General features: G+C 39.5%; 5 protein-coding genes across 5 annotated transcripts; 4 read left to right on the top strand and 1 right to left on the bottom strand.

Annotated features, from left to right (window-relative positions):
• Positions 1-24,979: 24,979 nt before the first annotated feature.
• Positions 24,980-56,830, top strand: LOC141645850 (putative sesquiterpene synthase). Its single transcript, XM_074454033.1, has 7 exons — positions 24,980-25,112; positions 34,939-35,212; positions 36,022-36,385; positions 40,717-40,935; positions 48,713-48,851; positions 54,495-54,740; positions 56,266-56,830. Exons 1-7 carry the CDS (start codon positions 24,993-24,995, stop codon positions 56,554-56,556), a joined length of 1,653 nt encoding a protein of 550 aa, XP_074310134.1. The 5' UTR covers positions 24,980-24,992; the 3' UTR covers positions 56,557-56,830.
• A 6,370-nt stretch (positions 56,831-63,200) lies between these two features.
• Positions 63,201-67,479, top strand: LOC141646551 (cytochrome P450 71A3-like). Its single transcript, XM_074454422.1, has 3 exons — positions 63,201-63,313; positions 65,788-66,559; positions 66,880-67,479. Exons 1-3 carry the CDS (start codon positions 63,201-63,203, stop codon positions 67,477-67,479), a joined length of 1,485 nt encoding a protein of 494 aa, XP_074310523.1.
• A 30,592-nt stretch (positions 67,480-98,071) lies between these two features.
• LOC141646552 (cytochrome P450 71A4-like) lies at positions 98,072-99,554 on the top strand. Its single transcript, XM_074454423.1, has 2 exons — positions 98,072-98,761; positions 99,507-99,554. Exons 1-2 carry the CDS (start codon positions 98,072-98,074, stop codon positions 99,552-99,554), a joined length of 738 nt encoding a protein of 245 aa, XP_074310524.1.
• A 2,810-nt stretch (positions 99,555-102,364) lies between these two features.
• On the bottom strand, positions 102,365-104,227 carry LOC141645851 (uncharacterized). Its single transcript, XM_074454034.1, has 2 exons — positions 102,934-104,227; positions 102,365-102,604 (listed from the first exon to the last, which is right to left on the bottom strand). Exons 1-2 carry the CDS (start codon positions 104,114-104,116, stop codon positions 102,591-102,593), a joined length of 1,197 nt encoding a protein of 398 aa, XP_074310135.1. The 5' UTR covers positions 104,117-104,227; the 3' UTR covers positions 102,365-102,590.
• Positions 104,228-104,573: 346 nt separating this feature from the next.
• Positions 104,574-105,419, top strand: LOC141646553 (cytochrome P450 71A25-like). The gene has a single exon (XM_074454424.1). The coding sequence runs from the start codon at positions 104,574-104,576 to the stop codon at positions 105,417-105,419; it is 846 nt and encodes a 281-aa protein (XP_074310525.1).
• Positions 105,420-144,179: the final 38,760 nt, after the last annotated feature.

A 144,179-nucleotide genomic window follows, 5' to 3' on the forward strand; every position in this document is an offset into this window, starting at 1 on the left:
AATTTTACCTCAGTTTCGTGCCTTTTGTATTCTTTCCCTCTTCAGATTACCCACGTGATGGTTTGCCTTATCTGCATTTACATACGTTTTATGGTGCTTTAAAGTTATATAAAAAATACATTGACCAAAAGAGAAAACATCAACCTAGCAAAACTTGACAAACAAATAAAAAAATTGTCACATGTAAGTCACTTAAATTAAACCAACTGGAAAACATGAATTCAAATATAAAGCAACAATTCATAAAACCAACAACATAACAAATTAAAATATACTTTATTGGACACAGCAGCAGCAGTAGCAGCAGCAGCAACAACAACAACAACAACAACAACAACAACAACAACAACAACAACAATACTCGACAATAATACTCAATATACTCAATATAATCAATATAATCAAATAAATAAATTAAACCATAAAATACAATCCACAACTTAGAAACTCAGGACAAATGGGCATATTTTAAATAAATAAAGTGAATAGAAACTATTATAGGTATTGTAGGTTTTATAGTCATTACACAACCATAAATTCCCATATTTTAATTTAATTTTTAATTTATTTTGTGGTATTATTAAATAAGATAATTGATTGCCGAGGACCTCAAGAGATGAATTAAATAGGACAAAATGTTAATGAAAATTATGGGTGTTGAGTAATATAAGGAGTTTTAATAAAATTATTAACATATTATATTACAAAAATTAATTAAATAGGAAAAACTTTTAATTAATTTGGTGTGTGTTAAGTATTATGAAGAATTTTAATCAATTTATTACCATGTTTAATTTAAAAAAAATTAAATAGGAAAATGTTAATAATGGTGGGTGTTCAAGTAATATGAAGAGGTTTAATTAATTTATTAACATGTTTTATTACAAAAAATTTAAAAACAATGAATTAAATAGGAAAATGTTAATAATGGTGAGTGTTTAGTAATATGAAGAGGTTTAATTAATTCCTTAACATGTTTTATTATAAAAATTTTAATTAAAATTTTAATTTTAATTGTTCCGGGTGTAATTTCGGAGCAGTGTTGTGACCACGTAAGCTTGTAGAATGATGTCGTTGCTTGTCTCTTCCTTTCACTCTTTCCTGTTTAAGATGAACAAACTGAGGGCTCGGCTTGGGGCCGAACGTACTCACTACGACGCTCAAGTCAGTAAACTTAAAGAGATAAGTTGTATGTTAACTTGGCAAAGTATATTGTAAATAGATAAGGGAGTTTATACCAATTTATTCAGTTGGTTTGGGATCGTTTTCTCAATGAGAGAAGTGGAGTATTTATAAACTTTCACCTTTTGTCACGTAGTGGCCAAGTGGCCAAGTGGCAGAGCAGGTGGAAAGACTATCTTACCCTCGGCCGAAGGGCCCATGGCAGGCCGGCAGGCCTGGTTGACTCCATGCCGATGAGACTGAATGTGAGTACGTGGATATGTTTCTCGGCTGGCTAGTTGCCGAGCCGAGACCCAAGTGACAGGCCGACAGGCTGCGTCGGTTAGACTGTTCTTCTGTTGACTTGTTGTCTTTTGGTTTTGACCAAGGTCAATATGTTGACTCGGTCAGCGGGTGCAGAATATGCCCCATCATTAATTATAAATTATTAAATTTATTAACATGTTTTATTACAAAAAATTCAATTAAAATGTCAATATTAATTATAAATTATTAAATTTGATGTAAATTTGTAAGGGTTATATAAATTTTGGAAGATAATATATTTAATATACAAAATTAATTTAAGAATAATGATAATATCCTTTAATATTATAGATATAAGTGAATTAAATTAATTTATAGATAAATGATTTTAATTAATGTCATGTAATAATAAATTGATAATCCATGTCACATTAATTCGCCATGTCAGATTAAAAATATGCAACATCACATTTAAATATGCCACGTCACATTAAATTTTAATCTAGGTGGCTTTTTGAATCTTACTTGGCTTTGTCTAGGTGGCGTTTATTTGTCATTTTAGGGTAGCCTTTTAATTATATTTTATAGATTGTTTCTACTCAACATTGATTAATGGGCGACAAAATGATACTCCGTAATATAATCTTTTAGACAGATATGTCATACTCATTTGATCTGCAAATAGGTTCGTATAAAATCTAAAGAGTTGCAATAAAAAAAATATGGGAAGTGAATTTTTCATGATGAAAAAAAAAATGAGTTGTTTTGTTGCTATAGTTTATAAAATTGAAAAAGTGGCAATTTTCAAATTTTCATGAAATTTAATTTCCTCAAACACGTAGGAAGTTGTTTCAAACTACAACCCCTTGATAAGTTGAATTTTTCACGGAAAAAAAAATCTCCACAATGTATATTGACGATAACAATCTTTCCCCGGCTTATAATGTACGGCACTTTCAAGTTTTAGGCCCAATGTGCTTTCGTCTATTGCCACTTGTTGTGCCAAAGTGTTGATACCTTATTTGTTGTCCTTTTCTACTGTGTTGTGCCCCTAGTATAAGTACATAATTGTCCGTTTTAGGCTAAATGCTCATAAATTTATGAGAAAATTATTGATTACAGCTTTATAAAAATCACTTTTTGAAAATTACAGTCATATATATTTTTTTTCGAAAATTACAATCATAATATTACTTCTGATCATAAACTACAATCAAAACATTAACTCCGGTGGGAAATTGATTCCAATTTGAATTTTTGTGACTTAAGTTCATATTTTAAGACCAAAATACCCTTACTTTCAACCTTATATATATATATATATATTTTTTTTTTTTTTTTGATAAGGTAAAGAAACTAGGTTGATTGAAAGTCAACCTATACCATCCTTTCGGATGAGAACGGTAAAAGAAAATCAAAGATTTTCCAAATGCCAGGTAGCAAGCATAAATGAAAGGGCAGTGAAAAGAACTCTCGTTAAACAAGAATGTCACACAAAAGCCCAAAAAAGAAAAAAATAACATAAATAACTTCGTCTTAAAAAAGATCAGACTAACCGGAGATAAAGAGATCTAGGGTAAGGAAGTTCAAAATCGATTCGGTTAACCAAACCGGTTCAAAAGGTTCGTTAACAAATCGCCAGAAAAATCAAAACGAAACGAAACCGAAACCGGATCCCAAATTATTACTCCTACTTGCTAATGTATGCTGCCTGCGTGCTGCCTCATCAATTTCCTAGGACAGAGCAAATCAAACATACACTTAGTTGCTCGAATCAATAAATTTACATTATAATATCAACAAGGATTCGATACAATCAAACGATTTGAGATAAATTCTTAAAAAATTGCTCTTTAATTCTTGATTTACACCTTCTCTAACTAAGACAAGTGACTAAAAAGAACTCTCCTAAGCTAAAATGGAGAGTAAATTAAAGTCTAGTCTTTGAGAAAGTGATAATCAAGAAAGAAATCTGAAAAAAATTTCAATCAAAGGACTAAAGAAAACCGAAAAATCTGCATAATCTTGGAGATAGGACATATGATTATGAAGAAAAGGGTTACAAAGGAGAGATGGGTACTAAAGATAGAGATGAAGGAAAAATAATTTTCCAACTCTCATCCACATTCTGGAGAAAAAAAAGAGAGTTCCTCTCTCCTCTTTCTTTCACTTTACTTTCAACCTTATAACCAACCTTGTTCATCCCCAAAATCAAATTGCACAACTCATCTTCTCTTTAATTCTCCATTTCTTCAACAATATCACTAATCTAATTTACCTCCTTTATTCAAATTCTACCCTAGTCAATTTAATTTAATTTAATTCTAATTCTATTATTTCATTTTTCTCTTAAAATTAATTAGTATTCTTCATTATCAATTTTCCCCAAATTGAAAATAATTAGGGTTCATCATCAATTTTCCCCAAACTAATTTTAGACAAAAACCATAAAATTCGATTCAATCATCAATTGAAAAACAACAAATTGGGTGTACGAATAGTTACTCTTCGAAATAGAACCGTCAGACGATGGCACAACTTTGCCACTTATGATCTGGAGTCGTTATTTGACAATGAGGATGAATTACACTAGAAATTAGAGAAAGATTTGAAGAAATTTTTAGAGAATATGGGTGATCGAGGAAGATGAGAGGATTTGGGGTGAAATGAAAGAGGTAAATGATAGGTAAAGTGAAAAAAATCTGGGCAAGTAAGCAAACAAATAAGTAAGGGTATATCAGTCATTTTTTGACAAAATTCACCGGAAACGTCATCGTGGTGCAATTTTCAAAGAAAAGTAATATTATGGCTGTAATTTTCAAATTTATAAGGCTGTAATCAACAATTTTCTCTGAATTTATTTTTGAATTCCTTTACAAAAGGCCTTGTATTATTATAGTTTCACACTTTTACTTGAGAGGCAAAGACGAAAATTATTCATAATACAAATTTAGGCAACTATAACATTCCACAAGTAAAACGCAAATGACGTAAATAATTTACGTTGTTAGGGTGCAAACTCTTGTCCCACATCGGTGTAAGGATGAAAGATCATCTTTATAAGTGCCACAAAAATATAACAGTATGAGGACTTTTAGGAAGGAGTCCAAGAGCAAATTCGTGAGGGCTTGACCCAAAGCGGACAATATCGTACTATACTTCCGCACGACACACGAATTTCTATGTCATTGGAGTTTTGAAAGCCAGCTTCAATTTGAGATTTCATAAAATGGTTCATGATGTACCCGTCATCACCTATCCCGTAAATATCATATAACATCATAGATTTAGGATCCGAGTTATTAACATCATTGGAACCGCTGTAGGTCGGAACATGTCTTCTATTATATCCTTCCATGCTGATGGGGCATATTCTGCACCCGCTGACCGAGTCAACATATTGAGCAAGGTCAAAGCTAAAAGACAGCAAGTCAATATATTAACAGCCTAACCGACGCAGCCTGTCGGCCTGTCACTTGGGTCTCGGCTCGGCAACTAGCCGGCCGAGAGGCATGTCCGCGTACTCACATCCAGTCCCCTCGGCATGGAGTCAACCAGGCCTGCCGGCCTGCCATGGGTCCCTCGGCCGAGGGTAAGATAGTCTTTTCACCTGCTCTGTCACTTGGCCACTTGGCCACTACGTGACAAAAGGTGAAAGTCTATAAATACTCCACTTCTCTCATTGAGAAAACGATCCAAAAAATCAGCTAATAATCCCAAAAACCAACGAATAATCTGGTATAAAACTCCCTTATCTCTCTACAATATACTTTGCCAAGTTAACATACAACTTATCTCTCTAAGTTTACTGACTTGAGCATCAGAGTGAGTACGCTCGGTACCAAGCCGAGCCCTCAGTTTGTTCATCTTTACAGGAGAGAGTGAAAGGAAGAGACAAGCAACGACATCATTCTGCAAGCTTACGTGGTCACAACACTGCTCCGAAATTACACCCGAAACAATTGACGCCGTCTCTGGGGAGACTTACTAAAAGCTAGTCACCTACCTTACAAAAAAAAAGAACCAAAACCATCCAAAGAGCTAAGAAGATGTCAAAACAACAAGAAACTATGAGTGAAGGAACTGCATACTTCCAGGATGACACGTTCCCTAATTCTGAGATCGGGCAGTCCCCCACCGGCCGAGTCACTGAACCGGCATACGGGATGCCAAAAGAGCAAGAAACACCGCTGCCTACCGACCAAGTCACTGTCATGGGACATGTGGTTGATGCAGCCCAATTGAAGCTATTCCTGGACCTAATGGGTAGTACGCCGATCACCCCTGTCACGACGACGGTGACGGCAGCGCATCCGAAGGTGACCAGGGCCCATAAAGTGAACCCGAACAACTTGTCCGGGGCGATGCAAGGAGTTGGGCGTACCAAAACTCCAGCGGAGCCCGTGGTGCCAGTGGCAGACCAAAGTCCTTCCCCCACTCGCGGGAGGACAGCGTCGCCGCGGCAACAACGAGGCCCGCCCCGAAGAAATGAAAGAAGCCCGACTCACCAAAGTCGGACAAGAAGCCCTTCCCGCCACATGGAGAGAAGCCGGACTAAGGTTGCGAGGAGCCGATCGCCGCGTGTCATTCGACACGTGGTCAGACAGCCCCTCAGTGCCTATGTCCTCAAAGTCCCTGTGCCGACTAAGCTGAAGCTGCCGCCCATATCATACAAAGGGGATAGCGACCCAACCGACCATGCCGAGGCTTTCGAGTCGTACATGTCGGTATGGGAGCAGCCTGATGAGGTGTGGTGCCGAGTCTTCCCAACGACCCTGCATGGCATGGCTCAGAGTTAGTACAAGGGGCTACCCAATAGCTCGGTATACTGCTATGCCGACCTGAGAGACAACTTCATAGCCCAGTACGCTTGCAACAAGAGAAGGGCCGTGGAAACCTCGGATCTCCTAACTATCCGACAGGGGGAGGACAAGTCCCTCCGAAGCTATGTGAAGAGGTTCGACGCTAAGGTTCAGCAGATCCGTGAGCTGAACACCGAACTGGCGGCCTTCGCGCTGATGAAAGGCCTACCGAAAGGCGAGTTCAAAAACGAGCTCATCAAATGTGAAGACCTCAACTTAGACTCCGCCAGAAAGATGGCCGACCGAGCCGTAAATGTGGAAGACTATCACAAGACCTGGGTAGGCCACAGTGAAGCTGGGCACCCAGAGAGGAAGAGCCGCCGGGACAACGTAGATGAAGGTCGTCGTGACGTTAATAGGTCACGGCCTGAGAGATTTAATAGGAAACAGCACTCGGCGGGCGCCGGGGGGTTCGGGACCATACACCCAGAAGCGTTACAACAGTCTCACCCCCCTGGTCAAATCACCGGCCGAGGTCTTTGCCCTAAGCAAGAATGAAGGGCAGAAATGGGCAAGGCCCCCCAAGGCGAGGGGGGACGGTGACCTTAGCCAGTTTTGCGAATACCACGGCCAAACCGGCCATAAGACCGACAACTGTCGGCATCTGAGGAACGCCATCGAGGAGCTAATCCGAAAGGGGGCCCTCAGCAAGTATGTAGCTGGAGGCCCAGAAACAAGCTCCGACGGGGCGAATAGAAAATCAGAATTTCAGCGGATGGGAGTGATCCAGGTTGTCATCGGAGGAAACGAGAACGGTGGGTCAGCTAATGGGCACAAACGGCACCTAAATGAGCTATACCAAGCCATCAACTTTGTGCCCAAAACAACGATCCCCGCTTCCATCGTCCCCGATATAACCATCGGAAAGAAGGACTACGAAGGAGTCGTCGCCCCGCACAGCGACCCGCTCGTAGTCCACCTAGATATAGCCAACCACTTGGTCAAAAGGTGCCTGATTGACACAGGCGCCTACACGAACATCATGTTCAGGGAGTGCTTTCTCAATCTCGGTCGAAGATTGAAGACCGAGCCCCCGCACCAACCCGCTATACGACTTCTCGGGGGGCGGCACGATACCCCGGGGTCAATCGGATCTGCCGGTGATGTTCGGCCAAGCGGATCTTTGCCAAAAATGTTTTATCTGAGTTCGTGGTTATTGATGGTTCGTCCGCCTACAACGTTCTCGTAGGCCGGGTCACTTTGAGCGAGACCGATGCTGTGATGTCCATCCGGGCCCTGACATTGATGTATGTCTCGGACCGGGGGGAAGCACAAAAGCTCGTCTCAAAGGACGAAAGAGACGAAGTAGTCAATATCCAAGTATCTGCCAGAGGGTGCAACATGCAATCCCTCAAAGTGGCGAAGAAGTCAGAGAAAGGGAAGAGCCCATCCCTGCAGCAGGAGGGCGATCCGATGAATACTAACGTCGGCATGGTCGAAGGAGCCCGGAGGCGAGGAAGTGGAAATTGACCCGAGCGCACCGTAACTATCGGTGCCGACACGGGAGCCAAAATTGAGCCGATCTCCTAGACTGCCGAGGAAGAACAAAGATGTCTTCGCATACTCAATAGCCGAGATGCCGGGCGTGAGCCGGAGGTGATCGTTCACAAGGTGAACGTACTCTCCACCGCTCGCCTGTCAAGCAGAAGATGAGGAACTCCTCGGCCGAGAAGGATGAGGCCATCAAAGCTGAAGTAGACAAATTATTAGCGGCGGGCTTTATCATGCCTTGTACTTACCCTGAGTGGCTAGCAAATGTTGTAATGGTAAGGAAGTCATCGGGGGCGTGGAGGATGTGTGTTGATTTTACCAATCTTAATAAAGCGTGCCCTAAAGATTGCTATCCCTTGCCTCGAATAGATAGCTTAATTGACGCCACAGCAGGCTACACTATGCTGAGCCTGCTAGACGCCTTCTCAGGGTATCATCAGGTATTCATGGCCGAGGAAGACATGCCTAAGTGCGCATTCATCACCATACACGGCACATACATGTATAAAATGATGTCGTTCGGTTTGAAGAACGCTGATGCAACTTACACTAGGCTGGTGGACAAAGTGTTCCAAAATCAAAAAGGGCGAAACATCGAGGCTTACGTCGACGATGCTATTGTAAAAAGCAAGTCTGACAGCGAGCACTTGGCCGATTTAAGCGAGATATTTTGTTCACTAAGGAAATATAGAATGAAGCTTAACCCAAAGAAATGTAACTTCGGTGTCCGGGCAGGCAAGTTCCTCGGCGTGCTTGTCAGCGCCAGGGGAATTGATGCCAATCCAGAGAAAGTCCAAGCGATACTAGACCTGCCGGAGCCGAGAAATCGAAAAGAGGTTATGACACTGACCGGGAGGATGGCGACTCTTGCCCGCTTTATCTCTCGGTCGGCCGACAAGAGCACTCCGTTCTTTACAGTGCTGAAGGGGAATAAAAACTTTAGCTGGGGGGAGCAACAGAGCACAGCTTTCAGGCAACTGAAAGCTCACCTTCTGACACTGCCGACCCTGTCCAGGCCGATGCTGGGGGAGACGCTATATCTATATCTAGCAGTTACCTCGGCCACGGTCAGTGCCGTAATCGTCAGGGAAGAAAATAAGCAGCAATACCCAATTTACTTTATCAGCCATACACTGCTGGCCGCCGAAAGAAATTACCCACTAATTGAAAAAGCGGCCTTTGCCGTCGTCGTTGCCGCAAGGAAGCTAAAACCCTACTTTGACGCACATCCCGTGACGGTCTTAACCGACCAGCCATTGGAGAAAGCATTAGAAAAGTTCGAAAAATCCGGCAGACTTATCAAATGGGCAGTGGAGCTCTCCGGCTTTGGCATTCAATACAAGCCGAGGCCTTCGATAAAGGGGCAAGCGCTTGCAGACTTCCTGGCCGAGTGCACATATCAAGAAGAATCACATCCCGGCGTGTGGGAAGTGTATACCGACGGATCCTCCACGGCAAATAGCTCAGGAGCCGGCATCCTTATCACCAGCCCTAACGGGGACGAGTTTGAGTACGCCTTGAAGTTTACCTTCTCGGCCTCAAATGACGAATCCGAATATGAGGCGGTGATAACCGGAGTCGAGTTAGCTAGAGCTGCCGGAGCAGAGCATATTGTGTTAAAGACAGACTCACTCTTAGTGACTAATCAAATCAGAGGAGAGTATGAGACTCGAGACGATGGGATGGTGAGGTACCTGGAAAGGGTAAAAGCTGACACCTCAAAATGGAAATCTTTCCAAATACAGTGCATCCCCAGGTCTGAAAACAACCGAGCCGACGCTCTCTCAAAACTTGCCAGTTCAAGCATCAAGAATGTCAGTCGAACCGTGCTGGTGGATATCAGGAATGCTAAAAGCATCACTGAGACCGTCGGCATGGTGGGCGACATCGAAGCCGAGACGACGTTGATGACTCCGATAATGAAATAAAAACTGACAAATGAGTTACCGGAGGACCGCAATCTCTCTCAGAAGATAAGAAGGATCGCCGCAAGGTACTCAGTGTTCGAAGGAGAATTGTACAGAAGGTCTGTAATAAGACCACTCTTGAAATGTGTCGGCCCAGCCGACGCGGAGCTTATACTGACAGAGATTCACGAAGGCATCTGCGGACATCACATGGGGGCGAGAACGCTAGCCCACAAAGCTCTCCGAGCCGGCTACTTCTGGCCTACCATGTTGAAAGATTCCAGAGCAAAAACCAAGAAGTACAAGAATTGTCAGATGCATGCTCCGGTAATACATGCACCTTCCCGAGACCTGCAACCAGTACTTAGTCCCCTACCATTTGCACAGTGGGGGATGGATTTACTGGGACCATTTCCGACGGCCTCCGGAGGAAGGAAGTACCTGATTGTCGCCGTTGACTACTTCACCAAATGGGTCGAGGCTGTGGCGGTACCTGCCAAAACCACGGCGGTCGTTAGAAAGGTGATTTGGGAGAACATCATAACACGTTTTGGGCTACCCCAAGTCATTGTATTTGACCACGGACGAGAGTTTTGGAGCGACATGGTGATGAATTGGTTGGAAGAGCTCGGTATCAAATTTGCATACTCCTCCGTCTGCCACCCTCAGAGCAACGGGCAGGCGGAAGCAGCCAATAAAACAATACTGAACGGGTTGAAAAAGAAGGTTGAAGATCTAAAGGGAAGATGGGTGATGAACTACCGGCGTCTGTGGTCCCTTCGAACCACGGAGAAAGAAGCAACAGTGGTACAGTCCATTCCACCTAGTCTATGGGTCGAGGCCGTCCCGCAATTGAAGCGGCGGTGCCGACATTCAAAACGCAAACCTTTGACCCAGTCGAAAATGAGGAAGGCCTGAGAGCCTCCCTAGACCTGGTCGCAGAAAGTCGAGATACGGCACGGCTCAACTTGGCAGTGTATCAAAACCGAATGAGAAGAGCATACAACCGTAGGGTCCACAAAAGGGACTTAAGAGTAGGAGATTTAGTCCTTAGAAAGTCGGCCGCAACCAACAAAGGAAACATCCATGGAAAGATGACGGCCAACTGGGAAGGACCCTACAAGGTGGTTGAAGAAATGAGGCCGGGGACATACCGGCTGACAGACATGGAGGGTGTGCCTCTAATGAGCCATTGGAACACAGACAACCTAAGGAAATACTTCGTATAGCGGCGGAGGTGTCCGAGACCGTTGTGGGCACCCCAACGCATGATTATACCTTATGAAGAATGATCCAAGTTTTCCATCGAAATGCTTGTCCCCTCCGTAGTCGTACCAAGGTAGACGCCACGGCCAAAGCCGGGCAGTCACCGCAATGGCAGTTGATAATCGCGAAAGCAACCAACATGCTTAGTAGACGCCACGGCAGTCACTACAAATTCGGTTGATACTCGCGAAAGCGACCAACACGCTTAAAAACGTATAAGTACAGTTGAGAACGCAAATCTGACTGCCCCGGCCAATCCGGGAGTGGCAGAGGAAGCGATCAATATGTCTATAGATACGAACGCTGTCGAGCCGTAACCTCGATTGCCTCGGCCAAAGCCGGGAGTGACGGGGAAAATCGACCGATACGCTAACATGTTCACAACAGCAGTTGGGAAGCGCAAATCTGACCGCCTCGGCTAAGACCGGGAGTGGAAGAGGAAGCGACCGACATGCCAACATGTTTAAAAACGTTTAAGTACAGTTGAGATACTGCCTCGGCCAAGCCGAAGGTAAAACGAAAAAGCGCTCAATATGTTTAAAAACGTAAGAAGACAACTGAATGGAGGATAAGATCAAAGCCTCGGCCAAGCCGAAGGCAAATAAACAAAACTTCATTAAAATGTTTACAGGTGAGGCAAAACAAAGTCGACGGCCGTCCCCATAGGGATAGCCTAAACACAACCTACCAAAGTTTAACAAAAACAAAAGGTACAACAAAATATTACAACATTCAGACTTGAAGCGCCAAAAGGATGGCAGGGAGGAAAGGCTCAATAGTTGGCCCCCGAACAGCTGAAACTATCCGAAGGGCCGGGTGAATCTGGTGACGACCGCCCTTCTCCCTATGCTTGTTGCTGCTCACCACCGGCAGCAGTAGCAGCGTTACCAACAGTGGGCGGCCCAGAAAACGACTTGGCAGCTTCACCTGCCTTTGCCCTCTCAGCCTCCTCCCTGGCCTCCTTCACCTTAGCATCCCGGGCCGCCTTGGCCTCAGCTTCCTGAGCAGCCTTCGCCACCTTCGCCACATCCGCAGCCTTGGCCTCCACAGCAGCCGCCTTCTCATCAAGAAGCCGGTCAAAATCTTGCCACGGGAAGGTACCTTCAGGAAGGAGCTCTTTGATCGCATCCCTGGTAGCATCTTCAGCTTGGTCCCGGTATCGGGCACACATGTCAGGGATGATGACGGTTTTCAGCGTCTCAATATCCTTCTCCCTCTGAGAAAGGATAACCTTTGTGTTCTTATGCTCCTTCGCCTCGGCGCCATGCAGGTCCTTCCATCTTCCCCTCTGCTCAACCATGGTCTTATAGCCGCCCTCAAGCTTGTCTTTCTCCTCCCGCAGCTTAGCGGCGTCAGCCAACGCAGACTGAACCTTGGCTCTCTCGGCCAGGATCACCTTCTCAGCATCCTCCTTAAGAATTCGCTCAGCGAGGAAGTCCTTCATGGTGGCCAGGAAGTCTTTCTTCGTCGACGCGGCCTTCCTCTTAGCAGCGGCAAGCCCAAGCCTAAGCCGTTCGAGCGCAGGGGCAGATTGAGCCATAAGCTTTTCTTGCTCGATAAGCTGAGTGCCGGCTAGTTCAGCCCACCTCACCAGCCTTTTGGCAAACTTTACGCCATCCTCCCTGAGCTGAACACAGGAAACCTTCTGGGATGAGGAGTCGGCGGTGACATTTTTATCGCCCGTCTGCACAGGCTGCTTCCCCAATTGCCGTTCAGTGAAAACGACAGCCGACGACGGCGGATCTATAAAAAACCCAGACAAAGCATCCATGTCAACATTCATTGACATATCAGAAAGCCTGTCATCAGGAATGCCTAAAGAACCTGCTAAATCCGAGCCATGGGTTAGATCCGTACCAGTCTTAGCCTTCTTGGACAGAGGGCCGGCTGGCCCCTTTTCTTTCTCGGCCTCGGTAACAGCAGCAGCAGCAGGCGTTGCCTCTTTTCTCTTATTTGAAGGAGGAGGACCCTCCACAACGGTGACCTCCTCTTCAACATCGACGACCACCTGCTCCTTTTGGACTACGGGGATTGAAGATTGAGTTGGAGTTGACGCCGTAGCCGCCATAGACGTTGTCTTTGGTCTCCGGCGCGGCACGTTACCGCCAATCTCCGCTTGAGTCGCCGCCACATCCATTGCCTTCATCGCCTGCTCCATAAGTTCGTGCGGGGCCGGTCTGCGATCACATGGCGCGGCCTTAAGATGCAGCTCAACAACTCTCCCGTCCTGATCAAGTCCCAACTTGTCGAGGATGGAGACAGACATATCCCGGCCAAATCGATCTGCAAAAGAACAAAGCCAACAGTTAAGCAAAAGAAGTAAAACAAGACTCAAATACAGAAGCATAAAAAGCAAAGGTGGGCCTCATACCGACCCCACTCACCCTGGCCGAGGGCCGGTATGAGGCCGACGTGGCAAAGCGGCTCGTCGTGAAGAACGATCTGCGTCGGGGGCATCCATCCCTTCGGCGTGCCATCTTTCTCAGCCTCAAACAACCTCATTGCCCGTGTTTCGTCCTCCTTAAGATAGACCTTCTTGGCGTCCATCTTAATCTTACTACGGGAGACATATCTGTCATGCTCCCCCTGACTCTCACACCGCAAATTGACGCGGCTCTGGAAGGACCGGGGCAGCGGATAGTCCTCCGGAACCTCGACGTATACCCACCGCCCCTTCCAGTCCTTGCAAGATGTCAGCTTGGAAACGGTAACATAACCCGCCTCGGTCTGTATGCTGTACCACCCCGTGCCGCCTAGGGTAGTCTGCCGAAGATGGTGGAGCCGACGGAAGAGGTTCACCGTTGGGGCCTCCCCTTTAAAAAGACATAACCATACAAAACCAATAATAGTCCTAATGGCCAACGGATGCAGTTGGGCCACGGCGACGTTCATGGCTTTGATTATGGCAGCGACGTGTTCATTAAGAGGAAACCGGAGCCCATTCTCCAGGTGTCTGATGTACACGCCGATACAACCTTCGGGAGGGCAACAGACTGCCTGATCACCCTCAGGGACAACAATTCTATACCCCCTGCCGAAGGAGTAATGGTCTTCAAAAAGTTCATGCCCGGAGACAGAGGCGAACTTGTTTGTCCAAACGCGATCAGGATTGATCGAGCAGGCGTCGCCGTGCCACAAGAGATGCGGCCTCTCCGAATCAGATTGGGTCGCCTCATCATCGTCATCATCAAAACCCTCCAAAAATTTCTCATCAATTTCAGGAGAAGGCGACTTGGGACCCCCAAACCCTATCGGGGTGACAACCAGTGGCTCCTGTTCATCAGGACGCGACGGTTCGCCCCCCGGCGCAGAGGTACTGGGTTGAGCATCAGCAGAAGACATGGTGACAACAAATACTTAACAAATAAAAGTTGGAAAAAATTTGTTTGTTTACCTTGGAAGAAAGTGTTACGCCGAGTAACGCTTCGAAAAATAAGAGAGAGAAAACGCTTCGAAAAAAAAAACTAGAGAGAGAAATGTTTTTGAAGAAATGAAGTTTGCAAGTCAAAAAGAGGGGCACACTGCTCTATTTATAGAGCAAAGCCCATGAAGCGGACCAATCAGAGCAAAGCCCATGAAACGTCCACCAATCAATGCCAAGCCACGTGTCAAGCATGCAGCCACGAAATGTCAATCGACATACAGTTACCAATCTTCTTTGACACGCTCCTTGGTATCTACTTGCCAACGGCCTGCTGATCAACCAAGCTTGGCGGCACCGGCCGGGGGCAATCAAAAGCACACGGCACTCTCAACCTTGGTCTCGGCCAGCGCCATTTTTCTTTTCCACATTCATTGTCCATTACACAACTATGTGGAGGGGGGGATATGGTACGGCCTGAACAGAACCAAGCCGAGGAAGAAGTTCAACTTGCGCAGAATACGCTCAACACGCATCGAAGGTCCATACCACGGCATAGACTACGCTGGGGGCAAATTGATGGCGCATATTCTGCACCCGTTGACCGAGTCAACATATTGAGCAAGGTCAAAGCTAAAAGACAGCAAGTCAACATATTAACGACCCTAGCCGACGCGCTGTCGGCTGTCACTGGGTCTCGGCTCGGCAACTAGCCGGCCGAGAGGCATATCCGCGTACTCACATCCAGTCCCCTCGGCATGGAGTCAACCAGGCCTGCCGGCCTGCCGGCCTGCCATGGGTCCCTCGGCCGAGGGTAAGATAGTCTTTCCACCTGCTCTGCCACTTGGCCACTTGGCCACTACGTGACAAAAGGTGAAAGTCTATAAATACTCCACTTCTCTCATTGAGAAAACGATCCAAAAAATCAGCTAATAATCCCAAAAACCAACGAATAATTTGGTATAAAACTCCCTTATCTCTCTACAATATACTTTGCCAAGTTAACATACAACTTATCTCTCTAAGTTTACTGATTTGAGCGTCGGAGTGAGTACGCTCGGTATCAAGCCGAGCCCTCAGTTTGTTCATCTTTACAGGAGAGAGTGAAAGGAAGAGACAAGCAACGACATCATTCTGCAAGCTTACGTGGTCACAACACTGCTCCGAAATTACACCCGGAACACATGCATTTTCTAATACACCCTCCTATTCACTATTTTTTTTTCCCTATTTCCTTAAACGGATTATTCATGTTTTCTTCCTCTTTCTTATTTTGGAAACTTTTACTCTTATTTTATTCATTTCTCTCTCCTATCACCAAACCCACTCAACTATTTTACTCATATTTTATTAACAATTCCTTATTTAACTCCTAATTATTCATCCCTCTCTCCTATCACCAAAACCCCACACAACCCTTTTACTCATATTTTATTTTTTTCCTTAATCCCTGTACCCTTGCCCCTTAGCAAAAGGGAACAATATGGAGAATATGAGGGAGTACTAAGTGTACTGTAGTTGTACGTAGGCTTCTTCTTGTGTGACATCAAATTGTTTCATCACTTTCACGTACGTAGCATTCCACTACCAAGCTAAGGCAACGTGACCTATATTCTTCTCAAACTGTTGAAAAGTAAGGTCATAATTAGCGTCGGAGAAGGATTTGTCGATAGGGGGAAAATTTTCAACAGGCGTGAATGGGTGAGGGCTCTAATCAATCAATCGAGCCCAATTTCTCTCCATTTCCTAAAATGAAATGGAGAGGCAAGTTTCTATTAATGGTCCGGATCGCATCTTGGCAATATCTAACGGTTCTCAATTTACGCATAAAAGTAAAGGAAAAATGGGAGTATAAGGGATAGTTATTATTAAAATAGATTGTGAGAGAAAATGGAGAGAAAGGAAATGGAGAGGATCCAAATCCCAATCAATTCATCAAAACGTAGTGTTGGAATTTGGATTACACTACTTTGTGTTTGCTTTGAAGAATTGACATGCCCTTGAAAAGTAAATTAAAGAGCCTCAACAATAATTCACTTATCAATTTTTTTTGTATAATTCATTTGTAAATCTTTTTTGGGACAATTGCACATTACAAATATTTCTGTAAAACTGTTTTACATGTAACTGGTCAAGACTCAATTAATACTGTGTAACATTTTAAATATTACCGAATTCAGTACTACTCGTACTATACAACGTTGTATAGTACGAATAATACTGACTTCGGTAACATGGGGAAACATGGACGTATTAATGGAAAATACATAAAAGTTGATATTATTATCATTATTCAATCCATAAAGTGGTATGAGAAATCCAAGGTACACCGGTTATACCTCATCGTACACCCTATCTAATAAGAATATTATAATTCTCTACATCATTTATAAATAATAAAGTAAAATATAAGTGAAATATAAATAAAGGTTTATCATTGGTTATGGTGTATCATAATCTTCTACCTGGATGTACCTTAGCATTTTTCATAGTGGTATGCTTGATGTTGGATTCTAATAATGTACTCCATCCATTTTCCTATTTTCACCCCATTTCTCAAAATTAGAAAAATGAAGGGAGTAATACATAACAATTAACAAGTCAGGTTAGACAAAATTCATAGATTTTTCTCAAAATTATGCCGGTCCAAATGTAATAGGTTTTTTTTAAGACGAATATATTTGTTTTGTCTTAAGGGTTGAGTTTAGTGGTTAAAATTTGGGTGAAATTCTTGTATATCCGAGGGTTTACCCAGTGCGCACAGAAGGTAACAACTAGATTTGACAAAATTGACCTGACCTGAATAACTCGACCCGAATTAGACCCGACACAGAATAGCCCGATCCGAATGTTTATTGTTGCAAAGTGCAAACCGATTATTATCCATAAATAACTTGATAATAGTTGACCCGAAAATGACCCGACCCAAAATTAACTCAACCCGATTAATCCGTTTACCAAATCTAGTAGAAGTCAATTAACCCAACCCGATTGACCCCATTCACGATACATGATTGAGACATGAACAATAATATATATATATATATATATATATATATATATATATATATATATATATATATATAGGCGGGATCTCGTGAGTTTGGTTCTTATGGTGAGTTGTGAGTTTGGAAATCTGGACCATTGAACAAGGAGAAATACACGGCTAAGATTAAATCTGAAAATAAACAAAGTTATCACACTTATATGAAAACGTCCATCCCTCAACTTTTGTCTGGCTTTCTCTCTCATAGAATTTTGTCCCCTTTTGTCTTCATATTCTCGTTCATCTTTTGCACTAATTTTCAAAATGGTTTTCTGATTGATTATCAAACAAATCTTCATGGAGGAAAACCTAACTAGTAGTTCCAATCTAAATCTATGTCTAAAACGATGCGCATCAATCACATGTGAAATACGAGCTTGTTCTCCTGTTCTTCTCGTGGACCGTCTCATTAAGGTCATCACCGATAGGCGCATCAAGCCATCGCACTTCCTCACAAGCTACGAGCCGCCGAACGCCTCACCTCTTTCGCGCGCCAGTAATAGATCGTCCTATCCGCCGAACCGTAAGTGTCGCGAATTTGCGATTGCAATTAATGATTCGATAATCATGTGGTGATGTGTATTTGGTTGTATATTACGTCATTAATGAGTAATCGTCGATTAAATTATTGATCTGAAGTTTCAGAACTCCGCTTTATCGCAAGTCCACTTGAAGGTTAATTGATTTTTTTGTTTGATTTCGTTAATGTTTGATTTCAAAGCAACTCCGCTTTATCAACAAGTCCGCCGTAATTAGTGATTAATGCTCAAGGAATTCAATATTTCAAATAAATGTGAATCAATTGAAGTTTATTTAATTTTCTGATGATTCATCATGTTTGTTATTGTTAATGTTAATTGTTGCATACAATAAGTGATGATTTAACAGTTATGATTAAGGACTTTGATTTTGTCATTTTCATTGAATAACTGTGAATGAATTAATACTGATCGATCGTATCTTGTTATTTATGTAGTTTTATTGATTTCTACATGTTCATCTTGTTTGATTTCGTTGATGTGAGTAGTTTTGGTGTAATCAATGTTTAGGAGTTTAATTTTTTCGTGCAGTGAATTAAAGTTTTGTTCATTATCATATTAATGATGTAGTCATGTTTGTTGATGAAGGAAGTTTTATAATTTTTTTAGTATACGTTGTCACTGTCAATATTCAAATTGTCAAATTTGATCTCCTTGCTGCTACAGGTTGAGGCGGTGATTTACTTAGCGGAGGTCTATGACAAAGAAAGATTTGATGAATCAAAGGAGTTGTATGCCCTACGGTCAAATGAAGCCTTGGTCAATGTTCCCTTTCTTATACTCGGGAACAAGATTGACATCCATCCACAATAATACAAGAATAACACCAATATAACAGCACAAAAACATGTGGTAAAAAAAGATAAAAAAATTAAAGTAGTAAAAAAAATCAAAGTGACACCGGAATAACATCACAATAACAGCAGAATAACAATAGAATAACAGCACAATAACACGTGGTAAAAACAAAAACAAAAAAAATCAAAGTGGCACCGGAATAACATCACAATAACACCAGAATAACAGCACAATAACATGCGGTAAAAAAAGAGTAAAGAAATCAAAGTAGCAAAAAAAATCAAAGTAGTAAAAAAATCAAAGTGACACCGGAATAACATCACAATAACAGTAGAATAACAGCACAATAACACGGGGTAAAAAAAAATCAAAGTCATAAAAAAAATCAAAGTAGCACCGGAATAACATCACAATAACACCAAAATAACAGTACAATAACATGCGGTAAAAAAAAGTAAAAAAACAAAGTAGTAAAAAATCAAAGTGGCATCGGAATAACATCACAATAACAACAGAATAACAGTAGAATAACAACACAATAACACGTGGTAAAAAAAAACTCAAAGTCGTAAAAAAAATCAAAGTAACAGCAGAATGACATCACAATAACAGCGGAATAACAATAACATGTGGTAAAAAAAGAGAAAAAAATCAAAGTCGTAGAAAAAATCAAAGTAAAAAAAAGTACAATAACAGCATAATAACACGAGGTAAAAAAATAAGAGTAAAAAAATTCAAGTAAAAAAAAAATCTGATACAAAAAGAAAAAGAAAAAAAGGTAACATAATGAGAAAATTAGAGAAAAACATAAGAGACAAAAAAATCAAAATGTAAAAAAAAAAGCATAATAACACGAGGTAAAAAAAGGAGATAAAAAAATTAAAGTAAAAAATAAAAGAGTAGCACTAGAAAAAAGAGAAAATAAGTAAATGATAATGATTTTATATGACAAGTAAGATTAGATCTTGACCACCCATCTCTAATATAATCTAGTGGCTGAGATTCCCCCAACTCACAACTCACCATAAGAACCAAAAACACCAAATCGAATCTCTCTCTCTCTCTCTCTCTCTCTCTATATATATATATATATATATATTCTAAACTAAGGCTACAAGCCTTGAACCTTTTTAGTTATGAAAATACCAATGTATATGCGTTATAATGTTATATCACAAAATCTCATTGAAGACGGGCAATATCCGTCACATAAGCTTGTGACGGACTCCCTCGGTTTTACTAGATATTTTACAATTGCTTTATACACGATTATTGAGTTAGGAAGAGAGGATAATTTATTCACTTTAGCCTTATTTCTTTCTACTTTGAGTATGCGTAGACTGCCATGCCGAAGTGGGTCGTGCACTCGTGCCTTTTTTGGGCTAGACATGATCTTTTTTCTCACTCTTCTGCCTAGGCGCGTCCCATGACATATGGCGTGCCATGTCGTGATGAGTTGTGTCTATTCCGTGTCGTGTTAAAATTGGTCATGTGCCGTATTAGGGCATGTCAAATTGTCAGTCCGCCCATTTCCATCTCCATCCATAAGCATATACTTCCTCCATTCAACTCCACTTTACCACTTTCTTTTTTCACGTTTGCCAACGTGTGTTTTACGCGCTAAATATCGTTAGTTACGTATTTGCAAAAATTATAAAAGTTAGATATTTTTAATGTACTCGTAAAGACGAATCAAACAAGATCCCACATGAATATATTGCCACTTACGTATCGAGAGAAAATCGAAATTGAATACACAATCGTGAATAGTGCACAAAAATGAAATAGGTAGAGTGGAGTTGAATGGAGGAAGTACCCTGTAATAGTTTCATTTTTTTTATTTCTTTTTGACAACGATAAACTGATATAAATAAAAGAAACTTTACATAACATTCAATTACATATTACCCATTTTTAAATGGGCGGGTACATAAACCTCTAGACGACTCGACATCTAATTAATCGAAACCTCTAAGTTAGACCAAAGTGAAACATCAAGACGACTTTTCTTGAATAGTGGGTACTGGGTAGTAATCATCGAACTGAATCAGGTAGTCGTCGCACATCTTAGTCTTCCTAACTCCAATATTAGTCTTGATATACCTGCAAAAAGAAAAACAGTGGTTTGTCTAAACTTGTCTTTAGATAGGGAATTCAAAACCTCACATTTTCTTAATCTTTACTATCAGATTGCCTTCTTGTTACATTGTTTTTGTATATTATTGTAGTTTAAATTAGTTAAAATAGTACAATAAGTCTTGCTTGTGACGGGTCGGATCTTGCGACGGGTATTTTGTGAGTGAAAATGGGTAGAGGGGACAAGGTGGGCACCCACCCCATGTGGTCCTTCTCTCACCCCCTATGGATTTTTTGTGAGACAATATGGTACCCGTCTCTTATTTGTGACGGATACCCTCCGTCACAAATAAGAATTTGTGAAAATAGTATATATTTGTACTGTCTCGATAAAAATGCATGTCACAAGTTATTTTTTTTTTTTTTTAAACTTTTACTGATTTAGTAGTATTTAATCTAGCTTTAGATATACTTCGTTCTTAATTCCGCCTCTGCTAAAGCCGTTACATAGGGGGTGTTTGGTAAACGGCGGATTGGAAAATTTTCAGCATATTCAAGGCTTTTAACATGTTTGACTTACCAATCTACTATTTTGAGTGTTTGGTAAATGACATATTGACAGAGTAGATTGGAGCTCAATCTACTGTTTTCCAATATGCTGCTCTACCTAGCATATTCACATTAGTAGATTGTGAAATATGAATCCGTCAACAATTTACACATAAATACAACAATCTATTAACCAAAATCTGCTAATTAATTACCAAACACTTCTACTAAATCTGCTAATTGAAATATACTAGTCAAACCTGTTAATCTAATCTGTCATTTATAATCTGCTTGACCAACCTGCTTCTGCTAATATCAATCTGCTGATTACCAAACAGGGCCTATAACCTCAAAAGTTATCAATGTACGGAGTAGGTCGTATAAATAAAATTATTTAGATGAGATGTGTAATACACATTCTATATTCTACCTTCTTTCGTACCAAAAAAAATAAAAATAAATATTCTACCTTCTTTGACGTTATCTTGTCACTGGACTAAGGCCTTATTCTTTCTGGCTTAATTTTAGCCCATTTCAGTTCAGTTCAGCTTAACTTTATTCAATTTAACTCAGTTTCATTCAGTTCAATTCAGCCCGGCTCACCTCTATTCGAATTACTCGTTAGGCCCGATTCTTCTCGGCATATTTTCAGCTCTCAGCTCAATTCAGTTCATCTCAGCTCAATTCAGTTCAACTCAGTTGATTTCTGCTCTATTCATCTCAACAAATTTAATTTCAGTTCAGCTCAAGTAAACTCAATTCAGTTCAGTTCAGCTTCATTCAGCCTAAAAAGATAGGGCCTAACTCTTAATTTAGCTCTATTTGGTTCAACACAACTCCATCAAATTCAGTTCAGTTCATCAGTTCAGCTCCATTAAGTTCAGTTAAGCTCAACTAAGCTCTTTTCAGCCGGAAAGAACCGAGTCTAAGGATCTCTTTTGCTATGCTAAACAAAAAGGTACATAGGTCTAAGGTACCAAATAAGACAATAGGTCTCACTTGTGAGTTGTGACGGATATATCCGTCACAAACTTGTGACGGGTTAAATATCACCCACATGGGTGGATAAGATAAAAAGTAGAATGCATAGAGAATACCAATTGACTTGTCATTATCCTCCCATGTGGGTTTATTTGAACCGTCACAAGCTTGTGACGGATATCGGCCGTCACAAATGAGAATTTGTGCAAATAAGATACCTGAAATTAGACTTGGTAAAATTGATCGAACCGAATGATCCAACGTGTACTCGACTCAACACCCGAACTCAAAACTCAAGCATGTTTTGACCCCAAATTAACGACCCAATATATATAACTAGAGCTGTTCATGGGTCATACTGTCCAATAACCCGATCCATCCGGCCTTTATTTTTAGCGGGCTTGGACACAAAATTTTCTAAAAAATGGGTCGTGGGCTGGACAAGCCCGTCCCGATTAAGTAAATGGGCCGGACATGGACACGAGCTTTTCCAAACGGGCTAACCCGCTCGGCTCACAAAAAATATAAGATATAAATTTTCAACTTATTTGTGTATATTAATTGTTTTATATTATAAATAATGATTTTTTCTAATAAAAGAAAATAAAAGCATATTTTTATTTAATAAAGTCGAATCTAAACCGTTGTCTTTCCAAATATCTCTATGCTAATTAAAGTTTAATTGTCTTTCCAATAGGAGCATATTCAAAACACCACTAATTACTGCGTATTACAAGTTACAGTAATGTATATATCCAATTTTTACCTTTACCCCTTATATGTATTCCTTAACTATCCATATATATATTATACATCTAACTTCAAATTTCAAATCAAGGTATGAGATATAAAATAAAAAGTAGTTTAAATTAAAGTCATTTTTTTACCGAATACGTAATTAATAGTTAAAGTTTAGTTTTACGGCCTATGGGTTGCCCGACTTTTGACTAAAGGGCGGGTAAGGGCAAGGATAAATGCCCCATAATTTTGACCTGGCCCACCCACTATAGTCTTAAAGGGCAACTTTTTTCTTCACGGCCCGACCCATATCTGGTCCAAACCCGCATTTGAACAGCTCTATATATAACGAACCGAATGTTTGTTTTTACATACTAATTACGGAGTATTATCTATAAACTATTTGATAATAGCTGACCCGAAAATGAAATGAACCCGAAATAACCAGGCCCTACCTGACCAGAACTCTTATAAACCCAAAATTAACCCAACTCGAACTGACCTAAACCCCAACCGATTAACCTGTTTACCAAATTTATCTTATTCTTTTGCAATATTAGTAAGTATATTATTTACTCCGTATCAAGTAAATTAGCTTATATAAAAAGTTATCTGTTTTTAATGAGAAAAAGGATTGTACATCAGATGTACTACATCACATTTATTGATTTTTTGATTTTTTATGTATTTTTTTTGAGTTCTATAAAGTTTATAAATTACATTTTAGTTTTATGATGTCAAAAATCAATTTTTTTTGAGCTTATATGTAATTTTTTTGAGTTATAATCTAACTTTTTGAGATTAATGTTTAAGTAGAAGAAATCAAAAACTTTATAATAAAACTCAAATTTTTAAATTAAAACTCAAAAACTTTATCTTAATGCTCAAAATCTATACCATCTGATATATTACATCGGATGTATAATCCACTTACTGGTTTTTAATGTATCTTCTTATTTCATACTCTTAATTTATAATATGAAATACTATTATGTCATTTCACCAAAAATGAGCAACCTTTCTAATTTGACACATTTTTTTATATAAGCTCTTAATTTTCAGCCAGTGTTTCCATTTTCAATTAGCTTTTCATCTAATTTTATCAAACAAAGGCTAACAAACAAGTATTGTTTTACCAACTTATATATTAACTGTCGATGACCAAATATATCCCATTTGTTATGTCTTCCTATGTCATTTTAACATATTTTTTTTTACCACAGGTCATTTTAATATATAATATCTACCTTTTCAGCTACTTGGCCAAAAAATCATAATTTTCGAATAGCTTTCAGGCTAGCTTATAAATTTTAGGTAACTTTTCAGTTTTTAAATAATTTTTCGGCTAGTTTTTTCAAATAAAGTCTAACTTAATTTTTTTTTTTTTGATGACGAGGAGGTTGGATCCTCCCCGGATACAGGACCCCACCCTGCTAGGCGCCTGTACCATGTGAGTTCTTTCCCGCGGGGATTATTCCCTCTCCGGGCGTCAGGTCCCCAGGAAAGTGTTCATCTAGGAAATCGAACCCAGGACCTCGCAATTCCTCCTTAAGAGGCTTTGAGGTTACCCTGGAATTCCACTAGACTCACACATCTTGGGTAGTCTAACTTAATTTTGATTAATCTTAATAACATATTTGCGTAACCAAGTGAATTTAGTGTAGTGGTTACTTACCTCATCCCATAACCAAGAGGTCAAAGGTTCGATTTGTACTATGATAATGTACGAAACTTCCTGACCAGCCATTTACTCCTTTGTGATATCACTCTCGACTAGAGAGCCACTCATTGTTATCGACAGTAAACATTCTGATTTACACCAATAGATAACTTATTTGCGTCACATAAGCACACCCGTTGCCTTAATCTAGTGCTATAAATGGCTGCCTTACCAAAACGAAATTACCAAAACTTTAAGCAATTCAACTCTTAAAACTTTGACATTTTGTTATGGAAAACCTTTCATCCATCACCAACCACAAAGACGAGGCAGAGTGTTCCCGACCTCTAGCAAATTTTCAACCCGATATATGGGAAGACCATATCCTAGACTACACTCCTCTTGATGAGGTTATTTTCTCGATTTTATACTCCTTTTGTCTTAATTGTTTATTTATTTTTAACATACCCGTCTATCATCACAATTCACAATGAATAAAAAAAAGAAAAAAATTCATTAGAATAAAAGGTGCAATTATAATCATTACGCATGGGGTTGGCGTTGGAATGAATTTAGATATACTAGTTTTAAACCCGTAAAATTTACGGTCTGTGTTAGAATTTGTTGATACTTCATTTTTTTTATCTTCTCATTTGCTTTTTGAAAATCAAAAGTTACTGAACTTTAATCGTAAATATGTTGAAAATAAAATATTTACTCATTATCAAAATATCTTTTGCTAAATAATTTTTCCGACAAAAAAAATAAACAAATAGAAGTCGGAAAATATGGTCAAAGTTCTGTCTTAGAGATCATAATAAAGCAAATAAGAACGTAAAAAAATGAAGGAAATATTAAATAATGTGAATACCAATTTTGCAATTAATGTTGTACTTTGTACAATAGATAAATAAATAAAAAATTTAAGTTTGATCTTCCCCATTAACAAAAGAAAAATCAAACATTATTGGTCTACATAGTATTATGTAGATCTGTCAAATTGACCAGAATTGCAAATCTGTAACCTACACCGTTTTTTTATGGTCATAAACCCTTAAATCTTGACCCTCTATCCAAGACTAAGTTACAACAAAATAACTTGCTAATTTAGTACCAACACCTAGAGCTGTTAAATTCTGACCCGGCCTGAAAACCTAACCCGCCTGATCTGTCTTTTCCAGAGTTAAGACCCATAAAATCTCAAACCGCGACCCGTTTAACCCAAACCGAAATGACTCGTCAATTTAGGGTCGAAACCCAACCTAAACGGATTAACCTGTTAGGTCACAGATGATTCAAGAATTTTATTAAAATATTAATGTTTTTATATTATCCTTGAAATGATAATAATAAAAATATTCCTTTTTACTTTTACGTACGAAAATAATTTAAAGGTCAATATTATAAATTTTAGTAACATTTAATAATAAAATAATAATTAAGCTAACGTAGTTTATATAATTGTTACAATATAATACTCCGTATAGCCATTTTATATGATTAAAATATTAACATTAAATATGTTTTAATTTTTATTTACAAATATTTTCTTGATTTACTAATAATGAAAAAAAAAACTGGCGTTGGACACTATTTTTTTTTTTTCCCGTATTCTGATCATAATCCAACCCGTAACCTATATGATCCGACCTGTATTCTGACCCGACTCGTATGACCTGACTTGCGACCCCACTCGTCCGACCAGTTTGACAGGTTTACCAACACCCGTATGGCATGCGATCTCTACCTTATATAAAAAGATGGGATATTCTACGGCGGTGTACCCCTGAGTTTTTCGGTTTTCTATGTTGTACCCCTCCTTTTTTTCAATTCTACATTGTACCCCTAAACTTCTTAGTTTTTCTCCATCATAACCTCGTTTAACTCTCCATTAACTTTATCACTATCAAACGACGATACTTTGACCTTTATTCTGACTTATTAATGCTGTATCACAATTCTATATGAGAAACATCATAAATCACTTTTAATAAGCATCAACTACTATTAAAAACATATGTTATGAGTCCTGACATAATAATGGAGATTTTTTGAACTTTCAGTTAGTTTCGTATACTATTTTGTGGGCTAATGAGTAATTCGACAAACTAATAATTAAATGAGTATGTTATCGAGTAATTGGAATGATAAATAGACGATTTAATAGGTCATTTAAGAAATTAAGTTAGCAAAAACAATAAATAAGGTCATGGTATAGACTAATGTATAGAGTTTAGGGGTACACCATAGAATATAAAAAAATGGGGGGTACAATGTAAAAAACCAAAACCACGAGGGTACACCGTAGAATATCCCTAAAAAGATTAATTAAAAATATTTATTTAACGCACATAAAATTAATTTAAAGTGATCATAATACCTGTGATTTGCTTGGTGAATCATAATTTCAATAAAATAACGTAGTTGCTCATTCATGTACGAGTTTTACTCATTCATGGACTTTTTTTTCATTATTTTTCCATCGCATGCCCTTTGCCTAGAAACGAAAAAAAAAAAATTCTCTCTACTTCCCCCTCACAAAATTAATCAAAATTATCAAATCCGTCAAATTACACAATTATGGATGTTAATTCTCGTATCGATCAAGTATAATTCTAATTCGTAATTGTATTAATTATATCATCAAATTAACGAATTGATTTACAATAATTAAATTAGGGTTTGTTTAAAACGTCGCCGGCGTTGGGGAGGAATGGCGGTCGTCGCCACGTCACAGCGTCCATTGGCTGTTGTAGGCTTGTAGCGGTGACGCTGGTGGCAGGTTATGGGGTAGATCATTGGTGTCGCGTCCGTCGTTGGTTTGTAGCAACGCTGGTGGCCGGCGTTGGATTAAAGAACGGCGGCCGTCGGTGAGGGGTGGTGTGTGGATGCCGGCAGTGGCGTGGTGGTTCTTTTTTCTTGATGGTGGCTAGGGTGTGAAAGGGTTGTAGATCAATTTCATGAAAACAAATCTTGCGTGTTTACTGCTTCATGTTTCACTTGTTCATGTTCCTTTGTTTTGTATTGACAGAAGAATGGAGATGAGAGAGAGTCTGAGGGTATGAAAATAATATCATTAAAATAAAAGGGGTATTATGGTCATTTACGTCCATGAATGAGTAAAATCCGTACATGAATGAGCACCACCCTAAAATAAAAGGCATTTTTTACCAATATTAATTGGGATTGGTCTTTCCCAAATAACAAAAGTTACTTTAAGAAAATAATTTATTACATGTATTTATTCCCAGAAAAAAAAAGTATTTTATTTTACATCGACTTTCTTGTATACTGGTTTCAAAGAGATCTTAGTTAGGAACAGACTGGTTTTTGTTTCTTTTTTTTGTTAAAATACTGTTTTTCCCTAAATAAAATCTACATTTATTAAAACTTTGATATTATACAACGTAATTATTATACACAATCAATGCCACTAAATTATGAAAGAATTTTAGCAGTATATCTTTATTAGTTTTTAGTGGCGCCAATAGAGGACAAGATGATAGAAAATCGACTAAGATGGTTTGGCCATGTGAGAAGGAGACCTATGGACGCACCGGTTAGGAGGTTGGAGACTTGGAGAACAGAAAAGGTCCCTAGAGGTAGAGGTAGACCGAGACAGACATGGTTGAGAGTGATAGAGCACGATATGAGATTTATAGGGCTCGAGGAGAGTATGGTGATAGAGAGGGCATAATGGAGGGAAACGATACATGTGGATTTTTAGTTTTTTTTTTTTTTTTTTAAAAAAAATTATTTGTTCTTCTCAACTTTATTACACCTTTTTTTACCAACCACTTTCTTATATATTTTACTTGGTTTACTTTTAAGGCATTCCAGATCTTTAATTCTATTTCGGTTTTCAAATCGTTTTAATCTCTTCTCTCGATTTAAATTTTAAGTTTTTATAAAAGAAATCCGGAATTCGATTTTAAAACGTGTAAGTTTACCTTGACTTTGTATTACATTTTCGCTCTCCCTTTTGTGTTTCACTTTTTCATTTTCTATTCGCATTTTGAGGTGTGCGTTCACCCAGAGACGATTCTAAAAGATGATTAATGTTAGCCGACCCCAATTCATTTTGAGATTAAGGCTCTGATGTTGTTGTTGTTGTTGTTGTTGTTGTTGTTGTGGTTGTTGTTGGTGTTGTTGTTGTTGTTGTTGTTGTTGTTGTTGTTGTTGTTGTTGTTGTTGTTGTTGTTGTTGTTGTTGTTGTTGTTGTTGTTGTTGTTGTTGTTGTTGTTGTTGTTGTTGTTGTTGTTGTTGTTGTTGTTGTTGTTGTTGTTGCTGTTGTTGTTGTATACTCTTACTTACTTATGAAATGCCATGTCATATTAGGTGAAATTGTATGATACCATTTTAACAATGACTTAGAGGATTAATATATTATATAATTCATATACAAAGTATATGAATATATCTAATTTCATTTTAAAATAGACCATCTTCACATTTAAAATGGACCAATCAAATTTGACTTTGTGCCGTTTTCAAAACCACATCCTAAATTGTACTCCCTCCGGCTTGCTGTTTTCTTCCCATTTCATTATAATACTCCTCACATATATTAGAGAAACGGGAAGAAAATTAAAAGCCAGAGGGAATACTTCTTTAATTCAATTTCAAGCGCACCATTTATCTTTTGCACATTTATCATCAATGCACAAATTCCATCGAAATTATCTTTAATTTTTCATTTAAAAAAATAAATATAAAAATTAAATATTCTTATTATAGTCTAAAAGGTGAATCATACAATATCACGCATGGCTATATCTTTCCATATACATTGCAAGGAATCGTAAAGATTATTTTCAATTATGAAGAGTATCAAAAAGCATACAGCTAGTCTTGCTATAGACGAATGTATCCGTCTATAGCTAAAGACGGGTCAAATAGCTTGAAAGTGGTGATATTTTTGGCTCCTACCACCCCACTTGTTGCTTGTCCTATTAAAAATGTGGTATTGTATTTGGTTCGTCTTTAGTTATAGACGGATATGTGACGTCTATAATGAGATTTTGTGAAAAGCATAAATTGTAAAGATTCTCTCCAATCATAAATAATTTGACATTTCTCGTTATTTTAGTGAGACTAAGGCCCTGTTCTTTTGGACTTAATTTTGATTCTAATCGATTCGATTGATTGATTCACTCCATTGATTGATTTGATTGATTGATTGATTCAGCTCAATTGATTCAAATTTCAATTGATTGATTGATTCAAGTTTATTTCAACATTACTATTATTATTCTTATTGATATTCTTATTATTATTTTTATATTAATGTATTTACTATTATTATTATTATAATATTATTATTATTTTTATATTTATTATATTACTATTATATTTATTAATAATTAATTCGTATTGTTTATATTATTATATTTATATTTTATTTATTATTATTATTATTATTATCATTATTATTATTATTATTATTATATTTATTATTTTATTAATATATTTATTATTAGGGTTATTTAATGACAATAATCCAACCTAAGCCTCCCCTTCCCCATTTAATCCATCCTATTGATTATCCCATATTAATCTTATCTTTGCTATCATTTATCTTATTTTGATCTTTGGGAAGGGCAACCTGTTAAACAGGTCACCCCTTTATGTAACACCTTTATCTTTCGTCACTTCTTCTTTCTTCATTTCCATTCTCCAATTTTTTCTTCATTTACCCAGATCTATTGTTCTCCATTCATCATTATCACTATCATCTTAATTCTTCTTTATTACCATATTCCATTTCTTCTTCTTCTTCTTCTTCTTTCTTCATTCAGTATCATTTCTCCATTTCTCCTTCTTTCTTCATTTTTATTCTCCAATTAACACCACCGCCACACAACCATCCAAAACTTAAATTAAAATTTACCCCCAAATTGAATTAGGGATCTAGGGTTTTGAAAAATTTCACTACTGTTGGTGGCGTGAATGATGGTGTTTGATTGATGTAAAGTGATGCTTCGAATTAGGTTTCGATTCCGAGGTGAAGAGCTTGATTGAGGGTCGAACTGAACTCGCCTATGGTGGTCGGAGTAGCTGTTTGCGGAGCACAGGCTAATGGTGGTTTGAATTGTGTGAGGGGAGTAGACCACGGTGGCTATGACTCCTGGGTTGTTGGCGGTTTCATTTTTGACTTTTTACAACAGTTTTTTTTGATTTTTGCTATTGGAATTTGTTGAAGTAGAAGAAGAAGACCAGAATGCCTTATTCATTGTCAGGGTAAATCTAGAATTTAATGAAGATAAAATGAAAGGGGCGAAAAATTTACCGTGGGGATGAGAGAGAAGAGAGGAAGAACCCAGAAAAAATGAGAAAAGAAGGAGAGATAAAGGATGCAATTAAAAGTCTTAAAATGGTTAAGAAGGGTTAATTAAGAAGGAAACCTGCTAATTAGTGACATTCACCCGTTGTAACAAGTTACCATGATGCCTGGTGCAAACTAAGTTAAATGATAGTAAAGATAGGATTAATATGAGATAATCAATAGGATGGATTAAATGGGGAAGGAGAGGCTTAGGTTGGATTATTGTTATTAAATAACCCTTATTATTATTAATATTATTCATAACATATTTATTATTATTATATTTAATATTATTATAATAATAAGTTATTATTTAATATTTATTATTTTATTAATATACTCATTATTAATATTATTAATCACATATTTATTATTATTATTATATTTAATATTATTATGTTAATAAGTTATTATATTAGACCTATTATTATTATTATATTATTTATTTTTTAGTTATTATTATTATTATTATTATTAATATATTATATTATTATTAATAATGTTATCATTTATATTACTAATATATTATTATTATTATTATTATTATTACTTTATTTATTATTATATTAATATTTTATTTTTTATATATCTTATTAGATTATTATTATTAGATTATATTAATATATTATTATTAATAATGCTATCCTTGCCTGGGGGGCACCTTGGGGGGAGGTTGCAGTTGTTACATGAGTGTTTGGATGAGGGTCCTTCTTCATTTTCTGTGGATGAGGATCTGGATTTGAGTGAGCTTAACCTCCGCCAATGTCGGGGAAAGATTACTGATGGCCATTATACTGCTGCTGTACGGGTGCTTTCTTCCTCTGGGGTCGCCCCCTACTCCGATGCCACTCTCGTGGCCCTGCGTGAGAAGCATCCTGTTGCCCCGCCTCCTTCATTGCCTCCTATGTCTGGGGATCATCATCCTCTGGTTGCTTCTTCGGTGGTGGTCTTGGATATGATTCGGAGCTTCCCTCGTGGTACTTCCTGTGGGAGGGATGATTTTCGTACCCAGCACCTTATGGACTGTTTGAGTGGCGCTGCTGTGGCTATCTCCGACGATTTGATCACTTCTATTACTAGGGTGGTTAATCTTTTTCTTGAGGGCCGATGTCCTCTTCCTCTGGGTGAGTACATTGCCAGCGCCCCTCTCACACCACTCGTTAAACCGGGTGGGGGAGTTCGTCCTATTACTGTTGGTACGGTTTGGAGACGGCTTGTCTCTAAGGTTGATGCTTTTATGGTTGGTCCGTCTTTATCTTCTTATTTTGATGGGTTTCAGTTCGGGGTGGGTGTGTCCGGTGGAGGAGAGGCTATCTTGCATGCCTTGAACCGGCTCATTGAGGCTCGGGGGGACCAGGTGGGGCTTTCTATGTTGCTGGTAGATTTCCAGAATGCGTTCAACCTTGTTGACCGTTCGACCATGCTTCAGGAGGTCCGCCGTCGTTGCCCGGCTCTCTCCCGTTGGGTGGAGTTTTGTTATTGCGCCTTGACCCGCCTTTTTTATGAGGAGCACTTGTTTATGGTCTTGTCGGGGTGTTCGGCGCAGGTGATCCGTTGGGGCCTTTGCTTTTCGCGTTGGTTTTGCATCCCTTGGTTTGCAAGATCCGGGACACTTTTGACCTCACTTTGCAGGCATGGTACTTAGATGATGGCACCATCGTGGGTGATACTTTGGAGGTGGGGAAGGTTTTGGACTTGATTAGTGTGGATGGCCCTCGTTTGGGATTACATCTTAATGTCTCCAAGACGGAGGTCTTTTGGCCTGTTGAGGATCCACGGAGTCGGCTTCCTGGGGTTTTCCCCACTTCTATTTCTCGGCCATTGCGCGGTGTTACGGTTTTGGGAGGACACAAGATTACTTGTCCTGGTTTTAGCAGTGAGATTGTGGCGACGAGAGTAACTAAGACCATTGAGCTAATGGACTTGGTTGCGAGGATTGAGGACCCGCAGTGTGAGTTGCTTCTTCTTCGAGCTTGTACTTGTATTTCTAAGCTCTACTTCTCCCTTCGTACTTGCTCTCCTAGTGTTTTTGGGTCTGTCCATCTTCCTTTTGATGCCGCTCTTCGTTCTAGCTTGGAACGTATTGTCACCGCGTCAAGGCCGGGTTTTGGGGATTGGCAGTGGCGCCTTGCTACGTTCCCTTTTCACCTTGGTGGTCTTGGTGTCTATGCGGCGGGAGATGTTTTATTTTATGCTTTTATTGCGTCCCGCTTGCGTCTGTTTGGTTTGCGAGGCTAAGCTCCTCGGCCCTTCCGGTGTCGTAGCTGGCTGGCCCCGCTTTTGATGATGCGCGCAGTGTTTTTGTGACTACGAGGTTCGATATATTAGGTCACCCTAGTGAAATTGCTGCCCCCAAACTTATGAAGAAATTGGCAGACATTTATTTCACGACGGTTGCTGCTACCTCAGAGTCTGTTTTCTCTTTGACACCACGCCAGCTTGCTTTATGGCGATCTCGGCAGGTTCTCACTCCTCCGATTGGTTACGTGCGGTTCCTATCTCGGGGTTGGGTCAGACTATGAACGGGAGGACTTACCGTAGTGTCTTTGGGGTATCGTGGGTGTTCCATTATTCACGGTATCTAGGCCCGTCCCGCTTGCTCTCGGGTTTTTTTTGGGGATGTTTTTGGGGACTACGTTTGTTTCTTGTCTTGATCGTGGTCGTTAAACATCGGCATAACCTTGTCCGGGACATTCTTTTCGACATCTGCTATAGATCTGGTATTACTGCGGGGAAGGAGGTTGATATCGGTTTGGTTGATGGGCATGGTGGCTCTCTTCGTCCTGCAGATTTATTGCTTTATTCTTGGGACAGGGGGCGTGATGTGTGCGTCGACCTGACAGGTTCTTTACCTTTGACTCAAACTGGGTTGGCAGATTTTGTGCCGGGCCGGGTTGTCGCTGATGGTGCTCAGCGAAAGTGTGCTAAGTATGGGGATTTGTGCGCGGTAGCGGGTTATGGTTTCCTACCTTTCTCTTTCTCTTCATTTGGGGAGCTGGGTTCGGATGCTGTTGCCTTGCTCAAGCGGATCCAGAAATTCTCGATATCTCAGGATGCGAGGGCTCGGGTAGCCGCTTACATTTTTACTAGACTTAGCTTTGCTATTGCTAAGGGTGTGGGGCCCCAGATTGTTTCTCGGCTCCCCACCAATTTCATGTAAACTTTTATTTTTCTTTTAATGAAAGCTGTGCGCATCCCTAAAAAATAATAATAATAATAATAATAATAATAATAATAATATAATCTTTTTATTATTATTTCGATTCGATTCGATTGAATCGATTCGATTCGATTGATTGATTCGATTGATTGATTTGATTGACTCCATTAAGTTGATTGATTGATTCGGCTCCATTAAGTTGATTCGGATTCAGACAATTTCAGTCCAAAAGAACATGGCCTAAGATAGGTTTTGTTAGAAGCTATTTTTATTAACAAATGAAAATCTGTTCGCGTTGATTTAAACTTTTCATATTTTTCGATATTAATTCACTGAATTCATAACATTTGCTAAAATATACTCCGTATGTGAGACTTGTGAGTAGACTTGTTATCAGGCCGGGTTCGGGCTGGGCTCGGCTCGGCTCACCTGGCCAGTCCCTAAATCGGCCAGGGGAGGGGTGGGCTTGGCCGGGCTGGGAGTGTGTTTGATCCAGGCCAGGCCAGGCCCATGGCAGGTGGAGGGCGGGCCTGTGTATTTTTTTTCACTAAATTGGTGGGCCAAGGACGGACTAGGCTGGAAATATGAAGCCTGGATCCGACCCATGTATGGGTTGGGGCGGGCCAAACATGGCCCGTGTGACGGGCTAGGCCGGGCTGGCTCGTTACTTTGTCAAACTCTACTTGCAGTATCATTTTATTCAATGTTATTAGGTTTAAACCCGTGAAATTCTATGACAATATGTGTATAGGTGGCGGAAATGGAAATGAAACAGGAAATCAAAGAGCTAATAGAGCTAGTACGGAAGGAGCTTCTGGCCGACGACAAGGATCCAAAGAGGAGACTTATGTATATTGATACTATTCAGCGACTTGGTGTTGCATACCACTTTGATGAAGAAATTGAATCCATCTTGCATAAATTTAACAACATGCATTTTAATGATGATTCTTTTAAAAATGATCTTCATTATGTTTCCCTACGCTTTCGCATCTTGCGTCAACACGGCTTCCGTGTGTCCTCTGGTACGTTGCAAAACTACTCCCACTTAGGCATGTTATTGGGACGGGGTGGTCGATTTATACTCCTTTGTACACAAACTCACGAAATAAAACCCCCATACATCGACTCTTCCGTCTTAATTCATAAACGTCTTGTTGTCTATAACGGGTAAAAATCGAACACTAATTACAAATTACAAATCCCCCATTAAGAGAATAAAAACTCTCCTAGTTTTCCCTCCAAAATGCATATTACTAAATAAATAAATAAATGAAACTTTTTTTTTTTAAATTATTATCTTTTCAATAAATAAATTCTAATAATTAAAATGTAATATTTTTTTTATTAAATTCATAGTTAATAGTTATGATTTTTTTCATTAATAAAAATAGCACTAAACTATAAATTATACTTTTCTAAACTTTTCAGTAATGCAATAATTATACTTTTAGAGAATAACTTGACACATACTTTTTTATTTGGATTACATAACTTGACACATACAGTCAGATTCGTGGAAAAAAAATCATTAAAATAATTGGAGAAAATTTATACAAAAAATTCATTAAAAAAATAATCTTACTTCATTCTCTTTGATTAGTTTTTCATTTCAATTTTTTTGTTTCATATCAAAATACAATATTAAATATTAAGGTGCAAATTTAAAATGTACAAATAATACACTAAAAAAAATCTATATACATCACGCATGCATTGCGCGGGATCTATACTCGTCCCTTTTAATCGCAATATAAAAGTATTTCCCATGGGTCATACTTGTGTGACTGCGTCCCAATTATTTATTTGTCTTTTATATTAATTGATAAAACAGATGTGTTTGAAAACTTGAAAAATGATGAAGAAAGCTTCAAGGAGAATGATGTGGAGGCAATGTTGAGCCTCTATGAAGCCTCACATCTGAGAGTGCACGGAGAGCGCGTGCTGGATGAGGCAGTTGCGTACACTCGTGCGCGACTGACACTATTTGCTAGCGACCTCAATTGTCCCATGGCACGTCAAATAACCCATGCGTTGGAATTGCCCTTGTTCAAGCGCTCCCCAAGACTTGAATCTAAGTACCAAATATCGGTCTATGAATCCGGCTTGTCACCCGATGATAATTTGCTCAAATTAGCCAAATTAGATTTCAACCTTCTTCAGTCGTTGCATAATAAAGAATTGCGGGAGATTCTAAGGTATACCTCGCCTTATGTTCAAATCTGAAATCCATTTCTTTCAAATACTACACGATATAAAAAAGCTATTGAAAAAGATATACAAAATCCCCTATTCACTAAAAGAATAGGAGGCTCACAATTTTTCCTACAAAAAAACATCTTCTTATAATTAAGTGCATTCACAAAATAAGGAAACTAATAATTATATTTTATTTCACTAATTTATTACTCTTTATTAAAATTAATATTTTTATCAAATTTTATTATGTCCACTAAATTCTAATCTATAATCTCTTGATTAAAATACTAGTATGAATCTCGCGCACGCGCGGTTTTTTAGATAGGGACATTAGAGAATTTAACAATTATCTAATTATATTTAACTTATTCTAACTCCATTTGAAATTTAAGTTTAGAATAAAACTTAATATTAGTAATGTTTTATATTAAGAGATAGAAAAAAGAAGGTTCAACACTGTTACCGTATATACAATTGCTGAAATTGTTTTGTGTGTATCTGTGTTGTAATAAATATACTTATGTATTAAATCAAAAAAATTAAAAAATAACCAAAATTTAATTGTTCACGTTGTATACAGTAGAAATAGATAGTATTAAATTAAACTGTACAAAAAAAATTTATTCGCAATTTTTTCGTTTTAGAAGTAAAAACAACATATGAATGCGCTTATCTTGTAGTAGGTTAGTTATTGTATGTAAGTAATCAGTATTGGCCCAGTTGTAGACATATAAATGTGTAAATGAAATAGAATTATATAGAATTAAACAGTTTGGCCCAATTGTAGATAAGATATAATGAAGCCCAAATATAGAATATTCATTTAGGCGAGAAAATATTCGAGCTTTCTTATTTTTTTAGTTTAGTGGGGATAAATAAAATAAAATTTATATAAAACATAATTGCCAAATCTTTTGTCGTTATTATTTGAGAATAACTTGACTCATACTAGTATAAAACAAGATACTAAACCGGGATTATTGCTTTCATGATAAAATAAATAAAATAAATAAGAGAATTTAAAAATTGAAATCAGTAGCTTTGTGGTTTTAAAAAGTATTTTGTTTTAAATATAATTTAGCAAATTATTCAATTCTCTTGATTAATTGTCAGTTATAACTTTTTTTTTTTCTCAAAGCAAATTACAAAGACGAGAAATATGAATAATTAATAACGTGCCATTATTATATAAGTAATTAATTAAAAAAAAAATTCTAAATACCGTACATTTAATGCACGAGATCTAAACTAGTATATCTTAAAAGAATATTTGCATATCTTATCATATATATATATATATATATATATATATATATATATATATATATATATATATATATATATATATATATATATATATAAGCGGGTTGAAAATTTGTGGATGTGCCACGTGGCGTTTCAACCTTAATTACAGTTATTAATTACAACTAATTATTAAATATGAACATAATAAATACTGCATAAATTTGATCAAAGTTTTAATTATAGTTTAATAAATATTACAGTTTTTATTAAATTATACTCCCTCCTTTCTAAATTGACGTTTTTATTTTACGAGGTTACCCTTTGAATCCAATTTCTATAAAAATACATTGGTTTAAAAATTATAAAAAGTACACCATAATTTTCTTTACGAATAGAGCTTTAATATGAGTATACATTTCAATATATTTCATTATATATTTCGAGAGCTATTGAAAAGAGAATTGAGTGTATCGAAAATAAAAATGACAATTAAAAAAGAACAGAGGGAGTATTGTAAGTACTATTATTTGATTCTAAATTTAGTAAAAAAAATTTTTTTAATAAAAATTCTAAAATGTAAATACATATAAGATTATATAAAGGCTTAAAAAGTGTGATAACGATCATGTATGTACACAGTGATAGCGAGTGCATTTTTATTAAATATTTTATATGTTGTATTTTAAAATACTTTGATTTTAAACCTCAGAAAATTATACTTGAGAAAAAGTCCAGTCTATTTTATTTATAAGTAAAATCTTAAACACTACTCCCTCCCATCCACTCTTTTCTTCCCTATTTCCTAAAACGGATTATTCAGGTTTTCTTCACCTTTCCTTTTTGAGAAAGTTTTTATTAATATTATACTCCTACCTCTCTCCAATCATCAAACCCCACTATATCCTTTATTAATATTTAATTCTAATTATTCCAACCTCTCTCCAATAACCAAACCCCACCCATCTCCTTTATTAGTATTTAATCCTAATTATTCATACCTCTCTCCAATTACCAAACCCCACTCATATCTTTATCAATATTATACTCCCCACCCTTAATCTCCGTGCCCATTTCAAATGGGAAGAAAAGAGTGGATGGGAGGGAGTATTATATATAGTTATGTCAACAAAATAAAACTTGCAATTTTCTTATAAATATGTTGGGCCCTATATATTTGATACATAAGCATCATATGTTATACATAAAAAAAAAATGAAAGAAGAAGCATAAAATTATGTTCACATCCTTTTGAACAACTATTAATTGATTTGGAAAAATAACGTATGGTGAAATGATCTAATTTAAGAACTTAATATTGATTGTTGTATTATTTGAATACATTTTATTTTCATCAATATGATATTAATAATTACTAAAATCTATACTATGTATATGGCAAAGAGTAAAAGAAATTCGACATAACGAAAAATATAGAAAAAACTTTATGTGTCATGTATGTTTTTAACAATAACAAAATTTATCGCGAAAGTTTATTTATGTACATACTAAATAGAAGAACATGTCACGAACTCAAGTGGGCACAGATAATATTGTAACGAGAATGCAGGGGCGGACCCACACATATGAATGGTGTGGCAAATGCTACACCAAAATTAAAAAAATTGTGAAGAAAACTAAATTTGCTACACCATAATTCTACATTTATTGTTCAGTAATCAATGGTCTTAGCTTCCCTAAACATAATATTAGTCAATTAATGTCCAATACTTTGGCACAAATTCCTAATATGTCCACTCCCAATCCCAAATTGTGACATTTAATTTTAAGCAATTAATTTTCAAATACTTATACAAGTAAATAAGAAATATTAAGTATTTATCTAAGCAAAAATTCTTGTGTCCTCCGGGAGTACCGTCTTCCTTACAGCTAAAGCTTATCCACAAAATAAATTATTACGAAGTATAAAAAGTTAGGTATAAGGAATACGGTCTCCCCGAAGGACACAAGAATTTTTCTTATCTAAGTAGGTACTCATATTTAGGTTTTCATTTTTGTTGTCATAATGAGAATGTGAGAAATGGTGCTTTGACGATGTGAATTAATTTTCATCATAGTCCGCCACTTCAAAAAATATCAACAAGTCGCAATAGAAAATATTCATTTTGACTTATATTTTTTTAAATAGTGTAGAACAAGAATTGTTTAAAACTAAACATATTATAAATTTGATTTAGAAAAATTTTAATTGAAGAAAATGACGATTTGTATCGATTTTGATGTTGGTTTTACAATTTAAGAGTTGAATATTAAGATACGAGATTCGATCCAAGCTTTAGCTCAAACTTAAAATCGACTCATTTATTATAAAAACATGACAAGACGTCGGTTAATTATCGTATAGCGCTATTTTAATTACATTATTATAATCTTGCTACACCATATATAAATTTCTGGGCCCGCCCCTGCGAGAATGTATATGCCATGTGGCATGACATCGAATATTCACCACAAAAACTAATGATATTAGACATTTGCGTGATAAAATACATGAGAAAGAGAGAAAAGATGATTCTTTTTCTAATTATTATCGTCAAATTATCATTGTATACTTATTTATAAAACATTGATCATGCAGAACAAACTGAGCTTATTACTTATAACACATTTATATGGAGTATGTATTTTATTTAAATTTTTTGAAACCTAAAACAGTAATATTTGTAAAAAAAACTAATCTATTTCTATTTATTATAACTAAAAACATAAAATGTCATATATCAATTCTAATATTTTTCTTCAATTAAAATAATAAAAATATTCAAATAGGGCGCGCGAAGTGCGGGATGCTACCTAGTTCTATTTTATTAGTAGGTACTCTCTTCGTTCCGGTCAATTATTATTTATTTTCGTGTTGGGTGTATCAATCAATTGTTATCTATTTTTATTTTTGTTAAGTTTTATAGAAGTAGGCAAGTGGACATTCGATGTGAGCAAGTGGATAGTTAAGAGAGCCCTTTTATTTATCATTATTTTTCTCATTTCTATGGTTTTTGTGCCAAAATAAATGATTAGGACGGAAGGAGAATAATTTAACCTGTTTCAGTCTAACTTTTACTCGGACCAGGTGGTCGAAAAGCTTGGACTTCACCCGAAAACTTCCCTATGCGAGGGACAGATTAATGGAGGCAAATACTTGGATGATAGGTGTATACGCTGAACCAAAGTATTCGTATGCTAGAATAATCAGCAACAAGCTATTCAAGTTCATATCCATCGTAGATGATACCTACGATGCATATGGAGTCATTCAGGAGCTACAACTCTTCACCGATGCAATCGAAAGGTTTGTCTAATCGAGCTTATTAGTTTGCGTGTACAAAACAAACTAAATAATAATGCTTTTTTTTTCGGTACGTTAAAAATGGAGCGAGGCTATTCAGTCACTCCTTAAAACTTGGATACACTTCTCAGGATTTGATTCAAGTCTATAGGAATTTTTGATAAGAACCATGCACGCAATAATAAAGATAAGAATCAGAATAATAATAAAGATACAATATTTATGAGGTTTGCCCGTAAGCAAGCATGTCCTTTAGCAAGTTCACCCAGTTCTATGAACTGGGGGCCTCAGGGAGATTACAAAAGCGCTATATAGCCCATTGTCATAACTCATAAGTAGTTTATAGTTAGATATGACAGTTTAGTGGCAACAATTTGTACTACGAGTTACTTTTTCCAACGAGAGGTATGCGGCTCGACTCGTGTATCATGCATTTTTTTTTATTCTTTTTTTTACTCATGGAAGAAAACCATTCTCTAATATAAAAGAAACTAATTTTATCGTAATTTTCACAATTTCACTTAATAGATTACACAATTTTTATGAGTCTTAATCAACACACATACATCTAAATTAAAAGATTTTGAGATTTTGAAAAATACGCTTCTTTCAGATTTGAGAACCTAAAGTAAATATGAGAGGAAATTGATAAGGGCCTCCAAGTAATATTTAACAGCTTAGCACCGGGCCTCCAAATTTTATTGGATGGCCCTGCCCGTAAGAGTGGAGTCCATGCCTTGTCCCCCTACTTGTCATATAGATAGTTGTCTATTAGAGAATGCTTTTGTTTAGATATAGTTATTTTCTCGTGAGACGGTTTTACATAAGTATAGTGTAAAACGGATATAAACATTAAGCAGTCATAATTTCTACTTCGTATTAGATTACTAGATTTAGTGCCCGTGCGTTGCACGGTTACTAAAAATTGTTTTTTTTTAAGTGAAATTGTGAAAAATGTAATTATATTGTTGTAAGTAACTAATAAAGTATTGTAATAGAATATGAATGAAACTTATCAAAAAAGAAAAAACGAAAGATAATCAAACTTGTTTGAAAAGAGAAAGAGGGAAGATCATAAAAAATTGAAGGGATGTTGTATCGAGTATTATTAGGAGTTGTACTAAAATTTTATCCTCGTGTACTCATATATTCGTAGAAGTATTTAAACTTGCGGAAATTATATTAGTGCTTCGTACGCAAATGAGATTGTGCATTTCATGTTTCCACACTATATTGACCCGATAAAAATAGAAAGTGAAAAATAATGAAAAGAGATAGACTCCTTGAGATTGAGATTAGATATATTACTCTATATAATATTAAAAAGAGATAAATCACCTAACTAATACCCAAAGCTCGCATTGTTGTACACATTATACCCATTATACTTTTCCATAAATTTCTAAGACACATTATACCCATAAATTTCTAAGACACATTATACCCATTATACTTTTCCATAAATTTCTAAGAGAGACAGTTTTTCATTAATTTTTGTGAAAAACTCCTCTCATGACAGATATGGGTAGCAGCAACTATCGTATTTGTATTGTCTCGTGTCATTGTCTTATCCTTCTCCCACGCACATTTAATTTGCTTATTATTATTTTTGTTTCTTTCCGTTGTTCATAATTTCCTATCCTTCTACTGGACATTAATTTATTTATTAAGTTATTTTTATGTTTTTTCTATAATCAAATTCCTAGTGATTAAACCTCAACTTGATTAGTATGATTAAATATCAATTAACATACGTCTTGCAATGGATTTAAAATCATTTATATAATTGCACAAATTTCTATTTTGTTTTTTTGCTACAATTAATGATTCAGTAATACGCTGGCTACATATGATTTAACTGGCCCATATTTTAACTTTATTTTAACTTATAAACTAATTTTTGATGAATCAACCTTATTATACGGCAAAGTGAAATCTATAGAGTCTAAGAATGGCAAAATAGATGGGACCAGAGGGTAACAAGTCAAAGTCACGCAAATAACACTTACCTAAAACGGATGAACCACACCAATGGTAACATACCATATTTGGCATGAAAAATAACTAAATTACCCTTACATCCACTATTTATTTACAACTTTACCATCCACTCACCCACTCACCAACTACTTATTTAATCCACCTAAACTCATGTGGCCCCAAACAATATTTCCTACTTTACCCCTCACTTTTCCACATTTTCTTAAATAACCACTTTTGCTTATGTTTACATCTGTCCGGATCGGAGGGAGTATATCCCAATAATTTTTTTATTTTAATGAGATAAAGTTTCTATGAAAGAAAAGTTATCCTTTTAGATTAATATTTACAAAATCTGTTATTTTTTTAGATTAATATTCCCAATAATTTTTTTATTTTAAGAGATAAAGTTTCCATGAAACAAAAGTTATCTTTAAAAATAAAAAGATAAATATTAAATAAAAATGGTAATTAGTAAGTCTTCTATTAAGATTAATAAGAGACCGTTTCTCTTAAAATTTGTGACACTTTTAATTCAATGGTAACTATTATTTTGCATATTTGACTTCTTAAAATCTACTCGTACATCGCTTCATTAGTGTCGACAATAAAATAGAACACCATATAACTATAAGCAATAATGTATAACGAAGGACAAATCTACGTGATTTATTTCTTAAATCCAGGGAATTTTAGTCGGCTTTTCCCAGGAAAAAAATTTAGTCTACTACCAATTCTTGTAATGGAGTGAATGCGAATCAATACGGGCCTTGATCCTCCCCATATGAAACTGGATATTATCTAACTTATTTTTAAGCAAAAGTTCATGCGGTTGGTATTCATGCGGATGGTACCATCGTCTGATTCTCCTGCACATGGGCTATAATAGATGTTGATTAACCCAAAAAAAATTATTCATAATAGAACCCGAATAAGAATTATTCGTAGCAGAGATTTTTTTGAAGAATATTACCTTTGTCGGAGTCGTAGTAATAGCATTGAATCTATTATAGCCCATGGTAGTGTTTTGATCCTTTCCAAACTGAAAATAGGAGTATAGGACTCAGGGTTTGAGTATTCGGTTTGGCACTAAATATAGGTAACGCCCACGATCTTGGCTTCTCTAACTACGATACAGGTTTGTGAATACAAACTTTTAGGTGAATACAGACTTTTAGAATACATAATACATAAATCTTTAATACGCATGACATTCAATCCACCCATCAACATTGAGGAAAATTACGCAATTTCCATCTCAGGTTTATTATTTGCTTCTTCACTGTCATCTAACGACTCTTCCGTCTCAGATTTATTGGGACGGAAGGAATAACATACAATAATAAGAATTTTAGTGTTTCGTATCCGTTCTTGTACGAATATTCAGATGTATGTCCAACACCATAAATAAGATGAAATTGTTAGTCCTCGTATACCTGAAAAGAAAAGCAAACAAAATCACTCAAATTCACAAACTATACAATAATTCAATTGACGAAAAAGATTAGAAGCCAATATAAAACATGTTTACTACAACCTAATATATACAAATAATAAATAAGCTAATAGTGGGGAGGGGATAACACGATAAAAAAAAAATCATCATTAGCTAAACTGTAGGGAGGGGAAAGAATACAAAATTTTTTATCAGGTCAAATATAGTAGGGGCACATATATATTAGAGAACGTAGGAGCAAATTTCTATCTCATAGTCAAATTAGATTTCTATCGCATATCCTAATTAGTTATCTTTTTAGATTAATATTTACAAATTCTGTTATTTTCTTAGATTAATATTCCCAATAATTTTTTAATTTTAAGAGATAAAGTTTCCATGAAACAAAAGTTATCTTTTTAGATTAACATTTACGAATTTTGTTATTTTTTTAGATCAATATTATTATTATTATTATAATTAGAGTGTTTCAAAAAACTTGGAGTCTCTAGAATTGCCTGAAAAAAGTCTCTTTTATATATATATATTGATTAGTGTACAGTAGTTACTCGTACAAAAATAGCCCATTTTACGATAAGCTTGTGTAAGACAGTCCACAAATAATAGACAAGCTTATAGTAGAACTAGAATAACGGGCTAGTTGCCTTACAAGTATTACCTATTGATCAGTTTTATACAAATATTAGACAAGGTTTAACCCTCCCTAAGAGCAAAATCTTATGGAATATTTTTGGCCCGAGTTCATGTCTTATCCTCCTTTAATTAGGGCTGAGCATCGGTCCAAGACCGGACCGGACCGAAGACTAAATGGCATAATTGTCTTATTTTAATCTGACTGAAATTAGGAAATAAACTACACTTCCTAATATAATCAGGAAAATAAATACTTTTACTACAATTAGGAAAGTAGGAAAGTAACAACTTCTATTATGACTAGCAAATAATAAACCTATTACAACTCGAACTAGAAAACACTCATAATTCCTAATCGAATTAGGAAAGTTACTAGTTTTGTAACCCGTGCATTGCACGGGTGGTAATAGAAAGTATTGTTAAAAATAGAAACTTACGTATATATTGGAATGAGTAAATTACTAAATTTTAGAAAATATTACATTGTCTACCCATACACTTTTGTCTACCTTATTAAACTTTTGAAATACTTGACTTTTTTCTCTCGAATTTTCTAACTTATGAGACGTGAAATCTGAAAAGTGGATATATAATTATTATAGATTTTATAACTTGTTTATTTACACAATATGGATTTGATTATACTCATTGTTGTAACCATGCTTTTTATTTATCATATTACCCATGTTGTTTTTTCTCTACTCAATTCTCTAAATTCTCTCTCAGTTCTCCTCCCATCCACCATCGTTTGGAAGCAGTGTTCGCCAACTGGCCGACTACCTCAAGACCCTCAACCGCAATGTAACCGCACCTAACACCTCGGACCACGACATTCCTCTCAAGTCTTAACCCCCTACTTCTTGCCCCCCAACCCCCCCCCCCCCCCCACAAAAAAAAAAACCCGGCCCCACCTAACCAACACTCAGCCATTCATATCCTACCCCATCCTGCCTCCACCATCCCCTACATCCCCCAACATGCCTCCAACAGAACCACCTTCCCGACCCAAACTCATCCATGATCCCTAATCCTTCTCGTAACCTTATGTGACTCCTCACCCTATAATTACCCACCCATCACGACCTCTCCCCTATCACAACCTCCCACCAGCAACCCCGTCGCCTATTCATTCGCTTTTTAAGTTGTCATTGAGTCATGTTACCACTTACCTCTCAACATTGTAAATCATTATGTCATGCAACACAGTTAATTTGAGATGATTTAAGATTTGAGATAATTTTTTTTTTGCTAACAACTTAGCTTATTTACTCATTACCTTTCAATGTCATAATGTTTTGCATTAGTTTTTAGATAATTTTTATAAAGTCACTCGAATTTATAAAAATTGAAAATAATACTAAGTATCTAAATTGAATTTTTAATAATTTTATATTATCTATTACTCATGACCTGAGATATATTATGTAATAATTACTTGAGAAATTTTAGCAAATTATATTTTTTTTATTTTTTTTCGTGTAAAACCCAATATCAGAATAAAGTAAGATTATTTCAAGGTAATGAAATATTGTCTTTCGCTTCTTTCGTTAAACGACACACTTTGATTTAGTGAAAGAATCAAAATTTATGATTAGTAGCAAACTTAGTCGTTATAGTTGTTTATGAGATACGATTTTGACAATGACTCATTGGCTTGAAAGGTTGGTTTAAAAAAAACAGAGAGAGAATCTTGATTTAAAACTTAAGTTTGTTAATATTGCAATTTTAATATGAATTGACCCGGTTAAATATAATACGATCCTATTGTTTATTGTTGCACACGGTCTATTATCACTAAATAACTTGAAAATAGCTTATCCGAAGATGACCCGGACTCGACTATAATTCTTGCAAACACAAGATGACTTAACTCGAACTAATCCGATCAGAATCCGACCGGGTTGACCCATTTGTTAAGTCTAAACCCAGTGACCTATTTGTATGACAGATGTAAAGACATTGTAAGTAGATAGTTGGGTTTCATTTCATCTATTTCACATAATTTATAGGTGTGATATACTAAAGGTCATTTTCTATTTTTGAGAGGTAACCCACGTGCAAATGGATCTCAGGTTTTCATCAAATACAATGACAAAAATAAGATGAATAACATATCGCAGTAGTAAGTACATAATCATATTGCTGACCTCAATAAGTATATGATCAATGTTCCAATAGTTACCATTGACATTTGGCATAACCTATACGTGTGGCAGAGGCGGAAACATGATAGTGCGGCGAGATGATGGCGGTCGAAGGTGGGTGGCGTTTGAAAGTAACCATATGATCGTAGTGGACAATTTCGCACACGTATTATATGTGTTCAAAGTAACAGAAGATCAGAAAGAGTAACAATTACTTGATATACCGTGGGGATACCAAGTCCTAATTGTCTAATACTCTTGGTGATATTAATTATTAAAGCTAAAAAAAATGGATATTAGTGGCTAAAAATGGCAGAAGATAACATGCATTTTTTTTTTCCAAAAACAATTGTTATTCACTTATACTTCGTATTTGCTAAGTTCCTTCTATACCAAAATCATACAGCAGTAAATTTGGAAATGATTGTATGCTAGTATCTTTTCGTAATCAAGAATCAAGGCTTAAATTTCGATTTGTTCAATTTTATGCACTTTCTAATATCTTACTTTAGGATTTTTAATCTGTCATTTTTTAAAATTTAAAAATTTAGTGGAGCCAAATAAGATGAGAAATTGACAATCATTAGTTATTAGTTACTAATTTTGAATTATGATGATTAAAATAATTATGATTGAATTAAATGATTTTGAATTTATGAAAAGTTTAGGATAATATGATTTAAAGTAAGATTTTTTTTTGAAACTCACTCGAGGATTCTTAAAAGTATTGAAAAATATCAGCATGTGTATATTCTAACCTTAATTAGTCAGATTTAAAACTTAATTAGTCAAATTTAAGTAATTAATCAGCATGTTATATATTCTTTAAAAGATACTCAAAAATTAACCTAAAATCGTAACTGAACAAATATCCTAAAATGGAGGCTGTAAAATCTAGGAAAATAAGTTGTAAACGAAATTTTAAGATATGTTATAAGCTGTAAATGAAGTTTTAGGAAGATTTTTAATTGAGTTAGAAAACATCATATATTATTGCCGTTATTAAAGTTTGAGATTTCGTATTATATGGCTAATTGACGACTTTATTAAATATATCATATCTAGTTGATTAAATATATCCCGAATATCTTGGCTTCAATTTAGGAATCTGTATCATATTTGTTAGAAATCCAGCAAATGACACGTGGCGTATGAATAGGTGTTGACACGTGGCGATTAAATAAGCTGCTGGTTATTGCTTTAATATAATATATGATTCTAGTCCCAATACTTATAGGACTCCTATTTTCCTTGCTTGACTCAGACTTAGACCCGAATAGCTGCTCCATGTCTTTTGAGGCAATCTCATTTTGCATCAAAAATGACCCACAAAAATTTACCAAAAATGAAAATAGATAACTATTCACCGATACACCCCAAAATAGAAATAAATAACTATTGACCGGGATAGAGGGAGTACATTAGAAGTATGTTTATATGTGAAACATACATAATAGAGGGAATAAACTCTAACAAAGTCAGTATGTTTCAATGAGAAACATGCATAATACGGAGTATATGGAGTATATGATAAGTGTAATTTATCATTTGTTGGCTTTGTATGTAGGTGGGATAAAAGTTGTGTAAGTCAGCTTCCAGACTACATGAAATTTATCTACAATGTGATTCTTGATACGTGCGAAGAAATCAGAAGAGATTTGGCAAGTGAAGGAAGGTCTTATGCCGCGGATTATTTCAGCCTACAAGTAAGGGTTAATTAATCTTTAGACACTTATAAAATCAACAACTTTTCTAAATTTACACTCGTATAATTTTTTTTTTAATATTTTATACCTTTATAAAACACTTCTGAACAAATTTTGCCCCCTTAGTCTGATTCCGAGATAAAAAATGGTAAATTCCGTTAAATTTCAAATTTTTCCTCTAAAATCCATAATTTATGACTTTCCCTTATTTCTTTCTTCTATCTCATCTTCTATCTCACCTTCTATTTCCTTCTCTATTGTATGTACCTATTTACTTCTTTTTTTCTCCCTTTTTTATCTTTTATTCTATCTTCATCTATAATGATATATACTTGTCATCTTAAACCTTCAACAATATGAATGACTTCTTGTTGAATTCAACCAAGACACTTCTTTCGTATATATTTTCAAATTATGCATATTTCTTTTTATTTTTTCAGATTGCCAATAGTTTTTTTCTTCAAATTATGTAATTAGGGTACTTAGTTTTGTAATTGTATTGCAATTTGTTCGTAACTTACATGACTACTGAGAAAGAGAATAGAGTATGAACATAAACTATAAGTGGATATAGAACGAGAACATTTAACTGAATAAACGAAATATATATAATTTTTATAATTGTATAACGATATTTATTTTAATGGTATGACAAATTATTGCCATAAAATCGAACAAAAATTGCATAAACTAAACTATCAGATTATGGAATCCCTTGAGCGGGTTAGTATTATTCACATTCAATATATAGGAGTACATTAGGTTGTTATCATTAGCAGATTACAATGCCTATAATTAGGAGAAAGACTAGCTAAATATGGTTAGAGGAGATATACACAATCCTAACAAATATATACAATATATTTGACTAATACACCCCCACAATTTGAGCGGTAGGAGCACGAACGCTCAAGCTGGAACGAAAGCGCTCAAATAGATGCCGTGGTAAACCCTTTGTGAAAATGTCGGCGTACTGGTATTCGGATGGGACATGTAAAACGCGGACTTCACCAATACGAACTTTGTCACGAACGAAATGAATATCAAGTTCCACATGCTTGGTTCGCTGATGTTGGACGGGGTTACCAGATAAGTAGACTGCGGAGATATTGTCACAAAAAACTAGTGTGGATCGTAGAATAGGGACATGAAGCTCAAGAAGTAGATTCCGAAGCCAACTAGTTTCAGCAACTGCATTAGCTACGCCACGGTACTCAGCCTCGGCACTTGACCGTGAGACTGTAGGTTGCCGCTTAGACGACCACGATACCAAATTATCTCCCAAAAAAACACAGTATCCGGACGTAGAGCGCCGTGAATCGGGGCAACCTCCCCAATCGGCATCGGAGTAGGCCGTTAATTTAAAAGACCGAAAGGGGCGTATAGTTAAACCGTGGGATTGCGTGCCTTGTATGTATCGTAGTATCTGTTTTAAGAATTGATAGTGCGAGGCACGGGGATCATGCATGAAGAGGCATACCTGTTGAACTGCGTAGGTAATGTCCGGACGAGTAATTGTCAAATATTGAAGCGCGCCGGCTAATCTTCGGTAAAGAGTCGGGTCCTCAAATTTAGGACCGGTATTTGCACTGAGCTTCGAACCAGTTTCGACAGGTGTGGAGCATGGTTTACAAGAAATCATCTTAGCACGAGAAATAATTTCTTTGGCATATTGAGTCTGTGATAAGAATAAGCCGCTTTGAGACCGAGTCACATTAATGCCCAAGAAGTGATGTAGATGACCAAATCTTTCATAGCATATTCCCGTGATAAACATGAAATAATGGACCGCATGAGGGCCGTGCTGGACGCCGTTAAGACAATATCGTCCACATATAATAGTAAATAGGCCGTGGCAGATGCAGTCTTGTAAATAAATAAGGACGAGTCACATACACTGCTAACAAAACCCTTCGACTGAATAAAGGTAGCAAAGCGAGTATACCATGCTCGAGGGGCTTGTTTGAGGCCATAAAGGGACTTACGGAGTTTGCAAACGTGATGAGGGGCGTTTTTATCAACAAACCCGGGAGGCTGATGCATATAGACGGTTTCATTTAAAGTCCCATGGAGGAATGCATTTTTGACGTCCAATTGATGAATAGGCCATGATTTTGAGATGGCAATGCTGAGGACCGTTCGAATTGAAGTAGGCTTGATGACCGGACTAAAGGTTTCATCGCAATCAATCCCAACCTGTTGTGTCTTGCCATTGACGACAAGACGAACTTTGTAACGTTCGAGGGAGCCATCTGCATTAAACTTATGACGGAACAACCACATACACCGAATAATAGAAGCGTCAGTCGGTCGAGGGACCAAATCCCAAGTATGACTCTCCCGTAACGCGGAAAATTCATCCTGCATGGCGCGGTTCCAGTTTGGGTCCTGGAGGGCAGTTTTTGGGGATTTGGGAACGGGTGATAGTGAGGTAGAGGTAGTGAGGGCTTTGGGTTTGAAGATACCATTCATGGCTCGTGTGGTCATCGTGTGGGTAGGAGGGGGAGGTGGTGGTGGAGGTGGTGGGGGTGAGGGTGGGCTGGCGGAAGCAGGGGATGGTTGGGCAGGAGAAGGGGGTTGTACGTGAGGTGGGGTATCGGGTGGAATGGATGCAGTAGGTGTGAGTGGGTGGTCTGGGCTTTGTGGTGGCTGGGTTGGGGGGTCGGTGGGAGGAGTAGCAGTGGGTGAGAGTGTCGGGTTGAGGGGTATGGGTATCTGGTCAGGCGGGTTTGATGGGTCGGGTTGAGGTGGTGGAGTGGAGGATATAGCGAAGGGAAAATTACTTTCATCGAAAATGACGTGACACGAGACATAGACGCGGCCAGTGACGGGTTCAAGACAGCGATACCCGCATTGGTTGGGTGGGTAACCAAGAAAGACACATTTGATGGAGCGTGGGGCTAATTTACGGGGACGGGTGGCCGTAGTGTTAGGATAACAAGCGCACCCAAAGACACGTAAATGTTCGTATGATGGGTTTTTGAGGTAAAGGACGGATGTAGGAGTGTTGTAATTAAGAGTGGAAGTGGGTAATATGTTGTGAAGGTGAGTTGCAAGGTGAAGGGCGTCGACCCAAAAGTGAGAAGGGACCGAACCGTGTTGGAGGAGAACGTTGGTGATGTCATTTAGCCGTTGAAGCATACGTTCCGATTTTCCGTTTTGTTGGGAGGTATGGGGGCATGAAAAACGAAAGAAAAGTCCATGTTGTTGTGCGAAGTTGGTAAATTTATTGTTGGCAAATTCGCGACCCATGTAACATTGAAATGATTTGATATTGATATTAAATTGGGTACGCACAAATTTATAGAATTGAATGAATTTATCAAAAACCTGGGACTTGTATTTTAAAGGATACACCCAAACAAATTGGCTATAATTGTCCATGAGGACCATGTAATATTTATAACCTTGTTTGCTTAAAAAGGGAGAGGTCTAATGGTCACTGTGTACGATGTCAAAAGGTGCAAGAGTGTGTGATGCGGAATCGTAAAAGGGTAACCGTTTGCTTTTGCTTATTTGGCAAGAAGAACAAATAATAGAGTCTGATGGTTTATTACAAGCAATACGACTCGATGACTTTAAAATACGTAAGATAGAGGGACCCGGGTGACCAAGACGGGAATGCCAAACATCATGGCTATGAATCAAAAAGGCAGACGGTGGGCTTGGGTTTGCTGTGGACGGACTCGAGGTGGACACGGGGTAGAGCTCGCCGTCACTGTCACTCCGCAAAATCATTTTCCCAGTCGGAATATCCTTCACGGAAAAACCAAAGGGATCAAATTCCACACTAACATTATTATCCTTAGTAAATTGTCGGACGGAGATCAAGTTTTTAATAATGTGAGGGGTATGGAGGACGTTTTTTAGCTTGAGGGTTCGGTTATTTGTGGGTAAGTTGGTAGTGCCAGAACCCAAAACAGGAATGCTATTACCGTTGCCAACATAAATAGAACGAATTTTGCTCGAGTTAAGGGGAGAAGAAATCATACCTGGGTCGGAAGCCAAGTGAGCTGAAGCACCCGTATCCATATACCAAGGGTCCATGGGGTGTTGCACCGAGAGAGCTTGGAGAGATTGAGCCAAATCAGTCGGTTGCGGGGGCTCACTGTCAAGGATATAGGCCTGCCCAGTTTGTCGAGGCCGCTGAAAGTTCCTGTTATAGTGTCTCGGCTGCTGCTGTTGTGGCATAGAAGTCGGCCACTGAGGTGCCCAACCGGGGTAAGTCGGGTAGGGGCACGGTGGGGGGGGGGGGGGTCCAGGGGGTGGTCCAGCCAGGAGGTGGGGGCCATGAGTAAGGGGTTGGGTTGGTCGTTGGTGTCACGGGTTGTGAAGAAAATTGGGTATTATTATTGTTATTAGTATTATTATTATTATTTCTATTATTGTGACGACGACGGTTGTGATTGTTATTATTATTGTATGACGGGGGCTGACACGGGGGAACCTGGGTGGTCTTAGGGTTGGGTTCGACCCACTGGTCAGACGGTGGAGCCGCAGGGGCTGCTAAGGCAGTGGCGGTCTCATCTCTACTGGATTTGCGGTGGAGTTCAAGTTCTAACATACTACGGGCCGTCTCAAAATTCGGAGACGATTGATTAATATATGACGCAACAGTATCGTACTCACCGGTGAGACCACGAACCAATTGAATGACGAGGCGAGTATCGGATACCGGAGCATCGACGTCCTTAAGCATTCCAGCGAGCTCCTTGAGGCGTTGGCAGTAGGCGTCCAAGGACGGCATACTTTCAAGTCGGAGGCCATTAAACTCGGACTCGAGTGCAGCAGCGCGAGCCCCTTTATTATTGTTGAAGATGTTTGCCACCTGGAGCCATGCTTCACGAGCGGTTGATTTGTCTTCAAGAACACGGAGAAGGAGATCGTCACTCATCGTCCCGTAAATCCATTGCAAAACATGGGCATCTATCTTCTTCCATGCCGAATAGTTCTCATCGGTGGATGGCGGAGCAGGTGTGCCGTCAATGTGAGCGAGCACATCGTATCCTTCAGCATGGAGACGAAAGAGGCGGAGCCAAGTCGCGTATGTCACCTTGGTGCCATCGAGAATTCTGACTTTGTTTTGTATGTTAGTTACGGTGAAGACGGGATGAAGGTTGCTTTTAGGAGGAGGGGGATTACTAGCGTCAGTAGCCATGGAGGTGTCGAAACACCCGAGAGGCGGCGCTAGGGTTTAGGATCGAGAAAGGAGGAAACGAATTTCGCACCTAATTAGGCTGATACCATATCAGATTATGGAATCCCTTGAGCGGGTTAGTATTATTCACATTCAATATATAGGAGTACATTAGGTTGTTATCATTAGCAGATTACAATGCCTATAATTAGGAGAAAGACTAGCTAAATATGGTTAGAGGAGATATACACAATCCTAACAAATATATACAATATATTTGACTAATATAAACATTTAAAAACGCAGATTAGAGTATTTTGAGTATTTTAAGATGTTTTCATTAAGTTTAGAAGTACCACTGATATTTTTGAAAAAACAAGGGATAGCACATAGAATTCGAAGAAATAATGTAAGGATACCAATGTAAAAAAATCCAGAAAAAATATATATATATATATAGAACTGATAACTTCTACAGTATTACTTATATTGGGTCAATTGTACAGATGAAAGCTGTGTGTAGGAGTTACATGCAAGAAGCAAAATGGTGTCATGAAAACTATGTACCAACATATGATGAGTATATGAAAAATGCTATTGGAAGCTCCGGCTACAAATATATGCCAACGGTCGTCTCTGTTGGAACGACGGATATAAGGAAGGATGGCTTCGAATGGATTAACCAACCATCCAAGGCAATACTAGCTGCCTGTGTGATGACTAGGATCTTGAATGATATTAGTAGCCACAAGGTATGTGGCTTCTGCCCAAGAAATCGGTTTTTCGTAGTGCCTACGTCCTAATTATGTGTTTACTGTTTATTAAAATACTCTCAAAAAGTCCAACAAATGAATACAGCAAAAAGTTTATTTATTACTTTAACCCTAACGAGGTTCAACAATAATGTAATGTAACTGGTCATTGCTACAATTATATTACTACGCCCGTCTTGTACATTTTTCTACCTTTGATTTTGGCACAAAAACCCATAAAAGAGAAAAGGTCAATCATTAAATGGCAAACAGACTAAATTGAGCATAAAATATCAAATTATCATTCAGAGACATTCCTAAAATAAACAAGTAAACAATTAAGTGAGATACCCTAAAATAGAATAGGTAAACAAATAACCGGGACGAAAGAAGTAACATTTAGTTTTATGGTGATCTTTATATTATCTGATATGCTCATGAATTAGAGTGCGTACAAAAATATACTCTATTATAGGATAAGTGAAACATTCTTGACGCTCTAAAGTCTCCACCTTCCTCACTTCGGAAAGATTCAAACTTCGAAGTACATCCAAATGACTATTTTCGTCCTAATTATTTATTTATCTTGCATTATTATCAATAGATTAGGCGGGGATTAATTTGTACGGCAAATAACACAGCTAGACATGTCAAAATTCGACCCGATCCGAAAACTCGACCCGCCCGATCCATTTTTAGGGTTACAAACCCGTTTTTTCGACCCGTGACCCGTTTGACCCGAAATGACCCGTTATTTTAGGGTCGAGACCCGACCCAAGCGGGTCGACCCGTTGGGTCAAGGGAAAATCATGAATTTTATTAAAAATATTAATATTTATATATTATATTTGAAAATATAGTTAAAAAATTATTTTCATTACTTAAAATTAAAAATTCAACCAAAAAGTCAATTTTATATAACTTTTATAACATTTAATAATAAAATAATTATTAAAAATTTTTATTTTAATAATTATATCAATATAATTATTGTATATGATGAATATGATTAAAATAATAATCTAAATATATTTTACTTTTAAAAAAAAAAATTTAAATTAAAAAAATCGTTTAAAAAAGACGTTAAAAATTATTTCTTGACCCGTATTCTGACCCTAACCCGACCCGTGATCCGCATGACCCGACCCGACCCGTATTCTGACCCAACCCGCACGACCCGTTTGACAAGTCTAAACACAGCTGATCAAAATACTCAAAGAGAAAGAAAGTTAAACAAATAAAAGAAGTTAAACAAATGAATGGGGGACTGGGGAGGGAGATATACAACACACATAATGTTAATTTATTCAATTTATTTTCAAATTGTTTGTTTATTTTTGTTTAACATTTTTTTTATATATAAAAAAATATTTCTTTTGTTTCAGTCATTTATTTACTTTTTATATATTTTTTATGAGAGATTTATTTTAATAAAGGTAAATAAATTATTAGTACAAGATAGACGCGATTATTAGGAGTTTATGACATTACTTTTTAACCGTTCTCTTTTGGTGTAATATTACAGTTTGAACAGGAAAGAGGCCATGTGGCATCCGCGGTGGAATGCTACATGAGACAATTTGGTGTGACCCAAAAAGAAGCTTATGAAAAACTATTCTTGATTGTTGAAAATGCATGGATGGATTTGAAAGAAGAAATATTTCGACCAACTGCTGTTCCAATGGAGTTATTAACCCTAGTACTAAATCTGTGTAGGACATTATATGATATTTATGGGACGGGTGAAGATGGATACACCATGAACCAATTAATGCAGGGTCAAGTTGAAGCGGTTCTCAAATCTCCGATAACATAACCAATTGGGTTTGTTTAAGATTGTTTAAGTTAAGACAGTTATAAATAAGAATTGGTGTAACATAAATAATATTCCGTACTTTGTACTTACTATATTCAAAATAATTCACTACCTATAATAAGTTACAGTACTTAAAAATAATATAAGGGAGTACACCTTATAATTACACCAATACACCACTGAGGCACTGAGAACGTTTTTCTCGTATCTATTGTAGTTTCTAGCATGTAATTATAACGAGATATTGTCCCACATTAAAATTTCATATTTGTCCTTTGAGCAATATTGTCCTTGAGATTTGAGTTATAGGTTAATTATCCATTCCTATTTATGTTTCTCTTTTTATAGATGTAAAGAAATAAAGTGCAAAGCGTCTCACTATAGACAAAGGATATCCGTCTATATATAGCTATGGATGGGCCAAATAACCACTCACTTTAAGCAAAATGGGCCAAATGTCACCACCTCATCGTCAAATGTCACCAGTACCATTTCCATGTGATAAACTACTTGTTGTAGCTTAGCAAATGGCACTGGTGACATTTTGTAACACCCCCTCTTACCCGGCCAAGGTAATTGGGAGATGTTCCCATCTCGGTTTCCCGAGGCGGTAAATCGGAGATACAACAAGAAATATTTATTATAAATAAATAAGTTTAGTGATTACAAACCATAAACGTAAACAAATGATAAATGAAATACAACTCGTCTATGACTATATCAACCACCTAGTGGCTAAGTACTCGACTCCAAAGTCCGTAGTGCATCCCGAATCCCGATCATGTCAACACGCAAAACCTATACTCAACCTGCTGTTGGAGTAAGTGTCCTTAACAATGGTGCGATCACATGATTAAATCTCATAATAAGAATACGTAAGGGATGATTCATTTATGTAGTCAACTTATCAACATTAATGAGTAATGATTGGCTAACTAGAGTTTGACATTACCGTCGTTTGACGGTGGTGGTCAGTTGATTCCTTAAGGTCACACCTATAGGCCAATTCTCTTAATAGATAAATTAGTTAATTGTATAATAATACAAGTTAATTAATACCTTAAAATTGAACAATTTATATTTGTGAGTGAGAGTTTGATATCTTATTGTGTAGCTTATTAAAATATCAATTAGTTGGAACATTTTGGTTTACTAAGAAAATGAAATTATTAGTTTGGTTTGGATTTACCAGGAATACGGGTCGGGTTAGGGCCAGAATACGTGTCCGAGAAAAGTTTATGACGTCTTTTATTCGCCTACGTTTATCATTTTTCAATCGAAAAAATGTACTTTTTGAAATTAAATTATTTTTAAATATTAATAATATTATTATATTCATTATTTTAATAATTATTTTATTATTTAATGATATAAAAGTTATGTAAAATTCAATTTTAAATTAATTTTTTATTAAAAATATTAAAATAATATTTATTATTTGAATATAATATAAAAATATTAGTCCCTCCACACACACTCATTTTCACCCCATTTTGAAAATGAGTGTGTGGAGGGAGTAATATTTTAAAAATATTCTTAATTTCTCTTTTGATCCAACGGGTCGGAAGGGTTTCGACCCTAAAATAACGGATCATTTTGGATCACGGTCAAGATTTACGGGTCTTTGACCCTAAAAATGGCCAGGCGTGTCGGGTTTGCAAGTTGGGTCAGATTTTGACAGGTCTAGGTATACCTGTCGACGGGGGGCTCCAAGGGTAGAGCAATTCAGTTTTCTGAACCGGGGCCAAATAACATTAAGGACCCCAAAAATCTTAAGTCAATTACTATCTCAACTAGAGTGAGCTGTTAAATCTAAATGACTATTGCTTATTGGGCTTCACTACCAAGACGGCTACAACTTGCGCCCAATAACATGGAATAATTACTTTGGGTAAATTGAAATGTCTCAATAAAATGAGTGAATAATTAACCTAGAAATTTGAAGTAGACCATACTCCACATGAAAAACAATTTGAAGACTCGTTAACCCGACGCAAACCCATCATATAACCAATTCAAGTGAAATTATATTAAAGCAAATAAAATCCGACTCTGAAATAAACCGACCAAAACCAACCCGACTAAGTATGCTTCTATAAGTAGCAGTAGTGCAATTGGGCAAGTGATTATAACTTATAAGAAGCAAATTAGAAAAATGGATAACGTGACAAAAGTAGTACAAAGTTTAGGGAAACTCCCTTTTCTTCATCTAGCTCTCATCATTTCACTCCTAACCTTCATAATCATATTCTACAAATGCCTATACAACACCACCACCAAAACCAAAAATCCGAAATTGCCCTCGCTGCGAAGGTTGCCTATCTGGAGTGTAATGTCCAAGGGTTTAGACAAAACAACAATCAAACCAGCAGAAATAAAACAAGTTCTCAGGAATGCAATAAACTTGTGCTAATTAATAAAATTATGAATTGACCTCCTAAAATCATGAAACTTGGCAGTAAATTACTTTGATATAAGAACCACTTCTGAGCAAAAGACCAAGATTTTTAGAGGACTCAAGGTATTTTTAAGACTCAACTGAACTGATTGACAGACACAGAGGACTGTAATTGAGACAGTTCTGAGACAATGCTTGAAAGGAGGGAACTTGGATATAATTATCAACTGAAAAACCCACAGAATACTCACAGGGAATTAAGCTAATAATTTGGGGTGTTAGAGTTAAGAAATTCCACAGATTAACACAGGAAAATCTCAACTGAAACAAACAGCAAAGCTAAACTAACCACAGTCTCAGCACAGGAAAGTTTATACTCTACTAACAGGTACTTAATCAATAACCACAGTCTAAGCACAGGTTATTATCAAGCCTGACTCTAATCTACTGAGACTAAGCATAAGATTAAGAGGTTTAAATTTGAGAGAAATCTCAGGTTTCATTCATAAATCATTTGTGTTACAACGATCGAGCTAAGGTCCTTATATAGGCCTTTTTAGGTTACAATCTTGAAAGAAAAGCTACATCCAAGGGTCAGGATCTCTCCTCACATGCTGGTAAGAGTCCAAGTACAATATTACAACGGTTTAAAAGCTCTTAATTGTAAACTGGAATGAAAACAAAAGAGAAATGCAGTGTGATGTGACATGTTGTGGTCCTTTCTTTGCATTTGCTGGCTTTTCTTTTGAATGTAGGCACTTGAGGACGAAATGATTGAGTCCTTGGCATTAAAATTGGCTCTAGGTTGTATCTGGTATATGGGAAGACAAGCCAAAAGTTCCTTGCATGCTTTTTCCTCATGGTTTAGCCAGAAATGGAAAGATTGCTTTTGTTGTTTGTCATTCTTTGCAGATTTGCATTCGACTTAGTTTTCTATGACTTGCATTGTGATTCTTCCTTGGACCCCTAGGACTTTTCTGAGCTTAGTTTAATGGCCAACCAGCTGGCCATGGTGGCAGCTGGTGGTTGGGCTTGTACTCGTACCTATTAGCCACTAAACCTAGCCCATTTTGGTTGCTTCCTGAAGTGGGTGTGGTGTTGTTTTGGCCTGCTTGCATTTGTGGAGTGTCCTGGTCAGTAGCTCCTGCTGCAACCTCCCCTGGTTGAACAGGGCTTGTCCTCAAGCCTGGTGACTCCTCCCCCTCAGTATCCTCATAATATGGACTTAGGTCACCTATATTGAAAGTGCCATGCACCTCATACTCTCCTGGTAGATCCACTTTGTAGGCATTTGGACCAATCCTCTCAATAATTTCAAAGGGGCCATCAGCTCTTGGCATTAACTTGTTCTTTCTTCTTGATGGAAACCTCTCTTTTCTTAAGTGAACCCAGACTAAATCCCCTGGAACAAATTCTTTCCTTTTCTCGAGGTACCTTGGTACATTTCTGTATTTCTCATTGGTCTTCTCAATCTCTCTTTTCACAGTTTCATGGAGTTTCAACAGCTGTTCTGCCCTGGCCTTAGCATCATGATTCATCTCATTTCTTGGTACAGATGACAAGTCTATAGGCATTAGGGGGTTAATCCCATAGACAACCTCAAAAGGACTATGACCGATGTAGATTGATGGTGATCTGTTGAAGGCAAATTCTGCTGCTGCTAACTTGATATCCCAATCTTTTAGACTCTTGCTTACAATACATCTCAGAATCCTACCCAAGGTTTTGTTGGTGACCTCAGTTTGGCCATCTGTTTGGGGGTGGTGAGATGTCTTGAACAATGATTTGGTCTTGAGTAGCTTCCATAAAGTTTTCCAAAAGTAACTCATGAATTTTGTATCCCTATCTGATACAATTATCTTTGGAATCCCATGAAGCCTTACAACTTCTTTCAGGTATAGCTCAAAGCAACACTAGCAAAGATCCTCTGTCTTCTTGCAAGCTATGAAATGGGCCATTTTTATGAACCTGTCAACAACAACCATGATTGAATCCTTTCCTCTCTGTGTCCTTGGCAATGCAACAATAAAATCCATGCTCACATCCTCCCATGGCTTACTCGGTACTGGTAATGGGATATATGGACCAGTTTGGAAGGAACTCTTAGCCATTTGACACATCGAACATCTCCCGAGAATACTTTGGACATCCCCATCATCTTTGGCCAATAGAACTGTTCTTGTAGTATGTCCAGTGTCTTTTGAACACCAAAATGCCCTCCTAAGCCTCCTGAATGGACTTCTCTGATTAGGAGGTCCCTGTAGGAACCCCTTGGAACACAGAGCTTGTTCCTTTGGAATAGAAACCCATCTTGCAGCAAGTATTTGTTCCCTGGAACCCTATGCCCTTCAAACTGTGTGATCCACTCCTCGAGAGAAGTCGGGGTCTTCCTTGTACATCTCTTTCATGAACTCAAAACCAAGGACCCTGGTTCCCATAGTTGTGATAAGGAGTGCCTCCTTGATAGTGCATCTGCCACTACATTTTGTTTTCCTTCTTTATACTTGCTGGAAAAGGTGAATGATTGCAAGTACTCCACCCATTTAGCATGCCTGTGACTCAACTTGTGCTGGCCATTGATATATTTCAATGCTTCATGATCAGAGTGCAACACAAATGGCTTTGGTTTCAAATAGTGACTCCAATGCATGATCGCCCGATAATTGCATAAAATTCCTTGTCATAGGTAGAATACTTTAACTTAGCTCCATTCAATTTTTCACTGAAGTAAGCTACAGGTTTCTGAGCTTGGATTAGGACTGCACCAATGCCTACCCCACTGGCATCACACTCTACTTCAAAGAGTTGATCAAAGTCTGGCAATTTGAGAATAGGGGTCTCACACATCAATTTCTTAATCTTCTCAAAGGATGTTGAGCATTCTCAGTCCAGTGGAACTCTCCTTTCTTCATACACTCAGTAATTGGATCAACAACTGAACTGAAGTTCTTGATAAATCTCCTATAAAAGGAGGCCAATCCATGGAACCCCCTCACCTCAATGATTGTTTTAGGAGTAGGCCATGATTGAATGGCTACAATTTTGTCCTGATCAACTGTAATCCCTCTTCCAGAGACAATGTACCCTAGGAATGCCACTTCTTCAACCATAAAAGTGCATTTCTCTATCTTGCCAAATAGTTTTTGTTCCTTGAGGATCCTGAACACAGCTTCAAGATGTTTCAAGTGCTCCCTTTCACGCCTTTATAAACCAAGATGTCATCAAAATAGACCCACGCAAATTTGCCTAAACATGGCCTTAGCACCTCGGTCATCAGTCTCATAAAGGTGCTTGGTGCATTAGAAAGACCAAATGGCATCACAAGCCACTCATACAGTCCATGTTTAGTTTTGAAGGCGAGTCTTCTTCCACTCATCTCCTTCCCTTATCCCGACTTGATGGTACCCTTGCACGAGATCAATTTTAGAAAATATCATGGCACCACCGAGCTCATCTAACATGTCATCCAGCCTTGGTATTGGGAACCTGTACTTGACAGTGATGTTGTTAATGGCCCTGCTGTCAGTACACATCCTCCATGTTCCATCTTTCTTGGGAACAAGTAGAGCAGGGGACGCACAAGGACCGAGAGATTCCACGACAAATCCTTTACTCATAAGTTCCTCAATCTGGTTTTGCAACTCTTTGGTAGCAGTTGGATCACTTCTATAAGCTGGCCTGTTGGGAAGCACGAGCCGGAACAAGGTCAATGTGGTGCTCAATGCCCCTCAATGGTGGCAACCCACTAGGCAGCTCTCTTGGAAATACCTCTTTATACCTCTGAATTAATGGTCTAACTTCAGCAGGTATCTCAGGGCTCCCTTCCTTGCTTACTTCTTTGGATAGTAACATCCAGACAGGTTGTTCTTGCTTCATTTCTTTGATCATGGCTGCTTCAGAAAGAAATAGCACACCATTGTTCTCCTCTGGCATACTTGGACCTCCATAGTTTCTCTGGTTGGGTGGTAATGGGGTCAGAGTAACTTTCTTGCCTTCATGCTTGAAACTATAGATGTTATCCTTCCCATGGTGAGTGGTATTCCTGTCATACTCCCATGGTCTTCCTAAGAGTAGGTGGCAGGCATCCATTGGAACAATATCACACAAGACTTCATCTTTATACACCTTCCCAATAGAAAATGGAACCAAGCATTGCTTGTCCACCCTTACTTCTGCTCCCTTGTTCAACCATCTCAACTTGTAAGGGTTTGGGTGCTCTTGAGTTGTCAGGTTGAGTTTACTAACCATGGCATTTGATGCCACATTTGTACAACTTCCCCCATCTATGATCAGGTTACAAACCCTCCCCTGGACTGTGCATCTGGTTCTGAATATCGGGATCTTTGATCGCCTTCAGAGGTGAGTGTTGGGAATGCATAACCCTCCATAAGACTAAGCTGTGACTGTATCGGGGGGGGCCACAACGCATCTTGTTCTGGTTCTCCTTCGTCTCCACTTCCTCCATTATCGGGTCTCATCTTCCTCATCTTGAACCAAACCTTCTCTCTCCCACTTTGCTCTACTTCCATTCTTTGTCAAGGTTCTCTTAGAAGGACAGTCCTTCCTAAAATGGCCATACCCTTGGCACTGGAAGCATTTAATTTTCCCATCAGTCACAGATGTGTTGGTTCTAGGGTTCACATGACTCTTCCCCTTGCCTGGTGTTGGTTGGGTTGCAAGTTTTGGAGTTTCTCCAATCCTAACCCCAGAAAAAGGTTTGAAAGTGGGTCTGGTAAGGGGTTTGGAAACAGTGACTTTGGCTTTTCCCATCTTTTCAACCCTCAATGCCAGGTTGACTGCCTCATCAAAGGACCAGACTTGTTGCATTCTAACTCTTATAGCAATCTTAGGATCTAATCCCTCAACAAACCTAGCAATTTTCTCGCTCGGGCTTTTCGGTGATCTCACATTGCGGGGTAAGTTGTTCAAAGCTCCTAAGATAAGACTCAACAGATTGTTGGTCTTGTTTCATTTGGTTAACTTGATAAACATATCCTGTGTATAATCTTTAGCTATAAACTTATCCTTCAATTTCTTTTTAAGTTTTAGCCAAGATTTAATGGGTTCCTTGCCTTCTCTCATTCTCTACGGCTTTTCAGGGTCTCATACCAAAGTGAAGCATAACCTTTAAATTTAAGGATAGAAACTTTGAAAGCTTTTCACAAGTATATCCCTTAAATTCAAAGACTCTCTCAACAGTTCTAATCCAGTCTAACAAATCTTGTGGTTTAAACTACCATGGAAATCGGAATTTCTACCTTTATATCTTTGTCTCTTTCCATGTAGATGCCCTCTGCCATAGATTCATCGAGATCGACAAGCCTTCTTCATGTTCCTGGTGGTATGGTTGTCCTCTTCTGCTCAAAGCAAAGCCTCTACCCCCCCGCCTCTGCCTCGTAGGGTGGCTGTTAGGAACTCCTTCTGCAAGAGTGTTGACAATATTTACCAGTTCATTGATTCTTCCGCTATCCGATCCACCCTGGTCTCAATACCGGTGAATCTCTCTTCACTCATGGGTTATTTTTTGTAGTTTTGTTGTAGTTAGGGTAAAAATGAACTCACTTTCCTTCCCAAGACTAACACAAGATGGAATCGTGTTAAAACCTTGCTCTGATACCAATTTGGAGTGTAATGTCCAAGGGTTTAGACAAAACAACAATCAAACCATGAGAAATAAAACAAGTTCTCGGGAATGCAATAAACTTGTGCTAATTAATAAAATTATGAATTGACCTCCTAAAATCATGAAACTTGGCAGTAAATTACTTTGATATAAGAACCACTTCTGAGCAAAAGACCAAGATTTTTAGAGGACTCAAGGTATTTTTAAGACTCAATGAACGATTGACAGACACGAGAGGATCATGTAATTGAGACAGTTCGAGACAATGCTTGAAAGGAGGGAACTTGGATATAATTATCAACTGAAAAACCCACAGAATACTCACAGGGAATTAAGCTAATAATTTGGGGTGTTAGAGTTAAGAAATTCCACAGATTAACACGGGAAAATCTCAATCTGAAACAAACAACAAAGCTAAACTAACCACGAGTCTCAAAGACGGGGAAAGTTTATACTCTACTAACAGGTACTTAATCAATAACCACAGTCTAAGCACAGGTTATTATCAAGCCTGACTCTAATCTACAGACTAAGCACAAGATTAAGAGGTTTAAATTTGAGAGAAATCTCAGGTTTCATTCATAAATCATTTGTGTTACAACGATCGAGCTAAGGTCCTTATATAGGCCTTTTTAGGTTACAATCTTGAAAGAAAAGCTACATCCAAGGGTCAGGATCTCTCCTCACATGCTGGTAAGAGTCCAAGTACAATATTACAACGGTTTAAAAGCTCTTAATTGTAAACTGGAATGAAAACAAAAGAGAAATGCAGTGTGAGTGACATGTTGTGGTCCTTTCTTTGCATTGCTGGCTTTTCTTTTGAATGTAGGCACTTGAGGACGAAATGATTGAGTCCTTGGCATTAAAATTGGCTCTAGGTTGTATCTGGTATATGGGAAGACAAGCCAAAAGTTCCTTGCATGCTTTTTCCTCATGGTTTAGCCAGAAATGGAAAGATTGCTTTTGTTGTTTGTCATTCTTTGCAGATTCTGTTCACTTAGTTTTCTATGACTTGCATTGTGATTCTTCCTTGGACCCCTAGGACTTTTCTGAGCTTAGTTTAATGGCCAACCAGCTGGCCATGGTGGCAGCTGGTGGTTGGGCTTGTACTCGTACCTATTAGCCACTAAACCTAGCCCATTTTGGTTGCTTCCTGAAGTGAGTGTGGTGTTGTTTTGGCCTGCTTGCATTTGTGGAGTGTCCTGGTCAGTAGCTCCTGTTGCACTATCATAGGCAACCTTCACCAACTCGGCAAACTCCCACATCGCTTCTTACGATCCTTATCGGAGAGATATGGAGACCTTATGTTGCTCCACCTTGGCACCAAGCCAATTCTTGTCGTCTCATCTGCTAACGGAGCAGAGGAAATCATGAAAACCCATGACATTAACTTTGCAAACCGGCCATACTCGAAGATTGCGGCCTTAGTCATCTATGATGGTAAGGACATAGCTTTTGGCAAGTATGGAGAGCACTGGAGGAAGCTTAAGAGTATCTGTGTATTGAATATGCTAAGCAACAAAAAAGTTCGTTCCTTTCGAAAAATCAGGGAAGAAGAAGTTGGGCTCATGGTTGAAAGCATCCAAAAATCGACACCCAATTCGCCACTAAATTTGTCCAATACTTTCATGAAACTAATAAGTGATTTGGTTTTCAGGGCGTTGTTTGGAAAAAATTGTGGTGAAGAATATCTTGGACCGCTTTTAAAAGAATTAAGCGAGGCAGTCGGGTCATTTATTTTTGGAGATTTCATACGTTGGTTGGGTTGGATTGATGAATTTAGTGGCGTGTTATCTAAGGGAAGAAAAGTTGCTAGATCGTTAGATTCGTTGATCCAGAAGAGAGTCGAGGAGCATATAAACGGGTTTGATGATGATGGTCGTAACCAAGAAGATAAAATTCAGTACCTTGTAGACGTTCTGCTTGAAAGTCAGAGGAATGATTCATCCATAGATATGGACACTGTCAAAGCACTTCTTATGGTAAATATTTCTCATACTGTACTACTCCCTCCGTCTTGGACTCCTGGTCAATTGTTGTACTTTGGTTTTGGCGTCTATTCTTAAAATAGAAAGGATAACAATTAACTGAAACACCTAAAATGGAAAAGGACAACAAATGACCGGGACAGAGGGAGTATCATCTTCCACCCTGAGCCCCTTTTTATTACTCCTCGATCAGGTGAGAAGTTATCTATTTCAGTTTTGGACTTTTGGGGTGTATTATTCAACAAGTTATCTATTTCCATTATTCAAGATTTTATTCAATAGTTTTGAGTTTAAAATTGATATGGCCTACACAGGATATGATTACAGCAGGAATAGAGACAACTGCAACGTTACTAGAATGGACAATGTCGGAGTTGCTTATGCACCCGTTAGTCATGAAAAGGCTGCAAAAAGAATTGAGGGGATTTCTCAGAGGAAAAACTGTAATCAACGAGGATGATTTGAAGGACATGATGTACTTAAAGGCTGTAATCAAGGAGTCACTAAGGCTACATCCTCCACTTCCCTTTCTACTATTTAGAGAATCTTCTCAAGATGCACGAGTCCAAAACTATGACATTCGTCTTTGGAACACAAGTTATCATCAACGCGTGGGCCCTACAACGACACCCGACTTATTGGGAAGAGCCGAGGAATTGGACGAGAGAGATTTCTTAACTATTCGGGGCATGACTTTGGATTCATTCCGTTTGGAGGTGGAAGACGAGGTCGCCACAGGATTGCTTTCGCTAATGTTGAAGTTTGAACTCGCGTTAGCGAAATCTTGTAGGTCACTTCAATTGGAAGTTGCCGATGAGGTGAATGTTGATTCTTTCATGGCGGAAAGTTTTGGCGCCTCATTGCGTAGGCGAGATCCGTTCATAGCCATTCCAACTCCATATTCGAATTATTAGGTGATCGAAGTAAAAAGACTCTAAGCTTTGAATATTCTAAAAATTCATCAAATATCTTTGTTTACCAAATACTCTTTATCCGTAATAAAGTTTGTCCTTGTATGTTTGTTTTCGTACGTTTTTAAATTCTATGATAGGATTAACATGGACATTGATCATTCACTAGCTGATGATAATGATATAGATCTATCCGTGTGTTTATTTGTTCCAATATTCGATTTGAGTTTGGATCGCTGACAGGAAATAGATTCTTCAGAAAATGGAAATAATCCTAATTTATTCCGAGTTTGCATCTTCTCTATTTCCTAAATGAGATAGAGGGTCTAGTTTCCTCGCACAAGATAATATTACATTACATTTCTGTTTTCGTTGCCTTTTCCCTTCATTTTTCGATATAAAACTTGAATCGTTAGATCGTCGTTGAAAGTCGTAAGCGTTAATAGGAAATGGAGTCTTCCTTTTTTTTTTTTTTTTTAAGAAATGGAGATGATGCTAATTTATTTCATCTCACTACTAAAATTCCACATGTTAGGTGTATACACTGAACCGAAGTATTCATATGCTAGAATAGTTTGCAAGAAGTTATTCAAGTTGATATCCATCGTAGACGACACCTACGATGCATATGGTGTCGTTCAAGAGCTACAACTCTTCACTGATGCAATCCAAAGGTTTGTCACAATTTTGCGAAAAATTCTTGTGTACTCCGAGAGTACCGTACTCCTTACACCTAGGATATTATTATATTCTATTTGGTGGATTAGTTTTAAGTGTAAGGAGTACGGTACTCCCGGAGTACGTAAGAATTTTTTCAATTTTGCACATAGAAGACAACGAAGTAATTGTGTGTCACCGTTGAAGTGACTACTGTGAAGATGTATGATCTCCATTGATGATCATGTAGAAGCTTGTATTATAGTTATAATATTGAGAGAGTTTGTTATAGAGAGATGTAAGAGAGAGAAGTTGTTATTATTGTAAATGATCAAAGTTAGTTATTACAATTCAGATGTTGGTTTATATACCAACTGTATTCTAACCAACCTATGTATTACATCAGCATTACATCATCAATATAGTTCATATCCCCCCTTCAAGCGGGATTGCATTATGTTGTTGTAATCCAAGCTTGGAACTTAAAAAAGCATGTTGCTGTGAACCTAAAGCTTTTGTTAACAAGTCTGCTAGCTGCAACCCTGTACGAACATGCTGTGGAACAAGGAACCCTTCTTGAAGTTTATCGCGCACAAAATGACAATCAATGTCCAAATGTTTTGTTCTCTCATGAAAAATAGGATTTTGTGCAATATGTTGTGCGGCTTTATTGTCACAGAAAAGAGGAATAGGCTTGGGTATATCAATCTGCAAATCTGATAGAAGATTATTAATCCAAATCATTTCACTGGCAGTATATGACATACTACGGTATTCAGCTTCTGCAGAGCTTTTGCTGACCGTTTTTTGCTTCTTAGTTTTCCATGACACTAAAGATTTTCCCATGAAAATGCAATAGCCACTGAGAGATCTTGCTGAGAATGCACATTGACCCCAGTCAGAGTCACTGTAAGCTGTGACAGTTAATGGACTGTTTGCAGGATAATACAGTCCAGAATTCACAGTCTTTTTCAAATATCTGACAACATGAATAGCAGCCTGCATGTGGGGCACTCGTGGTTGTAGAAATTGACTCAAATGTTGTGTAGAGTATGAAATGTCAGGGCGTGTCATATTTAAGTATAATAATCTTCCTATAAGACGTCTGTATCTTTCAGGATCAGGTAAGATCTCTCCTGAGTCAGTGGAAAGTTTCAAGCCTCTGGCCATAGGGAAATCTGCAGGTGTACATTCTTCCATTTGCATATCCTTGATGATGTCCATGGTGTACTTTCGCTGATTAAGGAGTAGACCTGATTCATTTCTGGCTATTTCCAAACCCAGAAAGTATCTCATTTTGCCCAAATCTTTAATAGTGAATGCCTTGTCAAGTCCTACTTTGATGCTCTCAATTTCTTCAATTGAGTCTCCTGTTAACAGCACATCATCAACATAGACAAGGGCTATGATAAACTTCTTTGTCACAGGATTTAGTCGAGTGAACAATGAGTAGTCCTGTTTGGACTGAGTAAAGCCTTGCTGTTTCAAAAATTTAGTCAATTCTATGTTCCATTGACGAGAAGCCTGCTTCAAACCATATAGAGACCTCTTCAGTCTGCAAACCTGACCTGGTTTGGCCTTGTTGTAGCCTTCTGGTGGGGTCATATGAACCTCCTCTTCCAAAAAACCATGTAAGAAAGCGTTATTTATGTCTAACTGAAAGAGGGGCCAACCTTTAGAAGCTGCTAGGGCAAGAAGAACTCTGACTGTTGCAAATTTAGAAACAGGAGAAAAAGTATGAACATAGTCTTTGTATTTCACTTGATTAAATCCCTTAGCAACTAGCCTAGCCTTAAAACGTTCCACTGAACCATCTGCTCTATGTTTCACCTTGTATACCCATTTTGATCCAATGGCTTTATGACCAGTTGGTAAATTAGTGAGAACCCAAGTTTCATTTTGTTCTAATGCCTGTAGCTCTTTATCCATTGCTTCTAACCATCTCTGATCTGTCCTTGCTTGAGCATATGTAGAAGGCTCAACTTCATTGATAACTTTGGATAGTGAATTCACATATTCTTCAGAAAAATCCACCAAACTGGCTAAAATGGAAGCATGAAAAGCATTAGAAGTATAATTCATAACCTGAGAAGAGTTTCTTTGAACTGGTAACTTCTGAGGGCAATGATATCCCTTAAGTCTTGATGATAACTGAGGCTGCCTGGAAGACTGCCTAACAGGTGGAGGAACAACTTGTGTTCTCTGTTGAATACTATTACCAGGATTCTGGACATTAATCACAGCAGGAGTATTCTGTTGGTTATTATTCATATCAGTCTCAGTAGGAGTGTCCTGCTGATGATTGTGAGTATTTGCAGGAGTATTTATATTGCCATCAGAAATAGGATCATCATGATGAAATAAATCAACCAGATCATCAGGAGTATAACCTGATTCTTCTGAACTAACTTGTTGATCTTTAAAAGGGAAAATTTCTTCTTGAAAGATGACATCTCTAGCAACAAAGGTTTTATGTTCCTGCAAATCATATAATTTGTAACCTTTTTGACCAAAGGGATAACCAATGAACACACACTTTCTACCCTTTGGTCCAAACTTATCTTTATAAGATAGAGGCATAGGTGCATAACACAGGCAACCTAATACTCTTAATTCATCAAATGTAGCTGGCTTTCCAAACAATACTTCAAATGGTGTTTTCCACCCTAACACAGAGGTGGGCATCTTATTGATCAGATATGTAGCAGCAAGCACACACTCACCCCAAAATTTAATTGGTAAGTTAGCATGAATTCTAATTGCTCTTGCTGTTTCTATTAAGTGCCTGTGTTTTCTTTCCACACGGCCATTTTGTTGGGGTCTACCCACAATACTCCTTTGCAACACAATGCCTTTCTCATTAAACAAATCATAGCATTGTTCTTGTAAAAATTCAGAACCATTGTCACTTCTGAATGTCTTAACCTTACCCTGAAATTGTGTTTCAATGTAAGCAAGGAAATTCTTGATCAAACTTGCTACCTGGAACTTATTCTGAAACATATACACCCAAGTGACCCTAGAATGATCATCAAGAATGGTAAGAAAATATTTGGCTCCTGTAATTGTAGGTGTCTTATATGGACCCCATAAATCCATATGGACCAGGTCAAACAAACCTTGAGCATAAGAAGTACTTCGATGGAAAGGTAACATATGCAATTTGGATAAATGACAAGTACTGCAACTGAACTTTTGCATAGATTTGATAGCCAAGGATTTTACATGTTGCAACTTATCAAAAGAAGTATGCCCTAACCTAGAATGAAATAGTTCAAGATTACAATCAGCATTACAAGCATTAGAATTGGACAAATGGCTTGATTTTCCAAGTTCTCTTGAGCCTTGTACTCTTGAGACTTTATTCTTAACTTCCAAAGCTGGTGCAAACCAGTATAGGCCTCTTTTCCTTATAGCCAAGCCAAGTTGTTCCTTACTGGTAAGGTCCTGGAACATACAATGTTCAGAAGTAAACAAGACATTCATAGGAGTATGAAGAATCAACTTGCTGACTGACATCAAGTTTTGCTTAAAATCTGGAACCACCAGCACATCCTTCAAATAAATAGCAGATGTCAACATTATATCTCCCACAGTATGTACTAATTTTATGGACCCATCAGGGAGACCAATTACTACAGGCTTAAGCAAAGGTCTAACATTTGTAAGCATCTCAACTTTAGAGGTCATATGATCTGAGGCACCTGTATCAACTATCCAGTCTAACTGTCCATATGTTTGTGCAACAGTGAATGCCTCAGAGTATAAGTCTGTACCTGCAAAGTTTACAGAGGAATCAGCTGACTTGTCTGGCATAGCCTTGCACACCTGCTGCATGACATTCTGAACAATGCCTGTCACCACAGCAGGATCAACTCCCATCATGTTTGAACAACCTGCAGTGTTAACATCAAGTGGGTTATCATTTTGTACAACATCAGCATTGTTGGCCCTTCTGTGATACACATTAGATCTGCCACCAGAACCATTATGCCTGCCTCTACCCCTGCCACCTTTGTTTGCAGCATGCCTAATCCTCTGATAGCAACTGATCACAGGATGCCCCTTCTTGCCACAATACTCACATGGCTTCTGATGATAACACTCATCATCAGTATGTCCTGCTTTCTGGCATCCATTGCAGAACTTCGTGACTGATTTATCCTGAGGCACATCCTGTTTTAGTCTTTTCCAATCACCCTGTTGCACATCATTAGATCTAGCAGAGGCATAAGCATTTACTTCAGTAGGTACCACAGAATGTTCAGAAATTTGCCTTTGCTTTTCTATTTTTTGTAATAATCCGAAGGCTTTATTCATAGGTGGTAAAGAATCCATAGACAAAACAGTTGTTTTGACAGTGTCATAACCATTATTGAGTCCCATCAAGAACTGTATAAGCTTGGAATTGTTCTCTCTTTCTAGAATCCTTTTCAATAATTGGCAGGTACAACTAGTCATGGCTTCACAAGTACAATAAGGTATAGGATCTAACTCATCAATACTTTCCCAGGCAGTCTTCATTTTGCTATAATACTCCACCAGACTAGCATTATCCTGAGTAATATGTCCCAAATCTTTCTTTAAGGAGTAAATCTCAAGACTATTGACCTGTCCATATCTATCTAACAATTCAAGCCACATTTCTTTAGCACTAGCAGCATATTTCAGAGTTTCACCAATTTCAGGTTCTAAAGAATTTGTAATCCAACGCATAATCAAAAGATCACATCTCCTCCATTGATGATAAGTATTAGCAGTCTTAGCAGGTGCTCTACATGTGCCATCAACAAAACCTTCTTTGTTTTTGGCAATTAAAGCATTATAAACCTCTCGTTTCCATTGAAGAAAGCTATTATTTCCATTGAATTTAATCTCGGTCAATTTTAGTGTCGGTTGATCAGTGTTAGAGATGTATAATGGATCATCAAGAACAGCATAAGGAGCAACAGCAGATGCACTAGTTTCAGTAGACATGATTGCACAGAAATGTAGTGTAATCAATCAATGAAAACGTAATACAGAGAGAAAAACGATCAAGAATGACTGATAAAACGAAGATAAATCAATCAAGAATCGAAGAATTTTGCGGAAGCGAACAAAAGATAAAGGATCGAGAAGAATTAAGCTCACAAACTGATGAACGAAAGGAGCAAAAAACCAGAAATAACACCAGAATTAATCAGCTAATAACCAGAATCAAGCCCCTGGTTCGTCTTATACCATGTGAAGATGTATGATCTCCATTGATGATCATGTAGAAGCTTGTATTATAGTTATAATATTGAGAGAGTTTGTTATAGAGAGATGTAAGAGAGAGAAGTTGTTATTATTGTAAATGATCAAAGTTAGTTATTACAATTCAGATGTTGGTTTATATACCAACTGTATTCTAACCAACCTATGTATTACATCAGCATTACATCATCAATATATTTCATAACTACTTTTGATAAATAATGATTATTTTATGTTCAAAAGTGACCACTTTGTAATAATAAAAATTACTCAGCAGTTTACACAAAATGATTACTTTTACCATGAAATAGTCATTTTTTATGTGATGGCTTTGGAGGTGGGATAAAAGTTATGTGAACCAGCTTCCGGATTACATGAAATTTATCTACAATGTGATTCTAGGCACGTGCGAAGAATTCGGGAATGATTTGGCTAGAGAAGGAAGGTCGTGGGCAGTTGACTACGTCCGCTTACAGGTACTAATGCACTTAACAGTTGTCGCTAGACCTAACATACAAGTCAATTGGGTCAGATACAGGTCGGGTTAATTAGTTGGAACTTATATTTGCTCAATTGTTCAGATGAAAGCGATGTGTCAGAGCTACATGCAAGAAGCAAACGGATTTGCTAAAGATCGCCCCTAACTTTACTCATATCGCCCCTAGAAATTACCTTTTTGCCCTTAAACAATAAATAAGCAAAAACTTGTTTGTATTTTATTTCTTCTCGAGTTTCGTATTTTATTAAAAACCGTTTCAAACCCGCTTCAAAAATAGAATTAAATTTTGAAAAAAAAAAAAAAAAAAACACACACCACTCATCCTCACGTTGAACACAGCACACCCAACAACAACAACAACTTCCTCCTTTTTTTTTCAAATTCAAAATTTAAAAATCGTTTCAACAACTTTGTTCAACAAATCGCTTCAAAATTCAAACGGATTTGTCCTCCATTCCTCCCAAAGTAGAAGAAGGTATGTTTTTTAATTTTGTTTTGTAACCCAATTAAATTTGTTTGGTTAGTATAGATTTATGTATAGGTTGATTTAGGTATAGATTTGGATGATTAGAGCCAAAATTAGGTTGTTTGTTTGTGATTTGTTGTGTTTGATTGAATGCGGAAACTAAAAAAAAAAAAAAAAGGACGAACTGAATCCGGAAACGCAACAATTTCTGGGAACGACGCACCATTCGTGTGAAATACACGAATCAACCTGGCATATTTCGTGTGAAATACACGAAAAAACCTGGGTATTTTCGTGTGATTTACACGAATGGACCAGGCTAATTTCGTGTATTTCACACGAATGGACCCGGCCATTTTCGTGTATTTCACACGAAAGGACCAGGCCTATTTCGTGTATTTCACACGAATGGACCTTTTTTTTTTTTTTTTAAACCGTTTAATATTTTTTTTAATCCGTTTTTTTTTATTTTCTTATATTAATTCGTAAATTAGGTGTTCGAAATAATTTTATTTAATTTACTTTTGTTTTTTTTTCTATTTTTTACTTCGAATATTACGTTTTTTATTTTTATATTTACGTTTCAATTAGTTTATTTGTAATATTAGATTTGAATTAGTTTAATCCGTTTATTTTTTTTTTCTTATTTTAACTCGTAAATTAGGTGTTTAAAATAATTTTATTTAATTCGTGTACTTTTGTTTTATTTTTTCTATTTTTTACTTCGAATATTACGTTTTTTATTTTTATATTTACGTTTGAATTAGTTTATTTGTAATATTAGATTTGAATTAGTTTAATATTTTTTATTACGTTTAAATTAGCATTTTATTTGTAATTTTACGTAACTAAATTGTTCGTTAATGCAGATGGTCGATGGTGATGAACGTCGAAACAAACTTCATGCTTCACTTTCTTAGAAAAATTACTTTCAAGATGGGTAGTACTAGTTTTGGTTCGAGAGAAGTTTCTATGCCTTCTGAGACAGATTTTTATGAAGGTGGCGAGTTCGAGCAATATCAGAAAGAGCAGTATCTTTTATTTCAGGATCCTCAATAACCTCGTCCTCAGGATACAACTTACTGAACAATGACTCAATTACATCTCTTTGGACCGAATGGTGGGCCGCCCGAACTTTATCGAAAAGGTCCTCCATCACATCATTATAGCGAGAACGCCGATGACTGGAATCCGTGTAGGTTAACCGTGACCAAAACACATGTAAATCATCAGGATGAATTCTTTTACCTTCATGGAAAACTGTATGTAACCGACAAGCACACAATAGCTTATGGGTCGTCCATAATGTGCAACCACAATTCTCCTCCAAATAATAACCCAAATCAGTCCCACGATTATATTCCACTAACATTGCTTCAATGGCGGTCGCCGAAACTCTTCCACTCAACATTGAAAATATATTCCCATAATACATATTAGTAACAACTGTCTTGCTTATAGAATCTTCCAGCGTTTTACGAATTTCAATATGTTGCCCGTGAAGCATTACATCAGCCCGTTTCCATATACTGTCAAGAGTAAGTTCAGCTGATCCTAACTACATCTTCAATTGAGCATGAGCGGACTCAACTCTAGACGTAGTTGTGTTGCCAAAATGAAGCACCAAATTAGTAAAGCATTTGCCAAACATATGGATTTTATGCCACCAAGTCAACTCAAGATAACTGATACGTGCAGGATGACAACAATATTTTTTCCGCAACTCATTCCACTCCATGGTACATTCATCAAATGTTTTAGCTTCAACAACTTTCTTCCAAGCACCGTGTGCTAACGCTTTCCCAAAATTACCATTCCTCTCCATGTTCGTTGCTCTAGCCTCAATTGCAGTGTATACGTGAAATAAGCACAAGAAATGATGGGAAGTACGAAATACATCAGGAAGTGCAGCAAGTAGACCACGCTCGTGATCCGTAACTATGACTGTTGGCCTCACACCTGGTTCCAACAATGACTCTAACCTTCTCAAAACCCACTTATACCCTTCTTTACCCTCATTCTCAATTAACGCGTAACCTATCAAAAAACTTTTTCCAACAGGTGTGACACCTACACATTGAACCAATATAAGACCGTATTTATTTGTCTTGTAAGTGGAGTCGATTAGAATAACATTTGGCCACGCTTTAAACATCCGCACCGACTCGGATGAGTAAACCAAACATGTGTAAGTTTTTTTGTTTCAGGATGTTTGACGGACTCACTAATGTAGTTAGCTCGGTTCGCTAAATGCAACATATATTGCAACCTATTTCTCCCATCTTTATCCTTCGCACTCAATCGGGCATTCTCATTATAAATTTGTTTCAGAATCGGGGGCGGTTGATTAGGATACCGAAGCGTAAAAGCATGTCTAACCATCCCCGGTTTCACGTGAGACTGCCGAAATCTTTTTTAATCAATTCTTTCTGTTCTTCAGTAAATTTCGCTCTACGCCTGTGAACTTCTAGAAACTTTCCAAACTTGTGATTGTGAACACCGCACTTCGGAACAACAACCCACACACCTTCACCTTTTTTAATCATTCTTAATGAAAATGGACACATAAATTTTTTGGTCTTCGATTTTCTTTGCGGTTTCAAGGGATCCTTAGCCTTGCTATTATACGGTCCGTGTCGGTCACATTTCACTATTTTATACGGAGGACTCTTTTCCATGTGATACTTAGCCTTTACCAAATGAAAGCCTAACCCATATGCAACTTCATCACAACGATCAAATGCTTCTTCAAATGTGTTAAATGGATGCTTAAATACAAAATTATCACCGTAATCAACATTCTCTTCACCGGGATCTTCATAATTTTCCTAATTAAATCCATTAACCGTTTTTTTAAAAATTAAATAAAAAATAAAAGTCCATTCATGTGAAACACAAAAACGTATAATTAAAAAAAAAAAAAAATTTAAACGTATACAAAAAAACGTAAAAACGTAAAAAAAAAAAAAATGGTCCATTCGTGTGAAATACACGAAACAGCCTGGGCCCATTCGTGTGAAATACACGAAATAACCTGGGCCATTTCGTGTAAAGCACACAAAAAAACCTGGGCCATTTCGTGTACTTCACACGAATGGTCCTGGGCCATTTCGTGTGTTTTACGCGAATGGGTCTGGGCAGTTTCGTGTTTTTTGGACGACTTTTCCTGGGCCATTTCGTGAATCTCACACGAAATCATTTTTCCTGGGTAATGTCCTACGCGTGTTACGTAATAACAATATAAAAATGCGTCAAATTTACCTCATTCTCTTGCGTGTTTTCATTGTCTTGCGTATTTTCAGCTTCCTCGTAATTTCCCGTGTTACTACCGTCTCCATAACCACTACCTTCACCGTTATCGTAACTATATTGTTGATCGTTGTACCGATAATGTTATTCCGCATTCCAATCGTTTTGAAATCGATATCCATCATTGTTGTACGAATTATCATTATTGTACGAATTAAAGAGATAATTAAAAAAAGGATTTCCGTCACTCATTTAAATTTTTCCGGAAAAAAACAATTTTTAGAGAGTTAAAGTAGAGAGAAGGGCAAACTTGGAAAAAGAAATGAATTTTAGGGGCGATATGAGTATTTTAGGGGCGCTCTTTAGTAATTTTGGAAGCAAAATGGTGTCATGAAAATTACGTACCGACATTTGATGAGTATATGAAAAGAGGGATTATAAGCTGTTGTAGTTTTTGTATAACAAAGATTACAAACAAGTAATTTATACAAACAAAGGCACTAAAACTGAAATGAAAACAATATAAGACGGTTTATTATACCCAATCGAATCGTGTTGAACACACTTTCCTTAGAGTATTTCGACCCTATAGCCTTTGGGTATCACGAAATCTCTGTAGGATAAGACAATTCCTTTGTCTAAGGCAAGAACAAAGAACAAAGAACAATAAGAGAGTTTTCTTTTGTTTTGTTTTGTCAAAGTATAAAAATTATTCAGAATGTTTTGTATCGTATGCCTTTATGTTACATTCTGAAATGCATAAATATATATGTAATACACATACACATGCATGGCACACTTATGAAGAGGATAAGAATTGTTGGTTTTAATTCCAACCAATCATTGGTATGTACAACCGCCAAAATGTTCCTTTTGTCATACGTGAAATACAGAGTGAGCAAACATACCCCTGTCGAGGATAAGGCACCCCGATCGGGGACGTAATTAATTAATCTTAATTGTAAAATTTTGCTTCTCGTTTTCCACTTAGTAATATATTTTGACCCCGAGTATATAAACTCGATATGGGACGTAATATACTACAACAACACTTTAAAATAGTGTCCCTTATCCACTTTAACTACGAACTCGATAATTCCGATTATATGAGCGTACCCTCCGTACTCTCCTACTCACATTATATCAATTCCGAGCTCAAACCAACTTTGACACGAAAACCCGAATGCACTTAAATGTACTTGTGATCAAAATCACTAACATAAGCTCCGGTTACTTCTATGTTATTACCTCAGTTTTTCTGGGAATGGCGGATATTGTAAGTAAGGATGCGTTTGAATGGGTTTACAAGTCATCAAAGGCTGTCAAAGCTTCCTGTGTGCTCGCCAGGATCTTGAATGATATTTGTAGTCATAAGAGCATCTCCAATGGTTACCTAAAAGGACTTGCTTGTAAATAAAAAAGATTTCAAGCTACTTGCTTAACCATTGAAGCACTCTACATAAACTAGCTTAAATTGAGCTAGTAGCTCCATAGAGCTAGTAGCTCAAATGGTCCTACAAGAAGAATGTAACCAATAGAAAAATAGAGGGTGGGTTAAGTGGGTTCAATTAAGCTACTAATAAATTAGTTTAGCCATTAGAGCAAATTGTAGCTTGAAATGGCTGTGGCTTAAAAAGTTGATGTGGCACCATTGTGGATGCTCTAAGGTACGTGTCTTTCATAATTAAATCATCTCTGTAATGAAGAGTTATTAGTCTAATAGTTAAAACGGTTGTATTTTGGACAATATTAACTTGACCAGTTATAAATATAAAATGTTATACAGTATTAACTTGACCAGTTATATATAAAATAGTTCTACAGAAATATTCGTAATGTGCAATTTTACATATATAGATTTACAAATGAATTATACAAAAAAATTGATAAGTGAATTATTGTTGAGGCTCTTTAATTTACTTTTCAAGGGCATGTCAATTCTTCAAAGCAAACACAAAGTAGTGTAATCCAAATTCCAACACTACGTTTTGATGAATTGATTGATTAGAGCCCTCACCCATTCACGCCTGTTGAAAATTTCCGCCCTATCGACAAATCCTTCTCCGACGCTAATTATGACCTTACTTTTCAACAGTTTGAGAAGAAAATAGGTCACGTTGCCTTAGCTTGGTAGTGGAATGCTACGTACGTGAAAGTGATGAAACAATTTGATGTCACACAAGAAGAAGCCTACGTACAACTACACTTGGTATTAGAAAATGCATGGAAGGATATAATAGAAGACATGTTTCGACCAACTGCGATTCCAATGACGTTATTAACTCGGGTCGTAAATTTATGTAGGACGTTGTATGATGTTTATGGAACAGGTGAAGACGGGTACACCATGAACCATTTTATGAAATCTCAAATTGAAGCTGTTCTCAAAACTCCGATAATGTAAATAATTCGCGTTTTATGTGAATTATTTACATCATTCGCGTGTTCTTGTTAAATGTTATGGTTGCTTAAATTTAGGTTATGAATAATTTTCGTCTTGCCCTTTTTAAGTAAAAGGTAAGACTATGGCTTGTAGTATTCATTATGGTCTGTGTAATTGTGAGGATATATTAGTGTGCGTGTTTACCTTCTGAACTATTCCATTCTCCGCCCCATCATTTGTTTGCATTTGATATAAAACATCCAGGGTTACGGGCTTACTGCACTTTCTAACAATAACTAGTGTTAAACCCGTGCGAAAATGCACGGAACGTAGTAACAATCGCTAAAATTAGATACGGAAGCATATAAATGAGCATGATTAAATTTGCAATCTCGTGACCGTTTAAAAAATCTACAATTGAATATTCGACGTATATGTTATTACGATTGTTACTACGCTAATCACTATCATACAATACAAATTATCCAACAAATGTATAAGTAATATGAACTTTACAAATACTCAAAAATTTCTTGGTAAACTACGTTGGTTGTAATATTCGATGTACGCTTGTTACTGTCGCAGATTAATAGTTTAAGGCCTTGTTTGTTTGTAACCCTCGAGATCGCGACATAAAGTTGTCCATGACTGAAGACCGGTCTTGGAAGATAAATGATCACTTGAGATAAGGACTAGCCATGGCTTTTGTTTATTATCATGGCAAAACAAATAGCAATGGGAAATTTTCTTCTACTGAACCGGACTGGAAATTTACTGGAATCTGAAGGAGTGAGTGTAATGCGGACAATGTGCACTCTATCGCCTTTATGACTATCATAGCGATATAGGTCGTGAAATTTCAATAAACTTGTACACCGGCTATGAACTTCTGAACATATACATTTTGGTCTATATAAAAAGGGAAATGAGATAGCGACACCAGGTGTTACCAAAATTCGGTAACACCATGATATTTTAGTAATTTTTCCATTGTTTTCATTTCCCTCCATAAGAACTTAAAATTCAAAATGGTTTTTAAATAAAGGGTAATATAGGAATATTTCAATACAATTACATTCCGAAAAGCGTCAATGATATCTTGTTCACCATTTTCAAAAAAGTGGTCAACCGGATGCATCAAATAATGATATAGGCCTGGTCTAAGCAATTGCATAGCTTCATTAATTCCCATTTCTAAACCTATTTAACTGCAAATTAATCAAATAATCAAGATAATTATTTTCAAATTTTGTTATAAAAGACGTTTGATAGCACCTTGGTGAAGTCTATAAATTGGAGATTGATTCCATAAATTGGAGATTGATCGCATTAATACACTGTGAGAGCCGAGAAGAAGTATGATTTTGGATTTTGATGATAGAAAATGGTTGATTTAATTAAGAGAAGATGAAATATAAAAAATTACACTTCTATCCTTCTACAATTGGCGCAAAATGAAAATCGATTATTAATTTTATTATATTTTATTAGGGTGTTACCGAAACTCGGTAACACCCGGTGTCGCCCTAGTAAAAATAGTGTTAACTAAGCCTAATATAGTAGACAAAATTATTAAGCAAGTACTTGAGACATATAAATAAGGACATATTATATACGGGATACTTGAAACCATGGTGTTTATATGAGCGTTTTAATTTTAGTCATTACTTTTCGATATGTTGCTCTCACTTTGTTCATTTTAATCACATATTATTACTTAAAACAGACATATTTTTCTTAACCTTAAAGACGGGTCAAATATTACTCATAAAACAAAAACAAAAGCATTGAGATTAGCAAAATATTTGTCCTATCTATATAAACGGTGTGTTATTTAACCCGTTATATTCTTAAGACGGATCTACCCGTCATAAAGAAGACTTATAAAATGGGTCATAACTCATAAGTGTTTAAGGACTTGGCACATAAAATAGTATACTACTAAACAAACACAAACATATTGAAAACGGTTTGGTGCATTACTAATTTTTCCTAAACAAACCTTACAAACAGACTTAACTCATACAGTACTAACAAAGAGCCCATTTCACAAAACCTACAAAAATATCCATAAAATGAGAACTAAGTCAAACCCTAATTATTGAACCCTAAAAACATATCCCTCTAATCCTCTATGCTTCACTGTATTCCCACCGACACTATCCTCTTCAAAGAAATTGAAAACCTTAAAAAAAAAAAAAAACTCTGTTCTACATCGTCACTCTACTAATCGAAGCGCCTCAAATCTTATGTTTCTCTCTTTCGTACCATTCACCATATAAATCAAATCCCTCACTTCAAATCTGCCCTTTAAATTCAATTCAAACCTCATATGGTGATATTTGCAGTCAATTATGGAAAGTAGTTCTTCATGATAAAAAAGATCGACTTTTAGTATTTTACTCTATTGCTTTTTTAATTTTTCATATATTCTTTACGTTGCATGCAGTATTTTTTCAGTATTTTACTTTTTTTTTTCTTATTTCAAATTAATTTTTCATCAATATTCAATTATTTTTCTAATTTAATTTTATTTTATTTTTCTAGTATTTTGTTCATTGTAAATAATTTAAACATATATTTTTCTATATATTAAATGTTTTTCTACTTCGTATTATTTTTTGTTCACAATATATATGTAAACTAGTATTGGTGCCCGGCTTCGCCCGGTCTATCTCTACTTGCCATTAATTTTTTTTTATTAAATAAAATTACTTAAAGTTGCATAACCCATAAATTTATCATAACATATTTTTTTATGACATATCCTAAAATTACGATAAAATAAATTTTGAGACAAATTCACTACTCCCGCTATGAATATTTTACTTTTATTAATGAAATAATAATAATAACATTTCACTACTTGCCCGTAATCATTGTTACTTTCACTACCCCACCATAATTATTGTTATTGTCACTACTGCCGCATTAATATTGATAATTTCACTACTCCCGCCGTAATTATTGTTACTTTCACTATTGTTGCATTAATATTGATTATTTCACTACTCCCGTTGTTGTTTCTACCACTTTCACTATCTCGCTGATAATATTATTACTTTTACTATTCAAATGAGTGCGTGATTACTATCATATAACTATATCCAATGTTACTACAATTCTTTTCTTTACTGACGAAATTACTTTTACCACTTAGGCATGCAATTTTAAGAGGATTATATATTTATATAATATATTACATATATGCATTAAATCAAATCGAAAGAATTACGCAATATTATATATTATGGAATCTAACTTTAATTATTTATAACCTACTTATATTATATTTTTGTATGTTAAATAATTAACATCTCTATACATCTTATAAATTATAAAATTTAATAAAATTGCATAGGTTTTAAATTTAATATAAAATTTTATGATGATAATAATTAATACCATAAGTGCGCATGTTTATACTAATTAATATTTTATTTTAAGGAAATTGATTATTTTATTTTAAGGAAATTGACCATGTTTTAGTCTCTTAAAAATGTTTAGGAAAATTACCAATCTTCTATATAATGTAATTTTAATTCAAACTATATGATATTCGCATTGAGATCCCTTAGTCGGGTCCATCACACGGTGCTAGTGATTTATAACTATATAGTATAATTAATTTGTATAATTTTTTTTTAATTATATTGAAGTCCCTTGGTTTCTGGATTTAATATATAGTATTGATAAGGATTTTTTCATGGCCCATAATGTTTTTCTTGACAATAAGAATTTTTTCAAAAAAAATTGGATGTCAAATATGGAATTTTCACTATAATCTTATTTTGCCGACAATAATTTTTCACTAATATAATTTTGTTTATAATAATTTTGTTTCACACTTTTAACTGCCGCCAACTTCCATTACTTTGATACTTTTATATACGAAATATATGGGATAAGATTTGTTGATTGGATTATTTTCAGCATCATATTTTATATGATAATTTTTTGTTTTGACAAAATGTTATACTATTAGTTATAATAATATTGCTGTAATTACAGTAATAAGGAGCAATTCACAACAGGAATATGTTAGACCAATTTATCAAATTGATTGTTAAATAAAAAATGCATTGCTGAACGTGTGTGGGTCCCTTTTTAAATAAAATAAAAATTAAACTTTTAAAAAATAAAAATTAAACTTTTAACCACATGCTGACACATCAGCTCTGTGGTGGTTCGTTTAATGAATATGATGAAAGACTGTTACTAAGGAGTATTATAGTTTGAACTATCATTGTTGATACAAAAAATAAAAACTCTTGTTTTAGACCGTCTGAAATAAAGCGGATTAAATATCACTATTTTTTAATAGAATGTAATTATTTAATCAAAAAATGTTATCATTAAAGTTGTCACTTTTTACTCTGAAAATGATGGTAACATTTTATCATAAAATGGTTACAATTAATCCGTCTTATTTCATACGGGAAATAACCCATCTGAAATAAGAACTAGTTTTGTTTCCCGTGAAATTCACGGGGCGTTTTTGCTTAGTAGCATTTGTGATTGTGTGATTACACTTTCATTAGTGCGTAATTTTGTTGTGTATTCTTGAGTTGTAAATGGATATTTTGCCTTCTTACCTTTTGTTTTGTATAAATGTTCAAGGGGCCTTAGTTGCGTGTGCATTTTTTTAAGTACTCTAGTCATGAGAAAAAAAATTAATTTTCGATCCCACGAAAATAGAAAACCTAAGCTTAATAGATTTTTCTCTAAAATGGAGGGAACAAATGCAATAAGACATAATCAATTTCAACAGTCTCTCAAATGTTGACAAACTCGGGTCAAATTTGTCAGGTATGTGAAACTTGAAAAACCGATTAGCGCGTTTCTTATTTTCCAGCACTACTTACATATTTATTCGATCGCCCTAATATTGTGGGTAATACATATCTAAAGGGGCCTCTGTACCTTGATGTATTCGCTTTTTACAAGTGTTCAACATTTAAGCAATGTCATTGTGAAATTCAGAAACTTATATTAACGATCGTCAAGCTGCAAGTTATTAGTCAGTTACTTATAGGGCTAAGCAAAATTATACGGTACGGTTTTATTATACGTATCCGATACGCTATACGAATTTAATTATACGGATTTCCGGATATCCGATACGAATTTCCGGATATCCGATACGGTTCTTTAAAAACCGTATCGGATAAGGATCGGCAAAATATGAAACCGGATATACGGTATCCGATACAGTTGCATTATTTCTAGAATAAAATATTAAAATATATACATAAATCACAAAACAACCAATATGTTGGTGATTAAACTTTATTAGTATTAAACTTTATAAGTTATTTACTCTTACAATTTTTTAACACACTTTTAAGTTACTGAAAAACCAACATCCACACATAAAAAAGAAAAAAAATATATTAAATTACATAAGTGAGGCTGAAAACCGGATACCGGATATACGGTTTTCGGATATACGAAAAAACCGTATCGGAGAAGGATACTAAAATAGGAGATTCAAAAAATCGGATATCCGATACGGTTTCCAAAACCGTATCGGATATCCGGTTTTGCTTACCCTTAGTTACTTGTATGTTATACGAATCGTACATACAAAAAAAAAAGGGAAAAAAGAACTTCTTGTCAAACTCCACCATAGTCACAGTCTCATATCTAGATTTTTAAGAACATTTTTTTTGTACCATTCCTATTGATAATAGGCAATTCATTAAACACATTCCTGATACATCTTCAAGAAATAAATAAATAAAACTCAATCACTAACATAGTAGTAGTAACTTCTACGAAAAAAATAGCATAAGTGTCACTTACCATTTTTTATACATGGATGTGGAAGTATATGTTACGCTTCTAAAATCAAAATAAGTTAGTCCAAAAAAAAATTGTATCATGGTATCAAAACAAAACAAATGACCATTAGATAAAAAAAAAAGAGAGAAAGAAATGAAAATTACACAAGAAAATAACTCAAACGATAAAAAATTGTAAATACTATGGTGTCAAGTTATCAATTAATGGGACATGAGATGTAAGTTATCATCAAGGTTAGAAAGAAAAGTTGGATTTTCAATTAATTGATTTTCATTATATTAAAAATGAGTTATATATAAGGACTTGTCAAATAAGTTACATAAAAGGGAGATAAAGATAGTGTTAATTGTAAATGAGTAAAGATGGAGTGGAAAATATTTAGTTAATGAACATATGAGTTAAAATGAGGAAAATGATTGGTCATGCACTTTGTTATATAATTATATGATGAGTTTGTAATTAGTATGTAATAATCTCAATCAATTGAGATATTAAATTTGAAATTTTAATTTTGATGTCAAGGTATACAAAGAGGCATGAAAAATGGGAAGTACAATAATATTGTAGGTTTCTTATAATTATTACTGTTCCGGGTGTAATTCCAGAGCAGTTATTTGCTACCACACTTGCTTGTAGAATGACGTCTTTGATTGAATCCTCCTTTCGGTCTCCTGAAACAATGAACAAACTGAGGGCTCGGCTTTGTACCGAGCGAACTCACTCCGACGCTCAAGTCAGTAAACTTAAAAGGATTAAGTCGTATGTTACTTGGTGAAGTATATATTGTAGAGAGATAAGGAAGATATTACCAGATTATGAGGTGTTTTGGTTATTTTTCGGATCCTTTCCTCAATGAGGGTTGAGGAGTATTTATAGACTTTCACCTTTTGTCACGTAGCGGCCAAGTGGCCAAGTGGCTAGCAGGTGGAAAGACTGTTCTACCCTCGGCCGAGGGAACCATGGCAGGCCGGCGGGCCCTGTTGACTCGCCGCCGAGGGGTCTTGGATATGAGTTCGCGGATATGTGCCCCGGCTGGCTAGTTGTCCCAGCCGAGACCCAAGAGACAGGCCGACGGGCTGCGTCGGTTAGTCTGTCTAAGTCGTTGACTTGCTGTGGATATCTTTAACCTTGCTCAGTATGTTGACTCGATCAGCGGGTGCAGAATATGCCCCATCAATTTGCCCCCAGCGTAGTCTATGCCGTGGTATGGACCTTCGATGAGTGTTGAGCGTATTCTGTGCAAGTTGAAATTTTTCCTGCCCCGGCTTCTTCTACCTCGGCTTGGTTCTGCTTAGGCCGTACCGTATCATATCCCCCCTCCACATGGATGTGTAATGGACATCAGATGTGGAAAAGAAAGTGGCGCTGGCCGAGATTGAGGTTGTGAGTGCCGTGTGCTTTTGATTGCCCCCAGCCGGTGCTGCCAAGCTTGGTTTCGTCAGCGGGCCGTTGGGCAAGTAGATACCAAGGAGCGTGTTTGAAAAAGATACGTCGATTGGCATTCTGTCAAGGAGCGTGTTGAAGAAGCTTTGTAACTGTTTGTCGATTGACATTCCATGACTGCATGCTTGACATGTGTCTCGTTGCTGATTGGTTGACGTTTCATGGGCTTTGCCCTGATTGGTCGGATTGAGTGGGCTTTGTCCTATAAATAGGAGAGTTAGCCCCTGAATTTGGCCTTCCAAATTCATTTTCTCAAAAAATTTCTTCTTTCTAGCCCTCTTTGACGAAACTTCTCTCTAGCTTTCAGAATCGTTACTTCGGCGTAGCACTTTTTCTTCAAGGTAAACAAACAAATTTTCCAACTTTTTAACTTCTAAGTTTTTGTTGTGAACATGTCTTCTGCTGATGCCGGTCCTAGTAACCCTGCGGCGGGGGGATCCCCGTCGCGTTTTGATGAAGAGGAGGCATTAGCCGCCATCCCGCTGAGGTCCAGGGGTCCTAGGTCTCCTTCTCCTGAGGTTGATCCAAGAGTTTTGGAGGAATGGGAGGAGAAGGATGATGACGGTGATGATGTTGGAGGGACTCATCCTAATGTGGGGAGGTCGTACGTCATGGATCACGGCGACGCCTGTAAGGTCGGCCCTGACCGTGCTTGGACCCACAAATTTGCCAGTTGTTCTGGTCCTGACTTTTTCGAGCGTCACTTCTCCTTCGGCAGGGGGTATAATATTGTTATCCCTGGGGAAGGTCAGGCGGTTTGTTGCCCTCCCGAGGGCTGCATCGGCGTATACATCCGGCACCTGGAGTACGGGCTCCGGTTTCCGCTGAATGAATACGTTATGACCATCATTAGAGCTATGAACGTCGCCGTGGCCCAACTGCACCCGTTGGCCATTAGGACTATAGTCGGCTTTGTGTGGCTCTGTCTCTTCAAGGGGGAGGTCCCAACGGTTAATTTATTCCGCCGGCTTCATCACCTTCGGCCGTCGTTTCCTGGTCGCGTCGGGTGGTACAGCGTGCAGATGGAGCCGGGTTACGTCTCGGTGGATAAGCTTTCCTCCTGCAAGGACTGGAAAGAGCGGTGGGTGTACGTTGAGGTGCCGGATGACTATCCACTGCCCCGGTCCTTCCAGCACCAAGTCAATTTGCGGTGCGAGAGTAAGGCGGAGCATGACAAATGGGTCACCCGGAGTAAGCTTAAGATGGACGCCAGCAAGGTCCCTCTTAATGCGGATGAGAAACTGGCGATGAGGCTGTTTGAGGCGGAGAAGAATGGGGTACCGAAGAGATGGATTCCCCCGACGCAGATCATTCTTCAGGATGAGCTACTCTGCCATGTCGGCCTCATACCGGCCCTAGCACAGGGTGAGTAGGGTCGGTGTGAGGCCCATCTCTGCTTTCAATGTTTCTGTTTTTTGAATTTTGATTTATTTCTTTCACTTAGCTCTTGCTTCGTTTCCTTTGCAGACCATTTTGGCCCGTATCTGTCTGAGGATATCCTCCGGAGAATGGGGCTTGCCAAGGACAAGACAGTCGTTGATTTCCATCCAAAGCCCCAAACCCGTGATCGCAGGCCGGCGCCAAATGATCTCATGGATCAGCAGCGGAAGGGCTTAGATACGTCGGCGGCCCAGGCGAAGGTTGCTGGTAACATACCGCGCCGAACGCGGAAAACAAAGTTTTCGGCGGCGACGGCGTCGACATCAGTTCCACCTCCACTCCCTTCAGTCCAAAAGGAGACGGTGGAGATCGTCGATATTACTGCCGAGGACGAGGTCACCGTGGCAGAGGAATCTCCTCTCTTTCGTAAGAGAAAGGAGACAGCTTCTGCCGCTGCTGCTGCTGCCGAGGCCGGCAAAGAAATGGATCCTCCGGCCAAGAAGGCCAAGACTGGTACGGATCTAACCTGTGGCTCAGACTTAGCCGGTTCATTAGGCGTTCTCGATGTGATCTCTACGGCATGTCCACATATGTTGACACAGATGCCTTGATTGAATTTTTTGTAGATCCACCGCCGCCGTCTACCGGACGCACTGTTGAACGGCGTGCTGAGAAACGAACTGCGCAGGCTGGTGGTAAGGATGCCGCCATCGTCTCCTCCTTCCCGAAGCCTACCCCCGCCCAGATTAGGTCGGAGGGCCTGAGTTTGTCCAGGCTGCTGTTGAAGTGGGCTGAGGTAGCCGGTGCTCATATTATGGAGCAGGAAAAGGTCATGGCTGAAGTTGCCCCACAGCTTGAGCGACTCAGGCTTGAGGTCGCTGCGGCGAAGAAGGAAGCCGAGAGGGCCAAGGCTGAGGCTGAAAAGGCTGTCTCGCGAGCGCCTTGACTTAGGGAGGATCTTTGAAAAGGCGATCCTTCTTTGAGAAAGCCAAGGCGAGGCTTCGGGTCAAGCCGCTAAACCTTTGGAGGAGCGTGACCACCTTCAAAAAGTCGCCGACTTTCATGCTCGAAGAGGGACGAATGGAAGTCCATGTCTCAGGCTCAGGGGAAGGTGGTTCGGAATAAGGATGCTATCATCGCCCGGAGGGAGGAGGACATTGAGACGCTCCAAACCGTTATCCTCCCTAACATGTGCGCCCAATACCGGGACTTGCCCGAAGAAGCTGCCAGGGAAGTGATAGGGGAGCTCTTTCTTGATGGCTCCTTTCCGTGGCAAAAATTTGACGAGCTGTTGGATGACAAGCTCGAAGCTAAGGAGAAGGCCGCGGAGGCGAAGGCTGCTGAGGAAGCCAAGGTGAAGAAGGAGGAAGTGGAGGCCGCGGAGAAGGCGGCCCTTGCTGAGAAGGCGAAGGCGGCCAAGGAAGAAGCTGAGAGAATGAAGGCGGTGAGGTCGCCGAGGTGAAGCTTCAAGACGGCTCACGGGTCGCCTACCAAAGATGATCTTTTGCGATGGCGAGCAGAAGCAGCAACAGGCATAGGGAGACGGGCGGTTGTCACCAGGTTCCCCCGGCATCTCGGATAGCTTCAGCTGTTCGGGGGCCAATTATTAAGGCTTTCCTCCCTGCCATCTTTTGGCGCTTAAACGATATGTCTGTAACCTTTTGCTTTTCTTTTCCTTGTTTTTTGTAAAACTTTGGTAGGTTGTGTTTTGGCTTATCCCTATGGGGACGGCCGTCGTATGTATTCTCCTCACTTGTAATCATTTTTAATAAGACTTGTTTTTTTGGGCCCTCGGCCTTGGCCGGGGCTTTGATCACAATCCTTCACTTGTCTTCTTGCGTTATTAATTGAGCGCTTTTTCGTTTTTACCTTCGGCCTGGCCGAGGCAGTTAGAATTCGTATCTCAACTGTGTTTAACGTTTTTTTTTTAAACATGTTGGCATGTTGGTCCCTTCCTCTTTCACTCTCGGTCTGGCCGAGGCGTCCGATTTGCGCTTCGCAACCGCCGCTGTAAACATGTTAGCGTATCGACCATTGTGTCCCCTGCCAGGCCTTCGGTTGGCCGAGGCGGCTAGAGGTTACGGCGCGACAGCGTGTCGATCAGAGACATATTGATCGCTTCCTCTGCCGGGCCTTCGATTTGGCCGAGGCGGCTAGAATTGCGTCTCAACTGTACTCATACGTTCCTAAGGCATGTTGGTCGCTTTCGCGAGTATCAACTGCGCTGGTAGTGACTGCCGTTGCGTCTACTTCTTAGGGTGACTGCCCGGCTTGGGCCGTGGCGTCTACCTCGATATGACTACGGAGGGGATAAACACTTTGATGGAAAACTTGGATGATTCTTAATTAGATATAAACACGCGTTGGGGTGCCAACAATTATTTTGGACACCTCCGCCGCTATACAAAGTATTTCCTGAGGTTGTCAGTGTTCCAATGGCTCATCAAAAGCACACCCTCCATGTCGGTCAGCCGGTATGTACCCGGCCTCATTTCTTCAACCACTTTGTAGGGACCCTCCCAGTTGGCCGTCAATTTACCATGAATGTTTCCTTTGTTGGTGGCAGCCGACTTTCTTAGGACGAGGTCTCCTACTTTTAAGTCCCTTTTGTGGACTCTTCGGTTGTAAGCTCTTCTCATTCGGTTTTGATATACTGCCAAGTTGAGGCGTGCTGTATCTCGGCTTTCTTCGACCAGGTCTAGGGAGGTTCTCAGACCTTCCTCATTTTCAACCGGGTTAAAGGTAGCCGTTCTGAATGTGGGCACCGTTGCTTCAATTGGCGGATCGCCGGACCGTAGACTAAGTGGAATGGACTGTACCCCGTTGCTTCCTTCTCTGTGGTTCGAAGGGACCAGAGGACGCCGGGTAGTTCATCGGCCCATCTACCCTTTAGGTCTTCAACTTTCTTCTTCAAACCGTTGAGGATTGTTTTATTGGCTGCCTCCGCCTGTCCGTTGCTCTGTGGGTGGCAGACGGAGGAGTATGCAAATTTGATACCAAATTCTTCCAACCAGCTCATTATTGTGTCACTCCAAAACTCCCGGCCGTGGTCAAATACCATGACTTGGGGTAACCCAAAACGAGTTATGACATTTTCCCAGATTACCTTACTTACGGCCGCCGTCGTCTTCGCAGGCACCGCTACAGCTTTAATCCATTTGGTGAAGTAGTCAATGACGACAATCAAGTACTTTCTTCCTCCTGATGCGGTTGAAAATGGCCCTAGTAGATCCATCCCCCACTGTGCAAAAGGAAGGGGACTAAGTACCGGCTGCAGGTCTCGGGAAGGTGCATGTATCACCGGAGCATGCATTTGACAGTTGTTGCACTTTTTGGTTTTGGCTCTGTAATCCTCAAGCATGGTGGGCCAGAAGTAGCCGGCTCGGAGAGCTTTGTGGGCTAGTGTTCTTGCCCCCATGTGATGGCCGCAGATGCCTTCGTGAATTTCTGTCAGTATTAGCTCTGCGTCGGCTGGGCCGACACATTTCAAGAGTGGCCTTATCACGGACCTCCTGTACAATTCCCCTTCAAACACCAAGTACCTTGCTGCGATCCTCTTTATCTTCTGCGAGAGACTGCGGTCCTCCGGTAATTCGTTTGTCAATTTGTATTTCATTATCGGAGTCATCCACGTCGTCTCGGTCTCTATGTTACCCACTATGCCGACGGCCTCAGTAATGCTCTTGGCATTCCTGATGTCCACCAGCACGGTTCGGCTGACATTCTTGATGGTCGAACTGGCAAGCTTTGAGAGAGCGTCGGCTCGGTTGTTCTCAGACCTGGGAATACATTGTATCTGAAAAGATTTCAACTTTGAAGTGTCAGCTTTTACCCTTTCCAGGTATCTTACCATCCCGTCGTCTCGAGTCTCGTACTCTCCTCTGATTTGATTAGCCACTAAAAGTGAATCCGTTTTCAAAATGATGTGCTCCGCCCCGGCAGCCCTAGCTAGCTCGACTCCGGTTATCACCGCCTCGTACTCGGATTCGTTGTTTGAGGCCGAGAAGGTAAATTTCAAGGGATACTTAAACTCGTCCCCGTTTGGGCTGATGATAAGGATGCCGGCTCCTGAGCTGTTCACCGTGGAGGACCCGTCGGTGTATACTTCCCATACACCGGGGTGTGATTCTTCTTGGTAAGTGCACTCGGCAAGGAAGTCTGCAAGTGCCTGCCCCTTTATCGAGGGCCTCGGCTTGTATTGAATGCCGAAGCCGGATAGCTCTACTGCCCATTTAATGAGCCTGCCGGATTGCTCAAATTTTTTCAATGCTTTCTCCAATGGTTGGTCGGTCAAGACCGTCACGGGATGTGCGTCGATGTAAGGTTTCAGCTTCCTTGCGGCAACGACGACAGCAAAGGCTGCTTTTTCAATCAGCGGGTAATTTCTTTCTGCGGGCAACAATGTATGGCTGCCAAAGTAGATTGGGTGTTGCTTTGTTTGTCTTCTTCTCGACGATCATCACGGCAGATCCGACCGTGGGCGAGGTAATCGCTATGTATAGATATAGCGTCTCCCCCCAAAGATCGGCTGGACGGGGTTGGGAGAGTCGAAGATGAGCTTTCGGTTGCTTGAAAGGCGTGTCTGCTCCTGTTCCCCCAGCTGAAGTATTTATTCCCCTTCAACACTTTGAAGAATGGGGTGCTCTTGTCGGCTGACCGAGAGATGAAACGGGCTAGGGCCGCCATCCTCCCGGTCAGCATCATAACCTCTTTTCGATTCCGCGGCTCCGGCAGGTCCAGGATTGCTTGGACTTTCTCTGGATTGGCATCAATTCCCCTGGCGCGCGACAAGTACGCCGAGGAACTTTACTGCCGGACACCGAAGTTGCATTTCATGGGGTTAAGTTTCATCTTGTATTTCCTTAGTGAACAAAATGTCTCGTGTAAGTCGGCTAAGTGCTCGCTGTCAGACTTGCTTTTTACAATAGCATCATCGACGTAAGCCTCAATGTTTCGCCCTTTTTGATTTTGGAACACTTTGTCCACCAGCCTTGTGTAAGTTGCGCCGGCGTTCTTCAAGCCGAACGGCATCATTTTATACATGTATGTGCCGTTACTGGTGATGAATGCGCATTTAGGCATGTCTTCCTCGGCCATGAATACCGATGATACCACGAGAAGGCGTCCAGCAGGCTCAAAGATAGTGTAGCCTGCCCGTGCGTCTATTAAACTATCTATTCGAGGCAAGGGATAGCAATCTTTGGGGCACGCTTTATTAAGATTGGTAAAATCTACACACATCCTCCACGCCCCCGATGACTTCCTCACCATTACAACATTAGCTATCCACTCAGGATAAGTACAAGGCATGATAAAGCCTGCCGCTAGTAATTTATCTACCTCGGCTTTGATGGCCTCATCCTTCTCGGCTGAGGAGTTCCTCATCTTCTGCTTGACAAGACGAGCGGTGGAGAGCACGTTCAGCTTGTGAACAATTACCTCCCGGCTCACGCCTGGCATCTCGGCCGCTGAGTAGGCGAAGACGTCTTTGTTCTTCCTCAGCAGGTCTAGGAGAGCGGCCTTGAATTTTGGTTCCAGGTTGACACCGACAGTTACGGTGCGCCCCGGGTCAATTTCTACCTCTTCAGTCTCGGCTCCCTCGACCATGCCGACAGTTGCATCCATGTGGTCGCCCTCCTATTGTAAGGATGGGCTCTTCCCCTTCTCTGACTTCTTTGCCACTTTGAGGGATTGCATGTTGCACCCTCTGGCGGATATCTGGACGTTGACCACCTCGCCCTTCTCGTCCTTTGAGACGAGCTTGTGCGCTTCCCCCCGGTCCGAGACATACATCAGTGTCAGGGCCCGGATGGACATCACTGCATCGGCCTCGCTCAGAGTGACTCGGCCTATGAGAACGTTGTAGGCGGACGAGCCGTCAATGACCACGAACTCAGCTAGGACATTCTTAGTCGCATTCCCCTCGCCGAACATCACCGGCAGTCTGATTGACCCCAGGGGTACCAGGCCGGCCCCGGAAAAACTGTACAGCGGATTGGTGCAGGGGCTCAAGTCCTCGACTTTCAGACCGAGGTTGAGAAAGCATTCCCTGAACATGATGTTCGTGTAGGCGCCTGTGTCAATCAGGCACCTCTTGACCAGGTGGTTGGTTATGTCCAAGTGGACTACAAGTGGGTCGCTGTGAGGGGCGATGACTCCCTCGTAGTCCTTCTTCCCAATAGTCATATCGGGGATGTTGGAAGCGGGGATCGCTGTTTTGGGCACAAAGTTGATGGCCTGATACAGCTCGTTCAGGTGCCGTTTGTGCCCATGAGCGGACCCACCGTTCTCGTTGCCCCCGATGACAACATGGATCACTCCTATCCGTTCAAAGACGGATTTCTTATTTGAACCGCCGGCATCAGTCTTTTGGCCTTTGGCAACATATTTGCCGAGGCTCCCCTTCCGGATCAGCTCTTCGATGGCATTCTTCAGATGCCGGCAGTTGTCAGTTAAGTGACCGGTGTGGCCGTGGTACTCACAGTACTGGCTCGTGTCACCCGTCCCCCCTCGGCCTGGGAGGCCTTTCCCACTTCTGACCCTCGTTCTTGCTCAGGGCGAAGATCTCGGCAGCAGATACGACCAGGGAGGTGTGATCATTGTACCACTTTTGGTAGTACGGTCCTGAACTCCCCCCGGCGGCCGCCGAGTTCTGTTTCCTGGCGGACCTGTCAGGCCGTGACCTATTATTGTCACGGCGTCTTTCATCCGAGTTGTCCTCCCGGCGGCTCTTACTCTCTGAGTGCCCGGCCTCGCTGGGGCCTACCCAGGTTTTGTGGTAGTCCTCCACCTTTATGGCTTGGTCGGCCATCTTCCTGGCGGAGTCTAAGTTCAGGCCTCCGCACTTGATGAGCTCGTTTTTTAAGTCTCCTCTTGGGAGGCCTTTCATCAGTGCGAAGGCTGCCAGCTCGCTGTTCAGCTCACGAATCTGCTGAACCTTGGCGTCGAACCTCTTCACATAACTTCGGAGAGACTCGCCCCCCTCCTGCTTGATAGTCAGGAGATCCGATGTCTCGACGGCCCTCCTCTTATTGCAAGAGTACTGGGCCAAAAATATGTCCCTTAGGTCGCCATAACAGTATATCGACCCATTGGGCAGCCCCTTGTACCAGCTTTGTGCCATCCCATGCAGGGTCGTTGGGAAGACTCGGCACCAAACCTCATCAGGCTGCTCCCATACCGACATGTAAGACTCGAAAGCCTCGGCGTGGTCGGTTGGGTCGCTTTCTCCTTTGTATGATATGGGTGGTAACTTTAGCTTAGTCGGCACCGGGACCTCTAGGACGTAGGGGTTGAGGGGCTGTCTGAACACGTGTCGAATGACACGCGGCGATCGGCTCCTCGCATCCCTAGTCCGGCTCCTCTCCCCGTGGCGGGGAGGGCTTCTTCTCCGACTCTGGTGAGTCGGGCTTCTTCTCCGACTCTGATGAGTCGGACTTCTTTCACTCCTCTAGGGCAGGCCTCGTCGGTGCTGCGGCGACGCTGTCCTCCCGCGAGTGCGGGATGGACTCAGGTCTACCACTAGCACTCTGGGCTCCCCCGGCGTCTTGACAGGGCCAGTTTCCTCCAATGCTCCGTTCAAGTCTCTCAGAGTCACATTCTGGGCCCTGGTCTCCTGGACGAGTGCCGCCGCTCTTGTCGGAGTGACAGTGTGAGCCGGCGTGCTACCTATTAGGTCCAGGAGTAGCTTCAGTTTAGCTGCATCAACCACATGTCCCATGATGGTGACTTGGTCGTGAGCGTGGCGTATCTCGGTATTATTGGCATCCCGTACTCCGGTTGAGTCACTCGGCCGGTGGGGGGTTGCACAACCCCAGAATTGTGGACGGTATCATCTTGGCAGAATTCGGCTTCGTCAGTCACAAATACTTCTTGTTGTTTCGACATCTTCTTAGCTTTTTGGGTGGGTTTTTGTTTTGTGTTTTTTTTTTTTTTGGTTTGGGAATGAATGTGACTAGCTTCTAGTATCTCTCCCCACAGACGGCGCCAATTGTTCCGGGTGTAATTCCAGAGCAGTTATTTGCTACCACACTTGCTTGTAGAATGACGTCTTTGATTGAATCCTCCTTTCGGTCTCCTGAAACAATGAACAAACTGAGGGCTCGGCTTTGTACCGAGCGAACTCACTCCGACGCTCAAGTCAGTAAACTTAAAAGGATTAAGTCGTATGTTACTTGGTGAAGTATATATTGTAGAGAGATAAGGAAGATATTACCAGATTATGAGGTGTTTTGGTTATTTTTCGGATCCTTTCCTCAATGAGGGTTGAGGAGTATTTATAGACTTTCACCTTTTGTCACGTAGTGGCCAAGTGGCCAAGTGGCTAGCAGGTGGAAAGACTGTTCTACCCTCGGCCGAGGGAACCATGGCAGGCCGGCGGGCCCTGTTGACTCGCCGCCGAGGGGTCTTGGATATGAATTCGCGGATATGTGCCCCGGCTGGCTAGTTGTCCCAGCCGAGACCCAAGAGACAGGCCGACGGGCTGCGTCGGTTAGGCTGTCTAAGTCGTTGACTTGCTGTGGATATCTTTAACCTTGCTCAGTATGTTGACTCGGTCAGCGGGTGCAGAATATGCCCCATCAATTACTATTTTATTTTTATTATAATGATTATAATTATAATAATAATTATTGTGAAGGTGATATGTGGCAAGAAGTTGAGAGGTGGCACATGTCACTTCAATGTAGGCTCAAGAAGCCTTTTTATGTTATTATATAGATTTGCAAAACAAAGTCTTTTAAAGAGTTTCTATTGGTTCCTATTTTCCAGGATTTTTTTTCCTTTTTTTTTGTAGGGTTCCCTCCTTTCTTTTTTTGATTTAATTTCTCTACTGATAAAATAGTTCTGCATTTCACTGAGCAAATATTTTAATATATTTTGTAATTTTATTAGATATATACATCTAATGTCATTTACAAATAATTTTTTCTATATTTGTAAATTTAGATAAATTTAGATACTTTTAGTCAAATTATTGATATTTAATCTCGTGTAATTTTTGGACGCGCTAAAACTTGCTTATGGGTCAGTCTCATATACATATTCTATAAACCCCTTGTAAAGGACTCTAACACATAGATTTGTAAATTGTTTTTTTTTTTTTTTTTTTTTGGTGTTGTTAATTTGCTTATCACTTCACTTGTTGTGGGTGCATGATACCAAATTCGTGTCGGTTTCGTGTAGTGATTTCAGTTCATCCACCTCTACATATAAGTTTCCAGTGTTCAAAGAAGAAGCAATCTAGACAAAAAAAAATGGGTAATGGTGTCCTACTACAATTCATAGAAAACCTCACTACATACTCCATCGCCATTGTTTCTTTGCTGAGCTTCATAATCATACTATACAAACTGGATACACCCAAAAAAACGGATTCCCCTCGCCGCGAAAGCTGCCTATATTAGGCAACTTTCACCAGCTGGGTACGCTCCCACATCGCTCCTTGTGTTCCTTATCAAAGCGATATGGAAACCTGATGTTACTCTACTTAGGCTCCAAGCCAACAGTTGTCGTCTCGTCTTCAAAAGGAGCAGAAGCGATTATGAAAACCCATGATATTATATTTGCAAACCGGCCTAAATCGCAGGTGGCGTTCCTAATCCTTTATAACGGAATGGACATAGCTTTTGGCAAGTACGGAGAGTTTTGGAGGAATCTTAAGAGTATTTGTGTTTTGAATATGTTCAGTAATAAAAAAGTTCTTTCTTTTAGAAAAATCAGGGAAGAAGAAGTTAGCGTAATGGTTGAAGATATTAGGAAATCGACACCAGAAGCGTCAATCAATTTGTCCGATAGTTTGACAAGGTTGACGACTGGTGTCGTGTTGAGAGTGACGTTTGGAAGTAGAAATTACGGTGTCGATGTTGGTGAGCTTGTGAGTGAATTTAGTGAGGTATTGGGAGCATTTAGTGTTGGAGATTTTATTCCTTGGTTGAGTTGGATTGATGAATTAAGAGGTGTGTTACCTAAGGCTAGGAAAGTTGCCAAGGAACTGGATACTTTCATCCAGAACCGAGTTGACGAGCATATTGTTCGCCTCGGTTCGCAGAATCACGACATTGTGGGCAACAAAGGAGAGAAAATTGAAGACTTTGTGGATGTTCTGCTTGAAATTCAGAGGAATGATCCTTCCCTTCAAATGAACTCTCTGAAAGTTATTATTATGGTAAATTTCAGGTTTTTAGTTTGTTACTGTATTATCGTTAGACCTGTCAAACGGGCCGGGCAGGTCGGGTCCCGGGTCGGATCATACAGGTCGGGTTGGAATACGGGTAAAAATATAACTTCTAACGCCTTTTTTAACGATTTTTTTATTAATTTTTTTTTAAAATGTAAAACATATTTAAAATCAATATTTAATCATATATAATGTATACATTTAATTACATTGAGTCATTGACATAATTATTAAATAAAGTTTTTTTAATAATTATTTTATTATTAAATATTATAAAAGTTATAGAAAATTGACGTTTAATTATGTTTTTATTTTTAAGTAATAAAAAATTAATTTTTTTAACTATTTTTTCAAACATAGTTTATGAATAATAATATTTTAATAAAATACTTGATTTAGGCTTGATACAACGGGTTGACCCGTTTGAGTCGAGTCTCAACCCTAATATAATGGGTTATTTCGGGTCGGGCCAGATATGGGTCAGGATTTAACCGGTCTAATTATCCTAGTACGTACTGATGTACTGATGTGTGCGTATCAAACCGATTACATGTTTGTCTCTCAAACACTTGTTTTAGCTTCTATTAAACTGATGATTGTAATAACATGATTCTAGAGAGAATGAGAATGTAAGAATATGATTTTATTATTATGAAAAGGTGAGAATAGATTTGTACATGATCTGATATATATAGTAGTTGCTTGTAACAACTTCTCTAACAACTTCTAACAGCTTCTCAAACTAACTCAAGTTAGCTTAACTAATCATGAGTCAGCTTAACTAATCATGTAACTAACTAGTCTAAGTTAGTTATACTATCTAATATTCCCCCCTCAAGCTTGAGTTGGTGAGAATATTAAACCAAGCTTGGACGAGAGGAATGTATGCTGATCAGAACCTAATGCCTTTGTCATCAAGTCTGCAAGTTGTAATCCCGTCCTGACATGCTTAGTTAACAGAAAACCAGATGTTTGTTTCTCCCTAACATAGTGGCAATCTATTGATAGATGCTTTGTTCTTTCATGAAATATAGGGTTGTGAGTCAAGTGTTCTGCTGCTTTGCTGTCACACATCAATGATATAGGCTTTGGCACCTGAACCTTCATGTCCTGTAGAATGTTATCCAACCAAACAATCTCTGATGAGGTATAGGAAAGACTTCTGTATTCGGACTCAGCAGAACTTTTACTGACTGTTCTCTGCTTCTTAGTCTTCCAAGAGATCAACGAGTCCCCTAAGAATATGCAATAGCCACTCAGGGACCTACTGGTGAAAGCACACTGACCCCAGTCAGCGTCACTATAGGCTGTTAAGGTCAGGTCAGAACTTGCACTGTAAAATAAACCAGTATTAATGGTGCCCCTGAGATATCTAAGGACATGTAGAGCTGCCTGCAAATGTGGCATCTTGGGTTCACTTATAAACTGGCTGAGGTGTTGCACAGAGTATGATAGATCAGGTGTAGAGGAGTTCAGATATAAAAGCCTGCCTACTAATCTTCTATACACTTCTAGATTATCCAGAACTTGCCCTTCATCAGTAGATAATTTTAGCCCTCGTGGTAAAGGAAACTTGGCAATCTTGCAGTCTTCCATCTTCATATCCTTTAATATGTCTAGGATATACTTTCTCTGATTTATAAGTATTCCTGACTTATTCCTGGCTATTTCTAAACCAAGGAAATATCTCATATGCCCAAGGTCCTTGATAGAAAACATTGAATCTAAGCCTGCCTTGATCTGTGCAATGTGTTCTTCATTATCCCCAGACAGTAGGACATCATTCACATAAACCAGTGCCACTGTGAATAACTTAGTCCTTGGATCTTGTCTTGTAAATAAAGAGTAATCAAACTTTGACTGTATAAAACCAACTCCCACCAGATATTTGGTGAGCTCTTTGTTCCATTGTCGACTTGCCTGCTTCAACCCATATAAAGATCTCTTTAGTTTGCAGACATGCCCTGGCTGTGCTTTATATCCTTCCGGAGGAGTCATATATACCTCCTCATCTAAATACCTATGCAAAAATGCATTGTTGATGTCCAGCTGATGTAGACTCCACCCCTTGCTGCAGCTATAGCTAATAAAGTCCTTACTGTGGTAAACTTTGCCACAGGAGAAAAAGTATCCTTATAATCTTTATCTTTCACTTGGTTATAGCCTTTAGCCACTAACCTAGCGTTATGTCTTTCAATTGAGCCATCTGCTTTGTATTTAATCTTGAATATCCATTTTGACCCAATTGGTTTCTGACCAGCTGGCAAACTGACCATTTCCCATGTCTGGTTTTTCTCTAGTGCCTAAATCTCTTTATTCATTGCATCAATCCATTCAAGCTGTGTGCTTGCTTGCTGGAAAGTATAAGGTTCTGACTCAGCTAGAACACTAGCCATAGAAGCTATATATTCTGAAGAAAACTGCCCCAAATCACGAAGTATCTCTGCAGTATTTGATGTAGGGGCCATGATGGATAGTTTCAAATTAAAGGACAATGATACTGCTGCAATAGAACAGATGGTTGTCTTGGTCTTGTTGATTTTCTAATATTATTTTCATTGGGAATCTCGGTTGAAAGAGACCCATCAGTAGAATGGTGCATTGCACTGTCATTTGTATGTATTTGAGTATTAATAGTAGACTGACTTTGGCCATGTGGGAGCTCAGATGTGTCAGTATGTATTGTATTATGTATATTATTAGTAGCTGTTGGATTAGAACCTTTGGGTAATAGAAAAGTAGAAGTAGCTGGATTGACCAACTTATCAGTTGAGACGTGTCGTTGCTTTCTTTCGCTTAAAAGAAAATTCCATTTCCCTAAAAATAACATCTCTATTCACAAAAATTTTATGAGTTGACAAGTCATACAACCTGTAACCTTTCTGCTGGTGTGGGTATCCAAGAAATATGCATTTCCTAGCCCTAGTACCCAGTTTATCAACATATGTAGGAGGCATGGTTGCATAGCAACAACACCCAAATACTCTTAAGGTCTGTAATGGGGGGATCTTTCCCAAATAGTAATTTGAAAGGTGTTTGCCACTTAAGAACAGAAGATGGCATCATATTAATTAAATGGGTAGCTGTCAACAAACAATCTCCCCAAAATTTTATAGGTAGTCCAGCATGTATCTTAATAGCTCTAGCAGTATCAAGAAGGTATCTATGTTTACGTTCTACCCTCCCATTTTGCTGCGGCCTGCCTACAATACTGGTTTGGTGAATCAGACCCATGTCTTTGAACAAATTGCCACACATGTGATGCAAAAACTCAGAACCATTGTCTGATCTTATTATTTTCAATTTAGCATTAAACTATGTTCTTATGTAAGCAAAGAAATCTTTGATTAACTTATACACTTGGTCTTTTGTCTGAAATAAAACAGTCCATGTATTGCGTGAATAGTCATCCAAAATGGTAAGAAAATACTTAGCACCAGATAAAGCAGGGGTTTTATATGGTCCCCAAACATCCATATGCAATAACTCAAACAAATTGGAAGCTCTAGAACAACTGTCAGGGAATGGCAACAAATGATGCTTTGATAGAATGCAGGATTCACAATTCAAACTCTTACTTTTATTACTAGTTACAGTTGTTACAAACCTCAATTTATCATAACCAACATGTCCTAATCTTGCATGAAGCAACTCAACAGACTAAGAATTTGAACAACTATTTGCATAAAGTAAAGACAATTGCTTAGATGCTAAAACCTTAGAAACTAAAGAAACGACCTTATTCACTAATTCTTTTGTACTAAAATTTTGAAATCTATATAAATCTCCTATCCTGCTGCCAGTAGCAATGATCTTTTTAGTTGAAAGGTCCTGAAATGAACAAGCAGAAGCAGAAAACACAGCAAACAATTTGTTATTATCAATTAGCTTACTGACAGATAGTAAATTTTGTTTAAAATCAGGAATGAACAGTACATTAAGTAACACCACATCATTAGTTAGCTGCACACTACCAATCTTAGAAACATACTTGATGCTACCATCAGGAAGACCAATGGATAAAGGTTCAGACAAATCACGAACATTATGCAACAAATGAACATTAAAAGTCATGTGATCTGAAGCACTAGTGTCAATTATCCAATCATGCAAAAGTAAAGGACTGTGAGCAGCATTAGCATGAGAAAGGGAAAGAATACCTGCAAAATTAGAGGAGGAAAGAGAAGGCACATTATCAGAGATCCTCTTCAGTACTTGATCAACCACAGAATTAACCAGTCCATCCAACATAGTAGAATCAAATGCTTGGGAAGTGCTTGCACCATCTGAAGAAACCAATGGATTGTCTTCTTGATGATCTTCCAACACCTCAGCAATATTTGCAGACTTCTTGAAACCAGACTTTCCTTTAAAGAACTTAGGCTTAGGTTTTGTAGGTTTGTCAGCTTGTTTGCCAGACTTATCAGAAGGAAAACCCACCAAACGATAACACTTGTCAATCTTGTGACCTGGCTTTCCACAGTGTGCACACCCATTAGCCCAAAAGCACTCATCCAGATTGTGATTGTTCATTTCACAGTGACTACAATACTTTCTGACCTTCTTATCAGCATTAGTATTATCAGAAGACTTGAACACAGCATAAGCTGAAGCTTCATTCAGAACCTCAACAGACTCAACTACTTGTTTTCGTTTCTCAATTTTTTGTAGTAATCCTAATGCTCTGTTAATTGTAGGCAAAGGATCTAAAGAAAGAATTTGAGTTCTGACAGTGTCAAATCCATGGTTCAATCCCATTAAAAATTGAATTAATTTGGAATTGTTTTCTCTTGCAACAATCCTTTTCATGATAGTACAAGTACAGAGTGAAATTTTCCCACAAGAACATTGAGGTAGTGGGTCTAAACTGTCTAAAGTCTCCCAATAGTTCTTCAATTTGCTGTAATATTCAACTAAAGACAAGTTAGACTGACTTACAGAACCAAGATCTTTTCGCAGCTGATAAATCTCAACTGCATTAGCTTGACCATATCGTTCCAGTAATTCCTCCCAAAGTTCTTGTGCAGACTTGACATACTTGAGATTATCACGGATAGACTTGTTCAATGAATTGAGGACCCATTTCATGACCATCAGATCACAGCGAACCCACTGATGGAACTTCTTGTCAGTCTTTGGTGGCCTGGTAAATGTGCCATCAATGAAGCAGTCCTTATTCTTCGATGCCAGTGCCATCAATACATCTTGTTTCCAACCCAAAAAATCCGTGCCATCAAACAATGGAGTAACCAGATGAGAGAACGGTTGATCAGACGAAGATAAGTAAAGTGGATCATCATAGTAGTCGTAACTATGATCATTGTTTTCTGTTTCTTCAGGCATAATGATTGATTGAAAGAAAGTTTGTTTTGATTGATAAGATTTTCTTGATCTTTTGTGAAAGCGGAAGCGAATTTATGATGACGATGAAGAAGTTTGATGATAAAGATAAAGATTGTGATGAAGAATTGGGATGAAGAAGATGAAGATCGTGAGGATCGAATTCTAACTGGTAACTGATACCATATTAAACTGATGATTGTAATAACATGATTCTAGAGAGAATGAGAATGTAAGAATATGATTTTATTATTATGAAAAGGTGAGAATAGATTTGTACATGATCTGATATATATAGTAGTTGCTTGTAACAACTTCTCTAACAACTTCTAACAGCTTCTCTAACTAACTCAAGTTAGCTTAACTAATCATGAGTCAGCTTAACTAATCATGTAACTAACTAGTCTAAGTTAGTTATACTATCTAATAGCTTCATCCATGAAAAATAACCCGTGTATATATGGTTGCACAGGATATGCTTGCTGGAGGAATCGAGACAAGTGCGACATTATTAGAATGGATAATGTCGGAGCTACTTCTGTATCCCCGAGTAATGAAACGATTACAAGACGAAGTGAGGGGATTCTGTAAAGGCACAACCACGGTAGGCGAGGATGATTTGAAGGACATGATATATTTAAAGGCAGTGATCAAGGAGGGACTAAGGCTACATCCTCCGCTTCCTCTTCTCCTATTCCGAGAACCATCCCAAGATACTAAAGTCCATGATTACGACATTTCTGCTGGAACTCAAGTTATCATCAACGCGTGGGCGATACAGCGAAACCCAGCTTATTGGGAAGAACCAGAGGAGTTTAAACCAGAGAGGTTTATGATCACTTCAGTGGATATAAAGCAAGGCCGAGACTTTGATTTTATCGCGTTTGGAGCAGTCAGACGAGGGTGTCCGAGGATGTCTTTTGCCATGATCAAAGTAGAGCTGGCATTAGCTAATCTCGTTTCGCAATTTAACTGGAAGTTGCCTGGTAAAGTGCAGCCAGAGTCTTTCCTGGCTGAAACTTTCGGTACTTCAGTGCATAAAGAGATCCTCTTTTCGTCATTCCGACTCCATATTCCAACACGTAGGAGACTAAAAATTACTGCAACTTCGTGCATATGTTGCATCTTGCTGTTTATTTTGGATCAATGGAGAATTTTATCTTGTTGTTTATTTTGGAGGCTAAAGAAAACATGTTACGTTCGTTTACCTTCTGTTCAAATCATTTGTTTACTATTAATCGAATATCCCTTAAAAAGAATAAAAAAAAAAGTAAACAAATGTTCCGGAAGTGAGGGATATGTTTAGACATAATGTATGTTCCTTTAATCAGAAATTGCAATAATTAAAGAACAATAATACAATACATAAAATGACTTTTTACTTTATTTTTGACAGCGACATAAACGGGATGTTTTGATGCACTCGATTATCTTGAATTAATTTGGTCAGCGGTAGCATCCCTGTTACTGCTAATTAGCTAGCTAGCTAAGCTAACTAATTAACAGTCGTTACGAGCAATGATCTTATGTTTTTGCCTTTGACACATTCCCTCACTTCTTCTTGCAGTTTCTTCATGACTTGGGTCTTGGGGATTAATAAGCAACTCTGTCATTATCCATTCTAACAGTGCCAAAGTTGCCTCGACGCCTGCTAAAAGCATAATCTGTGCACGAGACGAGAATGGTTATATAAACAATTACTCGCGGATTATTGTTCAATTATATAAATTGATTTCTGCGTAAAATGACAGTAAGAAGATAAATTGAGACTTGAATCATTACGCTGAATGCGAAGCAGGACATCTTGGCACACCATTCCTCTTCACTACACGTCGTCCTGCTAAATATCGTCGACAATTTTACTAATTATCGTCGACATTTAATGTAAATTTCCATGTTTGCCCTCCATAACATAACTCCATTTCCGTCTCACTAAAACACAACTCGATTTCGGTCTCAGTGAGACACAAGTCAATTTCCGTCTCACTAAAATCTCTCCAAAAAAAAAAAGACGGTTTCTCAAAAAAAAAAAAAAAAGCGGGATTTGTAATTAACAACATGAACGAGAACGCTTTTAACAACGATTTCAACAATGAAGCTAGTAAGGAGGTCAGTTTACGATTTATTTTTGTCTCAAATTTATTTTTTATTATCGATTGATTCCCGAATTAGGATAGATGCCTTGATTCTAGACGGAATTAGGATAGATTTGTTGTTGGAATTAGTTGAAAATGGATTCGAAAAGAAAAAAAAATAAGGGGAATGGGCTACACGAAGAAATTTTTCGTCCAAACATAGGCCTGGACGAAAAATTCCTTCATTCAGTATGGGCCTTGGACGAAGAAATTTTTCGTCCAAGTCTGGGTCTGGACGGAAAATTCCTTCGTCAGGCATCGGACGAAGGAATTTTCCGTCGGACCGGACTTGGACGAAAAATTTCTTCCTCCAAGGCCCATTTCGTATATTTTTTTTTTGTTTTTTTTTTTCCGTCGTATATTTTTTTTTAATTCTTTCCGACTCGTTTTGTATAAAATAATTAATTTCCGTCTTATTTTTTCCGTATTTTTTATTTTTCGTACGTTGTATTATATTTTTTTTATTTTTTATTCTTTCCGACTCGTTTTGTATAAAATAATTAATTATTATTAATTAATTTATTGAAAGCGTGCGCAGGTGAATAACGATGGCGACGGTATTGATTACTCAGATCATTTTATGACCACCAGAATTTTTTCGTCAAGTATGGAAGCGTTTAATTGGGCATTTGAGATCAGACTTAGACTCGGGTTTGGTATAAAAAGAGCAAGCAACAAGAGAGCTGGTCGTCACACGAATTTGAAACAGGATTATTTTGTTTGTCGGATGGGTGGAAGAGGTCCCGTAAATAATGATGCCGATGCTTTAATGAGGGCTAACACGGTTACCGCGTGGTGCAAATGCAAATTTCAAAAGCTGTTGAAATACAAGAGAATAAGTGGAAGCTTGTCATGATATCTGGGTTTCATAATCATGCTTTAACGTTGTATTGTGACGGCGATAGATACTTTGCGAAGTTTGATGAAGAGGAGTTAATTTATATCGACACCCAAGTTGGTGTCTGATAAAGGAAAAGAGAAGATAATGTATGAAGCCGAGGATGAGACTGATGACTCGGATGATGAGTTAAGGAGTATTATGAAAATTTTCAGGAAGGAAACACATGGAAAGACTCGAAATTTGAAGCGCAAACGTCCTATATCGGAAGTTTCAGATCTCAAGGATGATGGTCCGCCTAATGGTCCACCTATTAAGCTACAACGGAAGACTCCTATCATCATGTCGTGGCCATCCTAGCTATCCCAGTACTGATAGCGGGTTTTGTCGCACTCCCCCGATCAAACAAATAACTCAACTAATGTAGTAGGGTAGTCGAGGTCGAATCCACAGGGAGCATGGGTGATTACTAATTGTTTAAATTCGTATGCTTAGCTAAGTCGACAATAAAAGATGAGGTTGTTATACTAATGCTACCTAAAACAAAATGAAATGCAAACTTAACAAAAGAAAGGTAAATGAGCAAGAAAGAAAGACAAGTTGTGATTCAAATGATTAAAAGGCCTAGAACTCGGTTCTCCCACAACAATTCGTAATTCCACATACTAATTCCCTAGGCTAATCAAAAGGGGTAGGTAGGTAAGGGGGAGATGGCTCTAATTCGCCTAGAACCTCCCTTCCGGTCTCGCAATAGGACACTAGCTACTCCGACTAACCCCCCTCCCGGGTTCGAAAGCCGGTATCCCTAACTCAAAACCCGACAACCCCAAGAACATGCATTTTCCCAAGGAGGTCAAGTAAATGGTCAAGGTCATTAAGCACTCATCGTATTCCGGGTCATCCCACTCCCCCTTCCGGAGGTCGATTTCAAACGCTAGTCTAGAGGCACCCTCCATCGGTTCTCCCTTCCGGTCTCAACCTTAGTTGGTGACAAGGGTCGGTCCCCAAATACCCGACAAACAACCTAACCAACTTCCGTTGGTGGACAAGGGTCAAAAGTCGACACTACCCGAAAACCAAACCTTGAACAAGCAAATTCCCCTAGACTACCCTCACCAATTTTCCCCACAAATTAGCCTTAGTTACAATTAGTTAGTGAAATTACCCATATCGGGTCAAACCGAGTCCTAGAAGGAGACTACTCACTAATCATGTTTCTTAAGACAAAGGAGACAATAAAGATGGATTCTTTAATCATGAACATGGTGGGAGAATAAATTCTACCACTAATCATGCAAATATCCAACACAAATTATGAAGAAAGACAAATTAAACTAAGAATGGGTGAGAATTAAACTAAAAGACACAATCTTTAATACAAGCAACTCAAAGGTTCAATCTTTGACACAAGAAAGTTAAAGACTCAATCTTTGAGGCAACAACAATGGAAAACAAAGAAAAGATGAACAAGAGAGAGAATAACATCAATTAAACAATAAGAAGTAGTATTCAAACATAAACAATTAAACAAAACTTAAAAGAAGGCAAATGTAAACAATTGAAATTAAAGAGTGAAATAAGAGTAAAGAATTATACCAATAACATGGGAACTTGAATTGATGGAATGAAGAACTTGGATGAACAAGAGATTGATTAAACTAATTAAGGAATGATTACCAATTTAATTGAAGAAATATTGAGAGGAAAATATTTAGGGTTCTACAAATATTGAGAGAGTAAGAGAGACTAATTTCTAATCTAATTGTAAGGTAAAGTAATTGTGTGGTGTGTCTAATGACGTCTTTGTTTTATACTCATCTAATGATGGTCTAATAATAATAATAATAATAATAATAATAATAATAATAATCTAATCCTCAAATGACACACGACATCAGCATCCGGCCACACACAGCTTCAAAGTTTCCTTTGTCTTCTTCTGCAAAAGGCCAAATCAACTTCCTCCAAGATTGTACCCGACCGGGTAACATTATACCCGACCGGGCATAATTAACTCCCTCGGCTGCAAGTTTTACCCGTTGGTCACATAAAATTCAATTGGGACATGGCTTCAATCCTGGGCTGCTTGTGGGTCGATTCGGATTGTCGAGTCAAATACAAATTGAACGGAGGCTGCCAATCGGAAGGGGCAGATGGTGGTTGCTGATTATTCGACTGTGGTGGTCGAATTGATGTCTAAGTGCAGGTGGCGAATCTGGGCACAGCCGTGGTGGTCGAGTGCAGGAGAAACGGTGGTGGCTTGATTGGTGGCTCACGATGTAGAAAAGAGCAGCACGGTTGTGGCTTGAATTGATGGAGTGCGACTGATCTCGCAGTGGTGAGTGAATTAGGCGGCAGAGGCGGGTTCGGCACCGAATCTGGATGACGAGTTTAATGGTGATGGACAGAGGTGAGCTCGGTGGAGAAAAGAGCCAGTAGCATGGTGTTTGAGCAATTGATGATTGTAGTTATGGAGGATGATGAATGTATGTGTAGATGAATGGTGATTATGGTGGATGAAAATGGAGATATGTGGAGATGACGATGACTTTTGTTCAAGTAATTGTTGGTCAACTCTTCGATTTCTTTTATTTCAATGATTTAAATTTTACTTGTCTTCAATTTGAGTCCGTCTTATTTACCCGCTCTCCTTTCCCGTTTCGCCTACACATTAAAATAATATAATAATAAATTAATATAATAATAATAATATAATACTAATAATACTAATATTGTGTAAATCCGACTAATTATTAAATATAACTAATACGATTAATAATTATTATAAATTAGTAATTAAATGAGCTAATTAGACCATTAAGCACGCAAAATCGAGTCGTAATAAGATATAAATGCGGGGTAAAAAGTGACTAAAATACTATTTATCAAACCTCCCCACACTTAAATCTTACTCGTCCTCGAGTAAGCTCATTAAATAAACTACGACCCTTAATATAAAATGAGCAAATAGCAAATGCTTTATTATAAAATCCGAATCGGGTTTAGCTACACCCGTAGCCCTTTCAACTCACAATTTGACACTTATGAGGTGAAGTGCCCTATTGCAAGGCAAGTAAGGTCTTGCTACAAAAATTTGGTTCAAAAAGGCACTCAACTACCAAATTATGCATAAAAATGAACCGATCAAAATGCACACACTTGCCTCAATCAAGCGGGGTTTTCAAAGCCGGACCAAGAGAATCTATAATGGAGGATGTCGTCTCCGGGTCTTACCAAGGTGTCAATTCCCAAGTTCTAGCTCAAGTAACCAAAGTTGACAACACGGAATGCCAAAGAAACAAATTCTTGGCGGGAAAGGGGAAGTACTTCGCTATACTCCCAAGAATGACACGACACACTCAAGATTTGACTCCATATCAAACCTTTGACCAAAGGGAGACCAAAGACCGACTCTCACGGGTTTCACTAGTCACTCAAATGAAAGAACGGGGTGATTTTTGTGTGAAAAAAAGTAACCAAAATCACTCTCCTAACTCGACTTGCGAAGCATGCCCGCAATCTAATATGGTACTCCATCCAATATCCGCAAGAGAAATGTTAAATGATGCATATATAAGAGAGACAACCGGGTTGTAATGGGGCTTGGGTTCGGTGAAAAGGGGTTGGTGCAAGCACCATTTTTAGGAAATGTGAGGCTAAAGATCGAGTAGTCGCCACATCTAACCAATTCACTAAACTCAACCAATGCAAATGAATTCCTCAACAAAATATGGCAAGATTGTCATTTTCAAAAATTATTCAATACTCTTCAAAACAAACTCAATTTGCAAATTACCAACCCTTTATTTGAGACAAAAATGTACATTCTTTTCTTTTTGCTTTTTCATTTCATTTTTCTCTTTTTCTATTTGTTTTTCTTCTTCATTTTTTCTTTTTCTATTTGATTTTCTTTCTTGCATTTTTTTTTTCACGACCTGTTCACCTCTTATTAAACAAAAGTAGCCAAAGTTGCATTTCACTCATGTGGCATTAAAATCATACACCTCAAGGTGAGTCAAAATTTCAACCCAAATATACTCCACAAAAGAACCACAATGAAGAACTACTCAACCAAGGTGAGTTGTTTATGGGATGTAGTTATTTTGTTGGCAATAGAAATGATAAGGCTTAGGCTCAAAATGGGTTAACAAAAGGAAACAATTGACTCAAGGGTATAACAAAAGCTTATTTGGCTATTGTGAGGTTACTTTATTTGAACAAAATTGTCTCAATATGAACATCTACACTTCTACGGTAAGGAATGAGCACCATACTTATGCGTTTTGACATGACATACCACGTAAGGAGAACTACTCTCATAACCTAAACGGGACCGGTTTGATGGACCGGCCATATGGAGGCTCTATCCTCACATTTTAGTAGCTATATCGGACCAAGGTCAAGTCTCGGGCCTAATACGGTCTCACAAGGTGGTCGTTACTTGGTTGTTAAGCTAGACTTCCGGGTTTTTGCAAGCAAAAACCCTAACATGTGTCATCAAAAGGCACGAGCTATCAAGAGGGAAATGACACGGGCAAAACAATTATCATCATTGACGACATATACCCTCCACATTTAGACCATCTATGCAACTATTTACATACGAGATGCAACGTGTATGAAATGCAACTAAACATATGAACAAACTACGTGAATGCAAGCGTGAACACATATATTCATGTCTAATCTAAATGCATACAAGTTCTAGTCCTAACAACACACCAACAACACACGCATATCCAAAACGGTTCCCAAAGGGAACACCCACATCACATATCCCGTCCTCCTCCATGCTTATATATACAAAAAGAAAAGGAAGGATAAAGGAGAAAGAATTGGAAGAATTTTACCAAATGTCTTCTCCGATGCTCTCATGTGTTGTCAATAAAAAAGGTTAGGACAAATGCAATATATATAATATAATATAAACAATGCAAATTTTTTGAAATTTTTCAATTTTTTCAATTTTTAACCATTTTGTATTTTTCTCAAATCAACAAACAAATATATACTCCCTCCAATTCGTTATATTGTTCCCATTTGCTTTTGGCACGATACTTAAGAAATACTATTAAAAATGAATAAAGGACATTGGTGGGGTTAATGTTAGGAGAGAGAGATGAATTAATAGGAGTTAAATAATGAGTTGTGGGGCCAAAATAGTAAGAAAAGTAATAAAATAGGAGTAAAAAAGTTATGTGGGGTTTGATTATAGGAGAGAGAAATGAATAAAATAAGAGAAAAAAGTTACTAAAAAAGGAAAGGGGAACATTACCTGAATAATCCGTTTTGGGAAACAGGGAACATTATAGCGAATTGGAGGGAGTACAATTATAAACAATATGCACAAAGTGGATATTTCCCTCCCCACACTTGAAATTTACATTGTCCTCAATGGAACAAAGCATAAGGAGAGAATAGGAAAAATAAATAACATATTTTTGTTGGTTTTTTGAATTTTCCAAAATGTAAGAACATGTTTTTGATTTTTTTGAATATTTGAAAATAAATAACATATTTTTGGTATTTTTAAAATTTTCAAGTTTTTAAGATTTTTATGTAATGAATCCCCTCCCCACACTTAAAACATGAAATTGTCCTCAATGGAACAAGTGTAGAGAAGGAATTGAAATGCAAGTAAAGTATAAGTAAGTAAGAGAAGAGAATATATACAATTTAGTGGTTCTTGAGGGACTCCACCAAACCTCTCATCCAAAATTGTCTTGCTTGAATCTCCAAGTAGCATGATCCATGTCACTCAAGGCACGGAGTAAGCGGTCAAAAGCTTTAGCAAAACCCTCAAACAAGCATAGGTAGCTCCAAGCTATAACAAACCGCACCCGACTTCTCTTCCAACGCTTCTTCATGTTCTTCCACTTGCTCCTCTTGGTATTGTTCCTAGGATCCTCTTGGTGTATAGGATCCTCCATTTCAATGTAGTAGTTAGAAGGAGAAAATGACGGAATCTCGTAGACTTCATAAAGAGAGGGAATGTCCACATGGTCTTCGAAACAAGGGAAATGGTGGAGAAAAGGAGGTGGAGGAGTCAACTTCTCATCTTTGAGGTTCAAAGTGCTACCATTCATATCACATTCAATTTGACTCTCCATGTGAATCGAACCATTTCCATTGAGAGCCGCCTCCAATGCATCAATTTGAGCTTCCCAATCACTTGAAGTGTTATCCAACCAAGGTGTACCTTCAAGAGAGCCTAGACCAAAAGAATCCGGAGAGCTCAAATACAATTCAATCTCATCATCAATTTGGTCTTCAAATTCATCTTTTCTTGAATCATATTCTCCCAAATCTTCTTTCACATCAACTATCAACATAAGATCACCTTCATTTCCCTTCTCATTTGTTGAGCAAGCTTCCAATGGGTCCAAAAATGAATGCTCTAAATTAGATTCATCCAATTTATCTTGCACCATATCCACCCTACAACAAGAGTTGCCCATAGGAGGAGACTTCATGGAATTGTTGAGTTCAAACTCAATCTTCTCATAACCTACTTGGAGTGAGAGTTTTCCACTCTTAACATCTATCATAGCACCTCCCGTGGCCAAGCAAGGCCTACCCAAAATGATTGGCACATGGCTATCTTCGGGCATGTCCATGACAAAAAAGTCGCATGGGATCACAAGTTTTCCAACCTTCAAAGGAACATCTTCAATTACACCCAAGGGATACTTAACCGAACGATCGGCTAGTTGTAGGGAGATCTTTGAAGGCTTCAAATCTTCCAAGTGTAGCTTCTTAAACAAGGAAAGAGGCATTAAGCTAACACTAGCTCCCAAGTCACACAAAGCTCTCTTTATCTTCACCCCTTGAATAGAACAAGGAATAGAAAAGCTTCCCGGGTCTTCAAGTTTGCTAGGAAGTTTGCTAGTGAGGATTGCACTACACTCCCTAGAGAGGTTAACGGATTGTATCCCTTCACTCTTTCTCTTCATAGTCACAAGTTCCTTTAGAAACTTTCCATAGTTAGGGATTTCGGTGATCATGTCAAGAAATGGTATGGTGACATTCATACTCTTCAAAATATCAATGAACTTCTCATATTTCTTCTCAATTCTTGGCCTTGCAAGCCTTTGTGGAAAGGGAATTGGTTCAACATACTCCCTTAGAGGTGGAGTATGTTCTTTGACTTTTGATGGAACCGGTTCATCTTCTTTTGGTGGGTCAACCATTTCAACTTCCTTTGATTTTTCCACTTCAACTTCAACTTCAACCGGTTTCTCTTTCATTGCTCCACTAGAAACCCTCCTTCTTTTCCACTTTGGAGTCTTCACAACCTCCTCCAATTGCCTTCCACTTCTCAAGAATACCACATTCATTTGCTTTGGCTTTACCGTGTTACCCGGAAACTTGCCCGAATTTTGAGCCATTTGACTCAATTGTTGTGAAATTTGAGCAACATGAGTTTCCGTGGCCTTTTGAGAAGCTCTAATCTCATCATTAACACGACCTTGAAAAGCAATGTGGTTGTCAAGTTTGGAACCGGATTTTTGGTTGGCAATCACCAATTGCTCAAAGGCTTGCTCCCAAGTTGGTTTTTGATTTTGTTGGACTTGAAAATTTTGGATCAAAGGACAATTAATTGGGGTATGTCCTTCTTCACCACAAAGTTCACAAGATAACACTTGCCTCATGTTGGAGTTGGAGAGCTTGTTGGAGTTCAATAATGCTACTTGTTGAGTGAGGTCCTCAAGCATACTCTTCACTTCCACATTGAGCACCGTATTAGAGTCTTTACCCTTACCTTTTCTTGTTCTTCTTTCATTGTTCCAATCCATTGTCCTTGAGGCCATCTCTTCAATCAAATCTTTTGCCTCTTTGTGACCCAAGATATCTAAGGCTCCCTTACCCGAACCCGAATCAAGAAATAGCCTTAGGTCTTGTGCCAAACCCTTGTAGAAATTATTGATCAACTCGGGCTCGGATATGCCATGGTGAGGGCATAACCGTTGGAGTCTCTTGTACCTCTCCCAAGCCTCGTACAAAGTCTCATCTTCCTCTTGGGTGAACCCTTGCAACTCACTCTTTACCTTAGCCGTTCTTGAAGGAGGAAAGTATTTTTTCAAGAAGGCCGAGGAGAGCTCATCCCAAGTCTTGAAAGAGTCGGGATCACAATTCTTTAGCCAATCCTTAGCCGCTCCCCTTAGTGATCTAGGGAACAACCTTAGACGGACCGCATCATCGGATACCCCATTCATCTTATACATGTCACAATTGTCAAGAAAATCATTGAGATGGTCATTAGGGTTCTCCAAGGGACCTCCCCAAAATTGGTTATCTTGCACTAGGTTAAGCAAAGCATTCTTAATTTCAAAATTATTGGCTTGAATCCTAGGCCTTTGAACACTAGAATTCACAATATGCTTTGGGGCCATGTAGTCCCTAATCGGAACCGGTTCACCCATTGTTGTACTTTCCGGATTTTCAAATGAATTCTTAAAAACCTCTACACACTCAAGTGAAAAGGTTAGCAAGACAAACGGCACACCAAGGTGTGCAAAGGTGACAATAACTTAGTCTAAACTAGAACGAAACAATTAATATCAAGCCAATGCTCCCCGGCAACGGCGCCATTTTGATAGCGGGTTTTGTCGCACTCCCCCGATCAAACAAATAACTCAACTAATGTAGTAGGGTAGTCGAGGTCGAATCCACAGGGAGCATGGGTGATTACTAATTGTTTAAATTCGTATGCTTAGCTAAGTCGACAATAAAAGATGAGGTTGTTATACTAATGCTACCTAAAACAAAATGAAATGCAAACTTAACAAAAGAAAGGTAAATGAGCAAGAAAGAAAGACAAGTTGTGATTCAAATGATTAAAAGGCCTAGAACTCGGTTCTCCCACAACAATTCGTAATTCCACATACTAATTCCCTAGGCTAATCAAAAGGGGTAGGTAGGTAAGGGGGAGATGGCTCTAATTCGCCTAGAACCTCCCTTCCGGTCTCGCAATAGGACACTAGCTACTCCGACTAACCCCCCTCCCGGGTTCGAAAGCCGGTATCCCTAACTCAAAACCCGACAACCCCAAGAACATGCATTTTCCCAAGGAGGTCAAGTAAATGGTCAAGGTCATTAAGCACTCATCGTATTCCGGGTCATCCCACTCCCCCTTCCGGAGGTCGATTTCAAACGCTAGTCTAGAGGCACCCTCCATCGGTTCTCCCTTCCGGTCTCAACCTTAGTTGGTGACAAGGGTCGGTCCCCAAATACCCGACAAACAACCTAACCAACTTCCGTTGGTGGACAAGGGTCAAAAGTCGACACTACCCGAAAACCAAACCTTGAACAAGCAAATTCCCCTAGACTACCCTCACCAATTTTCCCCACAAATTAGCCTTAGTTACAATTAGTTAGTGAAATTACCCATATCGGGTCAAACCGAGTCCTAGAAGGAGACTACTCACTAATCATGTTTCTTAAGACAAAGGAGACAATAAAGATGGATTCTTTAATCATGAACATGGTGGGAGAATAAATTCTACCACTAATCATGCAAATATCCAACACAAATTATGAAGAAAGACAAATTAAACTAAGAATGGGTGAGAATTAAACTAAAAGACACAATCTTTAATACAAGCAACTCAAAGGTTCAATCTTTGACACAAGAAAGTTAAAGACTCAATCTTTGAGAGCAACAACAATGGAAAACAAAGAAAAGATGAACAAGAGAGAGAATAACATCAATTAAACAATAAGAAGTAGTATTCAAACATAAACAATTAAACAAAACTTAAAAGAAGGCAAATGTAAACAATTGAAATTAAAGAGTGAAATAAGAGTAAAGAATTATACCAATAACATGGGAACTTGAATTGATGGAATGAAGAACTTGGATGAACAAGAGATTGATTAAACTAATTAAGGAATGATTACCAATTTAATTGAAGAAATATTGAGAGGAAAATATTTAGGGTTCTACAAATATTGAGAGAGTAAGAGAGACTAATTTCTAATCTAATTGTAAGGTAAAGTAATTGTGTGGTGTGTCTAATGACGTCTTTGTTTTATACTCATCTAATGATGGTCTAATAATAATAATAATAATAATAATAATAATAATAATAATCTAATCCTCAAATGACACACGACATCAGCATCCGGCCACACACAGCTTCAAAGTTTCCTTTGTCTTCTTCTGCAAAAGGCCAAATCAACTTCCTCCAAGATTGTACCCGACCGGGTAACATTATACCCGACCGGGCATAATTAACTCCCTCGGCTGCAAGTTTTACCCGTTGGTCACATAAAATTCAATTGGGACATGGCTTCAATCCTGGGCTGCTTGTGGGTCGATTCGGATTGTCGAGTCAAATACAAATTGAACGGAGGCTGCCAATCGGAAGGGGCAGATGGTGGTTGCTGATTATTCGACTGTGGTGGTCGAATTGATGTCTAAGTGCAGGTGGCGAATCTGGGCACAGCCGTGGTGGTCGAGTGCAGGAGAAACGGTGGTGGCTTGATTGGTGGCTCACGATGTAGAAAAGAGCAGCACGGTTGTGGCTTGAATTGATGGAGTGCGACTGATCTCGCAGTGGTGAGTGAATTAGGCGGCAGAGGCGGGTTCGGCACCGAATCTGGATGACGAGTTTAATGGTGATGGACAGAGGTGAGCTCGGTGGAGAAAAGAGCCAGTAGCATGGTGTTTGAGCAATTGATGATTGTAGTTATGGAGGATGATGAATGTATGTGTAGATGAATGGTGATTATGGTGGATGAAAATGGAGATATGTGGAGATGACGATGACTTTTGTTCAAGTAATTGTTGGTCAACTCTTCGATTTCTTTTATTTCAATGATTTAAATTTTACTTGTCTTCAATTTGAGTCCGTCTTATTTACCCGCTCTCCTTTCCCGTTTCGCCTACACATTAAAATAATATAATAATAAATTAATATAATAATAATAATATAATACTAATAATACTAATATTGTGTAAATCCGACTAATTATTAAATATAACTAATACGATTAATAATTATTATAAATTAGTAATTAAATGAGCTAATTAGACCATTAAGCACGCAAAATCGAGTCGTAATAAGATATAAATGCGGGGTAAAAAGTGACTAAAATACTATTTATCAAGTACTCATCTCAATACCTGCTCAATATCTGCTCACCATCCCCGAATGGATCACCGCAGGTTTACAAAACAACACCGGGGTCAGTACTAATCACACAACTCAATATATACCAACAATAAGATAAACAGACCGCTTAACTGTCACACACACACACAATCACGCCAAATCCAATCATCTCAACTCGACCGTCCCTTTGGACGACCGCCAGGTGGGGGACCGCACTGTACCCACCACCAAATCCCCGCTCCACATAGTGAGCGATAACCTGTCCATTAACGCGCACATCCCTTTCGTGGCGGGTTCCGGAGGAAGGCGAAACTAGGGCGTGAAGCCACTCCCGCAAGTGACCCCACTCGCCCGAGGCCACGCCTCGCGAACCATCAACAACGATCACAACCACAATCACAATACAATTATTATATCAAACAACCAAATACAATACACCAACCAATATCCCATTATGGGACTAATCGAGTAGAAATCCTACCAGTAAGCACACAATCGACGGTCTCTCTTTCTTTGAATCAAAAAGCCTCCTCTATGAACCCTCCTCCTATCATACAACACATAAAGGCTACCAAATCACATACTACACATAAACCCCCAAATCTCTAAATTAGGGTTTAACCAATTCAAAGGAAAGACAATAAAAAGGGTACATAGATCTTACCCTCGATGCAAGGAACTCAACGGTATAATCAACGCTAAGAACTGACCTTCCAAACTCCGGGGATTGCTAATTATGCGATTAGGATGAAGAACTTGTTTGATTTCTCTCTTAAACAGTAATTTAGGTTTTGCAAAAGTGATTTAGAATAATGACGACAAAGCTTATATACCTTAATCGCATATTTAACAAAACCCGAGAAAATTCCCCGTAAAACCGGCTACTCGATCGAGTACCCAAGGATACTCGATCGAGTACCCCCCTACTCGATCGAGTACCCAACAGGTCAGAAACTTTTCCAAAACGCAACTTACCCTTACTCGACAGAGTAAGGCCTACTCGATAGAGTACCCCAAGACTTATAAATACGGAGTATTACAGTCTTCCCTCATTAAAAGGAACTTCGTCCCCGAAGTTCAAACCACTACTAAACAAAGGTACCCCCACAACATTCCCGACTCAACAATCAAACAAAATTCAACATAAAACATGTTACTAACCCCAACTCATCCCAACCAACATCCCGACACAACATATAAAAGGGATATAAAACTCTTAAAAACTGTTCGCGATCATCTCCTACCCCCCTAAAAGAAACAAGGTTACGTCCCCGTAACCATACATACCTGATCAAAAAGGAAAGGGTGACGCTCTTTCATAGCCTCCTCTGGCTCCCATGTAGCTTCCTCGGTCTCGTGGTTAGACCAAAGGATCTTAAGCAAAACTGTCTCACCACTCCTAGTCTTTCTAACCTTTCGGTCTAGAATCTGCTTAGGCACCTCAAGATATGATAAAGACTCATCTAGCTCTAAGCTCTCTGCCTCTAACACATGTGACGGGTCACTCACATACTTCCGCAGTTGCGATACGTGAAACACATTGTGTACTCTCTCTAACGCAGCAGGTAAAGCCAGACGATAAACAACCTCTCCCACTCGCTCTAAGATCTCATAAGGACCGATGAACTTCTGACTCAGCTTACCTTTCTTCCCAAATCTCATAACCCCACGCATAGGAGACACTTTCAGAAGAACCTTATCCCCAACCTGAAACTCTATATCCCGCGATGTAGATCGCATAACTCTTTTATCGATCGTTTGCTCTCATCCTTTCCCTGATCATTTTAATCTGTTCCACCATCTCATGCACCATCTCTGGTCCCAAAACCACTGCTTCGGCACTATCGTCCCAACAGATTAGACTCCTACATCTTCCCCCATACAAAGCCTCAAACGGTGCCATATCAATACTAGTGTGATAGCTGTTATTGTAAGAAAATTCTATCAAGTCCAACCTCTGCTCCCAGCTACCACCAAAATCCATCACACAAGCTCGCAACATATCCTCAAGAGTCTTGATTGTTCTCTCGTCCGCCGTCTGTCGCAGGATGAAATCTTTGTACTCATCTTCAAAGTTGTTCCCAATGATTCCTGCAACTCCTTCCAAAACCTCGATATAAACCTCGCATCTCTGTCAGACACTATGTCCTTAGGGACTTCATGTAACTTAAGCACGTTCTTTCGATAGGCCATAGCCAATTGTGCCTTAGTCCATGTATCTTTCATTGGAACAAAGTGAGCTGACTTGGTCAGTCGATCCACTATTACCCAAATCATGTTGTTACCTTGTTGACTCTTTGGTAAACCCACAATGAAGTCCATGGAAATGGATTCCCACTTCCACTCAGGTACCTCTAAAGACTGAATCTTACCTTGTGGTCGTCGCTGTTCCCCTTTAACTCTCTGGCATGTCAAACAACGGGACACAAACTCAGCTGTCTCTTTCCTTCATCCCAGGCCACCAAAACGTTTTCTTCAAATCCTTGTATAGTTTGTCTCCACCTGGATGAACTGAATATGGTGTGCAATGCGCCTCTGTCATGATAGTCTTTTTCAACTCCTCATCACTAGGAACACACCACCTACCATCAAACCGCAAACTACCATCTGTATGAATAGAAAAGCGGGACACTGTCCCTTTCTCTACTCCAGCTCTCCACTCAACTATCTTAGGATCCAAAGCCTGCTTACCTCGAATATCATCATAAAACTCAAGCTATACTGTCATATCACCCATGGCATCTCCTTTCTGCATCATATGTATCCCAAAACTCGCTACCTCATCCCTCAGCCTCATCAAGGATAGAGCTGTACATAGAGAATGTACACTCTTCCTACTCAAAGCATCAGCAACAACATTGGCCTTCCCTTCATGGTAGATGATTTCCATGTCATAATCGCCAATCAGCTCCATCCACCTCCTCTATCTCATGTTCAACTCCTTCTGCGTGAAGATGTACTTGAGACTCTTGTGATCAGAAAATACCTTAAAGATTGCTCCATAAAGGTAATGTCTCCAAATCTTGAGAGCAAACACCGCTGCACCCAACTCCAGATCATGAGTAGGGTAGTTCTCCTCATAAGGCTTCAATTGCCTAGAAGTATAGGCAATCACTTTACCATTCTGCATCAACACACATCCCAGCCCATTCTTTGAGGCATCTGTATAAACCTCAAAGTTCTCGGTCCCTTCAGGCAATGCTAAGACAGGAGTTGTGGTCAAACGCTCCTTTAATGTTTGGAACGCCGTCTCACAACTCTCATCCCAACGAAACCTGTTCTCTTTCCTCATCAACGCTGTCATAGGTCTAGCTATCTTGGAGAAATCCTTCACGAACCGTCTGTAGTATCCAGCTAAACCCAAGAAACTCCTAACCTCGGCAACATTCTTTGGTGCTTCCCACTTTGTCACTGCCTCTATCTTCGCCGGATCCACAGCTACCCCATCTTTAGAGATTACATGCCCCATAAAAGTAACTTTCTCTAACCAGAACTCACACTTGGATAGCTTAGCATACAACTCATGATCCCTCAAAGTTTGCAACACGATCCTCAGATGCTCCTCATGCTCCTCCTTAGTCTTAGAGTAGACTAAGATGTCATCGATAAATACCACTACAAACCTGGACCAAGAACGTCTCAAGATTCTATTCATCAAATCCATAAACACGTCGGTGCATTGCATTAGACAACCCAAACGGCATCACCACATACTCATAATGGCCATACCTCGACGTGAAAGCTGTCTTTGGTATGTCCACCTCTCTAATCTTCACCTGATGGTACCCCGACCTCAAATCAATCTTAGAAAAGACTGATGCACCATTCAACTGATCAAACAGGTCATCTATCCTTGGCAAAGGATACTTGTTCTTTATCGTCACTCGGTTCAGCTCCCTGTAATCTATGCATAACCTCAAACTCCCATCTTTCTTCTTCACGAAAAGAAATGGTGCTCCCCACGGCGATAGACTTGGTCTAATGTACCCCTTCTCTATCAAATCATCCAACTGCTTCCTAAGCTCCTCCATCTCCTTAGGACCCATACGGTACGGTGCCTTAGAGATCGGCCCCGTCCCTGACTTCAACTCAACGGTGAAATCTATCTCCCTCTTCGGTGGCAACCCCGGAATCTCCTCTGGAAAAACGTCTGCAAACTCTCCCACCACTGGTATCTCATCAACTGTCGGACTCTCTACTCGGTCATCTCTCACATGGCACAAGATCAAAGGACATCCCTTCCTCAGATAAGACTTCAAGGTGACAGCTGCAATCAACTTAACTTTGGGTTTGACTAGAAACCCACGATAAGACACACTAACACCCTTAGGACCTCTTAAAGACACTTTCTTTTGATGACAGTCTATCTTAGCTTTATACTTTCCTAACCAATCCATCCCGACTATCATCTCAAAACCGTTAAAAGGAAACTCCAGCAAGTCTATAGGTAGATCAACTTGCCCCACTATCATAGATACATCTCTAAACAATCTCCCACAAGATACAGACTCACCCGAAGGTATGAAAACTTGCTCACTAACAGACTCATATACTCTCAAACCCAACTGTTTAACATGACTCGAAGACACAAACGATCGAGAAGCCCCGAATCAAACAAAACAAAGGTAGGAATACCATTAACAAGGAATGTACCGGTGATAACGTGCGCATCTTCCTCAGCTGCTTTCTTCTCCATCATGAATAACTTGCCACTAGTCTTCTGCCCACCTCTTTGGACAGTACTGGCTGATGTGGTCGGCTTAGCACCCGACCCTTGATTGTTGTTGTTGTTCGTTGGTGGTTTCTGATAAGAATTACCGCCGTTGCGGTTGCCTCCACTCTGGTAACTCTGACCTCCCCGGTTTGGCCATGATCCAGCCGGTCTGTTGCTCGCGAAGCTCTGTGCGAGTCTCTCGGAAAGATCCGGTGCACTTGTGTACTCATGTCTCTTGTGGCCTACACCACCACGGCTATAGCAGGTCACTCCCCAACTATTACTCACACTTCCACGGCCACGCCCAAAGGAAGCCCCAAAGATCGAATCCGGACCCAGAAGAAAATCCCTTAGAGGACCGATTGTGGTTGCCTTTCTTGTGATTAGATTGGCCACCACCCTCGCTCTCGGACTTCCTCTTCTCACCACCTAACCTTTTCTCGAGCCATCTCCACCAACCTCTCGGCTCTCCCGGCCCCTCTCATAAGCTTCCTTAACATCAGTAAGGACTCCCACGGGTAACTTGTCCATAATCTTAGGGGTCAACCCCTCTCAAACCTCAACGCCAGGTTCTCCTCACTCAAACCCATATCCTCAGCATACCTAGACTTCTCATTGAACTGTCTGTAGTACTCGGCTACAGACATCTCAGCGGTCATCGTAAAACTGTCAAACTCTTCCCTCAACTTACTCCTCACATGTTCCGGTACAAACTCCTTCCTCACAGCCCTACGAAATTCCTCCCAAGGTATAGCAGATAACCCTTGGTTTGTATATATCTCCTTGGCACTCACTTTCACTGTATCCCACCACTTGCCAGCTGCCTCCCTCAGATAGAACGCAGCCTGTTCCACTCTCATCTCATCAGGACAGTGAACCAAGTCTAATATGTTCTCCATCTCTCTCAGCCAACTATCAAGAAGATTAGGCTCCCCAACTCCCTTATATTCTTTCGGGTTAAACCTCGCTATATAGAGGCTGATTTTAGAGTGATCAACCTCCTTCTCCTTATCTTTATTCTTATCCTCATTCACTTTCTTTAGGGTCTCAGTAAGAGCATCCTGGTGCTCTAACATCTTAACGATGTCATCCATGGTCATAAGCTCAGCTCTCGCATACAAAGCAGTCTTCTTGGGCGGCATCTTGAAACTATATATATAAGAAAGGGTAGATATGAACACACGTACTAAACTTCAAAACACGAAAACACGCTACCCAGAACCTACTCGATCGAGTGCCCAAACATACTCGATCGAGTAACGGGCTACTCGATCGAGTACCCAACATACTCGATCGAGTACCCAAACATCAGACCCTAAACAGACCTTCTGACCTCTAACATACTCGACCGAGTACCTGACCCCCTACTCGATCGAGTACCCCTAGTTACTCGATCGAGTGCCCCAAAACTCGATTCTGAACTCAAAATTATCAAAAACCCACCCGATCAAGTCAGTCCCACTCGATCGAGTCATGTTAATTCAGAAACGCTACCCGCATGCTATATCATATGCTAACATGCTAAACTTTATAAAACCACATTACATCATAACTAACATGCTACGCATCTTTTCATACGATCTACGAGATCATTTCATCATGTTATTAAACGCCACATTGTAGAACATCCAACATGTTATCATTCCAACAACAAATCTATATATTTCATTAACCTTCCTTTCACATTCTCAACCTTCCACTTCAAACATCCAACAATTAACACATTTCATCACATTCTTACACAAATTAACCAAACACACATACGACTCGACAAACATTCCCCTCCATGTGACCGGTTCAAAATTGTAGGGCGACTTCGCGACTTTAGGACGTCTCCCAAGCCTTTGCATTAGCTCCTACAACTTTTACCCCGGGTTCATTTTAGTTGACTCCCTATGTTCATTAGGTTCATTGGTTACAGGTTTCAGGATCGTCGCTCTGATACCATTTGTAACACCCCCATACTCCAAGTGCCTTACCAGGACCACTCAGGTATGAAGACATTACCATCTCGGTTGCCCGAGGTATGATAATCAAATAAACAATGAAGAAACAACGTTTAATTATAAATACTTAGCGAAGGAGTACAATCCTCAAAACCAAACTGAAAGTACAATACATGTTCTCAAACTGACTGTTCTAACTGAAATGTAAATAACTAATAAGCTACAGCGGAAGACTCCTATCATCATGTCGTGGCCATCCCAGCTATCCCAGTACTCATCTCAATACCTGCTCAATATCGCTCACCATCCCGAATGGATCACCGCAGTTTACAAAACAACACCGGGTCGGTATTAATCACACAACTCAATATATACCAACAATAAGATAAACAGACAGCTTAACTGTCACACACACACACAATCACGCCAAATCCAATCATCTCAACTACATCGATCGTCCTTTGGACTGGACCCCCCGCCGATGGGGACGCGGCCGTACCCACCAAATCCCCGCTCCACATAGTGAGCGATAACCATGTCCATTAATGTGCACATCCCTTCTGTGGCGGGTTCCACGAAAGGCGAAACTAGGGCGTGAAGCCACTCCCGCAAGTGACCCCACTCGTAGAGGCCACGCCTCGCGAACCATCAACAACGATCACAACCACAATCACAATACAATTATTATATCAAACAACCAAATACAATACACCAACCAATATCCCATTATGGGACTAATACTGAGTAGGAAATCCTACCTGGTAAGCACACAATCGACGGTCTCTCTCTTTGAATCAAAAAGCCTCCTCTATGAACCCTCCTCCTATCATACAACACATAAAGGCTACCAAATCACATACTACACATAAACCCCCAAATCTCTAAATTAGGGTTTAACCAATTCAAAGAAAAGACAATAAAAAGGGTACATAGATCTTACCCTCGACACAAGGAACTCAACGGTATAATCAACGCTAAGAACTGACCTTCCAAACTCCGGGGATTGCTAATTATGCGATTAGGATGAAGAACTTGTTTGCTTTCTCTCTTAAACAGTAATTTAGGTTTTGCAAAAGTGATTTAGAATAATGACGACAAAGCTTATATACCTTAATCGCATATTTAACAAAACCCGAGAAAATTCCCCGTAAACCGGCTACTCGATCGAGTACCCAAGGATACTCGATCGAGTACCCCCCCCTACTCGATCGAGTTTTGACTACTCGATCGAGTACCCAACAGGTCAGAAACTTTTCCAAAACGCAACTTACCCTTACTCGACAAAGTAAGGCCTACTCGATAGAGTACCCCAAGACTTATAAATATGGAGTATTACACAAAGTTTCAGGTACCTTATTTTTTTGTAAGCGTTTGTCAAGTAGCTTATTTAACCAAATAAGCTACCTGAAATGAAATGCTACCTAAAGTAGCATTTGAGATTTCTGGTACCTGATTTGATTTTCCGTTCTTACCCCTTAAATTTATACTATTAAGTAATTATCATATCCTTTTTAGTTACTTTGCCAAACATTTTTTTATATAATCAGCTACCTTATCAGTTACTAATTTTTACCCATCTTATCAGTTACCTTTTTAGATTTCAGTTAATTTTATAAGTTCCTAATTTTTACCCATCTTATCAGTTACCTTTTTAGATTTCAGTTAATTTTTACAGAGCCTAGGTAGCATTTCATTTCAGGTAGCTTATTTGGTTAAATAAGCTACTTGTCAAACGCTTATAGAAAATAAGGTATCTGAAATTTTGGTCAAATAAGCTACTTTAACCAAATCAGGTACCTGAAATATCTTGACAAACGGAGCCTAAATCTAATTTCCTTCCGTTATCATGTAGTTGATTAACTTTTGTATTATTCCCACTAAGAGCTCCTCTTAAAACGACTACTGCTAATACTCGAAGAAGATCAAGCGACTTATAGCCTTTAAAGTAAGATTTGTAGCCTTCTATACTGAGTCTGTGCGTTCATGTTATTAGTTTTACGGCCTACATTGACAAAAAAATCAGCATAAGAAGTTTTCTGAAAAATCAAGTTGTAACACTGTTTTCTTCTGCAAATTGTAACCCGAAAATTGGAAAACATTAGAAAATTGCATGGACGGACGGGTGGCATAGGGGGCCGGTCAACAGACCGTGTCAACATTCTTCTCTCCTTGGCTACGTGGCAAGATCTAAGCTGTCTATTTTTGATCCAACGGCCTACATTGACACACGTACTACCTAAGATAGGTGGACTCACCCAGTCCTCCCCATATATGAACGGTTAATTAGGAGATTGAAAATAAAGACTTATTTGAAAATCACAAGAAAAGTCATCTTAAGAATTTAATAAACATCTATGTAGATGCTAACCATTATTGAATAACTTGCTAGTGGTTTGAGTTTGACTTTTATTGATCAGCTGATGTTACCAGTTACCACTACACCAATATTGACAAGTGGAATGAATTCTTAACTACTCCCTCCGTCCCGGTCATTTTTGTCTTTGGTTTTTTGTGAAACGAGGAAAGGGGGGAGGCCAATTATCTTAAATGACAAGTGGAATGAATTGAGTGTGAATGATCAAATTACTCATCAAATTCATTCTTAAAATAGAAAGGACTACAAATGACCGAGACACCTAAAAATGAAAAAGGACAACAAATGACCGGGACAGAGGGAGTAATAATTATGTGCCTCCTAATCTGACAATTATGCCATTGGTTAGTCGCTACTAAATAGTACTCCCTCATTTTTCACATTGTCACAATTTTTAGGAAAATAATAAAAAAAAATTTCCCCATATTCTCGTTTCTTCTCTTATATCCTTCTTGTACAAGAAATAAGGAAGTGAATTTAAACCAAACAAAATCTTCCAAAAAAGAAAAGAGAGAAAATCCGACTAGTATAAATAAGAAAGATTGAAAAAATGCATCTTTAAAAACAATAAGCGGACAAGTGGGACAAGGCCAAAAAAAAGTTTAGTAATCTTTCAAAAAAAAAAAGTTTAGTAAAAATGGGAAAGAAATGAAATGGAAGAAGATAGTGAAATTTCGTTATAGAGTAAATTAAAAATCGGTTTTTCTAACCTATTCTCATTAGGCATAGGATAAGAAAACCAAAAAAGAAAGAATTAAATTATGTTTTTATGGGAAATGACAATATTTTATTAGAACATCTCCAATAGTTACCCAAAAGAATTAACTTGCTTGTAAATAAAAAATATTTTACGCTACTTGCTTAACCATTTGAGCACTCTACATGAACTAGCTATAATAATAATAATAATAATAGTAGTAGTAGTAGTAGTAGTAGTAGTAGTAGTAATAATAATAATTATTATTATATTTATTAATATTAATACTATTACTGATGGGGCATATTCTGCACCGCTGACCAAGTCAACACATTGAGCAAGGTCAAGGATATCCACAGCAAAGTCAACGACTTAGAAACTGCCCTAGCCGATGCGACCTATCGGCTGTCCTGGTCTCGGCATGACAACCAGTCAGCCGGGACACATATCCGCGTACCCATATCCAAGGACCCTCGGCCGGCCTGCCATAGGTCCATCGGCCGAAGGTAGAACGGTCTTTCCACCTGCTAGCTACTTGGCCACTTGGCCACTACGTGACAAAAGGTGAAAGTCTATAAATACTCCTCAATCCTCATTGAGGAAAGGATCCATAAATTAACCTAAGAATCACTATTCATCTGGTAATATCTTCCTTATCTCTCTACAATACATCCTTAGCCAAGTAACAACAACTTATCCCTCTAAGTTTACTGACTTGAGCGTCGGAGTGAGTACGCTTGGCACAAAGCCAAGCCCTCAGTTCGTTCATTGTTGCAGGAGAGGCCGAGTGGAACGATAAAGACAAAAGGGATTCAACTCAAGACATCATTCTACAAGCCACGGGTGGTAACAATACTTGCCCTGGAATTACACCCGGAACAATTGGCGCCGTCTGTGGGAAACGACACTAGAAGCTAGTGACATTCATTCCCAAACAAAAAATACACACAAAAAACCCACCCCAAAAGCCAAGAAGATGTCGAAACAACAAGAGGCATTCGTGACTGACGAAACCGAATTCTACCAAGATGATACCGTCCACAAATCTGGAGTTGTGCAACCCTCCGCCGGTCAAGTGATTCAACCGGAGTACGGGATGCCAATAATACCAGACACGCCGTTGCCCGCCGACCAGGTCACCATCATGGGACATGTGGTTGATGCAGCAAAACTGAAGCTGCTCCTGGACCTAATTGGTAGTACGCCGGCTCACACTGTTACACCGACAAGAGCGGCGGAACCCGTTCAGGAGACCAGGGCCCTAAATATAACTCCGAGAAACTTGAACGGAGTCCTAGAAGAAGCAGGCCGAACGAAGACAACGGGGGAGCCCAGAGTGCTAGTGGTAGACCTTAGTCCTTCCCGCACTCGCGGGAGGACGTCGTCGCCGCAGCACCGACGAGGCATGCCCCAGAGGAGTGAAAGAAGTCCGACTCACCAGAGTCGGAGAAGAAGCCCGACTCATCAGAGACGGAGAAGAAGCCCGACTCACCAGAGTCGGAGAAGAAGCCCGACCCGCCACGGGGAGGGGAGCCGGATTAAGGATACAAGGAGCCGATCGCCGCGTGTCGTTCGACACGTGGTCGGGACCCCTCAATGACTATGTCCTTGACGTCCGGTCCGACTAAGCTAAAGTTGCCGCCCATATCATACAAAGGAGAAGGTGACCCAAGCGACCATGCCGAGGCCTTCGAGTCTCACATGTCGGTATGGTCACATGCCAAGCGACCATGCCGAGGCCTTCGAGTCTCTGCTGCCGAGGTCTTCGCCCTGAGCAAGAGCGAGGGTCAGAAGTAGGAAAGACCTCCCAGGCCGAGGAGTGACGGTGACACGAGCCAGTACTGCGGGTACCACGGCCACACCGTTCACTTAACTGATAACTGCCGGCATCTGAAGAATTCCATTGAAGAACTGATCCGGAAGGGGAGCCTCAGCGAGTATGTAGCTGGAGGCCCAGGAACAAAGTAAATGCAATCGAGCCAAAACCTCGATCACCTCGACCAAAGCCGGGAGTGACGGGGGAACGAGCCGGTAAATGCAATCGAGCCAAAACCTCGATCACCTCGGCTAAAGCCGGGAGTGACGGGGGAACGAGCCGAAAGATGCAATCGAGCCAAAACCTCGATTACTTCGGCCAAAGCCGGGAGTGACGGGGGAACGAGCCGGTAAATGCAATCGAGCCAAAACCTCGATCACCTCGGCTAAAGCCGGGAGTGACGGGGGAACGAGCCGGTAAATGCAATCGAGCCAAAACCTCGATCACCTCTGCTAAAGCCGGGAGTGACGGGGGAACGAGCCGAAAGATGCAATCGAGCCAAAACCTCGATCACCTCGGCTAAAGCCGGGAGTGACGGGGGAACGAGCCGAAAGATGCAATCGAGCCAAAACCTCGATCACTTCGGCCAAAGCCGGGAGTGACGGGGGAACGAGCCGGTAAATGCAATCGAGCCAAAACCTCGATCACCTCGGCCAAAGCCGGGAGTGACGGGGGAACGAGCCGAAAGATGCAATCGAGCCAAAACCTCGATCACCTCGGCCAAAGCCGGGAGTGACGGGGGAACGAGCCGAAAGATGCAATCGAGCCAAAACCTCGATCACCTCGGCTAATTAAAACCGAGGGCGATGGGGGAACGAGCCGATATGCCTAGATATTTACAACTGCAGTCAGAACATAAACTCGATCACCTCGGCTATCTAAGACCGAGAGTGACGAGGGAACCACGACTTGCCCTCGGCTAATTAAGACCGAGCTTAAGAATGTATAAGTACCGTTGAGACGCAAATCTGACACCTCGGCGAATTAAGACCGAGCGTGAACGAGGACGCAATCAATAATGGTCTATAGATACGAACGCTGTCGCGCCGTAACCCCGATTCCCTCGGCCAAGGCCGGGAAGCAGCGGGGCCACAACGACCGATACGCTAACATGTTTACAGCGGCGGTTGGGACACGCTCCTTGACAGAATGCTAATCGACGTATCTTATTCAACACGCTCCTTGGTATCTACTTGCCAAACGGTCCACTCTCAACCCTGGTCTCGGCCAACGTCTCTCTCTTTTCCACATCGGATGTCCATTACACATCCATGTGGAGGGGGGATAGGGTACGGCCTAAGCAGAACCAGGCCGAGGTAGAAGAAGCCGATACCGAAAAGTTTCAGAAATTACTTGCGCAGAATATACGCTCAGCATACATCGGAGCCCATACCACGGCATAGACTACGCTGGGGGCAAATTGATGGGGCATATTCGCACCGCCGACCAAGTCAACACATTGAGCAAGGTCAAGGGTATCCACAGCAAAGTCAACGACTTAGATGACCTAGCCGATGAGCCTATCGGCTGTGTCACTGGTCTCGGCATGGCAACCAGCCAGCCGGGACACATATCCGCGTACCCATATCCAAAGACCCTCGGCCAGCCTGCCATAGGTCCATCGGCCGAGGGTAGAACGGTCTTTCCACCTGCTAGCCACTTGGCCACTACGTGACAAAAGGTGAAAGTCTATAAATACTCCTCAATCCTCATTGAGGAAAGGATCCATAAATTAACCTAAGAATCACTATTCATCTGGTAATATCTTCCTTATCTCTCTACAATACATCCTTAGCCAAGTAACAACAACTTATCCCTCTAAGTTTACTGACTTGAGCGTCGGAGTGAGTACGCTTGGCACAAAGCCAAGCCCTCAGTTCGTTCATTGTTGCAGGAGAGGCCGAGTGGAACGATAAAGACAAGAGGGATTCAACTCAAGACATCATTCTACAAGCCACGGGTGGTAACAATACTTGCCCTGGAATTACACCCGGAACAATTACATTAATATTATTACTATTATTATATTATAATTATTACTATTACTACTACTACTACTACTATTATTATTATTATTATTATTATTATTATTATTATTATTATTATTATTATTAGAAGAAGAAGAAGAAGAAGAAGATTACTAATAATAATATATATACTAATAATTATACTAATTTGAATGTTTAGGCAGCCACCACAAACCACCTTCTATCCTAATTAGATGGAATAATGGAGCACCAATTTGTCAAATTGTTGTTCAAAGCCTAGCTCGTGTAAGTATCATACTAATTTGAGTGATTCGTTTGCCACCAAGTACCACCATCAATCCTAATTTAATTAATTAAATAAATAAAAGGTAACAAATCCTAATTTTATCTTTAACAAATAAATTTTGAATGATTAATTAAAAATCAACAAATAATATTAATAATTTATAAAAAAGTAAAATACTTTATTAAATATTAAATTGGAATTAATATTTTGAGTCATTTGAGCAATTAGAATAAGTTTTAGGAAAAATGATGATTTAAGAGTTCATTTGGTTGGGATTTAGGTAAAAAAGGGTACTAAATGAAATGTTTAAGAAAAAAAGTATGTGAAAAAATAAAGTTCGTAGTTGAAAAGAAAACGTATTTATAATAAAGGTAATAATAGTAATATTTTTAATAATATTATTAGTTTATTAAAATTAATAGTAGCAATGTTATTAATTGATGGGGCATATTCTGCACCCGCTGACCAGTCAACATATTGAGCAAGGTCAAAGATATCCACAGCAAGTCAACGGCTTAGGCGACCCTAACCAAGACGAGGCTGTCGGCTGTCAGATGGGTCCCGGCCGGGGCAATCAGCCAGCCGGGGCACACATCCGCGAACTCATATCCAAGACCCCTCGGCGGCGAGTCAACAGGGCCCGCCGGCCTGCCATGAGTCCCTCGGCCGAGGGTAGATCAGTCTTTCCACCTGCTAGCCACTTGGCCACTACGTGACAAAAGGTGAAAGTTTATAAATACTCCTCAACTATCATTGAGGAAAGGATTCACAATTTAACCTAAGAATCACTATTCATCTGGTAATATCTTCCTTATCTCTCTACAATATATACTTCACCAAGTAACAACAACTTATCTTTCTAAGTTTACTGACTTGAGCGTCGGAGTGAGTTCGCTCGGCCCAAAGCCGAGCCCTCAGTTTGCTCATTGTTTCAGGAGACCGCAAGGAGGAGTTAACAAAAGACGTCATTCTACAAGCACGGGTGGTGACAAATAAGCGCTCGGAATTACACAGGAACAATTGGCGCCGTACGTGGGAAAAGATACTAGAAGCTAGTCCAATTCATTCCCAAACAAAAAAAAAACAAAAAAAAACCCACCCAAAAAGCTAAGAAGATGTCGAAACAACCAGAGAAGGTGTTGGTGGAAAACAAATTCTACCAAGACGACACATTCCACAACTCAGAAATCGGGCAGTCCCCCACCGGCCGTATCACTGATACGACGAACGGGGCGCCAAAGGAACAAGATATGCCGCTGCCGCCGCCAGGTCACCGTCATGGGACATGTGGTTGATGCGGCAAAGTGAAGCTACTCCGGGCATAATTGCTAGTACGCCGGCTCACACTGTCACACCGACAAGAGCGGCGGAACCCGTCCGGGAGACCGGGGCCCGAGAATGTGACTCGAGAGACTTGAATGGAGCACCGGAAGAAGCGGCCTGTCAAGACGTCGGGGAGCCCAGAGCGCTAGTGGTAGACCTTAGTCCTTCCCGCACTCGCGGGATATGGCGTCGCCGCGCGCCGACGAGGCACCTCCCGGAGGAGTGAAAGAAGTCCGACTCACCGAGTCGGAGAAGAAGCCCGACTCACCGAGTCGGAGAAGAAGCCTCTCCCGCCACGGGGAGAGGAGCCGGACTAGGGATGTGAGGAGCCGATCGCCGCGTGTCGTTCGACACGTGGTCGGACGCCCCTCGGCGCCACGTCCTAGATACCCCGGTGCCGACTAAGTCGAAGTTGCCACCTATAGCATACAAAGGAGAACGCGACCCAACCGACCACGTCGAGGCTTACGAGTCTCACATGTCGGTATGGGAGCAACCCGATGAGGTTTGGTGCCGAATCTTCCCAACGACACTGCATGGGATGGCACAAAGTTGGTACAAGGGGCTACCCGACGGGTCGGTATATTGTTACGCCGACCTAAAGGACACGTTCCTAGCCAAAGTATTCCCGCAACAAGAGGAGGGCCGTGGAGACATCGGACCTCCCGACTATCGACGGGGAAGGAGGCGAGTCTCTCCGGGTTATGTGAAGAGGTTCGACGCCAAGGTTCGAGCAGATTCGTCGGTGAATAGTGGCTGGCGACCTTGCGGCGATGAAAGGCCTCCGAGAGGAGACCTAAAGAATGAGCTCATTAAGTGCGGCGGCCAGAGATTAGACTCGCCGGGAAAATGGCCGATCAAGCCATTAAGGTGGAGGACTACCACAAAACACAGGCGGGGCCCCGCCGAGGCCGAGCACTCGGAAAGAAAAAGCCACGGGAGGACAACCCGGATGAAAGACGCCGTGACGATAATAGGTCACGGTCTGACAGGTCCACCAGGAAGCAGAACTCGGCGGACGCCGGGGGGAGTTCGGGAACGAACCTCCAGAGGCGGTACAATGATCACACCCCCTCTGGCCGTGTCTGCCGCCGAGGTTTTCGCCCTGAGCAAGAGCGAGGGTCAGAAGTGGGAGAGGCCTCCCGCCGAGGAGTGACGGTGACACGAGCCGATCTTTGTGAGTACCACGGCCACACCGGTCACCTTATCGACAACCGGCATCCGAAGAATGCCATTGAAGAGCTAATCAGGAAGGGGAGCCTCGGCAAGTATGTTGCCAAAGGCCAAAAGACTGAGGCCGGCGGTTCAAATAAGAAATCCGTCTTTGAACGGATATGAGTGATCCATGTTGTCATCGGGGGCAACGAGAATGGTGGGTCCGCTCATGGGCACAAACGGCACCTGAACGAGCTGTATCAGGCCATCAACTTTGTGCCCAAAACGGCGGTCCCCGCTTCCAACATCCCCGATATGACTATTGGGAAGAAGGACTACGAGGGAGTCATCGCTCCTCACAACGACCCACTCATAGTCCACTTGGACATCTCCAACCACCTGGTCAAGAGGTGCCTGATTGACACGGGCGCCTACACGAACATCATGTTCAGGGAATGCTTCCTCAACCTCGGCCTGAAAGTCAAGGACCTAAGCCCTTGCACCAGTCCACTGTACAGCTTCTCCGGGGCCGGACTAGTACCCCTGGGGTCAATCAGACTGCCGGTAATGTTCGGCGAAGGAAGTGCGGCTAAGAATGTCCTAGCTGAGTTCGTGGTCATTGACGGTTCGTCCGCCTACAACGTTCTTATCGGCCGAGTCACTCTGAGCGAGGTGTAGACACCTCGTTTCTGCACCTCCCGCAAACCACCCAGTGATGATTGGGCCGCATGTTTGGTACGCGGAACGATTTGTGACAGTTCGTAAGATTATCGTCAAGTGTTTGCTCAAATATTAATGTCAACCTCTTAGTTGTCATCTACGTCCGGATACGGTCGTTTTGGCGATAATTAGAGTATATTCGGAGTCCGGGTCAAAAACCGTCTCCATTTTTCGATAACCTGTTAAATCCCGAGTCGAATGTTGGAATGTTAGGATATTTCTATTCCATATTTCACAAATTTTATCTTTTGGCAAATAATATCCGTAATATTCACAAGATAATCGGATTATTTCCGTCCTACCATAACTCAAACGCGGAAATCTTTCTTGGCGAGAGGAAACCTCTCGGGAGCAGACGCACGCAGTCTTTGCGCCTCTTCCAAGGGACGCAGTGACTGCTGCGCCTCTTCCCAGGCCCTTCTTTGCATGATTTACGTATCTTTTTTATATCTTTCCGAGATTCACTTCCAAAGAGTCTCCGAAACCCTATTCCTCCGTGTGATTAGTATAAATAGGAGCCTTCGTTCCTCATATTTCTCACGCGAGTGTCCGCCCTTCTCTTCTCCCTTTGCATTCTAGACTTCGTTCTTACTAATTGGCGCCTACGTGCTTGGACTTCCGACCACGTAAGCTCGGATCCTTCCGGGTACCAGCCTCTCCGTTGCATGACCGACCAATTTGACCAACTACACTTAATCAATTTAAATTAATCAATCGTTTTCCTCTTACGAGGGCACTCTTTCATTGCATTCGCGTCGAGCATTCACTAGTCGATACTTAGTTCATCTCGTTCCGTCAACATGTAAGTCTGAGGGTGTATAATTCCTCTTTTATTTATTGTATTTTTACTTTTTCGTATCACTCATGTAAGGTTTATGTCGAAAACACCGTTAAAATCGATTTCTAAAACCCTTCGTTAAAACCTGTTTTCGCGGATTTTCCAGTAGACAGACGTCGAGAAAAGACGCAAAGAATCGCTGCGCCTCTTCGAAGGAGCGCAGTTCCTGCTGCGCCTCTTCGTGAGGCTGCCGCAGTTCCTGTTTCTTTTCTTCTTCTTCGTCCTCTGTAAATTCCGTCTTTCTTATTCGTTTTCATATGTTGTCTTTAATTATTCGTCATGATAGTTTAATATTCACATGTATATTTTCATCATCACTCATTAATTCGCATGTTTTAATTCATCATTGTTCCGACTCAAATCCCTTATAATCAATATTTGCGGGTTTTCGTTATTAATATTCAATCCGGGTTTTAGAGATTCGATTCATTCGTATTGAGTTTCTGGAATTCATCGTTGATATATTTGCATCCATATTCATTGTTAATTCATTGTATATTCATCATATTTAGCCTAATTAATTTACTTTAACAGATGACTCATTCATTAACATCGTCCCTTCATGTAATTAATCCGTTTAATTCCGTCTCATTCATGTTTTACTGTTTTTACGACCCATTCATATGTAAATAATCCATTAAACCACTTTCATCCGAGTAATATCATCATTCAATCCATTAAAATTAACAATTAACATTAACAATTTGCAGTTCCGGCTTCACAGCCAGAACTCACCCTTGGAACAGACGCAGCAACTGCTGCGCCTCTTCCAGAGGGCGCGATCTGCTGCGCTGTTCAGTTGAGCTCGTCTCGAATTCCGTTTCGCCTTGACCTAGTTCGTTTAGTTTACGTAATTAATTAACTAATATCCGTATTATCACCGATTTACATTCGTTTATTTCTTTCTTTTATTCTTTTATTTCTTTTTTCTCAAATCATCCGTTTTAAAGGTATTTTCGACATAAATCGCCTAACCCTTTGTAATTATTGTAATTTTCATTATTGTAATTCATAATTATTGTATTTCTTTTATTGCTTGTATGTTTCACATATAAATGAGCATTAAATCCAACTTCGACCCAATTGTGTGCTAATTACGTGTTAACCGACTTAGTCTAATTCTCACATGTTAGGATTAATCCATGGATGTTGCATTGCATGCATACAATCGACGATATATCAAGTACGAATAACTTCCCTAATCATTAGTAGAGGCCGCTATCGAGGCGGGCGGGATTAGGTGTTCGATCAAAAGAGCTTCCTAATACGTATCCTCACCCCTTACTCCAGATCTCCGTGAGCACCCGTGTTCATTGGCATCCACGAGAGTCATTCTAGGCATAGAATGCTAAGGGTAACGATTGCTTAGTGTTCATGTCTCTACTTTGTATCTTGACATGACACGAGGTATTCGAACGGTTCCAATTTCCCATAAAAATTGGTGGCGACTCCATACAAAATGCAAACGCTTGTCCCCGTTTCTCACCAAGCGCCCCCGTGGGCGGCCCGCTGTCCACAGTTTGGCGACTCCGCTGGGGATAATACACTTACGTGTAGCTAGGGTGAAACTCGAACAAGGTTAGGGAATAGTTTGTACAAGACAATTGTCGGTTTTCATAACTCGGTCTTTTTAGACCGTTTTATTCGGCCTTCCTAGGCCCAACCCAACCCATTCGACCAATCGTGCCGTCTAAACGGTCCTAATTCTTATTTGCGCCTAAGGATGGATAACGATTGACGTCATCCAGACCATGATGCTTACTCTTGTTTGTATCAAGGGCCTTCACTACTTGAGGAAATGGACTAGGAATCGGCCTTACTCTTGTTTGGCACGAGCCTCTCCACAGACTTCGGGTTTGATGGTTCGGTATGGCAACCCACCCTCTTAAACCAAAACCCTTTTAAATGCACTCAGCATCCCGTTATAATGCTTGTATAAATGTGTAAACCTTACGTGATCACCACTTCTAAACAAAACCATGACGAGCTTCCAAAAAATCAAAATCCTCATTTTCAAACAAGATTTTCGAAAAAGTAGGCCTTTAATTAGCGCAAAATCCGGTCGAAACTCTGTCCGTTTGTCAAGTCAAAATTCGGGCCGCAAGCCCATTTCAAAACCTCACTTCGAGTCCACTCCTGCAACTACACTACAGTTGACTAGGACACACATTTTCAAAGACCTTGTCTTTCTTCAAAACTCACTCAACACAAGTGGCACACACCCACTTCACGAGTCAAAACTTTTCTTCTTTTAGCAAGTGTGATAGAATGGTCGATCGTGTTTTGATTCGTCGCCAATCTCTTATCCAGTTTCCAAGATGCCTGGGTCAAGTGATGAAACAAACCTCCAGCAAATTCAAGAGAGTAATGATCGAATCCTAGCCGCGCTAACCCAAATGCAAATCACTCAAGAACAAACCTATGACCGCCTTGAACTTATCGAAGGCCGTATCTTTGATGTAGAGGGAAGGTTGCCTCCCCTTAAAGGTAAAGTACTACAATTTTCCGATGACGAGTCTAAAGATTAGAATCCTGCCCTAGGGACAACCGGTGAGAAAAGACTCCAATACCTAGAGGAGCAATTGATGTACCTTAAGGGGGATGACATCTATAGGGAAAACAATCGCAAGTATGAAGCCGTCAATTCCAAATTGCCTACTAACTTTAGCATGACGGATATCCCTAAGTTTAAAGGACATGAGAACCCTTTGAACCACATCCGCGCCTTCAAGGACTACATGTCTATCAAAGGCATCAAACCCGAGATGTTCTTAAGGATCTTTCCTTCATCTCTTGACACCATTCCAAAGCAATGGTTCTACACTTTGGATCACAAAAAGGTCGCTACTTGGGAAGACGCCGCGATCGAATTCTCAAAACAATACGCGGATAATGCCGAGATCCAAGTCAACATGCGTACCCTAGAGGTTCTTACCCAAAATGACAAAGAAGGGTTCACCGACTTCCTAAGTAGATGGAGGAAGACTAGTACTCAACTAGTTGAACGCCCGGATGAGGCCACTCTTGTGGAAAAGTTCGTGGATAATCTCAAGCCCATATATGCCAGTCACTTGAGATATCAAAACATCAAGACTTTCAAGGACTTAACCGTACTAGGGACACGAATTGAAGATGACATCCGTAAAGGGCTCTTGTCCAAAACAGTAGGTCGAGGATATCAAGGGTCCACAAGTCGTTCCTACGGCTCTACTAGCAAAACCGACGAAGTTAACCTTCTCGAGCCATCCAAGAAAACTAGCCCACCAAGGAAGTTCACAAACCTTGGGGATACATACTCCAACGCTCTAAAAAGGCTAATGAAGCAAGGTAAACTCCAACCCATTGGACCTACTCCCGAACCCGAAAAGACGTCCAAATTCTGGGATGAAAACTCCTACTGTGAATACCATAGGGGCAAAGGGCACGACACAGAAAAATTCTACAAGTTGAAACACGTGCTTCAAGATATGATTGAAGATGGTCGACTTCCAATTCCACCAGGAGGTAAGCCCAACAACACTCAGAATCCTCTTGGAGTTCTAGTGATTACAAGTGACGAATCTACCTTAGATTGCTCACATCTCATTTCTCCCACCGAAAACGAAGTTCATGCAATTGAGAAAGAAAGGCTCTACTCTACTATCTCCCCTACCATTTCCGACTTCATCGCATGGGCAAGGAGTGTGGATAGACAAGTGTGGGAATTAGAAAACATGGTAACGACCTTACGCAATCCCAATGCAATGCCTAAAGAACGTGTACCATTGATCTTCTCTCAAAATGCCACTATGCAAGAAGTAGTCACCATGGTCGATAGACTAGTCGATCAAATCATACGACTAGAAAGTGATATCATGAGAATGAAGGAACTAGCTACAGTCAATGGGGTTTGGGCCGATGACGATGAAGACGAATACCTCATTGAAAACTCCTTAGTCAAGGAAATAGTCCAAAATGGTGATGACCAAGATGTGGATCACCTAACCCGTTCGGGTCGTCCATATCAAAGCACTACTCAAAACGGTCCAACCAATGTCATCACGCCAAATGACAACGAAGATGATCCCACAGATCATTTGCTCAAGCAATTACAGAAAACCAAGGCTGATCTTTCAGTCTGGCAACTAGTGGCAAGCTCATTTCCGCATCGCCAAGCTTTACTGCAAGCTTTGGCCAAATTGAATGTAGCACATAACTCCACTCCTGAAGATGTAGTCAACTTGGTCTTCCAAGAACCACCGAGGCTAAGTAATCCTATTACTTTCTCAGATGAAGACTTGCCACCTTTTGGCGCTAGTCACAACCTTGCTCTATACATCACTGTCATCTGTCTAAAGAAGAATGTGCCAATGACTTTGGTAGATGATGGCTCATGGTCAACGTCATACCCCTCAAAACGGCATACAAACTAGGCATGAAGGAGTCGGATTGGACTCCCACCAATCAAGGTGTACGTGCATATGACGGTACACGACGAAAAGTGGTTGGACTTGCTAGCCTAACCATAGCCACGGGACCAATCGAGCGAAAAGTTAATTTCCAAATAGTGGACATCGAAGCTTCATTCAACATACTTTTGGGAAGGCCTTGGATTCACGCTTCCAAAGCGGTAACATCCACCCTCCATCAAAAGATCAAGATCCCACTAAATGGCAAAGTTGTGACGATCACTTCGTCACCCATCAAGGCGATAATTGAGAAGCAATCAAACAACCAAGTCCTTGCGGATCCCATATACGAACTTGGGGGCTTCCAAAGTGTGAACGTCATAGAAAGTGAGTTGGCACCCTTATACTATAATCCCTACTCCAACTTGGTGGTCAACCACATACTCAAATCCCAGGGATACTTCCCTGGAATGCCTTTGAACCCGATTCGGAAGAACACCTTCGCACCATACAAGAAAGGCAACTCGACAAGGATACCACTTGGATTAGGATACAAACCCACAGCTGAAGAAGTTCTCGAAATGCTCGCTCAAGTCCAAAATCGCAAGCACGTGGGAGTCCAAATGAGACCATATCTCCCCACTCTAAATGGGTACTTCGTTCAAGAAGGAAGTGCAGAACTCTTCCATGGATTTCCCGAACCTTGGCATTATCTTGAGAGGAAGTTAGCCGGAATCGAGATCTTTCACGATTGCTACTTCATTCCTCCCGAAACGGTTCCTACCGTCAAAACCCGTCAAGCACCTTGCTTCGACGAACAAGCTGTTAGCCTCTTGTTTGGAGAGGACCGATTCATTAGGGCCGCGCAGGATGAGATCATTACTATGATACTTCAAGACGATCGCTTCAACCCCACCGCGTTGATCACAGAAATCGACACAAAGCAGCAGAAAGGATGGAGAAAATCTATCAAATGGACCAACAACCAAGGAAGACTCTTCAAGCTCACTACTGGAGAAGGAGAGATGTTCAAAGGAGAACCAGAAGACGACGAGTTCGAGTCGGAGTCGGAGTCGGAGTCGGAGTCGGAGTCGGAGTCGGAGTCTAGAGAAGTCATTAGAGAGTCTACTCCTGTTGTCATCCCCACTCCCTTCGTTTCTCCTAGCTTAGCCTCGAGTAGCCACGGTAGTTTGGGGAATGCCCCAATTACTGTTCCTTTGCCGCCACTGACCATGGATCAGCTGGCTTCTTTGTTTCAACTTTACTCAAATCTTAATATGAATAAATCAGGTTCTGCTTACTCTCTGTGTTCTTTCGAGTGCAATTCTGTTTATGATGATACTGAGGATGACCAAGACCCAGACTTGACCGAAATACCACCCTACGTAGCCAAAGAAATATTACAAGAAGGGGAAGGGGGACCAGTAATAGAAGATACCGAACCCATCAACGTAGGAACCGAATTAGAACCCAAAGAACTTAGGATAGGGACTACCTTGAGCTCTACCGAAAAGGCCGATTTCATAGACCTCCTAAATGAATTCAAAGACGTTTTCGCTTGGTCCTACAAAGACATGCCAGGGATCGACAGGGATATCGCCGAACATAGAATTCCTATTAAGCCGGGTTTCAAACCTGTGAAACAGAAGCTTCGACGAATGAGAACAGAATGGGCTCTAAAGATTAAGGAAGAAGTGGATAAACAATTCAAAGCCGGGTTCATCAAAGTTTCCGAGTACTCGGACTGGGTAGCCAACATAGTACCCGTGCCCAAAAAGGATGGGAGAATCCGTGTTTGTGTTGACTTCAGGGACTTAAACAAAGCAAGTCCAAAAGATGACTTCCCTCTACCTCACATTGACATATTGGTGGACAATACTGCAGACCACGCATTACTATCCTTCATGGATGGATATGCGGGATATAACCAAATCAAGATGGCCATAGAAGATATGCACAAGACCGCTTTCGTCACCAATGGGGAACATATTGCTATACAGTAATGCCATTCGGATTGATCAACGCCGGAGCTACATACCAACGCACCGCGACTACACTCCTACATGACATGATGCACAAAGAAGTTGAGGTATATGTAGATGACATGATCGTCAAATCCAAAGAAAGAGAAGGACATATTGCAAACCTTCGCAAGTTCTTCGCAAGGCTACGAAAGTACAACATGAGACTTAATCCCCAGAAATGCACATTTGGGGTAACATCCGGAAAACTCCTGGGATATGTCGTCAGCCAACGCGGTATAGAAATAGATCCCTCGAAAATCAAAGCTCTGATCGAAATGCCACAACCTCAAACAGAAAAAAGAAGTCGAGGATTCCGGGAAAGGTACAATATATAAGTCGGTTCATATCGAAACTTACCATGATTTGCGAGCCTATCTTCAAGAAACTCAAGAAAACAGACCACACCATGTGGGATGATGATTGTCAAAAGGCGTTTGACCGAATCAAGGAGATATTGGCTAAACCACCAGTGCTCATGCCGCCACAACGAGATCAACCTCTTGGTTTATATCTCACAGTAACTGAAACTGCCATGGGCGCTATGTTAGCTCAAATTGTAGGAAGCGAAGAACGAGCTATTTACTATCTAAGTAAGAAGTTCTTGGAATATGAGTGCAAATACTCGCAACTCGAAAAGACATGCCTCGCTCTTGTGTGGGCGACGAAGAAGCTACGTCACTACATGCTTAGCTACTCCGTCAAGATATATTCCAAAATGGATCCAGTCAAATACCTCTTCGAGAAACCCGTCCTCAACGGACGTCTTGCAAGGTGGACTCTGTTGCTCTCAGAATTCGACCTCAAATATGTGCCACTAAAAGTCATAAAAGGTCGCGCCGTCGCCGAATTCTTCGCAGAAAATCCTATCAACGACGCACAAACCATAGACACTTGGTCATTTTCCGACGAGGATATACTACAAACAGACATAGACTCTTGGGATCTATACTTTGATGGAGCATCAAATTTAAGAGGATTCGGAATAGGAGTGTTGCTCATTTCTCCTGAAGGGGAGCATACACCGATTGCTGTCAAACTCGACTTCGAAGTGACAAACAACGCTGCAGAGCATGAAGCTTGCCTCATTGGACTGCAAGCGGCAGTAAGCTTAGGCATCAAAAACCTCCGAGTACATGGGGACTCGTCACTGATCATTAATCAAGTTACAGGATCTTGGAAAATCCGAAGCGAAAGCCTCGCACCCTATCAGGCTAGAATAGACCAAGTGGCTCAATTCTTCGATCACGTAACCTACTTACACCTACCTCGAGAGGAAAATCAATTTGCAGACGCTCTTGCGAAACTTGCATCTTTGATAAATATGCCAGACCACATGGTAGAAATGCCTTTGTGTATTGAACGACGATCGGGAAAGCTTATGTCCATCAAATCACCAATGAAGAAGAAATCGCACAGGAACCCTGGTTCCAAGCGATCCTGAATTTCAAGCTTAATGGTACCTATCCACCGGATATGGACAAAAGGGGACAACGTGCTATACGCCTATTAGCTTCCCAATACATCCTCATGCAAGGAGAATTATACAAAAGAACACCTCTTGGTGTAGTCCTACGTTGCCTTGATCATTCACAGGCACGAAAGGTGATGGAAGAAGTCCACGACGGAGAATGCGGTCCTCACATGAGCGGGCCCATGATGGCAAAGAAAATCACACGTTTAGGGTATTATTGGACCACCATGGAATCC

This window comes from Silene latifolia, chromosome 3 (assembly GCF_048544455.1).
Source record: "Silene latifolia isolate original U9 population chromosome 3, ASM4854445v1, whole genome shotgun sequence".
Lineage (NCBI taxonomy): Eukaryota > Viridiplantae > Streptophyta > Magnoliopsida > Caryophyllales > Caryophyllaceae > Silene > Silene latifolia.

What these genes read in the sequence shown, in the direction of transcription:
- LOC141645850 (XM_074454033.1), top strand. Translation starts at nt 24,993, where the DNA reads ATGGAAAACCTTTCATCCATCACCAACCACAAAGACGAGGCAGAGTGT. An exon ending in CGGATTATTTCAGCCTACAA is followed by an intron (nt 48,852 to 54,494) that starts GTAAGGGTTAAT and finishes TCAATTGTACAG; the next exon opens with ATGAAAGCTGTGTGTAGGAG. An exon ending in ATGATATTAGTAGCCACAAG is followed by an intron (nt 54,741 to 56,265) that starts GTATGTGGCTTC and finishes GTAATATTACAG; the next exon opens with TTTGAACAGGAAAGAGGCCA.
- LOC141646551 (XM_074454422.1), top strand. Translation starts at nt 63,201, where the DNA reads ATGGCATTTGATGCCACATTTGTACAACTTCCCCCATCTATGATCAGG. An exon ending in ATCTTTGATCGCCTTCAGAG is followed by an intron (nt 63,314 to 65,787) that starts GTGAGTGTTGGG and finishes TGTCCTGGTCAG; the next exon opens with TAGCTCCTGTTGCACTATCA. An exon ending in CTGTCAAAGCACTTCTTATG is followed by an intron (nt 66,560 to 66,879) that starts GTAAATATTTCT and finishes TGGCCTACACAG; the next exon opens with GATATGATTACAGCAGGAAT.
- LOC141646552 (XM_074454423.1), top strand. Translation starts at nt 98,072, where the DNA reads ATGTTACTCTACTTAGGCTCCAAGCCAACAGTTGTCGTCTCGTCTTCA. An exon ending in CTCTGAAAGTTATTATTATG is followed by an intron (nt 98,762 to 99,506) that starts GTAAATTTCAGG and finishes AACTTCTAACAG; the next exon opens with CTTCTCAAACTAACTCAAGT.
- LOC141645851 (XM_074454034.1), bottom strand. Translation starts at nt 104,116, where the DNA reads ATGCCTGAAGAAACAGAAAACAATGATCATAGTTACGACTACTATGAT.
- LOC141646553 (XM_074454424.1), top strand. Translation starts at nt 104,574, where the DNA reads ATGGTTGCACAGGATATGCTTGCTGGAGGAATCGAGACAAGTGCGACA.